The 115,314-nt window shown below is 38.7% G+C and overlaps 1 protein-coding gene across 1 annotated transcript; it reads left to right on the forward strand.

Annotated features, from left to right (window-relative positions):
- The first annotated feature begins 52,515 nt into the window (after positions 1-52,515).
- Positions 52,516-109,759, forward strand: LOC127122715 (uncharacterized). The gene is made up of 3 exons (XM_051053010.1): positions 52,516-52,578; positions 52,624-53,110; positions 109,653-109,759. The coding sequence occupies exons 1-3, from the start codon at positions 52,516-52,518 to the stop codon at positions 109,757-109,759; spliced, it is 657 nt and encodes a 218-aa protein (XP_050908967.1).
- Positions 109,760-115,314: the final 5,555 nt, after the last annotated feature.

A 115,314-nucleotide genomic window follows, 5' to 3' on the forward strand; every position in this document is an offset into this window, starting at 1 on the left:
CTCATGGCCTTCCCATACAAAGTAGCTTGAGCAATGAGGAACTCAAAAGGGAGACCTTGAATTCCACCTTTGGTAGTCATATGAGCACCAACCAGAGATTCATCTATGTGTAACATGTCTGCTATCTTTTGAGAAGTAGGAATATTCTCTAAGCCACTGAACGGCAACTGGTCTAGAATAGGTAAACCCACAAGGTAGGCATACTCCTCAAGTGTGGGTAAAAGCTGGAAGTCCGGAAACGTGAAGCAATGGTAGAAGGGATCATAAAACTGCACCAATACACTCATCAATCCTTCATCCACCTGAGTAGTCAGAAGAGGAAGAATCTTCCCAAAACGAGCCTTTAAACCCAAAGGATCTAATACATAGGATGTCAGATTCCTTAACTCTTTCAAGTCTGGTTGTCTGAAACTGTACTTCTTCGTATTCCTTCTTTGTCTATCCATGTCTAAAATTTTTGCAAATAAAACCCCTTAAATTCCTTGAAAATTTTCTTTATTATTTTGATGATATGGATGCAAATGGGTGCATGAATGCATGAATGCAACAACCACACTCAAGGATCAAGCAAAGCACACCAAACAAAGGTAATGGGATGGATCATATTATCCTTAATATCAATCATCCATTTTGGTGGATTATGGTTTACACCTTATCAACACCCAAGTTCCATTGATATTAAGGATATATGAACGGATCAACCATGAATCAAGGGTTTGTTGCGAGTCACGAGCATGGAGTCTCGGCTAAGAACCACCCAAAGGGAGTGTACTAGGGTTTAAACCTACCAAACATGTTCTACAAGAGGTTCCCATAGTCATCGTCCCATCTTTCGGATATTATCGGAGAAACGACTACTCGTATTCCAAAAATATTCTCAAGAGAGACTCTAATGAGTGTAGTATCGCGTAACAATCGTATCAAATCTTACATTTGAACGACTTTTGCACTACATCCTAAGAATAGGCCAAGATGGGCTTGGTAAACTAAGGTCCTTGGCTTCTAAGGTCTATATTGGAAAGAGTAATGTCTAACCACAACTTACTTGTGTGACATTATTGATCCCAACATGACCTCCACCAAGTGAATGGACTTGCAAGTCAACTTGCTAAGGAATAACTCCACACAAGTCAACAAGACTACGCCATTCTCATATCCTAAGTGCACTCGAGTCCGGGTATAGAACTCATCTCCCAAAGATCACCAAGCAAACAAGGAATTAATATCAAACAATTCAATCATTACATACAATACAGTAATCCCAAATTGCACAAAAATATGTCACAAGACAATACAATACAACAAGCATGAAAAGTTGGCAAAACCCACTAGGCAAATGATCACCTCCCCAGCAGAGTCGCCACTTTTCTGTAGCGGGGTATTCGTTACCATTAGAGATATTGACTAAATCCAAGGTAAATCATACAAGTCGAGTCGCCACCGCACTTCTATTTATCCAAAGGAATGGTTAGAAAGCGAACAAAAACCTAATAGTTTTAACAAAAACTAGTAAAAGAAACAGAGATCTGGGTAAGGGGGTTGGTTATGCAATGGGAAGGTGTTAGGCACCCAAAACATCCTAGGTACTCCTAGGGAGCCCTTTTCATACTTGTTGTAAAGTTGTTGTTTTTGTGAAAATTTTGTTTGTGCAAACATGATTGAAGAGATGAGAGGAGAATATACAAGTTTATTTACATTTTTGTGTTTGGATGGATAAACCCATTGCCTACGTACCATCTTAAAAAAAGATTAGGATCAAAACCTCGTAGTTCGGGGTAAAAATCTCAAAATAAGTTGGTGAATTGATTGGTCCAAAAGCCTTAAGGTCTTTTGTTATCCAAGGGAGAAAACTCAACTTAAAACCACAAATCCACCATGTGAGGATAACTTCAACATGCTAGTGAGGGGTTAACCCTATAATAAGCATGGAAGACTCATTGTCCATCACTAAGGATATAGGTGAGTATTACATCTACCACAAGGATAACTCAAACCTAATAGCTAAAGGTTATGAAAATTTTGATTAAGGAAATGGCCATTGGAACCACAAAAGACATTTGAATGGGTTATATTTACCAATTAGAAGTATATACAAAAATGGTCAAAGTTGACTTAGAAGTTTAATTCAAGAATAAGTATTATGAAAAGAAGGTTTGAAAATCAAAAGCATAAGGCTTAGGTTTCTAATGTTGAAAACAATTGTTAAATGTTTGCACAAAAGTTTTGGCTTGGGTTAGAGTGGAGAGAAGAAGAAGAAGGGCTAAGTCCTAAGTAAAACATAAAGGTGAGGGATGAAGAATCAAAACCACAATGGAGTCCCTCTCTTGAGATCATATTGATGATCCAAGTAGCTCCCATCCTTTGGAATAAGCAATCACAAAGCATAAACAATTATAAAACAAGCCTCTTAAGAGATCCTCAATGTATCTTGTATCTTTCACTTTGGATGAACATGGCAATGGTCCTCCAATTAAGCTCAAGTGAGAACCCCTAGCACAAGAACACACACATCAAAAGTTCCATAAAGTAAATCAAGAATGGACAAGAGTAAGTTTAGAGATTTGGTCCTTCTAATCCATCTTCATCATTAAGGTCCATTTACTCCAAATTGGCATAAGGAAGGTCCTAGAATCTAAGTCCAATTCTCCATTCTTTGCATAGGGAAAGTCCTAGAAACTAAGTCCATTTCTTTGCATTTGGTTCACGATAATCAAAACAAACACAAGCATAATAGTATATACACAATTATGTGCTCAAGTGAGCAAAAGGCAAATGGCATTAACATAAACATGTGCTCAAGTGAGCAAAGGGAAAAAAGCAAATGGATAAAATGTGCAAGAATAGTAAATTGCATAAAAGTAAAGAGCAAAAAAGTAAATGTTAGTTGTTAATAGTTAGTGTTAGTAGTTAGTGTGCCATAAGGCAAATTTAGCGTTATGTTAAGCAATCGTAATTGGACTTATGTAGAAGTCACAACTATCTGAGGCAGGTCAATAATAATGTAGGCAACAACACAAGTTAGAAGTCTTGATTAGTGAACCAAGTTCCAACAACTTGCCATGCCAAAAAAGAATTGATCTTGTATTGGTTTAAGCCTTTTGCATGATTTAGAAAACAACCTATCCTTAATGCAAAGCCATTCACTTGATCAATTGATCAAGATGAATTAGATTTGAATCAAGGAAGATTAAGTCTCCCTAATCAATGCTAACTTATCAACCTTCAACTCATTGATCAAAAAAAGAAGAAAGAAGAAGAAGAAGATGGAGAATGGATAAGGAAATGGAAATATCAAAATGCATAAGATGGAATAAGATGTACCAATCCATATGTATTGACCAATTGACATTGAAAGTCAAAGTCAAACAATGAGAAATCAGAAATGAGATGGAGATTGGAGATCAAACAATCAGCAAAATATTTTTTTGGCATTTTTAATATTTGTCGCAACCTGAAAAATACAGTGCGCGAAAAAACAACCGGCGAAAGAAAATGACAGAAGAGTCGCCACCGTGCGTTATTCATCCCAAAGGAGGGAAAGGAAACGCTCGAAGTAAACCTAAAAAAGGAAAGGACAAGACGGGGTCTCGCAACCAAATCTTGGGTTAGGGAGTCGGTTATGCGAAGGGAAGGTATTAGCACCCCTACGCATCCGTAGTACTCTACGGGATCCACTTTTGTAGTTCTTGTCTAAAGGGTGTGAGTTTATCTTGTGATGTTTACCAAAAAAAAGGGTTAAATGAAAATGACTCGCGCGGATGTCGCATCCACTGCATACGTATCTCATCTGAATATGAGAATCAGAGTCTCCGTAGCTCGGCTGACCTATGGGTTGGGGGGATGTGTGCTCGCTAAGACATCGCGTCTTATGCCTATGTATCTCATCTAGAATGAGAATCAGAGCAAGCCGTAGTTCGGCTAACTACGGGGTTATGGAGTGGGTTTTGGACGAACGACGTTACTACGCAATCTACCGGATGCTCGACCTTTGGAGACTTACTCACCTGTAGTAGAAGGAGTAAACGTGTGTTTAGGAGAAGAAAAATCAATGAAGGGTTAGGGTTTGGTGATCTCATGCAAAAAGGCAGTCCTTGACGAAGGAACCTGTAAAAAAACACACAAAAACATTGCCTCCTATCGAGGTCTTCCAGCTAGGAAAGCAGTAAAATGCGGGAAAAATGTAAAAGTACCACGCGGATAAAGATCCGAAGTAACAACAGTTAGAGGAATGGGAAACCCAGGGATCCTCCCAAGCTAACACCATCAAAGAAAGTGAGTCAGTACAGGTAATCGGAATGAAACCTCCAGGGGGTATCCCACAAATAAAGTGGAAAACCACGCAAGTTATCCCTGCAAAAGTCATGTGAGCCCTCACAAAAACTCAACAAAAGGGTTAGTGAAACACGATAAGCATTTTTTTCATGGATAACAATATGGTTTCAGAAACCTCAAACCCTGTGGCATACACTTCAGAAATTAAACGATTAAGCATTCAAGGCATTATTTATACATTCATACATAATTATGACCCGTGGGCAAAAACCTAATGAAATTCATCCATCATACCTCAAACATTCAGATGATCCAAATTAAGAGCATAAAGGTAATGGGAATAAGGGCAAACCTGATTGGAGAGCTTGATTGAAATTGAGTGGCACCCGTGAGGTTTACAAAACAATCTTTAGGGTTTATGTGAGGCAGAGGTGATCCTGTGCAGTTGAGTTCCCTTCAGGGTTTGGAGGCTGCTCTGAGTTCTCTGTCAGGTTTCTCTCCAGGTTTTGTCCAGGGTTTTGTTTCAAGGAAACCCCAGAGTATTTTGCTTCTCTTCCTTTTTCTCAAGTGAAGCCTTGGTATTTATAGACTGAATTTCATGGCTTTGTGGGCTCAAATGAGAGAGACCCAAGTCCAAAAATTTTTGTTATATTTTTTTATTTATTTATTATTATTTTTATTTATCATTATTTATTTTTATTTATTATTATTATTATTATTTTTTTTTCGTTTTTTTTTTATTATTATTTCTTTTTTTAAATAAAGCTTCTTGGATCTAACTCTGATTGACATGATGAAATGCAATGTATCTAATGTTAAATGACCTAAAAATGAATGCATGCATGAGGTGTAAAGCGTATGCTTCCAGGAAAAATGAAGGGTAAATTTTGGGGTATTACAGCAGCCCCTATTCAATCAACTGGAGACCTGGAAAGAAGATAGCAGCGGATTTCGTGCTTTCGAGGTATCAAGGGATGGAATACAATAAAAGCCCAAAAATTTGCACTGAAGTGAAGTGAAGTAACAATGTCGGTCAGAATCGGCAAAGAGGTGGTCTTGAAAGAAGAATCCGTCTGGTACGGTGAGAGTCAGTCTGAATACCGAAAAAGAATGTTAACTTGGATACCAAAATAAATGGTAACACAGAAATAACCATGGCCTGAATGTCGCTCATCAGTCTGAATACTGGAAATGACTTCGATCTGAACATCGGGAGATATGAGATTATTAATATCGGTCTGAACACCGAGAGGTTAGCCTGAATGCCACAAGTTGCGTCGACCTGAACGTCGGAAACTTCTTCGATCTGAACATCAGAAAATTGGCCTGAATGCCACTTCGGTCTGAATACCGGAAACTGGCCTGAACGCCACTTCGATCTGAATATCGGAAATTGGCCTGAACGCCACTTCGATCTGAATATCGGAAATTGACCTGAATGCCACTTCGATCTGAATATCGGAAAACTGGCCTGAACGCCACTTCGGTCTGAATATCGGAAACTGGCCTGAACGCCACTTCGATCTGAATATCGAAAATTGGCCTGAATGCCACTTCGGTCTGAATACCGAAAAATTGGCCTGAATGCCACTTCGATCTGAATACCGGAAAAACTTCATGCCTGTCAGCATCGGTAGAAATAGGGAAAGATAATAGAGGCGGCGCATGGGCCAATGACACTTGCTGGGGATAACAAAGGTAAGTCATGAACAATCTTCAGTCTGAGTACTGGAAACAACTTCTAGCTTATCACTTGGGATACCGAGAATGTTTTATGCTTACATGCGTATGTTTGAATTTTTCAATGGCGTAATGCTCCATGAAAATGGAAATGCTACGCGATTTGGAAGGATGCAATGCAATATGATTCTACATGCAGGGATGCGAAATGCTGGGTAGAGTGCCAAGCTGAGGCAAGGGGATCTGCTGGGGAAATGATCACCATCTTCTGGACCCTGGCAAGGCTGCTGGAGATGCACAGCGCAAAGAATTATATGGGGAAATGACCCGCCACACGGTGTTTTAGCAATGACAAAATGCCGAGATTCAGACTGGGGAGAGAACGACACTGAAAACTTGCTGTTGGGGAAAGCGATAGTGGTTCTGGCAACCACGATCTGCGAGAGATGACTCAGCAGGGGAAGCAAACACTGATACGGTACCGAGGTTCTGCTTCAAGGAAAGAAACCATGGATCTGGCATTAGGATTATCGATCTGGCCTCAAACTCTAAGGAGCAGCCACTTCTGCTGGGAAGATACAGTCTGGCACTGTCAACTCCGCTGGGGATATATAGTCTGGCACTGTCAACTCTACTGGGGAGTGTATGTCCTGAAACAAACGCTTGGGGAAGTACAGTGGTGAGAACTTGCTGGGGATTAAAGAATCCAACACTCTGATCAGCTCTGCAGGGATAAGACATCGGATTCGTCTGTTGGCGACTTCACTGGGGAAGATATTCACGATCATCTGCAGGGGATTTTAAGGAAATGCCCCGAGGGTATCTGTTCTGAATAGACGATCCAAAGCACTTAAAATTTACAGCAATTTTAAATGTTTATTAAGCATGTACCTGTAAAGCCCTTATGTGTCATGATGCAATGTTTATCAAAAATTCTGACGTCATTTTTGCAAACAAAACAGTAAAATGAAAATGAAAACAGAGATATACTGAATAACATGATTTTATTGATTGAATGGCCTCTGAATAGGCATTTACATCAGGAAGCAATCCTTGGAAAGAGGTAATCGCACAAAAGATAAAAACAGAAATTAATCTAATGGCAATGTGAAATGGATTTCTATTGGGTTCCAATTCTGCTATGACTTGCCCGTCTTCAAGATCCTCCAGATGATCAGCCTTCTGAAAAGGTGATTGAATTGTTTCCTATCCTTCAAAAATTTTCGTCATCGACATGAGATGAGATTCAGAACTAACTCAGAACGCAGTCATTCGCTTAATCCCTAACTTTTTCCTGGATCGCCCTTTTCGGGTTTCCAATCCATCGGGATACCCATTTTTGCCTAAGTTGCCTTTTCAGGTTTTCAACTTACTGGGTGTACGATCTTTTCATTTTTAATCCCTAATTTTTGCCCGAACCTTTTCATTTTCTTGGTTCGTCGGGATGCCCATTTTTGCTTGGACTATTCTTTTTACTGTCCAGCGGGTCTATTTTATGCGAAGTATTTTTTAACTGCGTCTGAGTTCACAGGGGAAGTGAAGTTTTCACCATCCATAGTTGCAAGCATTAAGGCCCCACCATCAAAAACCTTGGTGACAATATACGGTCCATCATAGTTAGGAGTCCACTTGCCCCTGTGTTCTGTCTGAGGAGGAAGGATCCTTTTCAACACTAAATCTCCGACTTGGAAACAACGAGGACGCACCTTCTGATCAAAGGCTCTCTTCATTCGACTCTGATACAACTGCCCATGACAAATGGCTGCCATTCGCTTCTCTTCGATAAGACTCAACTCATTGAACCTTGTCCGAATCCATTCGGGTTCGTCTAACTTGACATCCAACAGGACTCTTAGAGAAGGAATCTCCACTTCAACAGGTAGGACTGCTTCCATACCATACACCAGGGAGTAAGGGGTTGCCCCAATCGACGTACGTACTGAAGTTCGGTACTCATGCAAGGCGAAGGGTAGCATCTCATGCCAATCTCTATACGTGACGACCATCTTCTGCACAATCTTCTTTATGTTCTTATTTGCCGCCTCAACAGCGCCGTTCATCTTAGGGCGGTAAGGGGAAGAATTGTGATGTTGAATGTTGAAGTTCTGACACAACTCCTTCATCATTTTGTTGTTGAGATTAGAACCATTATCCGTAATGATTCTTTCGGGAATCCCATAGCGACAAATGATTTCTTTCTTGATGAAACGGGCAACCACATGTCTGGTGACATTCGCGAACGACGCTGCTTCGACCCACTTGGTGAAATAGTCGATGGCAACAAGGATGAAGCGATGCCCATTGGAAGCAGTCAGCTCAATATTTCCAATCATGTCAATGCCCCACATAGCAAACGGCCATGGCGAAGTCATCATATTCAGAGGGTTTGGCGGCACATGCACCTTATCAACATAAATCTGGCATTTATGACACTTCCGAGCATATTTGAAGCAATATGATTCCATGGTCATCCAATAATAACCCGCTCTCAACAATTTCTTAGCCATTGCATGTCCGCCGGCATGAGTACCGAAGGAACCTTCATGAACTTCCTGCATTAACATGTCCGCCTCGTGTCTGTCCACGCATCTGAGCAAAACCATGTCGAAGTTCCTCTTATACAGCACATCGTCTTTGTTCTAGAAGAAACTGCCTGCCAATCTTCTCAAAGTCTTTCTGTCATTGTTGGATGCCCCTGCAGGGTACTCTTGATTCTTTAGAAAGCACTTGATATCGTGATACCAGGGCTTGTCATCGACTACCAGTTCAGTAGCAAACACGTACGCGGCCCTGTCAAGGCGCATCACATCGATCCTAGGAGCATGGTTCCAACGAATTACCTTGATCATGGAGGATAGAGTAGCAAGTGCGTCTTCCATCTGGTTCTCATCACGAGGTATATGATACAATTTTACTGTTGTGAAGAAAGTCAACAGTCTTTTCGTGTAATCTCTGTAGGGGACCAGAGTGGGTTGGAGAGTATTCCAATCACCATTTACTTGATTGATCACTAGAGCTGAATCTCCGAAGATGTCCAGAGTCTTGATTCTCAGATCAATGGCTTGCTCAATACCCAAGATACAAGCCTCGTACTCAGCTTCATTATTTGTGCACTCAAAAGTCAAACGAGCGGTGAAAGGCATGTGGGCACCTTTCGGAGTAGTAATGACAGCGCCAATTCCACTTCCTCTAGCATTGACAGCCCCATCAAACAACAAAGTCCACTTTTCGTTTGGATCAGGTCCCTCCTCAACAACTGGCTCTTCACAGTCTTTCATCTTGAGGAATATGATGTCTTCATCTGGAAAATCAAACTTCATCGGCTCATAATCATCAATCGGCTGCTAAGCAAGATAGTCTGACAGAATACTCCCTTTGATGGCTTTCTGGGATGTATACTGGATATTGTACTCTGTCAGTACCATTTGCCAACGAGCCACCCTTTCGGTGAGAGCTGGCTTCTCGAATATGTATTTGACTGGATCCATCTTGGAGATCAGTAGGGTTGTGTGAGACAGCATGTATTGTCTCAATCGCTTAGCAGCCCATGCAAGTGCACAACATGTCTTCTCAAGCATTGAGTATCTCGACTCGTAATCTGTGAACTTCTTACTCAAGTAGTAGATGGCATGTTCTTTCCTACCTGTCTCATCGTGTTGACCGAGAACACAACCCATAGAATTGTCAAGTATTGTCAAGTACATAATCAGCGGTCTCCCTGGGACTTGAGGCATAAGGATAGGAGGATTCTGCAAATACTCTTTTATCTTCTCGAAAGCCCTTTGACAATCTTCATTCCATCTGATAGACTGATCTTTCCTCAACAATTTGAAAATTGGCTCACACGTGGTTGTTAGGTGAGAGATGAACCTTGCAATGTAGTTCAACCTCCCTAAGAAACTATAGACTTGCTTCTCTGTTCTTGGCTCAGGCATTTCCTGTATTGCTTTCACTTTTTCAGGATCCACCTCAATCCCTTTTCCGCTAACAATAAAACCCAGCAATTTTCCCGATCTCACCCCGAAAGTGCACTTGTTCGGATTAAGTCTCAGTTTGAATTTCCTTAACCGTTCAAACAATTTCTGCAGATTCACCAAATGTTCTTCTTCTGTCTGAGATTTGGCAATCATATCGTCCACATAAACCTCGATTTCATGATGAATCATATCATGGAACAGAGTCACCATAGCTCGTTGATATGTTGCTCCGGCATTTTTCAGACCAAACGGCATCACCTTGTAGCAGAAGGTGCCTCATGGGGTTATGAAAGTTGTCTTTTCCATGTCCTCTGGTGCCATCTTGATTTGGTTATAGCCAGAAAAGCCATCCATGAAGGAGAATACCGAGAACTGAGCTGCATTATCCACCAAAACATCGATGAGAGGTAATGGGAAATCATCTTTAGGGCTAGCTCTGTTCAGATCCCGGTAGTCGACACACATCCGTACCTTTCCATCCTTCTTAGGTACTGGAACGATGTTTGCAACCCATGGCGGATAATTGGTGACTGCTAGAAACCCTGCATCCAACTGCTTTTGCACTTCTTCCTTTATCTTGACAGCCATCTCTGGTCTTGTTCTTCTGAGCTTCTGCTTGACCGGAGGACAACCTTCTTTGAGAGGCAAGCGGTGTACCATGATGTATGTGTCCAGCCCGGGCATGTCCTGATAAGACCAGGCGAAGATGTCAACGTATTCTTGCAGCAATTCAATCAGCCCTTTCTTCACATCATCTCCCAAAGCAGCCCCTATCTTGATTTCTCTCTTGGCGTCCTCGGGGCCGAGATTAATCACTTCAGTAGGCTCTTAATACGGTTGAATGACCCTTTCCTCCTGTTTTAAGAACCTGGCAAGTTCTTCAGGGAGTTCACAGTCTTCATCACCCTCTTTTTCAGATTGAAAGATTGGATTTTCAAAGTCGAAGTGAGCCATAGCAGAACCGTTATCAATAGGATCCGGTGACGTGCATCTGCATGAGCGATGGTATGTGCTTATGAGTGTGAAAGAAAAAAGTGGAAACTAAACAAAACATTGCCATTTTTTTTGTTTTGAAAAAAACTGCAAAAATAGAAAGACATGGAACGAAATATTTGAATGCAAAAAGACGTCCTTCATTTATGATAAAAAATGCAAGTGTCACATAGATGAGCCCTACAATGAGTCATTACGTCCTGGGCGGAACGTAAGACTTGGACATGCATGAATAAACAAAGAAAGTTACTCCTTCAGAAAAGTGACTTGGACAATCTCCTCAGAAGACCAATTGTTGATGACTTCACCCGGGATCCTCGGACGCACCCAGTTGTCAATGTCACAATCACTATCCCCATCTTCTTCATTGATGACCGCAGAGACCTCACTGGGAATCACAAAATTAACAGGAACAACATCTGTGAATTCATCAGTAGCATCTTCAAACACTTCTTCCTCAACCCCTTCCACAGACTCTTAGACAGACAAATCTTCAACCTGGAGGATACCTTTGTCGAGCAAGGCCTATATACCCTGCTGTAGCTTCAAACAACCTCCACTCTGAGTGGCACAATCCAAACAATCCTTCCCACAACCGGGGAAAACATCGGCCTTCAGCAAGCATCCTTTGATATCCAACAATGGAGTCTTCAACTTCAACACATCCTTAATGGACTTGGCTTTTCCTTCCATCATATTAATGTTTGCACCACCATGCTGCGGTATGGGATTGTTGACGACATTAGGAGCCGGTGCAAGGTTGATGGCTTTTGAATCTATGAGGTCCTGAACTACGTGCTTAAAAGCTTTGCAGTTCTCAATGTTATGGCCAGGTGCCCCAGAGTGGAAGCTACACCTAGCGTTGGCGTCGTAACCCACCGGAGGAGCCAGAGTGCGCAATTGCACAAGTTGTAGTTGTTGAAGACTAGAAAGCAACTGAGCGTATGACATTGGAAGGGTGTCGAAACGCCGGTCCATCATCCTTTGCCTCTGTTGATAGGCGGGTCTGTTACCCGGTTGTTGCTGCTGTTGGTACTGAGCTGGTTGAGGTTGTGGTTGTTGTTGTTGTTGTGGTGCTGCAGCTGGAATGGTCACAGCCGCAACATACGGTTGTTGATGATAATTCTGGAAATTGTTCCTTCTAACACCTCTGTTCTGATAGGAAGTCAAATAATTCACTCCCCCCTCTCTCTGCTTATGCCCTCCAATGAATGACTTTTTTACCCCTGATGAAGATCCAACTCCATTTTGGATCTTGCAGGTCTTCCGGTGATTCTCCACCCTCTATCCGGTAGAGACCACATCAGCAAAGTTGGAGGCATTGCACCCCACCAGACGCTCCAGATAAGGTCCAGGCAGCGTATTCATGAACATGTTGGCCATTTCCTTTTCCAACATAGGAGGATGAACACGGGAAGCTATCTCCCTCTAGCATTGAGCGTATTCCCTGAAGCACTCATTGCTTTTAAGAGACAGATTCTGAAGTCGATTTCTATCCGGAGCCATGTCTGCATTATACTGATACTGCTTTACGAAAGCCTCCGCCAAATCCCTCTAGCAGCGGATGTGGGCTCTATCCAGCCTCATGTACCATTCCAAGGATGCCCCAGCCAGGCTGTCTTGGAAGAAGTACATAAGTAGCTTCTCGTCATCAGAGTATGCAACCATTTTACGGAAATAGGCTTGCACGTGAGTTTTGGGGCAAAAGCTGCCATTGTATTTGTCAAAGACCGGGACTTTGAATTTCGGCGGCACTCTCACACCTGGGACCAGCCCCAAGTCAGCAACATCTACTCCCAGAGGATTCTGTCCTTCCACAGCTTTCAGCCTCTCCTCTAATCTTCTAAACATGGGGTCCATGCCATGGCCCATGCCAAAGTCTTCCTGAAGTAGGGGGAATTGATCGGCCTGATCATCATGGACGAGCTGTTGATCAAGGTTGACATGTGGGATCGGGATAGGCCCCGGTACATTGGGACCATTAGCCTCTCCAGCTGGAGGATCATCCAATGTCTCTGGTTGAGTAGCGGCGGGATTCCTCTGCATCATCTGTCTGAGCTCTTGCTGTCCCTGAGCCACCCCTTGAACCACATCCATGAATTGGGTCATGCGGATCTGTAGCGGTGTATTCGTCGCTATATCATTTATTGGTTAAACCATAAGCAAAGTATACAATGAATTCGAGTCGCCACCGCACTTTTATTTATCCTAAGGACTGGTTAAAAAGCGAACAAAAACCTAAGAAGTTTTACACGTAGAAAACCAATAAAAGATCAGAGAGTCTGGGTAAGGGGTAAATTACGCAATGGGAAGGTGTTAGGCACCCATCACGTCCTAGGTACTCCTAGGGAGCCCTTTTTACACTTGTTGTATAAGAAAATGTTTATTTGTTTTGACATATTATGCAAACATGAATGGGATGATGAGAAAAGAATGTATAAGTTAATTATTTTGTGTTCGAACGGATGAACCCGTTGCCTACGTACCTTCCATCAAAGGTAAGGATCAAAACGCCGTAGTTCGGCTAAAAGATTTCCAAACATTTGTGGGTTCATTTTAAGACAATAGCACTAAGGCTTTACGTTATCCACGGGAGAAGACTCAACCTTATGAAACAACAAGTCCACCATGTGAGAAAAGCTTCCACTTGCTAGTGAGGGATTAACCCTATAATAAGCAAGGAAGACTTACAATTCAATCAACTAAGGACAAATAGGTGAGATTAACATCAACCAACTAGGATAAATCAAACCTATGGCTAATGCATGAAAACTTAACGAGCATGGACAAAGCCACAAAACAATTGACTGAGTTGGATTAATTGATTATGATTATTCACAAAAGGATGGTCAAAGTATGATTAGATTGATTCAAAGAAGTGTTATGAAAAGAAGTTTGAAAAGTCAAGGACTTAGGGTCCAAGTTTCTAATTTGAAAAGAGGATGAGAATGTTTGCACAACATGCATTTACAAGTTTTTAAAAGTCAACAAGTGAAAAGGGGTTTTGAAACAAAAAGGGTGTGGATGAAGTGTAAAACTTCCTAGAAGTTCACCTCTTGAAATCATATAGAAGATGATTCAAGTGTGTCCTTAGGAGTGAGGCAACAAAGCAAGTAAGCAAAATAAAAGCAAGGTGATACCGGATTCCATCAATGGTCTTATACCAATCTCACAAAGCAAAAGCGGATGTCGGATACCAATAACTGGGTTTACACCAACCTCCTAAAGTAAAACAATGATACCGGATGCCATCAATGGTCTTATACCAATCTCACAAAGCAAAAGCGGATGTCAGATACCAATAACTGGGTTTACACCAACCTCCTAAAGTAAAACAAAACTTGGATGTCGGATTCCAATCTATCTGGACTTATACCAACCTCCAAAGTATGGTCATAGGAATACAAATGCCACATTACAGGGACTTACAATTGCATCCTCTCATACAACAAACAAGAGTAAAGAAGATATGAGTGACCAATGAGGTCTTACACTCTATCCTTCCATATCATGGGAACCAAAGCCAATCTACATGGACTTACAATTGTCCTCAATGGGCAAACAAACATAGATCACAAGGATATGCAATAATGATCATACAAGAATTAACAATCAATAATGATGAATGCACAATGGCAAGTAATCAATCATGTTCAAATGCAACCATCAATCAAGCAAACAAAGTCATTTAGCACCCACTATAACCAAACAATTAGGCTCAATCAAAGGGTTTGACTTAAAAAGTCAACTGGAATAGGTGAATGGCGCTCTTAACTTTGACATTGAGAGCCAAGGTGAAGCAGATGAAAGGATATGAGGGGTGTGCCTCATCACTCTTATCTTTGGTCAGAGAGAGTATTGAATATCAGAAGGTGTGGGAGTTCAGAAAGATGGAACTCTCTCCACAAGTTAGACTCGATAGATCTTGAGTATTTACTCACTATGCATCAACACATGTGGTGTGAGCAAGGTGAATGACTCACAGAATAGTAGGAGATAGGCTACATATCTCTTTTGTCTACCAATTGCCTTATATGAGGTCTTTACCTGCTTGGGGACAAATTTAAACAATCACAAACATCGCCTCTTAAGGAGGACTTCAGACAGTTACCTGGCTAAATAACAAGCCAGGTCTTCCAGACTACATGGAGACAAGAGAGTCTACCTCAATGCTTAAGCAAAGCAAAGCAATAGCTAGTTCTCAAGGAACTAAAGCGACTATGGTACCTGAAATCAATCAAATATAATCAGTATTCAAGTCACAAAGACAAAACAGACAAGATAAGAACCAACAGATAAGGTACAATCAAACAATGTAATGTGCAAAGCACAAAGCTCAAGTGAACCAAGCACCCTACAAAATAAACCAAGTTAGTTTATAACATCAAATGAAACAACTCAACAACTTGCATTAATCTCCTTCAAGCATTTTGCTTCATAACCTGAAAATCACATTCAAACATGAGATACAAGACCACTAGGACAAGCCTAGGGTCAAAAGGAGATGAAAAATTCAAAACAGCAAGTGAAAAATGATCACAACCAAGATTAAACAAATAAGAAGAAATTCCAGTTGGTCCCATATCAAAAACATTCACCAATTGCATTTCATAAGCTAAACATGTCAAACTATGCATTTTAGAATCACATTGGAGTTAACAGAATGATCACACTCAAACCAATATCAAAACAGCTCAATAAATTCCACAAAAATTCCAGCTCAAACAGAACACATTCAATGAGCAACATATCAAATTTCATAGCATTTGGATAAATGGAAGTAGGGAAATTAAAATCAGGAAGTCATGGTATGCAAAAATCAACCCAAACTAGGTCACAAAGTATACACCAACTTCAAGCAAATGTAAAATAGAAATCAAACATTGGAAATGAATGGGACCAAAGCCAAAATGAAGTCAAACATGTTAAGAAACACTCCACCAAATTTCATTTTCATATGATAAGGAATGAGAATTTTACAAGCTATGTAAGTTGATCACTCAAGAAAAGTTCACAAAATGGTAAACAGCAAACAAAAATACCAATCAAATAGGAAATGTATCAACAAATCCTACAAAAAATCATGGTTAAACTAGACATGCAGATGTAATCACATGCAAAAATCCAGGGCAAATGGCATTCAATAAGCATGGAAACAAAATTCATGAATATGGCATAACATAGTGTGACACACATTGTCACACTCAACTTGAGCACATCATATCTATTAACCAGGAACTCAAAATTAGCAAACTATACATCAAAATCACCAGAAAAGAGTCAAGAATAGCCATGTAAAATTTCACACATTTTGGAGTAAGCATCATTATTTTATGAATGAAATGGCAAAACATACACATATAGCATACATGTCCAAAGTCCTTAGGCAAAATCAAAAATCCACCAGGCACAACTTCCATTATCATGCCTAAAAAAAACTAGTGGGAATTTGGAGATTAACACAAAAATCCCCATCCAATTTGGATAAAAGGTGAATTAATTATGATTTTTAGAAGTTTGGTTAAGAAATGAAATAATTATTTAATGATTTGAATGAATTAATTGGCGCGGATGGCATTTTGGTAAATAGATGCAGCCAGGGGCAAAACGCCCCGTTTCATTTAATGAAATGGCGTGGCGTGATTGGTTACTTCCAGCGGGAAACAGAAAATTCGAATGCAAGCCAGGCCGGATGGATCAAATCGCGTTTGGAAAGGAAAAAATACGTGCTCATCATGTTCTTGAGCTGTTCATCATCAACATTCACAAAACTCCATGGAAATGCACAAACCATATATGGATGGAATCAGCATGCAACGTACATCACTAATATCAACTTAATTTCATCTAACATTCAACATAGAAAAAGATACGATCAAGAAAAGTTTTGCATCTAAATATTCAGATCCAGATTTCTCCTTCGATACTTGATGAAATCGCACGATTCAAATGTCAGAATACTCTATGTTGCGCGCTCTACCTAAACCACATGTTGATTTTAAGAATCGAAGGAATCGAGATTTTACCTTCTTGATGTGCAGCTGTGGAATCCGTGCGTGTTTGGTCCTAATTGATGAAAACAGATCGTCTATTATGCTCAGGAAGGTGATTGGGAATGGTTGCTCAGCTCAACAAGCCTTGGAGATGGAGAAATCGCGAATTGCCATTGAAGCTCAAGGTTGCAACAGTTGCGAATTTGCACAGTTCCTTCCACAATCTTGTTCAACAGATCTCCCAAATTACCTGCAGATGATGATTCAGCAAAGAACTAGCACAAGCATTGACGAATTCTTGATGAATTGATGAAAAAAAGTGTATGTGAAAAATGGAGAAAATTGAGAGAATTTTGAGATTTTTGTGAATTTGATCTGAATTGTGATTGTTCATTCCGAGTTTTCTGTTAGGATTAGGCCTTTATAGTACCCTTAATCCATGCTTTAATCATGTTTAACCAAATTGGAGTGATTAGTGAATTGAGCTTATTATGCAATTTGGCCAATTTGCCCTTTGATAGCTTGAACCAATGGAACAATGTTTTTTTCTTTTGAAGCAAGTCATAAATCACATTTAGAAGCTATTCCAATTGGTTTCATGTGGAAATTCCATGTATTTTGAAATTTGGCCTTTTTTCCCACCAATTTTTAAATGGTCCACTTGAAAAATGACCTTTTTATGTGAAGGTTTTTGATGAAATGTGATGATGGATTTGGATAGTACACATCAAATGTGGTTTGCTCAAAAAGGAATCACCCAATTTGGCCTTTCCATTCAAAAGTTATGGCACTTTGAATTTCAACTTTTTCTGAAAATGATTTGATCATAACTTGCCAACCATAAATGAGAAATGAGTGTTCTTGGACTTTTTGGAAAGGCAAGAGCAAGATCTTAAACTTTCATGTTGGACAAATTTTGATTTGAAGCATGGTTCATGATGTAATTTTGAGGAGCATGACTTTCCATTTTTGGCAGGTGAAAATTACAGGTCATTTCCATTTTTGGAAACTTTTTGTTTGACCTCAAATCCTTCAACCTTGATCTTTGAAATGCCAAATGAGGCTTATATGGACATGAATGAGACCTTTCCAACCATCTCACACCTTCAAAATCCTGATTAAATGCATAGTTGACCACAATTGACTTTGCTAGGGTTTTGGTTGACTGAGCCATGTTCTGATGAATTTCAAGCCTTTTTCTCTTGAGATCTTGATACCAAATGATACCATAGCTCATATGAACCTCTTATGAATGATCATGGTGCCCAAATTCTTCAAGAATGGCCACCATCTAGCTCAATGACTTGCTTGACTGATTGACTGATGATTGCTTCAGCTGCAAATAGCAAGGTTAGATGACAATATTTTTGTACTTTTGGTTAGTAAACATATGAAAAGCAATGATATACAAATGCAATACATGCTTGGTGATCAAGAACCACACTCATAAGATACCCACCCACTAGGAGGGAAGCTAGGGCATGCAACGATCCTTGAGGCTATGATATGATATGATATGAGCCATGAGGGATCTTAGGGCAAAAATTGGGGTCTTACAGATGCCCCTATTTAAGGTCATTCTAGCCGGAGAAGTGAAGTTTAGAAATCTTCATATCGACGCGGTAGAATGGACTTAAATAACAGTAATGAGACAAATTTTGGTCCCTAAGAGACCTCATGATGCAAATGTATGCATGCAAAAGAAACCAACTCTGTGAGGATATAGTTCACACAGAAGAAAAGACGATCCATCGGAGTAATACACTCACCAGGAACAGAGACTCTAACAGGACTCTCATGGGGATTCTTATTGGGGATAATAAAAGAAAAAGAATGCGTGAGCAGGTCACGACTCCGAATTGGGGAAAACAAAACTGACATAATGTGCACAAGACACGACTCTGATTAGGAGATAACAGAAATCAGACAGGAGACCTCATTGGGGAAGTAAAGGACTCAAGCCGGGGAAAGAAGCAATTCCAAAGGAAAACACTCCCATTGGAAAAGACTCAAGCTGACTCACCAAACGCATGTACTGGGGATAACACCAATACAGCAACACAAATAGCAATACAACTCAGCCGGGGAAATCTAGAAAAGACTTTCCAGGGGAAGCAAAGGATGAGATGTTACCGGTATAAGGGCAACAACTCAGGAAGAATGAATATCTAAGACCGGTATAAGGGTGAGAGATATCAATCAACCAAACATCTGAGAAAGACCTGAAAAAGGTACGTAAACTCAGGGAAATCTGACTCCACAGGGGACCAAGGTCATAATAGGGAGCAGACAAGAAGGAACACCAGGGATACCGAGGTATATAATAGGTGACCTACCAAAGCGTGAATTGGTATATATGCCAAGACACTCATCATCCTGAAGGAAGCTAGAAAAAGCAAATTTGTTTATAGGATGGATATTCAATTCCACAAGGAATATGAATCTTACTCTGCGAAGAAAACAATCAAAAGATTAACCCAAGAGTGCATGAGACATATTATTCATTATCGGCAGACCGTGAATAATATACTCGAAAAGGAAGAGACACCAGAGATACCGGAGTATATAATAGGTGACCTACCAAAGACGGGAATTGGTATATATGCCAAAACACTCTTCATCCGAAAGGAGGGCTTGGAAAAGCAAATCGACTTACAGGATGGACATTCGAATCCACAACAGGAAAACGAATCTTACTCAACTGAGGACACAAACCCAAAGAGCGCATGAGATATAATATCCATTACCGTCAGAACGTGGATAGAATACTCGCATGAGATATATTATCTATTACCGGCAGACCGTAGATAATACACTCGCATGGTAAGACACACCAAGGATACCGGTTACTGGGTATATAATAGGTGATCTACCGAAACGTGAATTGGTATATATGCCAAAACACTCATCATCCAAAACACATACTGGTTAAAGGATGGGTATTCGATTCTACAAAGAATACGACTCTTACTCTACTGGGGATAATCAACAAAGGATTCCAACCAAAGAGTGAAAGAGATATATTATTCATTACCGGCAGACCGTTGTCGCAGCCTGAAAAATACAGAGGTGCGAAAAAACAACCGGCGAGAAAGAAATGACAGAAGAGTCGCCACCGTGTGTTATTTATCCCAAAGGAGGGAAAGGAAACGCTCGAAGTAAACCTGGAGAAAGGAAAGGAAAAGACAAGGTCTCGCAACCAAATCTTGGGTTCGGGAGTCGATTATGCGAAGGGAAGGTATTAGCACCCCTACGCATTCGTAGTACTCTACGGGATCCACTCTTGTTGTTTCTGTCTAAAGGGTGTATGTTTATCTAATGTATTATTTACTAAAAGAAAAGGGTCAAAGAAAATGACTCGCACGGATGTCGCATCCACTGCATACGTATCTCATATGAGAATCAGAGTCTTCGTAGCTCGGTTACCTAGGGGTTGAGGGTAATTGTGCTCGCTAAGACATCGCGTCTTATGCCTACGTATCTCATCGGGAATGAGAATCAGAGCAAAACGTAGTTCAAACTAACTATGGGAATAAGGGTCTCGATTGCAACTAGGGCAAGAGAAAAGGAAAGTCTCGATCGCAACGAGGGCGAGAGAAAGGATCGCAACGAGGGCGAAAGAAAACAAGGATTAGTTGTTAGTCGTTAGTCAAACTCGGCAAGACATCGCATCTTGTGCCTACGTATCTCATCTGAACATGAGAATCAGAGTTGCCGTAGTTCGGCTCACGCACGCCAAAACAAAACAAAACACAAAAGGCAAACATGGAACCCGAATGCCAATCGCTGGACTTACATCAGCTTCCGAACCAAACAAACCCACACTGGAAACCAGATGCCACTTGATGGACTTATACCGGACTCCAAGCACTCAACAATAGGATACGGAATGCCAATCGCTGGGCTTACATCCATATCCTAACACACACAAGAAGAAACAAGCAACAAGTTACTAAGGAGTCGGGAACTCGAGCCTAGCAACTGTCAAGCAAACACAAAAAAAAAAAAGAAAAAGGGTGCCCGGAGAGATCTCGCACGATCTCCTGCCTACGTACCTCATCTGGTATGAGGATCAGAGCAACGTAGTTCCCCTACATAGGGATTGCCATCTGAAAATGGACTTACAAAGGGAAGACACCAGTTGTGTCAAAGGAGAGTGGGCAATGTGTTCACGTCCTGGCAGTAGGTGTCGCAGCTCGCTGAATCGAGACTTAGGCAGTTACCTCTTTGCAATAGAACGGACTACATGCCACAAGATCGAAGACGCTCGGAAAGGTCTAGAAGTGGGGAAGCTCTGCCCTAGAGTTGTCATGCAATGTGTACTTAAGTGTTAGGATTTACAAATGGGAATATCTACCTAATGTTAGCATGCAAAGGAAATGGGGAATCTAACTATGTTATCATACAAAAGGATATGGGAATCCTACCTATGTTATCATACAAAGGGTTCTATCTAATGGGTGCTACCTAATCGGAACAAGAATCGACGAGTGGAGCAAGGAGAAGTGTTAGGGATAAGGGTAGATGGCGATGCATGAAGCAATCGACTTACAAGGTTGATGGCGATGCATAAAGCAATCGGCTTACAAGGTTGATGGCGATGCATAAAGCAATCGACTTACAAAAGGGTGGATGAATACGTGCTGGTTCTGTTAGGTTTTGAAAAAATGATTACTCGACGTTGGATCGAGGTTTTGATCTTGCTTTGAAATGGTTATCGAATGCTCATTTTATTTCTTGTATTAACAGATGAATAAAGAATGAAAGAATATTATACATTTCATGGGAGAGGGATACATTTGTAATGAATGGGGGTTGTCATGGCAATCAAGCAATATAAATATATGCCTCATACACACAACAAGTAGGCCACAGTTAATCAAACAAGTAAGATATAAACAAGTATGTGATCAAATCAAATAATCAAAGAAATGAAATGAATGAGCATTAAACAACGTATGAGTGTAAGTGTAAGGGAACCGGCTCATTGTAAGAAAGCCCAAGAGTAAGCTATGTGAGGTTGATGGCGATGCTTAAAAAGCAATCGACTTACAAGGGTGTAAAAAAAATGGGCTCGATATTAAATCGAGAAAGTATGATTTTTATAGTTTAAAAAATGGTTTTTGAACTAAATTCAAATACAATAACTACGCATTATTAACACATGAAATTATAATAAGCATAAAAAGAGATATTAACAAAATACTAAAAGAATAAAAAAAATGCTAAAGGAAAATAAAATCAAATAAAAAGCAAAAGGTGTCACACATGAGTATTGAACCCTCCCCACCTAATATTACGCAACTGCCCTCTCTCCACTAGGCCACTCAACAATATCTGCTATTAAGATACTACCCAAAATATATGAACTGGAATAAAAGTTTAAAATAAAACAAAACAAAGATTTCGTGGTTTTTATATTATTTCTGTAAAAAAACAAATTTAATTTTTAAAAAAATAATTAATTAATTAAAAAAAACAGAAAGGAAATGGAGAGTGAAGGCACAGAAGCTCGTCTTCTCCAATCTCCCAGCACGTTCCTCTCTCTAGAGACATTCATCTCCCTCCACACTCGAAACAGAAACAAACTCAACAGAAAGAAAACCAGACAATATTCCTAACCCAATACTCGTTTCATCCTATCATCTTCTTCTCAACAAAGACCAAAACGTACCGACAACAAACAACTAGGAAAAACGCTGAACCTTTCCTAGAGCAAAATCAAAAGATGCAAACAAAAGGTCACATGTTATGAGGATGTCGAGAGAAATGTGATGATTACCTCCTCAAAACGAAGCTCGGCGCGGTTATGATAGTGGTGCGAGGAACTGGTGCGCCTTCTTCAGGTAACTTCCTTCGTTGCGCCTTTCTTAGGGTTCGTCCTCTCTTTGATTTCTTATCGATTCGCCGTTTTCACCGTCGGAAAATTATTAGGTTTTTTGTTTCTGAACAGTAGTCAACTCTCTAATTTTGCTTTGCTTTGATTTGGGATTTAGGGTTTTTGATCTATTGTTCCGCCTCCAGGTCTTTGTTGTTCTCCCCCTCTTACTGATTCTCTTCCTTCTACTTATGCTCTGCTGATTAGGGTTTCAAAAATGCCTTGGGTTTCAAAAGAGTAACTCTGCAGAGCACTTTGGATGTTCAGAAATCGGATTAACCTGTTTGATGCTAGGTTCAAAAATGGTAATCTGAACCTTCACTTTCTTCCTGAATTTTGTTTCTAATCCAATTTGGGAAATTTCTGATGTTTAACTGCCTTGCTGATTAATTTGTGTCTTTTACTGCAGTGAAAATGGTGAGCTTGGTTTGATGCAAGATGCTATCCATGATGATGAATTGTACTCATGTCAAACACTTCCCTGCTGCTGATTATTGCTATTTTGTAGGTTTGCTGTAATAGCCTGAACTTGGTGTTGGATGAACAACATGACTGCTTCGATTTGCTCCTGCTGTGATGTCTTCAGTAATTTGGACTTGATGCAAGCATGCAGTGTTATTGTCTTGGATTGATGCAAGAGTGTTTGGACATTTACCATGTTAACTCCCTGTCAAGCTTTTGTACCAAGGTATGTCAATTGTTGCAGGAGGATTCTGCAATTGGTTTATGTGATCATTGCCTTTATGTTGACCTAGTCTTATGCCACACTGTTCATTGCAGATTGTTGTTCAGGTTAATACTTGACCATGATGCTGACAAAAATTGTGGGGTGTTGGTGTATACTCACTGCAGGGTTGTTGTTTTATGAGGCTAGGCATTTGTTTCCAGCAGGACCAACTTGTAACATGGTTGAGACTTGCCTTTTGGCTTGGTGCAACAGGGTGCTTTGATCCTATACATTAATGATGTTTCATGTTGTAGGACCTTGTTTGTCTTGTGGTGAGCTTTTGGATAATTGTTGGACTGTCTTTGTATTGTAGGATGACCTTTCAGCTAGGCAGTGTTGGCTGCAATTTCGCATTAGGTCCTGCTTGCTTACGCTCACAACAGATTATGACTTGGACATTGACAACAAACTTAAGGCTTTAGTTTCATGGTATGTCAACAACACTTCATGTCTTATGCATTGATGGTGTTTCTTGTTGGATATGATTTGGTTTTTATGTGCAATCACCATTGCCTCTTGCTCCATGATTCCAAGATAGCCAAGACAATTGTACCATTACAGCTTGGTGCACTGAGGGATTTTGCCTAGGTTGTAAGTCTGCTAGCATTTGGCTTAGATTTCAAAGCAATGTAGTAAGCAAGCCAAAGGTCAGCTGGCAGTTGAATTGGCTATGTTACAGTTATGTGTCTTAGGTTTATTATGTAAAATTCCAGTTCATGTATCATGATTGATTTAAATGAATGGCTCCCTTGCAAGCTGTTTTGGTCTAAGTGTTTATTGATGATGGCAAGGCTAGTGGATTTGCAACAGGTATGAGGATCATGATGTCCCAAGTCCAACTTGGCCAGTACTGCAGCAGCAGGTAAGGTACTCCTTGATGCATAATGGTTTTTACACTACAGCTCATGAGAGTGGTGGTTATGTATGACTTGGTCTTTATTGTCATAACTGATGGCTTTGCTAACAAGATGATAGGCTAACACACTCCAAGGCCTGGCACGGTGTGCAGCTAGTATTGGTGCAATCCTGTAGGTCAGTGTATGCTGTTGATTGTCAAATGGCCCTAATTGGCATAAGTTCAGTTCAATTATTATGCTTTATAACAAATCTGAACTGGTTTTATTGGTGTAGGCTAGTATGTGCATAGCTTGACAATTCAATGAGTAGAGCTTGTTGATGATGATGATGGCATGATAAGCTTGATGGTTCCATGATAGTTCAGGATAGTGGTATGGAGTTTCAAAGTTTGGACTGCTCCTTATATTCTATTATCTCATAGAACTATTGGCATGATGGTTTGGTGCATCTCATGGGATATCCGTCCTTGGTTTAAACAATGCCTTAGCATGTACCTTGTGGTATTCTGATTTTGTTTGATGGCTTTTTCTAACAGGTTAGTAGACTCACAACCATCTGCCAGTCTGATTATGTTTCAAGGCTTGTGTTTTGGCACTCAGTTTGGAAGACAAGTCTTTGGATATTTTGTTTTGATTATAGGCCAGTTGCTGTGGACTTACAACTTCGGATGCATTTGTCTGTTTTGGGTGTCATGGCTGAACCAGGGAGGATCTTCTGTTGCTCAAGGCTTATGCTGGCTTAATGTTCATGTACTAGTTCTGCAGCAGGTGCTCGTGGATAATAGGTATGAGAACCATGGTGGTTTGGTTTTGTAAGGCAATTGTGCAATGAAGCCTTAACTGCAGCTGATACATCGCAGGTTGGTTTGTGATGCATTGTGAATTGGTACAAGTTTGTTCAAATGGAATTACTTCAAATCATTTGCTCTAAGTTCAGTCATCACGCCATGACCTTATGGAATTCAAGTTTCGATTTGGTAGCTGCAGGACCATGATGACAGGATGCTAGTACAAGGTGTGTCAAGGTGAGTTCAAAACCATAATTCATGTGCATTGCTTTGCCAAATCAATCATGTATGTACCATGTTTTATCATGTGATTAGGGTATTTGGTTATTGATGAATGCAGGGCCAGTTCAACAGGGTAAAGGTTGGTGTTCTTGTTTGCCGAATTGGTTTTGGTTTGCATATCTGCTGGTGTAAACTTCATGCTGCAAGATCAGTTGATGTTACTGTATCCATGTTGATTCAGTTTGACATCTGGTTTGAAATATGTCTCATAGTGTTATGGTGTGTCGTGGCATTGCAGGTTACCAACTGATGTTCTGTTGCACCACTGATGTTGTTTGTAGGCTCAAGTAAAGCAACCAGGTTTATTAATACAAAGACCTGGCTGATAATTCTGGTTTAACATGGTGACGGTCAGATTCGTAAGTTGTCTTTCTTGGTTATGTGACACTGCTAGTGGACAAATGAGACTGAATGCACGCTGCCTTATTTCATGACAGATTTAGGCCTGCTATAGGATTATGATGGCAGGACATTTACCAAGAGGAGTTCAAGGCCAAATCCATTTGAAATGCAATGTGAAGCCACATTTGGAAACGCATCAAAGCCCAATAGCATAGTACCCCAAGCATGACTTTTGGATGGTGGATCAATGCAGGAAGACTAGTCTAGGTCTTAGGTGGTAAAAAAAAAGTGAGTTGGCCTTGGTCAAAGTTGACCAAAAAAAGTCAATTGTTGACCAAAGTCAACAAATAGCATTTCTTTGTATTTCCTTTATGACTTCTTTGTAAATGGATATTCAATGGACAATTGTGGATAGAATTAGGGTTTAATGGATTATGGTTGACTTTGGTAAAAGTTGACCAAAAAGTCAACTATTGACCAAAGTCAACAATTGGTCAAAAGTGTCAATTTTTGTATTTTTCTTGTATGGAATCATATGTACTGGTTTAAACATGGATGAAATAGATTGAAATGGATTAACAAATGGTTTGAAGTTGGTTTCCAAATTGTTTTGCCTTATGACTTGAATGTTTGACTTTGAAAAGAACATGACTTGACAGGCAATATATGTTAACAGGGCCATGAAATGATGGTATAAGATTAGGATCTGAAAGGGATATTCATGAATCAAGTGGCATGATTGGCAATTGGCTTGAAACACAAGAAGCTTGGTTGTTCAGATGACCCAGACCATAGATGTATTAACAATCACATGAACAACACCATGACTTTGGACCAAGACCAAAACATAAAAAATTCAGGACCAAAATTGGGGTATGACAACCGTGAATAATACACTCGAAAGGAAAAGACACCAGAGATACCGATTATATAATAGGCGACTAACCAAAAAGAGAGACAATCGATACCAAGCATCCGGGTAAACGAAAGACAACTCAAAGGGGATGAATTGCAAGCATCCGGCAATTATCCGAAACAAATATCCGACTCCGCACAGGGAATAACGAACCTTACTCGACTAGGGAAACACGAAAGGTTTCAACTGAAGAGTGCATGAGATATATTATCCATTACCGTCAGAACGTGGATAACATACTCGCATGGAAGATTATCCACAACCGGTTACTGGGTTAACAAAGGATAAATCGACCGAAAGGAAAGGCATCGGGATACCAACCAGGTATATAATGATGACCAATCAAAAGCAACAATCATTACCAAGCAAACGGGTAAATGAAAGGCGATCCGCTGGGAATGAATTGCAAGCATCCGGCAATTATCCACAGGGACTAGTTGGGGATACATTGATAAACAATCAATGATCCGGGGAACAAATCACTAGCAAACGGTGAAAAGACCCACTGGCAACTTCAAAAGGGATAACATTACGAGCATACGGCAATGATCCAGAAGACAACTTGCTGGGGATAAATTGCTAGCATCCGGCAATTATCCACAAGCAACGAGGAATATCAATCATCGAACAACGAATGAAGATAACCACAAAGAGTGACCGTCATCGGTTAGGATGAACAACAATGTTAACTCTGCAAAAGGGAGAAATTAGGGTTTACAACTACCGAATACGGGGTAGAATACCAAAAATCTGGCTGAGGAAGCAAGAGGTTAACAATACCAACTACTGGGTAGAAACCAACGACTCAGCTGGGATAAAATTGCTAGTAACCGGCAATTATCCGACTGTACCACAAGGCACAAACTCCAATGGGGAGAACAATCACAACATGGGATTTACAACTACCGAATATGGGGTAGAAGACCACAGATTCAACTGGGGATAGGGTGAATGAAGGCCAAATACTGAGCACTTATTCAACTTATTCCACAGGGAAACGCAAACTCTGTGTGGGGATAAAAACCACAACAACAGAAAATCCACCATCAACCAGAACGAACCACAAAGGTTACCTCTGCTAGGGGAAAAGATAGGACTTACAACTACCGGATACGGGGTAGTAGCCATACTCTGGTGGGAATAACCACAAATTAGGGTTTACATCTACCGAATACTGGGTAGAAAACCAACAACTCCACGTGGGGATGGGAAAAATCACACATCCGCACGGGAAACAAAAAAAAGTTTATAACAAACCACAAACTGCTGGAGAGCAGGCAAACAGGATTTACGACTACCGACTACTGGGTAGAAGACCAACAACTCTTGCTTGAGGAATAAAAGGTATATAACCACAAATTCCGCCAAGAAGCAAGGAACATAGGACTTACAACTACCGGTTACTGGGTAGAGGCCCACAAAACTCCGCTGGGGATAAATGAATTGATGCCGGTTACTGGGCAAACCATTCATTTCTTCCACAGGGAAGCACAAGAAACAGATGATACAACGCCAATCCGGGATTGATCCGAAAAGACAGACTGAATCAAAACACGTCCTATGAGGATATAACTCAATAGGAAAATCTGTCCCAATATATGTGTTGGGAGGAAACGGAAGAAACTGTCATCCATGAGGATATATCTCAGTGGGGAACTGCAGAAGGAAAGACAGACACTTTCTGCTTATGGGCTGACTCTATATGGAGAGATTTAAACACCCGACATCTGCTTAGGAAGATCTATAAAGAGATTTATATCACCCATAGCAGGAGAACAACAATCAAGAGATATATGGCAAAAATGCAATATGAATATCTGAATGTTTATGATTATGCATGAATATGCGTGATTTATGTTTGATGAATGCTGACAAAACAGACATATCTAACGCAACGGGTCCAGGAATCAAACGCCCGGTACTATACTTCCAAGGGAAAAACCAACTGGAAAGCCAATCTGCTAGAGATCCACATGCTGTAAAGCAAAGATCTGCGGGTATTGTAGGGGATCAGGAGAATCCTGAGGATATCTGCAGGGGATCCCAGCATCAACTGAGAAACCAGAGTTCACGGCTCAAACAAGAACTGCTGCAAAAGCAAATCCAAACAACTCCGGGGAACAACCCACTGCAGGAGAATCATCCAAGTAGAATCTAACTGCACAAGCAAATCTACTGGGGAAAGCTGTTAGCTATCCTCTTGGGGAACAACCCACTGAGGGAGAAAGCACCACACAAGTAGATTCTGCAACACGCCACTCTACTCGGGGAGAACATACATCCGACGGATCACACAAGTAGATTCTGCAATAAGCCACTCTACTGAGGATCAAAAATAATCAGGAAATCACTCCAATCTTTGGGATGCTAGAGCCATCAACCGACCCTACTGGGGATTGAGATAGCTTTCAACAGGCAGAAACTGCCACAACAACCATTCTGCAGACTAAGCTGGGAAAAATGGAAAACCATGCTGAGGAGAGACACAACAACTCTGCTGGCAACTGCACTGGGGAGAGACTACTGCTGGAGAAGAACGGGAAGTCTTCAACAACATCTCTGCTCACGACTATACTGGGGAACAACCCCACCAACAGCTCTACTTGCGACAATGCTGGGGAAAGCGGTAAAGTACCAGGATATCAACCCACCAACCACTGAATCTACCACAAGGGGAACAAACCATGCTGGGAGATTACTGCCAGAGAAGAAACTGAGTCTTCAACCAACACCTCTGCTTGGGGAACAACCCCAACAACAAGCGGGAGAAAGAGGATACAACCAAATGCCAGGAATATGAACTAATGTCTTACCTGTTGGGAATCATACCACCCTCGGGAGAGCACTGAGACATCCCTGAGTATCCTTTTGTCATTGTGAATATTCACTTTGTTTAAAACAATGATTTTGAAAAATTTTATTTGTTTAAAACAATGACGTTTTATCAATTAAAACATGCAAAACATTTGTTGAATTGAACAAATAAGAGTGCAAATAGTTGGATAAAAAGCTCAAATTGATTTGATGGAATGGTAGCCTGCAAATGGCAAGACTCCATAGATCTGTACAAATTTGAAATCAGTGATATATATTGGAAGAGGGCTACATTGAACATAATGATCTTTTCTCTACCAATTTGAATCTCGATGTATGCGAAGCTTCAGTTGACGACGAATCGAGAACCTTCTGACGAAAAGACGGCTGGTGAACAGAAAGTCTTGTCAGGATGCAGTTACTTGCCAAATCCCTAATTTTTGCCTAGATTGCCCCAGGGTGAGGTACTCAATCTAGCGGGATGCAAATATACTTTTTTTTTCAAGTCTCTAATTTTTGCCCGGATTACCCTTGCAGGTTCTCCACCGAGACGCTCATTTTTGCCTAAGCCGCCCTTTCGGGTTTTCAACTTAGCGAGCTATTCTGTTTTTCATTTGCATATACCCTTTTTTTTAGGCAAAGTATTTCTTGACTGCATCTGAATTCACAGGACGAGTGAAATCCTCCCCATCCATTGTTGTAAGCATCAAAGCACCGCCTGAAAAGGCTCTCTTGACAACATATGGACCCTCGTAGTTTGGAGTCCACTTGCCCTTGGAATCGGGCACGAAAGACAAAACTTTCTTGAGCACAAGGTCTCCTTCTCGGAACACACGAGGCTTGACCTTCTTATTGAATGCTTTCTTCATTCTCTGCTGATATAACTGACCATGACACATGGCAGTCAATCGCTTCTCTTCAATCAAATTCAGTTGGTCATAACAACTCTGAATCCATTCAGCATCAGTCAACTTGGCTTCCATCAAGACTCTCATTGATGGGATCTCCACCTCTACTGGGAGAACAGCTTACATGCCGTAAACAAGAGAAAAAGGGGTTGCCCCTGTTGAAGTGCGTACAGACGTACGATATCCATGCAAAGCAAATGGCAGCATCTCATGCCAATCTTTGTACGTAACTGTCATCTTCTGGATGATCTTCTTGATATTCTTATTAGCAGCTTCAACAGCCCCATTCATCTTAGGTCTGTAGGGAGAGGAGTTATGGTGTGCGATCTTGAATTCAGCGCACAACTCATCCATCATCTTATTATTCAGATTAGATCCATTATTAGTAATGATCCTCTCTGGCACACCATAATGGAAAATCAGCTGGTTTTTGATAAACTTCACAACCACCTGTCTGGTCACGTTCGCATACGAAGCGGCTTCGACCCATTTGGTGAGGTAGTCGATTGCTACGAGAATAAACCTGTGTCCGTTGGACGCTTTCGGCTCAATCATGCCAATCATGTCAATTCCCCACATAGAGAAAGGCCATGGTGATGAAATCACATTCAGAAGTGTCGGAGGAATATGAATCTTATCCGCATAAATCTGACACTTGTGGCATTTCTTCACATATTTGCAGCAGTCAGACTCCATTGTCAGCCAATAGTAGCCTGCTCTCAGCATCTTTCTAGCCATGGCGTGTCCATTGGAATGAGTACCAAATGAACCCTCATGGACTTCAATCATCAACAGGTTTGCTTCGTGTCTATCCACGCATCTGAGCAAAACCATGTCAAAATTTCTCTTATACAGCACTTCACCACTGAGGTAGAAACTGCCTGACAACCTTCTCAAAGTTTTCCTATCTTTCACAGATGCCCCAGGCGGGTAGACCTGGTTCTGGAGGAAATTCTTGATATTAAAATACCAAGGCTTGTCATCTTTTACTTCTTCGATTGCAAATATGTGAGCTGGTCTATCCAAGCGCATCACGGCAATATTAGGAACTTCATTCCAATATTTGACAACAATCATGGAGGCAAGCGTAGCAAGAGCATCTGCCATCCAATTATCCTCTCGAGGAATATGATGAAAATCAACTTCTGTAAAGAAAGTTGAAATCCTTCTTGCATAATCTCTGTACGGAATGAGACTTGGCTGATTCGTCTCCCATTCACCCTTGATCTGATTGACAACCAGGGCCGAATCACCATAAACATCGAGATGCTTGATTCTCAAATCAATACATTCTTCTAGTCCCAAAATACAGGCCTCATACTCAGCCATATTATTCGTGCATTTGAAAGTTAGCCTTGCTGTAAGCGGAATATGCGTGCCATGAGGAGTAATGATTACTGCCCCAATACCATTTCCATACTGATTTACAGCGCCATCAAACACCATCGTCCATCTGGAACCAGGTTCTGGACCTTCATCAAGTGTAGGCTCATCACAATCTTTCATCTTCAAATACAGAATTTCCTCATCAGGGAAGTCATACTGAACAGACTGATGATCTTCAATTGGCTGGTGCGCTAAATGGTCAGCCAAGATACTACCTTTGATAGCTTTCTGAGCTCGATACTCAATGTCATACTCAGACAACAGCATCTGCCAACGGGCAATTCTCCCAGTTAAAGCAGGCTTCTCGAAAATATACTTAATTGGATCCATTCTGGATATCAACCAAGTTGTATGATTTATCATGTACTGGCGTAAACGCTTAGCTGCCCAAGCTAAAGCACAGCACGTCTTCTCAAGCATGGAGTACCGAGACTCACAATCAGTAAACTTCTTACTGAGGTAGTATATAGCAGATTCTCTCTTCCCTGATTCATCTTGCTGACCGAGGACACAACCCATCGAGTCTTCAAGCACAGTCAAATACATAATCAGAGGTCTTCCTTCCACAGGCGGAGACAAGATCGGAGGTTCAGACAGATACTCTTTGATACTGTCGAAAGCTTTCTGGCAATCCTCGGTCCAATCATGAGACTGATCTTTCCGAAGGAGCTTGAATATCGGCGCACATGTGGCAGTCATGTGGGATATAAATCTGGATATATAATTCAAGCGGCCAAGAAAACCTCAGACTTGCTTTTCAGTTTTGGGTGCAGGCATCTCTTGTATCGCTTTGACCTTTGCAGGATCAACCTCAATACCTCTTTCGCTGACAATGAAACCCAACAACTTGCCGGAACGGACTCCAAATGTACATTTGTTCGGATTCAGGCGAAGTCTAAACTTCCTCAGGCGCTGAAAAAGCTTCAACAAATGCTTAACATGTTCAACTTCCGTTCGGGACTTAGCAATCATATCATCAACATAGACCTCTATCTCCTTGTGCATCATATCATGAAACAAGGTAGTCATAGCACGTTGGTACGTGGCTCCGGCGTTCTTCAAACTGAAAGGCATCACTCGATAACAGAATGTTCCCCAAGGTGTGATGAATGTTGTCTTCTCCATATCTTCGGGTGCCATTTTGATTTGATTATATCCGGAAAATCCGTCCATAAAGGAAAAGACTTTGAATTTAGCTGTATTGTCTACCAACATATCAATGTGTGGTAGAGGAAAATCGTCTTTCGGACTAGCTTTATTCAAATCTCTGTAATCAACGCACATACGGACTTTTCCGTTCTTCTTAGGAACAGGCACAATATTGGCCACCCATTGAGGATATGTAGAAGTCACCAGAAACCCCGCATCAATTTGCTTCTGAACTTCCTCTTTGATCTTCACTGCCATATCTGGATGAGTTCTTCTGAGCTTCTGCTTCACAGGCACGCACTCAGGCTTCAAAGGCAGGAAATGTTGCACAATATCTGTATCTAAACCCGGCATGTCTTCATACGACCAAGCGAAGATATCGGAATATTCTCGTAGCAACTCAATCAAATCCTTCTTGACAGACTCTTCAAGAAGTGCCCCAATCTTCACTAGACGAATACAATCCTCAGACCCCAAGTTGACTGTTTCCAGATCTTCTAGGTGCGGCTGAATGATCTTTTTCTCGTGCTCAAGGAGACGGGAAATTTCATCAGGAATCCCTTCAACATCATCTTCCTCTACCTCGAATACAGGGGATTCAAAATTGGGAGATGGTGTTGGATCATTATGTTCAATGGGTTTTAAGATCAACCTGCATAATGATTTTGGTTAATGAAAAACTTTAGAATTTAAACAAACAAATCATTATGCAGATGAAAATGTTTGCTTTTATTTTTGTTTTTATGGGTTTTTTGTGATCACTGATTTCATGCAAAAAGCAAAAAGTGAAAACAAATGGAAAAACAAATGTTTAACAATGCATTAATTGAATGAAATATCATTGTATTAAATGCTGCCAACAATGTCATCACTTCTCCTTTTGGCATGGGAGAAGGGTTTTAAACAAAGCGAACAATTACTCTGATCTATGGATGACTGTAGGAACATCTACAGCGACCCAATTGTGGCAGACACCGCCAGGAATGACGAAATTGTTCAAATCCTCTGCATCCTCTTCCAAGATAGCAACAGCTTCTTCCTCAGGTTGATCGTCATGGATGAATCCTCCACTCTTGAACAAACCTTGCTCGGTAAATGCCCCAGAACAGTAGCCAATGCCAGCCCGGGATCTATTGTCTTCAAGCTCAATCACCTTCCCCAAACCAGCAACTGCACCACATTCAATGGCCAGTTTCGCACCATGGTAGAAAGTGAATGAAGGAGACTTCTTCTCAATCGGTTCATCAATAGATAAAGCTTGGAACGGCGTTCCAACTTCATCCTCAGCGTCAATATATGAGAAAGAAGACAAGTGGCTAACCAGGAATAAATCCATCAACAGCACATAGTCTGGCAAATTCGCCTCTGAGTCCACAATTATCTTACTCAGGATGATCCATCAATCTGGCAGAGTAGGCTCTGGTATAGTACCGGCGAAGTGCGTCTTCAAAATAAATGAAGATCACATGGTCAGACCACAGGACGGGAGACCGGAACAAAACACTCGCTTATGCAAATGATGCATGATGTGTTTATGCATATGCTTGTTTTTTATTTCAAAGAAAATCGAGGGTTTTATTTGCAAACTTTGAAATATTTAAGCATTTTGATCATATATGAGAATATCTCATCAGATATATCAGGTGAAAATTTTTTCCCGGTTTTTTCATGTTTGAGAATTTTTGCAAATAAACTCCTTTGAGTTCCTTGAAATTTTTCTTTTTATCTGATGATATGGATGCAGATGAATGCATGAATGCATGAATGCAACAATCACACTCAAGGATCAAGCAAGGCACACCAAACAAAGGTCATGGGAAAGCTCAATGTATCCCTAATATCAATCATCCATTTTGGTGGATTTAGGTTTTCACCTTATCAACACCCAAGTTCCATTGATATTAACGGTACATGAACCGGCTCTAACATCCTTAATATCAATCATCCATTTTGGCGGATTATGGTTTTCACCTTATCAACGCCCAAGTTCCATTGATATTAAGGTTGTCTGAACGACTCAACCACGAATCACGGGTTTGCTAAGAGTCACGAGCATGGAGTCCTGGTTAAGAACCACCCCAAGGGAGTGTACTAGGGTTTAAACCTGCCAGACATGTTCTACCAGAGGTTCCCATAATCATCGTCCCATCTCTCGGATATTATCGGAGGAACGAATACTCGTATTCCAAAAATATTCTCGAGAGAGACTCTTATGAGTGTAGTATCGTGTAACAATCGCATCAGATCTTACATCTGAACGACCTCCGCACTACGTCCTAAAAATAGGCCAAGATGGGCTTGGTAAACTAAGGTCCTTGGCTTCTAAGGCACATGATTGAACGAATAATTCCTAACCACAAATAACTTGTGTGACATTATTAATCCAACATGACCTCCACCAAGTGAATGGACTCGCAAGTCAACTGGCTAAGGAATACTCCACACCAGTCAACAAGACTATGCCATTCTCCTATCCTAGAGTGCACTCGAGTTCGGGTACGGAACTCATCTCACAGAGATCACCAAAGCAAACAGCAATTGTATATCAAGCAATTCAAACATTACAATCAATACAGTTATCCCAAATTATACAAAAATATGTCAAATAACAGATAAATAGATATCATACAATAAGGGTGAAAAGTAGACAATACCACCAGGGAAGGTCTAATGTTATCCCCAGCAGAGTCGCCACTTTTCTGTAGCGGTGTATTCGTCGCTATATGATTTATTGGTTAAACCATAAGCAAAGTATACAATGAATTCGAGTCGCCACCGCACTTTTATTTATCCTAAGGACTGGTTAAAAAGCGAACAAAAACCTAAGAAGTTTTACACGTAGAAAACCAATAAAAGATCAGAGAGTCTGGGTAAGGGGTAAATTATGCAATGGGAAGGTGTTAGGCACCCATCACGTCCTAGGTACTCCTAGGGAGCCCTTTTTACACTTGTTGTATAAGAAAATGTTTATTTGTTTTGACATATTGTGCAAACATGAATGGGATGATGAGAAAAGAATGTACATGTTAATTATTTTGTGTTCGAACGGATGAACCCGTTGCCTACTGTCGTACCCCAATTTTGTCCGGGCATATTTAAATTTTCACAGAATTGATTTCATTTTATTTTTGCATCATATGCATAGCATAACATACATTGCATCATGAATAATACCTGAAATGTCAGTCAGAATGAATTTATTTGAGAATACAGACAAATCGGTTGAATTGTCAAAATTTGAGGAAACAGTGTATTTTTCAAATACTGTGTTTTGTGTTGATAATTTTAGTATGATTGATTTAATTTCCTGGACAAATTTGCATTCAATTTCTATTTTTAATGGGTCATTATTTTTTCTTTAAATATTAAATAATTAGAATGTGTTTAAAATTAAATATTAGTTAGTTTAAATATTAGTTAGTTTAAATTAATTATTAGTTAGTTTTTATAATTTATTATTTAAATGAATAACAATTATGAGAAATAGAATATATTTGACATTGGATTATCAAAAATCTCTCAAACCCACTCTCATGGATTCCCTCATTTTTTATTCACAAAAAGACAAAAAAAAAGGGGGTAATAAACAAAAAAATCTCCTAGGATCCTCTCCAATCCACTCCCAACGGTCTGCCAGCTTTCTTCTTATCCTCTCACGTATACTCACTCTCTATCTAATCCATAAAAACCCTCCTCACGCACTGTTCACTCCCCACTCTCAATACAACATTCACCAAATTAAGAGATACCCCTCACTCTCAGAAAAACTTCTCACCTCACACTCTCTCAATCGCCCCCACACACAAACCCTATTCATCGTCTCTCTCAACCAAACCTCATCGCCTTACCTTCAATCGTCCTCTCCGCCGTTTCATCGCCAACACCAGCTCCACCATCACACTTCAAACCATCGCCATTAACTCTCAGAAATCACCTTCATCTCCAACAAAACCTTAATCACAAATCCACTTCCACCACCAAACAAACCTCGCGCCGTCATCATCATCGCCGCAAACCACCCAAAAATCCACCCCTACCGTCACCGTCAAATCACCACGAAACACCAGCTCCACCATCAAAACCCTCATCGTCAAACACCTCAAAACCTCATCCGTCAACTCTCGCCGTTTCACAATATTGACCGCCGCTTCAAACCCTTCATCGTCTCTCTCAAATCGCCTCACCGCCTAATACCCATCTTCGACCTCATCAAAACCCCTACCGTCGCTAACTCGCCGCGACCATCAATAAACGCTCCACCTCCACCAAAACTGACCAATCGTTCAACCACCAGCAAACCCCTCTCCGAAGAAAACCTTAAATCGCTCTAACGAAACCCTCACTTCGCCTACCGCGAGCTCGCAACCCATACAAGACCTCACCGATGCACGTGGTTCTACCGGTTTTAATTCTGATCCAGTGACTATTGAGTTGCTATTTTCATAGCTGTTGACAATATTGGCTCAAAGATCCATCACAAGCTCGTCAAGCTACCGACACTAACGAACGATTCAGGTTGAGGTAATGGCTTCGGCATCGTATCATATTGTCTGTGCGGCTGTTTTCACATCTCAAATCACGTTTATGTCTTGGTTGTGATTAACAAAAATTAGAATTTTCTTCTTGTATTTTCGCTGGTTGTGCATCATCTGCCTCAAGCTGTTTTTCATCATGCTGTTGTTGAGTGTGTGTTTTGATATCAAGTTAAGCTTTGTAAAATTAAGTTGTTTGTATTGGCTGTAAAGAATAGATGGGTATGATTATTCTTTGTGAAAAGAGCCTTTAGAAAGTCGGTAAAAATGCTAGATATTGTTTGTGAATTCCATTATCAGGTCAAATCTCCATTTGGTTTCCATTTAGTTTTTCTTCTTGCGTTACAAACAATCTTGTAGGTAACCGTAAGATACCATGTTTACTATGCTACTGTTATGACGTTCCATGCTTGCCCGATTTAATTAAATGGATTCAACGACTTATGTTGCCATGCCACCAACGGTTCAATAAAGTAATCGAGTATTTCACCGTGTTTTCACCTTCGCATACGACGTTTTGATGGTCGATATGTATAAACCGGTTTCGAGCACATTGCGGCTTATTGGATTTGATTATTTTGTACTCATTTTGGTCAATTACCCCAAGTTTTACATTCCAAATCAAGATTAATTGATTAATTAATGTTTTTTAATATAGCTTTAATCATTTTTTAATTAATCAATTTAAATGTTGTTTAATTAGTTAATTAACATTAATTAATTTTAATTAACATGATTATTTTTTAAGTAAATAATTTTGGTAATTAGTTTAAGTTTAATTAATTAATTGATTCAATCAAATTTTGAGAAATTAATTTGTTTAATTAGAAAACCATTTCATTCCAATTCCAATTCCAAATCATCTTTTCATAAATCATTTTAAATTTCAATTTTATTTCAATTTCATCATCCAACACAAACCAATTTCAAAAAAGGCACAAACCAGAATTCTCGATTCAACATCGAGCCCATTTTAAAACACCCTTGTAAGTCGATTGCTCTTAGCATCGCCATCAACCTCACATAGCTTACTCTTGGGCTTCCTTACAATGAAACCTACTTGGTTATTGATTAATCGAGTAGATGAAATAATACACTAAAAAAATTCATTTATTCATAAACATGAATTCAAATCATTTTTCCAAAACCATTCAATTTCAAACATAAACTTGGGTTGAAAAGGAGATAGTAAGCGTACGCTTCACTATTTCTCAAGCACTTGAATAATTGGCGTACGCCATATTGCGCGAGTTCTTGTCATCCAATTAAATCTTAAATCACACAATTTCAAATCATTCCTACAAATTCCTAAATTCTTTTAATTCCATATTTCAGATGAAAGGGAGAATAGTGAGCATCCGCTTCATTATCTCTCGATTATTCGAATAATTGGCGTACGCCATATTGCTCGAATCTTCGTCATCAAATCAAAACTACAATCGAATAAATCCAAGCCTACCAAAATACAAATTATTTTCACAAATCAAATACGACATCTAAACATATCTTTTACAATTTAAACTTCGGATGATAAAAGAGGGGAGACGTACGCCTCGCCCTCTCTCGATTATTTGAATAATTGGCGAACGCCATATTGCACAAATTATCGACTTCCGACTAAAACACGCTAAATAAACTTGGATAAGGGAATAGGTGGCGTACGCCTCATTATTCTTTGAATAAGCAAGTAAGAGGCGTACGCCTCACTACCGTGCATATTCAACATCCACAAACAAACTTTCAAAATAATTCGAACGAAAAGGGACTAGAAGGCGGACGCCTTATTACTCCTCGAAAGAATTGGACGATTGGTGAACACCACATTGCTCAATCTTTCGTCGTTCTCCAAAACATCTCAAACACATTAAACCTAACTTCTCGCCCCCGTGCGATCGAAACGAAACCAATCAAACCCAAACACATCAATTCAACTTGTCACCCCCGCGTGACCAAAACCCTTCTCAAAAGAACACTGTCAATCCTTTCTAATGCGCACAACAAACCAGTGCTAGAGCCTCCCCCGAGAGTAGACATGCCAGCGTTTAGCCGTTAGAACGCCGACCTACACAGTCGTTCATCAAAACAAAACACACCAAATATTCGTAGTAGCCCGAACTACGGATGCTCTGATTTCCTTATTGCACCATAAGGATACGTAGGCCGGAGATTGCTGTATCTTCGCGAGCACACTAATAAAAAACCTCCCATTCCCCTCCTGAGGTCTTCATCCATATCTATCATCAACTCTAATCACTCGAAGCAAGCAGATAAACAGTCAATTAACAGTCAAATAGCAAAATTAAGACTAAAAGGTTCCCGTTGAGTACAATGGACGTAAGGGGTGCTAATACCTTCCCCTTGCGTAATCGACTCCCGAACCCGAATATGGTTGCGACGACCATTATTCTTATCTTTAAAGGTTTTCTCGATATTTTCCTATTCCTTCATTGGAATAAATAAAGTTCGGTGGCGACTCTGTTTCGAACAACATTTTTCCGCGTCCTATCGCGAGGGATCGCATTTTTGAGGTGCGACAGACTGGCGACTCTGCTGGGGAGGCTGCTCCAAGCAAGAGAGAGTCTAGCCTAACTTAGTCTGATTTTGCTATGACTGTTGGAAGATATTCTTTTCTTCCATGTTTGTTTCTTTGTACCTTATTATATTGCTTATGTTGTATGTAATTTGTCTTGATGCTTTGATATGGAACTTTGTATGTTGTGAGATAAGCTCCATACCCGAGCTTCGAGAAAAAACTTAGAACCCGGAGTTGTGTAGTATTGAACCGGGGGGTGTACACCTCATTGGGACAATACGAAGACTCACCTAGAGTAGATCTGTTTGGAGTTTCCATCACAATATGGCTAGCCCATCATTGTGGGGGAGGTTCTAAATACGATCCGTGACTCTAGGGACCTCGCCTTAAACCCAAGTTTTGTTTTCATGATTGGTGATTGTGTAGTATTGAACCGAAGGGTCTACTCCCTGTTCGTACAATACGAGAATCCCACTTAGATTAGATCATTTCAGAACTCCCATCACGATGTGGCTAGCCCACCATTGCGAGGAAGTTTTGAACTTGATCCGTGAGTCTAAGTTCCTTCCTTGAAAACATAACTTTAGAACCTACCTTTGGGGATTTCTTGTAATCAGAGAAACCCGTACTTCTTTCTGTTATCCTGACGTACCCGACGTGTGGATAATTTTGAGTCTGTATTCCTTTGCGAAAAACATGGCAAAACTTCATGCATTTGCATATCATCAACATGCATTGCATATCATTGTCCAGAACAAAAAACTTACACCATATTCTACCCTTTGTCCAGTAAACGCTGACTACTCGACACCGGTACGAGACACGCCGCAACTACAAGATGACACTTGAACAGTTGGAAGCAAATCAAGTTTCAATGAGGACAGATATTGACTCCATGCAGGCAAAGATGGATCGTCTGCTTGAGACCATGTTACTCTTGGCCCAGAAGGAGAAGGATGCTGAGACTAACGCTGAAGCCAGGAAAGTTGCTGCCGAGTTTGGATCGCCATCACTTAGCATCCCTGGAGTGATTGACCTTGATGGCAACCCTAATCAGCCTAGAGGAGGACCGATCCCTATTCCTGTTCCCATAGTCAACATGAACCCCCACGAGCACTCTGCTACATCTGCTCGCCATGGATCCATGATGGGTGACGAAGATCCATACGACGCTTTCTTCATGCCACCACCCGCCAAACCTGCTGTTGGAGGTCTCCCAGACCCAGCTGTTGATAGACTCCATGCTTTGGAGGAAAAGTTTAAGTCCTTGGAGGTTCACACTACTCCCGGTTTGGACGCCGTTGATATGTGCCTGGTACCAGGACTCGTGATTCCACAAAAATTCAAGGTCCCGGACTTTGATAAATACAAGGGAATCAGCTGCCCAAGAACACACCTCAGAGCTTACTGCCGCAAGATGGCTGCCCACATCGGTAATGATCAACTCCTGATTCATTACTTCCAAGATAGCCTTAGTGGGGCATCCTTGGAGTGGTACATGCAACTGGAGAGAGGTCAGGTCCAGTCATGGAGAGACCTTGCTGAAGCATTCCTCAGGCATTATCAGTACAACACTGATCTAGCGCCCAATCGCACACAGCTACAAGACATGACTCAATGCAACAATGAGTCATTCAAGGAATACGCACAGCGGTGGAGAGAGCTTGCAGCTCGTGTCCAACCTCCTCTCCTTGACAAAGAACTGATTGACATGTTTATGGGAACTCTGCACACCCAGTACATGGAGAAGATGGTAGGATCCAGTTTTCCGACTTTCGCTGAGGTCGTCTCCGTGGGAGAACGGATTGAGAACCAGATCAAGAAGGGGAAACTACCTTGCACTGCTAATGCTTCAAGTGGGATGAAGAAACCATATCCCAATCTCCCAAAGAAGCCAGAAGGGCAAACCAATGCTGTAATGGGAGGAGGAGGATATAGGGCACGCCCGTATGCTCCTATGCCTCATGATCAGGTTGTCGCTGTCGTCCCGACACCATATCAGCCTCCATATCAGCAACCCCATCAACAACAATATCAATAGCCTTATCAACAAACAGCTTATCAGCATCAGAATCAACATCAACGTGCTCCACAACCACGTCCCCCTAACCAACAGAGGGCAAGGAGGCCAGAAAGACATTTTGATCCTTTGCCAGTATCGTATAGCAAGATCCTCCCCTACCTGCTAAAGGATGGATCGGTTGTTCTGAAGGAGATAACACCTGCAACTCCACCTTACCCTCCAGGCTACGACACAATGCTCACTGTGAGTATCACATGGGTGCCCCAGGGCACACAATAGAGAACTGTAAGGCTTTCAAGCACAAGGTCCAGGACCTGGTTGATAGTAAGGCACTTACATTCACGCCAGTGAGGCCAAACGTTGCGACAAATCCCATGCCAGCACATGCAGAGTCGAGTGAAGCTCGAAGGTAAAGCCTCTCACCGGCCTGAACAAGCAGAACGAATCCCAACGAAGAATCAAGAGATGAAGGCCCATTGCATTTGAATGAAGGCGATCATTATGCCATTTTTACCATTTTTGCATTCTTGTAATTTTTTCTTGTTTGTTTAAGTACTGTATGCTTTAAACATTGTTGTTTGTATTTGGTTTTATTAATGGGATGATTATGCATGCTTTGAATCAATCTTTCATATTCACTCATCTATCACATTTGCAAATCACAAACACGTACTTTTCCACTTCACCTCCTTTATCACACTATTGTTAGTAAATGTTGGAAGGAGGATGACGAAAACGAAATACTCATAATTGTTGATCGTATGCTTTCGGATAAAACCTTGCTAATGATGTACAGGAATTATTTCAAATCCCCAAACACTGGAGAGATAAGGAGTTAATCCCTAGTCAACCACTTCGAGCCTAGAAGTAGGAGTTTCTTTCGGATCTACAAACCCTTACGCTTAACCTGGGGCAGGGTAGTGTTCAGTTAGTCTGACTACACATTCAAATTACAAAGATGAAATATCCCATACAAGGATCAACCATATGACATTCTTCGCACACATCCTGAAGTGTCGAAGGAACCGTACAAATCCAAAATCTATGTCGGTTGTTCTTTAATGACGAATGACTTGGCAGTCACAATTTCAAAAAAAAAAGAGTCAAAGAAACAGCCCGCTAAGTCAAACACCTTGAAAGGAGACTTAGGCAAAAACTGGGGCAATCCCGATGGATTAAAGCTTCAACAAGTGGTCCATGCAAAAGTTAGGGATCAAAACAAAAATCGAAAGAGACAATAAAAGTCCTCAACAAAACAAGAATCAGTGACCACCATACCAAAATCAAAGGGTCACCGACATAAAAAAAAAACTAAATAAGGTGGCTGCCATTCCAAGAGACCTTGAATCACCATCCTTACACCTGCAAAAGACAAATGTGTGTGTGAATTAACTGAACATAGGATTGGAGATCATCATGAAGAAGGGGTGGGTTAAAATAAACTTTGAGCCTTATATCCTTTTGTTTCAATAACCATGAACCAAACCACGTTACAACCCTCAAAAGACCTAATTGAAGTAGGGTTTGTTCTGAAAGCATACTATAGCAAGATTGAGTAAACTGACTCCCAAAGATTTGCTAATATTCTCTTCTCGCTATATCACTTACACACTAGCTAAATCAGCACCGCGTTTGGACTCATGATCCACTCGTCACACACTACCACAACACTCCAAGTGAATGATTGTTTTTCAAAACTTGCATAACTGTTGCATTAACATCACCATTTCTTGGATAACAATTCTTAATTGTCAGTCAGTACTTGACATCGAGAAAATTCCAACAAGGGGAAATTCAAGAGGCACTTGATCGTTGGCGCTGACACGAATCAGAACCATCTCATAATCCTATGGATCAGGGGCATGGCATCTTCAGATCATATTGACCTAAAAAGTAGTCAGTATAAGGCAAATCTCCAAGCATCGGTTGATCAGGGGGAAAAACACTTCAACACTCAGTACGTCTAAGGCAAGTTCCCCAAAGGCAAATCAGGGGGCAGACCATGGCCAGATTTGGACATCGAAAAACAAACTCAGACCATGACATGGGATAATCACTCCCAAAGGCTTCCTTTCAAGGAGAATTCCTGTGAACACCCTACATACTGGGGCAAGACAAGTTGCAAGGGGCAAATTCCCTTCATATCTTCAAGTCAGTCAAGCAGATAGCATCATACACTAGTAACTGCTTGAATTCACAACAAAAATGTCGAAAGTTCATACCAGTACAACATCATACCTTGACGAGAATCCTTGGGGCACGTCAAGAGCATAATCATCATGCGTTGATCACGTCGCTATGTTCAGTTACGGGCTGGCCAATGCTTCAGAAGAAGAAATCGAGATCTTCTCAAAAGACAAACACACAACATATCAGCAAGAGATCAAACTTGGGGCACCAAGAGTATCCGCATCTATTGCATGTTCATCAAATCATCAACTACCTAGTGTCGGGAAGTCAGATCCTTTCATCAATTAATAGCTCAATCCACATTGACAATTACCAGAAAACCCAAAGCCCACTTTGGTGGCACCTTCACAAAAACAAATACAACCAACACTGGTTTCCACAAAACACTGCCTTTGAAAAGGGGGGCCAATCCCAAGCAAACAAGCATCCTTTGCATTCAAACATGCATCACATGCATCACATGTATCACCTCATACATAATACATACATATCATTCATGTACATAACACGAATCAAAATCCAAGGTTTAGTTGTGGGTATCCAGGCCAACCCTCAGTCGAGTCATGGTCACCTTTCCTAAGTAGGTTCCTACCCTGCTATCGGGCGTTCCCCATTAAGTTACATCCTTCAACCTTTTGTTGATAAGATGTTATCCTCAGCTTAGTCAAACATTGTTTCTTTAAACATTCACCTTGTTTCGCATTGAGCGTCCCTCAATGAGTCGTTTCATGTAACCTTTTGTTGATGGAAACTACATCTCCCCAGAGAATATTGGTTTTGCAACCTTTTGTTGTTGATACCCCAAGCAAATCTTACCCAATAATGTTCCAATACTACCTAGCAAATCAGGTTTACTGAACTTTGACAGTAGCCTTATTTTTCCAATATTTTTCTCACTATCATCCTTTTGGTGAAAGTCCGTTGAGGAAGGATATTAATCATCACCCTGTTTACGATCACCGTTATCCTTTTGGTAATGGTAAATCCTTGACATTTGAGATCTTACCGTCATCCTTTTGGTGTCTAAGATCCTTGAAGTTTTGGTACAACCTTCATCCTTTTGGTGAATGAGGACCTCTACAACTATTACAGCCTACCGTCATCCTTTTGGTGTCGGCGATCCTTATGGTGATAAGGATCCTTGTCATTTTGGTTCAATCATCATCCTTTTGGTGATGACGTCCAGTTCAATATAAATATCATCCTTTTGGTGATGGTGACATTTGGAAAGTCCAACCACACTGTCATCCTTTTGGTGTCAGCAATATTTGAAGTTATTATAAATTATTATCATCCTTTTGGTGGTAACAAGTTTTGAAGTTATGATCTCACCTTCATCCTTTTGGTGATGGTGATTGTGGATTCATTATCATCCTTTTGGTGATAACGAGTTCTGTTGTTTGTAGTACCTTCATCCTTTTGGTGATGGTGACTATTGACTTATTATCATCCTTTTGGTGATAACAAGTTTTGTTGATTGGTCTTACCTTCATCCTTTTGGTGACGGTGACCATTTGAGTTATGGGCTCATTATCATCCTTTTGGTGATAACGAGTTTTGTTTTGATCTTACCCTCATCCTTTTGGTGATGGCGATCATTGAGTCTGTTTCAGCTTATTATCATCCTTTTGGTGATAATAAGTTTTGAAGTTTTGTCCTTATTATCATCCTTTTGGTGATAACAAGTTCGGTTTGTGTGATCTTACTGTCATCCTTTTGGTGTCAGTGATATTTAAGGTTATTGACTTATTATCATCCTTTTGGTGATAACAAGTTTGTGTCTTGATCCTACCTTCATCCTTTTGGTGATGGTGATCCATTGCGTGTGTACTTATTATCATCCTTTTGGTGGTAACAAGTTTTGTCGTTTGACAATACCTTCATCCTTTTGGTGATGGTGATTGTTGACTTATTATCATCCTTTTGGTGATAACAAGTCTGTGTCTTGATCCTACCTTCATCCTTTTGGTGATGGTGATCAATTCCGTGTGTGCTTATTATCATCCTTTTGGTGGTAATAAGTGTTGTCGTTTGACAATACCGTCATCCTTTTGGTGAATGGTGATTGTTGACTTATTATCATCCTTTTGGTGATAACAAGTTTGTGTCTTGATCCTACCTTCATCCTTTTGGTGATGGTGATCAGTTGCGTGTGTGCTTATTATCATCCTTTTGGTGGTAACAAGTTTTGTCGTTTGACAATACCTTCATCCTTTTGGTGATGGTGATTGTTGACTTATTATCATCCTTTTGGTGATAACAAGTTTGTGTCTTGATCCTACCTTCATCCTTTTGGTGATGGTGATCAATTGCGTGTGTGCTTATTATCATCCTTTTGGTGGTAACAAGTTTTATCGTTTAACCTTGCCTTCATCCTTTTGGTGATGGTGATTGTTGACTTATTATCATCCTTTTGGTGATAACAAGTTTTTGTCTTGATCCTACCTTCATCCTTTTGGTGATGGTGATCAGTTGCGTTGTGTACTTATTATCATCCTTTTGGTGGTAACAAGTTTCGTCGTTTGACAATACCTTCATCCTTTTGGTGATGGTGATTGTTGACTTATTATCATCCTTTTGGTGATAACAAGTTTGTGTCTTGATCTTACCTTCATCCTTTTGGTGATGGTGATCATTGAGTTTTGACTTATTATCATCCTTTTGGTGATAACAAGTTTGTTGTGTGATTATACCTTCATCCTTTTGGTGATGGTGATCATTGAAGTTATTTGACTTATTATCATCCTTTTGGTGATAACAAGTTTTGTTGTGTAACTATACCTTCATCCTTTTAGTGACGGTGATCTTTGAAGTTGATGAGTCAACTATCATCCTTTTGGTGATAGCCTTGATATTATACTCTCGGTAATGGAAACTTTATCAGAATAACCATCATCCTTTTGGTGACGGACATCATCCTTTTGGTGACGGAAATCTTGAATTGTGTCTAACTTTCATCCTTTTGGTGATAGCGAGACTTGTTCTTTATCTTACCATCATCTTCTTAGTGATGGCGATCTTTGTTGTACCCACTGTAACCATCATCCTTTTGGTGATGACTACTTTTGAAGCTCGGTTTATCCATCATCCTTTTGGTGATGACAATCCTGACAATCATGGTGAACTACTATCATCCTTTTGGTAATAGCAAGTCCTACTGTCATCCTTTTGGTGCCAGAAAGCATGTCCACCTTTGCCTTTACATCAGAAGCGACCTTTGCAAGATCGAGTGTCGACTCGAGGGCTGACATTGATTTGGCATTTTACCCCTATTACCTTGGTGCTGTTAGAATCCATTGCATTTTCTTTCTGCATCCATTCCATTGCATTTCAAAGGACAAAATTTGGATCCTTTCATATTTAATTACCTTCCACCACGAATGTATGATGACCGTTGTCATTCCTACCTTCTAATTCAAGATAATTAAATAGGGGCAGCTGTCGTACCCCAATTTTGTCCGGGCATATTTAAATTTTCACAGAATTGATTTCATTTTATTTTTGCATCATATGCATAGCATAACATACATTGCATCATGAATAATACCTGAAATGTCAGTCAGAATGAATTTATTTGAGAATACAGACAAATCGGTTGAATAGTCAAAATTTGAGGAAACAGTGTATTTTTCAAATAATGTGTTTTGTGTTGATAATTTTAGTATGATTGATTTAATTTCCTGGACAAATTTGCATTCAATTTCTATTTTTAATGGGTCATTATTTTTTCTTTAAATATTAAATAATTAGAATGTGTTTAAAATTAAATATTAGTTAGTTTAAATATTAGTTAGTTTAAATTAATTATTAGTTAGTTTTTATAATTTATTATTTAAATGAATAACAATTATGAGAAATAGAATATATTTGACATTGGATTCTCAAAAATCTCTCAAACCCACTCTCATGGATTCCCTCATTTTTTATTCACAAAAAGACAAAAAAAAAGGGGGTAATAAACAAAAAAATCTCCTAGGATCCTCTCCAATCCACTCCCAACGGTCTGCCAGCTTTCTTCTTATCCTCTCACGTATACTCACTCTCTATCTAATCCATAAAACCCTCCTCACGCACTGTTCACTCCCCACTCTCAATACAACATTCACCAAATTAAGAGATACCCCTCACTCTCAGAAAAACTTCTCACCTCACACTCTCTCAATCGCCGCCACACACAAACCCTATTCATCGTCTCTCTCAACCAAACCTCATCGCCTTACCTTCAATCGTCCTCTCCGCCGTTTCATCGCCAACACCAGCTCCACCATCACACTTCAAACCATCGCCATTAACTCTCAGAAATCACCTTCATCTCCAACAAAACCTTAATCACAAATCCACTTCCACCACCAAACAAACCTCGCGCCGTCATCATCATCGCCGCGAACCACCCAAAAATCCACCCCTACCGTCACCGTCAAATCACCACGAAACACCAGCTCCACCATCAAAACCCTCATCGTCAAACACCTCAAAACCTCATCCGTCAACTCTCGTCGTTTCACAATATTGACCGCCGCTTCAAACCCTTCATCGTCTCTCTCAAATCGCCTCACCGCCTAATACCCATCTTCGACCTCATCAAAACCCCTACCGTCGCTAACTCGCCGCGACCATCAATAAACGCTCCACCTCCACCAAAACTGACCAATCGTTCAACCACCAGCAAACCCCTCTCCGAAGAAAACCTTAAATCGCTCTAACGAAACCCTCACTTCGCCTACCGCGAGCTCGCAACCCATACAAGACCTCACCGATGCACGTGGTTCTACCGGTTTTAATTCTGATCCAGTGACTATTGAGTTGCTATTTTCATAGCTGTTGACAATATTGGCTCAAAGATCCATCACAAGCTCGTCAAGCTACCGACACTAACGAACGATTCAGGTTGAGGTAATGGCTTCGGCATCGTATCATATTGTCTGTGCGGCTGTTTTCACATCTCAAATCACGTTTATGTCTTGGTTGTGATTAACAAAAATTAGAATTTTCTTCTTGTATTTTCGCTGGTTGTGCATCATCTGCCTCAAGCTGTTTTTCATCATGCTGTTGTTGAGTGTGTGTTTTGATATCAAGTTAAGCTTCGTAAAATTAAGTTGTTTGTATTGGCTGTAAAGAATAGATGGGTATGATTATTCTTTGTGAAAAGAGCCTTTAGAAAGTCGGTAAAAATGCTAGATATTGTTTGTGAATTCCATTATCAGGTCAAATCTCCATTTGGTTTCCATTTAGTTTTTCTTCTTGCGTTACAAACAATCTTGTAGGTAACCGTAAGATACCATGTTTACTATGCTACTGTTATGACGTTCCATGCTTGCCCGATTTAATTAAATGGATTCAACGACTTATGTTGCCATGCCACCAACGGTTCAATAAAGTAATCGAGTATTTCACCGTGTTTTCACCTTCGCATACGACGTTTTGATGGTCGATATGTATAAACCGGTTTCGAGCACATTGCGGCTTATTGGATTTGATTATTTTGTACTCATTTTGGTCAATTACCCCAAGTTTTACATTCCAAATCAAGATTAATTGATTAATTAATGTTTTTTAATATAGCTTTAATCATTTTTTAATTAATCAATTTAAATGTTGTTTAATTAGTTAATTAACATTAATTAATTTTAATTAACATGATTATTTTTTAAGTAAATAATTTTGGTAATTAGTTTAAGTTTAATTAATTAATTGATTCAATCAAATTTTGAGAAATTAATTTGTTTAATTAGAAAACCATTTCATTCCAATTCCAATTCCAAATCATCTTTTCATAAATCATTTTAAATTTCAATTTTATTTCAATTTCATCATCCAACACAAACCAATTTCAAAAAAGGCACAAACCACAATTCTCGATTCAACATCGAGCCCATTTTAAAACACCCTTGTAAGTCGATTGCTCTTAGCATCGCCATCAACCTCACATAGCTTACTCTTGGGCTTCCTTACAATGAAACCTACTTGGTTATTGATTAATCGAGTAGATGAAATAATACACTAAAAAAATTCATTTATTCATAAACATGAATTCAAATCATTTTTCCAAAACCATTCAATTTCAAACATAAACTTGGGTTGAAAAGGAGATAGTAAGCGTACGCTTCACTATTTCTCAAGCACTTGAATAATTGGCGTACGCCATATTGCGCGAGTTCTTGTCATCCAATTAAATCTTAAATCACACAATTTCAAATCATTCCTACAAATTCCTAAATTCTTTTAATTCCATATTTCAGATGAAAAGGAGAATAGTGAGCATCCGCTTCATTATCTCTCGATTATTCGAATAATTGGCGTACGCCATATTGCTCGAATCTTCGTCATCAAATCAAAACTACAATCGAATAAATCCAAGCCTACCAAAATACAAATTATTTTCACAAATCAAATACGACATCTAAACATATCTTTTACAATTTAAACTTCGGATGATAAAAGAGGGGAGGCGTACGCCTCGCCCTCTCTCGATTATTTGAATAATTGGCGAACGCCATATTGCACAAATTATCGACTTCCGACTAAAACACGCTAAATAAACTTGGATAAGGGAATAGGTGGCGTACGCCTCATTATTCTTTGAATAAGCAAGTAAGAGGCGTACGCCTCACTACCGTGCATATTCAACATCCACAAACAAACTTTCAAAATAATTCGAACGAAAAGGGACTAGAAGGCGGACGCCTTATTACTCCTCGAAAGAATTGGACGATTGGTGAACACCACATTGCTCAATCTTTCGTCGTTCTCCAAAACATCTCAAACACATTAAACCTAACTTCTCGCCCCCGTGCGATCGAAACGAAACCAATCAAACCCAAACACATCAATTCAACTTGTCACCCCCGCGTGACCAAAACCCTTCTCAAAAGAACACTGTCAATCCTTTCTAATGCGCACAACAAACCAGTGCTAGAGCCTCCCCCGAGAGTAGACATGCCAGCGTTTAGCCGTTAGAACGCCGACCTACACAGTCGTTCATCAAAACAAAACACACCAAATATTCGTAGTAGCCCGAACTACGGATGCTCTGATTTCCTTATTGCACCATAAGGATACGTAGGCCGGAGATTGCTGTATCTTCGCGAGCATACTAATAAAAAACCTCTCATTCCCCTCCTGAGGTCTTCATCCATATCTATCATCAACTCTAATCACTCGAAGCAAGCAGATAAACAGTCAATTAACAGTCAAATAGCAAAATTAAGACTAAAAGGTTCCCGTTGAGTACAACGGACGTAAGGGGTGCTAATACCTTCCCCTTGCGTAATCGACTCCCGAACCCGAATATGGTTGCGACGACCATTATTCTTATCTTTAAAGGTTTTCTCGATATTTTCCTATTCCTTCATTGGAATAAATAAAGTTCGGTGGCGACTCTGTTTCGAACAACATTTTTCCGCGTCCTATCGCGAGGGATCGCATTTTTGAGGTGCGACAGACTGGCGACTCTGCTGGGGAGGCTGCTCCAAGCAAGAGAGAGTCTAGCCTAACTTAGTCTGATTTTGCTATGACTGTTGGAAGATATTCTTTTCTTCCATGTTTGTTTCTTTGTACCTTATTATATTGCTTATGTTGTATGTAATTTGTCTTGATGCTTTGATATGGAACTTTGTATGTTGTGAGATAAGCTCCATACCCGAGCTTCGAGAAAAAACTTAGAACCCGGAGTTGTGTAGTATTGAACCGGGGGTGTACACCTCATTGGGACAATACGAAGACTCCACCTAGAGTAGATCTGTTTGGAGTTTCCATCACAATATGGCTAGCCCATCATTGTGGGGGAGGTTCTAAATACGATCCGTGACTCTAGGGACCTCGCCTTAAACCCAAGTTTTGTTTTCATGATTGGTGATTGTGTAGTATTGAACCGAAGGGTCTACACCCTGTTCGTACAATACGAGAATCCCACTTAGATTAGATCATTTCAGAACTCCCATCACGATGTGGCTAGCCCACCATTGCGAGGAAGTTTTGAACTTGATCCGTGAGTCTAAGTTCCTTCCTTGAAAACATAACTTTAGAACCTACCTTTGGGGATTTCTTGTAATCAGAGAAACCCGTACTTCTTTCTGTTATCCTGACGTACCAGACGTGTGGATAATTTTGAGTCTGTATTCCTTTGCGAAAAACATGGCAAAACTTCATGCATTTGCATATCATCAACATGCATTGCATATCATTGTCCAGAACAAAAAACTTACACCATATTCTACCCTTTGTCCAGTAAACGCTGACTACTCGACACCGGTACGAGACACGCCGCAACTACAAGATGACACTTGAACAGTTGGAAGCAAATCAAGTTTCAATGAGGACAGATATTGACTCCATGCAGGCAAAGATGGATCGTCTGCTTGAGACCATGTTACTCTTGGCCCAGAAGGAGAAGGATGCTGAGACTAACGCTGAAGCCAGGAAAGTTGCTGCCGAGTTTGGATCGCCATCACTTAGCATCCCTGGAGTGATTGACCTTGATGGCAACCCTAATCAGCCTAGAGGAGGACCGATCCCTATTCCTGTTCCCATAGTCAACATGAACCCCCACGAGCACTCTGCTACATCTGCTCGCCATGGATCCATGATGGGTGACGAAGATCCATACGACGCTTTCTTCATGCCACCACCCGCCAAACCTGCTGTTGGAGGTCTCCCAGACCCAGCTGTTGATAGACTCCATGCTTTGGAGGAAAAGTTTAAGTCCTTGGAGGTTCACACTACTCCCGGTTTGGACGCCGTTGATATGTGCCTGGTACCAGGACTCGTGATTCCACAAAAATTCAAGGTCCCGGACTTTGATAAATACAAGGGAATCAGCTGCCCAAGAACACACCTCAGAGCTTACTGCCGCAAGATGGCTGCCCACATCGGTAATGATCAACTCCTGATTCATTACTTCCAAGATAGCCTTAGTGGGGCATCCTTGGAGTGGTACATGCAACTGGAGAGAGGTCAGGTCCAGTCATGGAGAGACCTTGCTGAAGCATTCCTCAGGCATTATCAGTACAACACTGATCTAGCGCCCAATCGCACACAGCTACAAGACATGACTCAATGCAACAATGAGTCATTCAAGGAATACGCACAGCGGTGGAGAGAGCTTGCAGCTCGTGTCCAACCTCCTCTCCTTGACAAAGAACTGATTGACATGTTTATGGGAACTCTGCACACCCAGTACATGGAGAAGATGGTAGGATCCAGTTTTCCGACTTTCGCTGAGGTCGTCTCCGTGGGAGAACGGATTGAGAACCAGATCAAGAAGGGGAAACTACCTTGCACTGCTAATGCTTCAAGTGGGATGAAGAAACCATATCCCAATCTCCCAAAGAAGCCAGAAGGGCAAACCAATGCTGTAATGGGAGGAGGAGGATATAGGGCACGCCCGTATGCTCCTATGCCTCATGATCAGGTTGCCGCTGTCGTCCCGACACCATATCAGCAACCCCATCAACAACAATATCAATAGCCTTATCAACAAACAGCTTATCAGCATCAGAATCAACATCAACGTGCTCCACAACCACGTCCCCCTAACCAACAGAGGGCAAGGAGGCCAGAAAGACATTTTGATCCTTTGCCAGTATCGTATAGCAAGATCCTCCCCTACCTGCTAAAGGATGGATCGGTTGTTCTGAAGGAGATAACACCTGCAACTCCACCTTACCCTCCAGGCTACGACACCAATGCTCACTGTGAGTATCACATGGGTGCCCCAGGGCACACAATAGAGAACTGTAAGGCTTTCAAGCACAAGGTCCAGGACCTGGTTGATAGTAAGGCACTTACATTCACGCCAGTGAGGCCAAACGTTGCGACAAATCCCATGCCAGCACATGCAGAGTCGAGTGAAGCTCGAAGGTAAATCCTCTCACCGGCCTGAACAAGCAGAACGAATCCCAACGAAGAATCAAGAGATGAAGGCCCGTTGCATTTGAATGAAGGCGATCATTATGCCATTTTTACCATTTTTGCATTGTTGTAATTTTTTCTTGTTTGTTTAAGTACTGTATGCTTTAAACATTGTTGTTTGTATTTGGTTTTATTAATGGGATGATTATGCATGCTTTGAATCAATCTTTCATATTCACTCATCTATCACATTTGCAAATCACAAACACGTACTTTTCCACTTCACCTCCTTTATCACACTATTGTTAGTAAATGTTGGAAGGAGGATGACGAAAACGAAATACTCATAATTGTTGATCGTATGCTTTCGGATAAAACCTTGCTAATGATGTACAGGCATTGTTTCAAATCCCCAAACACTGGAGAGATAAGGAGTTAATCCCTAGTCAACCACTTCGAGCCTAGAAGTAGGAGTTTCTTTCGGATCTACAAACCCTTACGCTTAACCTGGGGAGAAGACTCAACCTTATGAAACAACAAGTCCACCATGTGAGAAAAGCTTCCACTTGCTAGTGAGGGATTAACCCTATAATAAGCAAGGAAGACTTACAATTCAATCAACTAAGGACAAATAGGTGAGATTAACATCAACCAACTAGGATAAATCAAACCTATGGCTAATGCATGAAAACTTAACGAGCATGGACAAAGCCACAAAACAATTGACTGAGTTGGATTAATTAATTATGATTATTCACAAAAGGATGGTCAAAGTATGATTAGATTGATTCAAAGAAGTGTTATGAAAAGAAGTTTGAAAAGTCAAGGACTTAGGGTCCAAGTTTCTAATTTGAAAAGAGGATGAGAATGTTTGCACAACATGCATTTACAAGTTTTTAAAAGTCAACAAGTGAAAAGGGGTTTTGAAACAAAAAGGGTGTGGATGAAGTGTAAAACTTCCTAGAAGTTCACCTCTTGAAATCATATAGAAGATGATTCAAGTGTGTCCTTAGGAGTGAGGCAACAAAGCAAGTAAGCAAAATAAAAGCAAGGTGATACCGGATGCCATCAATGGTCTTATACCAATCTCACAAAGCAAAAGCGGATGTCGGATACCAATAACTGGGTTTACACCAACCTCCTAAAGTAAAACAATGATACCGGATGCCATCAATGGTCTTATACCAATCTCACAAAGCAAAAGCGGATGTCAGATACCAATAACTGGGTTTACACCAACCTCCTAAAGTAAAACAAAACTTGGATGTCGGATGCCAATCTATCTGGACTTATACCAACCTCCAAAGTATGGTCATAGGAATACAAATGCCACATTACAGGGACTTACAATTGCATCCTCTCATACAACAAACAAGAGTAAAGAAGATATGAGTGACCAATGAGGTCTTACACTCTATCCTTCCATATCATGGGAACAAAAGCCAATCTACATGGACTTACAATTGTCCTCAATGGGCAAACAAACATAGATCACAAGGATATGCAATAATGATCATACAAGAATTAACAATCAATAATGATGAATGCACAATGGCAAGTAAGCAATCATGTTCAAATGCAACCATCAATCAAGCAAACAAAGTCATTTAGCACCCACTATAACCAAACAATTAGGCTCAATCAAAGGGTTTGACTTAAAAAGTCAACTGGAATAGGTGAATGGCGCTCTTAACTTTGACATTGAGAGTCAAGGTGAAGCAGATGAAAGGATATGAGGGGTGTGCCTCATCACTCTTATCTCTGGTCAGAGAGAGTATTGAATATCAGAAGGTGTGGGAGTTCAGAAAGATGGAACTCTCTCCACAAGTTAGACTCGATAGATCTTGGGTATTTACTCACTATGCATCAACACATGTAGTGTGAGCAAGGTGAATGACTCACAGAATAGTAGGAGATAGGCTACATATCTCTTTTGTCTACCAATTGCCTCATATGAGGTCTTTACCTGCTTGGGGACAAATTTAAACAATCACAAACATCGCCTCTTAAGGAGGACTTCAGACAGTTGCCTGGCTAAATAACAAGCCAGGTCTTCCAGACTACATGGAGACAAGAGAGTCTACCTCAATGCTTAAGCAAAGCAAAGCAATAGCTAGTTCTCAAGGAACTAAAGCGACTATGGTACCTGAAATCAATCAAATATAATCAGTATTCAAGTCACAAAGACAAAACAGACAAGATAAGAACCAACAGATAAGGTACAATCAAACAATGTAATGTGCAAAGCACAAAGCTCAAGTGAACCAAGCACCCTACAAAATAAACCAAGTTAGTTTATAACATCAAATGAAACAACTCAACAACTTGCATTAATCTCCTTAAAGCATTTTGCTTCATAACTTGAAAATCACATTCAAACATGAGATACAAGACCACTAGGACAAGCCTAGGGTCAAAAGGAGATGAAAAATTCAAAACAGCAAGTGAAAAATGATCACAACCAAGATTAAACAAATAAGAAGAAATTCCAGTTGGTCCCATATCAAAAACATTCACCAATTGCATTTCATAAGCTAAACATGTCAAACTATGCATTTTAGAATCACATTGGAGTTAACAGAATGATCACACTCAAACCAATATCAAAACAGCTCAATAAATTCCACAAAAATTCCATCTCAAACAGAACACATTCAATGAGCAGCATATCAAATTTCATAGCATTTGGATAAATGGAAGTAGGGAAATTAAAATCAGGAAGTCATGGTATGCAAAAATCAACCCAAACTAGGTCACAAAGTATACACCAACTTCAAGCAAATGTAAAACAGAAATCAAACATTGGAAATGAATGGGACCGAAGCCAAAATTAAGTCAAACATGTTAAGAAACACTCCACCAAATTTCATTTTCATATGATAAGGAATGAGAATTTTACAAGCTATGTAAGTTGATCACTCAAGAAAAGTTCACAAAATGGTAAACAGCAAACAAAAATACCAATCAAATAGGAAATGTATCAACAAATCCTACAAAAAATCATGGTTAAACTAGACATGCAGATGTAATCACATGCAAAAATCCAGGGGAAATGGCATTCAATAAGCATGGAAACAAAATTCATGAATATGGCATAACATAGTGTGACACACATTGTCACACTCAACTTGAGCACATCATATATATTAACCAGGAACTCAAAATTAGCAAACTATACATCAAAATCACCAGAAAAGAGTCAAGAATAGCCATGTAAAATTTCACACATTTTGGAGTAAGCATCATTATTTTATGAATGAAATGGCAAAACATACACATATAGCATACATGTCCAAAGTCCTTAGGCAAAATCAAAAATCCACCAGGCACAACTTCCATTATCATGCCTAAAAAAAACTAGAGGGAATTTGGAGATTAACACAAAAATCCCCATCCAATTTGGATAAAAGGTGAATTAATTATGATTTTTAGAAGTTTGGTTAAGAAATGAAATAATTATTTAATGATTTGAATGAATTAATTGGCGCGGATGGCATTTTGGTAAATAGATGCAGCCAGGGGCAAAACGCCCCGTTTCATTTAATGAAATGGCGTGGCGTTATTGGTTACTTCCAGCGGGAAACAGAAAATTTGAATGCAAGCCAGGCCGGATGGATCAAATCGCGTTTGGAAAGGAAAAAATACGTGCTCATCATGTTCTTGAGCTGTTCATCATCAACATTCACAAAACTCCATGGAAATGCACAAACCATATATGGATGTAATCAGCATGCAACGTACATCACTAATATCAACTTAATTTCATCTAACATTCAACATAGAAAAAGATACGATCAAGAAAAGTTTTGCATCTAAATATTCAGATCCAGATTTCTCCTTCGATACTTGATGAAATCGCACGATTCAAATGTCAGAATACTCTATGTTGCGCGCTCTACCTAAACCACATGTTGATTTTAAGAATCGAAGGAATCGAGATTTTACCTTCTTGATGTGCAGCTGTGGAATCCGTGTGTGTTTGGTCCTAATTGATGAAAACAGATCGTCTATTATGCTCAGAAGGTGATTGGGAATGGTTGCTCAACTCAACAAGCCTTGGAGATGGAGAAATCGCGAATTGCCATTGAAGCTCAAGGTTGCAACAGTTGCGAATTTGCACAGTTCCTTCCACAATCTTGTTCAACAGATCTCCCAAATTACCTGCAGATGATGATTCAGCAAAGAACTAGCACAAGCATTGATGAATTCTTGATGAATTGATGAAAAAAAGTGTATGTGAAAAATGGAGAAAATTGAGAGAATTTTGAGATTTTTGTGAATTTGATCTGAATTGTGATTGTTCATTCCGAGTTTTCTGTTAGGATTAGGCCTTTATAGTACCCCTTAATCCATGCTTTAATCATGTTTAACCAAATTGGAGTGATTAGTGAATTGAGCTTATTATGCAATTTGGCCAATTTGCCCTTTGATAGCTTGAACCAATGGAACAGTGTTTTTTTCTTTTGAAGCAAGTCATAAATCACATTTAGAAGCTATTCCAATTGGTTTCATGTGGAAATTCCATGTATTTTGAAATTTGGCCTTTTTTCCCACCAATTTTTAAATGGTCCACTTGAAAAATGACCTTTTTATGTGAAGGTTTTTGATGAAATGTGATGATGGATTTGGATAGTACACATCAAATGTGGTTTTCTCAAAAAGGAATCACCCAATTTGGCCTTTCCATTCAAAAGTTATGGCACTTTGAATTTCAACTTTTTCTGAAAATGATTTGATCATAACTTGCCAACCATAAATGAGAAATGAGTGTTCTTGCCTTTTAAGAGCAAGATCTTCAACTTTCATGTTGGACAAATTTTTATTTGAAGCATGGTTCATGATGTAATTTTGAGGAGCATGACTTTCCATTTTTGGCAGGTGAAAATTACAGGTAATTTCCATTTTTGGAAACTTTTTGTTTGACCTCAAATCCTTCAACCTTGATCTTTGAAATGCCAAATGAGGCTTATATGGACATGAATGAGACCTTTCCAACCATCTCACACCTTCAAAATCCTGATTAAATGCACAGTTGACCACAGTTGACTTTGCTAGGGTTTTGGTTGACTGAGCCATGTTCTGATGAATTTCAAGCCTTTTTCTCTTGAGATCTTGATACCAAATGATACCATAGCTCATATGAACCTCTTATGAATGATCATGGTGCCCAAATTCTTCAAGAATGGCCACCATCTAGCTCAATGACTTGCTTGACTGATTGACTGATGATTGCTTCAGCTGCAAATAGCAAGGTTAGATGACAATATTTTTGTACTTTTGGTTAGTAAACATATGAAAAGCAATGATATACAAATGCAATACATGCTTGGTGATCAAGAACCACACTCATAAGATACCCACCCACTAGGAGGGAAGCTAGGGCATGCAACGATCCTTGAGGCTATGATATGATATGATATGAGCCATGAGGGATCTTAGGGCAAAAATTGGGGTCTTACAGGATCCTCATCTCAGCGAGCTCTGCTTGTACACCTTCCATTGCTCTCTGTTGGTTTCTGCGGGTACCGTACCGGTGAATGCCTGGGTCAGCTATCCTGTTAATGGAACACCAAACAAACTGAGAACACTGTGGAGGTACCTGTTATGCAAGACATGCTAATGAATATGTAAATGCAATGACATGTTTATCAAATCCAAAAGGTATTCTACCCCCTTGATTCCAGTCTCTCATCAGATAAAATATCCCTTTTAAAAAGTACCAGAAAAACCCCGACTAGAATCAAGAAGAAGATATAAACCCCACAGAAATGGATAAACATGTGTTAAATGATATGAATGCGAAATGATGTGATGCAACGATGTGAATGCAATGCAGTGGCATGTCAATCAGGATTGCTGTATCTGCTTGAACATCTGTCAGGTTGCACTGTCTGAAGAGAAACCCACTGAAGAATATAATACAAGATCAAAGCTCTGCTCCAGAAAACCGGGTTGGTTGGAGGTTAAGGTTTCCTGAATTTAGCCCGCCCCTCACTGGTAGGTTCTAAGAACAGAAGTTTGTCAACTTCGGCCCTTCAGTCGCGAATAATACGTTTACCACTGGAGGTTTGGCATTATTACGGGACAAAAGACCTCCATTGACTCCCCTCAACAGGACATCCTAATAGCAAGTTTCCAGTCTCGGGATCCTCGGATTGAGCAGCGAGAATGCGCCCACCAGAGCTAACATAATCACATCTCGGAGGAGAGGCCTCGACTGAGTTCTCGGGAAATGGTCACCAGAGTCGACGATTTCTAGAGGAACATCCTGCCGTTACGGAACACCCGTAAGACATAATATATCCAAAAGAAACCTCGTCTGGGTGTGGTTCTTCACGAACGACTTAACGTAGCAACACGCCACACAAGCCTCATGATTATCCACTCTAAAACCTGTGTGTACACTCAAGCCTGGGTAATGGGCTTATCTCTCATAGAACACCCCATCCCAACAAACAAACAAACAAACAGATCCAATAGATGCATGCAAGCAGGTAAGCAAATAAATGTACAAAAGCATGAACACCCAATAAACAAGAAATCACACAAGCTATGAGGGACTCGCTTAGGGAAGATGGACCAGCAAGAGGTCAACTTCTTAGTGTCCCCGGCAGAGCCGCCAGCTGTCGCAACCTGAAAAATACAGTGCGCGAAAAAACAACCGGCGAAAGAAAATGACAGAAGAGTCGCCACCGTGTGTTATTCATCCCAAAGGAGGGAAAGGAAACGCTCGAAGTAAACCTGAAAAAGGAAAGGACAAGACGGGGTCTCGCAACCAAATCTTGGGTTCGGGAGTCGGTTATGCGAAGGGAAGGTATTAGCACCCCTACGCATCCGTAGTACTCTACGGGATCCACTTTTGTAGTTCTTGTCTAAAGGGTGTGAGTTTATCTTGTGCTGTTTAGCAAAAAAAAGGGTTAAATGAAAATGACTCGCGCGGATGTCGCATCCACTGCATACGTATCTCATCTGAATATGAGAATCAGAGTCTTCGTAGCTCGGCTAACCTATGGGTTAGGGGGATGTGTGCTCGCTAAGACATCGCGTCTTATGCCTACGTATCTCATCTGGAATGAGAATCAGAGCAAGCCGTAGTTCGGCTAACTACGGGGTTATGGAGTGGGTTTTGGACGAACGACGTTACTACGCAATCTACCAGATGCTCGACCTTTGGAGACTTACTCACCTGTAGTAGAAGGAGTAAACGTGTGTTTAGGAGAAGAAAAATCAATGAAGGGTTAGGGTTTGGTGAACTCATGCAAAAAGGCAGTCCTTGACGAAGGACCTGTAAAAAAAACACACAAAAACATTGCCTCCTATCGAGGTCTTCCAGCTAGGAAAGGAGTAAAATGCGGGAAAAATGTAAAAGTACCACGCGGATAAAGATCCGAAGTAACAGCAGTTAGAGGAATGGGAAACCCAGGGATCCTCCCAAGCTAACACCATCAAAGAAAGTGAGTCAGTACAGGTAATCGGAATGAAACCTCCAGGGGGTATCCCACAAATAAAGTGGAAAACCACGCAAGTTATCCCTGCAAAAGTCATGTGAGCCCTCACAAAAACTCAACAAAAGGGTTAGTGAAACACGATAAGCATTTTTTTCATGGATAACAATATGGTTTCAGAAACCTCAAACCCTGTGGCATACACTTCAGAAATTAAACGTTTAAGCATTCAAGGCATTATTTATACATTCATACATAATTATGACCCGTGGGCAAAAACCTAATGAAATTCATCCATCATACCTCAAACATTCAGATGATCCAAATTAAGAGCATAAAGGTAATGGGAATAAGGGCAAACCTGATTGGAGAGCTTGATTGAAATTGAGTGGCACCCGTGAGGTTTATTTTTTTTTTCGTTTTTTTTTTTTCGTTTTTTTTTTTTCGTTTTTTAAATAAAGCTTCTTGGATCTAACTCTGATTGACATGATGAAATGCAATGTATCTAATGTTAAATGACCTAAAAATGAATGCATGCATGAGGTGTAAAGCGTATGCTTCCAGGAAAAATGAAGGGTAAATTTTGGGGTATTAAAATATTAAAATAAACTTGAATTAAAAATAATGGAAAGGTCAAACTTCAAAATCACTTCAAATCAACCTTGAAAGGTCCAAGTAATTTATCCCAAGTTCAACAAGGTCAAACAAAGTTTGACAAAAAATTTCAGCATTTTTAAAAGTCATAAACTATTTTTAATCAATTAAAAATGAATAAAAATAACCTAATTGAACTAAAATCTCAAATAAATTAAAAAATTGATGAGAATATTTTTCATAGATCCATCATCATCCAAATAGGTTAGAAAAATATTTTTGTATTTTTTGAATATCAAAAACTATTTAAAATGAATTAAAAATAACCAGAAAAGAGAAAATTCACCAAAAATATCAAATGATGAAATAAAAAATATTAAAAATCAGAAATAGAAACTAGAATTTATTTGGAGACTAATGCAATTGGTCCCATAATTTTTGGATTAAAAATGAAGAAGATATTGATTTTTGAAATAAAAGGGAATAAACAAAATAAAATCAGAAATTGAAATAATATGGAAAATCAGGGATCGTTGGATGTGTTTCATTAATTGACATGGCACATCAAATGGTATAGAGGCGCGCGTTCACCATGAGTCCAGGTCAATGCGTAACACACAATATTAAAATAAGTCATAACAATCAAAGGCCAAGATCAAATCTGGAAAATGAATTCAAGGGTCCACAATGCATCTGGCAATGGGACGGCCACCGGAGCCACCTTCTTCTCCAGTGAGCTTGGATTTTCCGGCCAAAATTGCAGAGATCCAAAAGGCAACCAAAATGCACGATCCATACATCTTTAGAAAGTTGGGATGATGTACATCATTCGTGTGCCACTCAATTCCACTCTAGATGTTTATATTGAGAGAAATCAGAGATGGAAGTTATGTGGTGTTCATCATGAACTCAATGGATTTCAAAAAATAAATGCATAATCATGATGCCTCTATTGAGAGGACTTCAACCAACACAAGATCCAAGCAAATAGGTCAATGGATGATGAGATTCGAAGAAAATACCAGTTGAAGAGTAAGCTTGATTTCTGGAAACTTGAGCTCGATTCCTTGCTTTCATTGCCAAAATAGAAGATCAATGAGTTGAAGGATGAAGGTTTAGAAGCTTTAGATCCAAGGATTCAACCAGATGTAGTTGAATTTTGGATCTGAAAAATTTGAAAGAAAGTGAGATAGCTTCTTTGGTATTGGTTATGGTTTCAGTTGTGCAGCATTTCTGGCGCCATTAGGTTGAGGAAGAGTGAGACTGAACAGCTCTATTTATAGCAATTGGCAAAGGCAATGCATTAAAATTTCATGTGCATGAATGAAGAGGGCCTCCATGCATGGGCCTATACAGGTGCATGGAGGGCCCAAATCTAATTGATTTGGCAAGCTTAACATCAGCATATTGGTTTTGGACGTGCAGATATGATGTAATTGGATTATGCATGAAGTTTGAATCAAGTTTCCATAAATGCACCAAAATATTCCCTTCTTCGAAAATACCATTTGCCAAATCCAAACATGATCATGTGAGTAATGGTTGGAAAGGTCTTGATGTAAAGAACAATTGTTATGTTGGGAAAAAATCCATTTGAAGTGTGGAAATTAGTGAATTTTGAGTTTAAAGTGTAATGTGCAAAACATGTCAAGGCAAAGTTTCCAAATTTGGCCAATGTTCAAGCCCTTCTGTTTTGATGATTCAAGCCTCAAATGGAAAAACCTCCAACATTAAAGTTGTATATATTTCCAAGACGATCAAAATGGACTTAAATTTTGCATCATTTGGATTTTTGATGAAGAAGTTATGGGCACTTGAAGTTGGACTTTTTTGCCTTTTAATGCATTTGGCCCAAAATGACCTATAATGTCTTGCATTATCACATGTATTTCCTTTGAGATTTTGAAATTTTGTTAAACATAACATTTGAAGTAGACATCTTAATCTTTCCAATGCATTTGATCCCACCTCAAAATCATAAAAAATGAATGAGTTATGTCCTTGGGAAGTTGACCCAAAATTAGGGTTTCAGTCAAAACGACCTATAATGTATTGGAATGGGAGATGGCCTTCCAAGCTTTAAATCAATTTTTGATGAACATGAAAGTTGTTCATATTGTCCTTAAGAAAAATTTTTCTTTTGTAACCATCTCCATTTGACCAACACATAAAAAGTTAAGTCTCAGTGCATTTCAAAATAGTCAGATGAATTGACTGATCAACTCCTCAAATCCATGACTCATATCTTGATGAATTGATGATTGAGGACACTCAAATGAGTTAAATTATGCATGAAATGATGAATTAGAGAACTTCCCTTGATTATATTTGACCATCGGCTGAGGTTGCTTCAAGAGCAAGGCATTGTGGTGCACAGATGAATTAGGGTTTCCTTGGGGCACAAACCTCAAACCCTTTGACTTGATTTGATCAAAATGATGAATTGAGATGCTAGGGAGGAATACTTGATGGATGAGAGCTTTGGGAACCATTGCCATGCTTGCTTTCATCTTCTCTTGACCTTACCATTGCACAAGGGATCTCCTTGAAGTTTTGGACCTTGTGATTGCTCAAGCTACAAACAAAAGATGTTAGTGACATATTTTTGTGCTTTTGGTTAGTAAATAAAATGAGGAAAGCAATGATACACAATTCAAGCATGCTTGGTGATCTCAAACCACTCACAGGAAGTTCCACCCAAAGGCAAAGGGAACCAAAATGCTAATGATCCTTGAGGCAATGCAAGTGCAATGTCATGATACCATGAGGGATCTTAGGGAAAAAATTGGGGTCTTACACCATCCTTTTCCATTGACCAATTAAATCTCAATATGCTAAGGTTAATTGGTTAATCAATAACTTTGTGTTAGATGAACCAATACAAGTATGGATAAGATTAGGTCCATCCTTTGATCATTTTCTTTTCGTGTGTCGTATGTTTTAGGAGTATGGTTCATTATACCATATCTCTAACATGCATTAACACCAAAATATTTATTGCCCGGTCTCAGATAGTTGTGACTTCTACATAAGTCCAGTTACGATTGCTTAACATAGCGCTAAATTTTGACCCAAAGGCATAACATTCTAGTAAGTGAGATTGTAAGTCTCCCCCGTTTCATGGTATTATGTGGAAACTTGGCCTTTTTTCCTTCCTTTGGAAGATGTCTTGGTTCAAGGATCCATGCTTGATAATAGAGGGTTGAGTGTTCTCCAAAGAATGACTTAATCAATTGAAAAGCAAAACTCAACTAACTTCTAATCAACTAACATTTGGCTAACTCCTATTATTCTTGCTTATAATTTCAAGTCATTTACTTTATTCAATTTAAATTCAAGTCATTTACCATTTCATTTTCCATTTACATATCTTTTAACTTGTTTATGTTTATGCCATTTTCACTTTGCTCACTTGAGCCATATATTGTGATTGTATATATTTTTTTATGTATCTTGTTTGTGTTTGTGGTCTTAGGACCTTAAAATACTTAATAAACAACAAAAACCCTAAAAAAATGTTTGTGTGGACTGTTGGATTTGATCTGAGCTTTGGACTTAGAATTAAGCAACATTCCCTATGCAAAGAGACTTGGCCAATGCCAACATTTCTGAAACCAAGTTATTGTGATTTGAGCTTCCATCTGATGCAAGAATTGGGATCCACATGAATTCATCTGCTACATGGTCTTGATGTAAATGTTATTTTGAACCTGTGTCTAATGCCTTATTCTGAGCCAATCAAGGAGTATGTCATCTGATACATGGAAGATTAAGAAGAAGACTGTGAAGTTGCTTGCTTGGATATGGTTATCTTTATTTGATGCTTTTCTCTTCATATTGCTGCTTGCTTATTGATATTTCTTGATTTAAAGTCCAAAGGAAAAAGTGGGTTTCTATATTACATTCTTGTCTTTTGGATTGCATCCCATTGGTCAGATCTTTTCAACTCTTAACTTTTAAATTTTATGCTTAGGATTAGTCTCTTCATCTCCTCCCATTTTTAAATTTCAAATCCCCCCCCCCTTTTCAAAAACCTTTTTTGCTTGTGATTTCTAAACTTAGACTTTATTGCAAATTAGAAACTTTGGCCTTAAGCCATTGCATGTTTAAAACTCTTTTTTAAAATCAAACTTGTAAATGAATCTAACCATATGGACTTAAAATTTCAAAAGACAAAAATAACTAACACTCATTCAAACTCTCTTAGGCCCTTAGTGCCTCTTTAATTTAAATTTTGATTAAAAGCAATCCACTCATTTTGAAATTGATATCTGGCATTTTATTAGTTTTGATTTGAAAACTTATTATCTTTGGGTTTTGTTCGTACTTTTCCCTTTTTCTTTGTAAACAATAAAAGCGTGGTGGCGACTCTGGTTTTATCGACGTTAAGTTTATCCATAGCTTAATGGTCATGAATTTACCGCTACACATTTATTATTATTGCTTTTATTTTCGAGTCATTTACTTTATGCAATTTAAATTCAAGTCATTTACCATTTCATTCGTCATTTACACATCATTTAACTTATTTATATTCATGTCATTTTCAATTTGCTCACTTGAGCCATATATTGGGTTTGTATATATTTGTTTGTGTATTTTGTTTGTGTTTGTGGTCTTAGGACCTTAAAATACTTAATAAACAACAAAAACCCTAAAAAAATGTTTGTGTGGACTGTTGGGTTTGATCTAAGCTTTTGGGCTTAGAATTAGGCAACATTTCATATGCAAAAGGACTTGGTCAATGCCAACATTTCTGAAACCAAGTTATTGTGATTTGAGCTTTCATCTGATGCGAGTATTGGGATCCTCATGCATTCATCTTCTATGTGGTCTTGATGCAACTGTTACTTTGAACTTGTGTCTAATGCCTTATTGGATGTGGCCATCTTTATTTGATGCCTTGCTTGATATTGCTAATTGCTTGCTGATTATTGCTTGATTCAAAGTCCAAAGGGAAAATGGGTTTTCTATATGACATTCTTGTCTGTTGGATTCCATCCCATTGGGAAGATCTTTTCATCCCTTAACTTTTAATTTTATGCTTAGGATTAGTCTCTTCATCTCCTCCCCTTTTTCAAAAACTTTCTTTGCTCGTGATTTCAAACTTATACTCTTTTGCAAATTAGAAACTTTGGCCTTATGCGATTGCATTTTTTAAACTCTTTTCTTAATCAAACTTGTAAATAAATCTAATCATATTGACTTAAAATTTCAAAAGACAAAAAGAACTAACACTCATTCAAACTTTTTGTAGGCTCATTTGTGCCTCTTTTAAACTTAATTTTTGATTAAAAGCAATTCACTCACTTTGAAATTGATACCACGAACTATGAGGTTTTGATCCCTCATTTTTATGTTGGTACGTAGGCACAAGTCTGAAAGTCTTGTCAAACACAAAAAATATAATTAATAAATTCTTTTCTCATCCCCACACTCTATTTATTGCAAACATCTTTTATACCAAAAACACATACACACATAAAAAGGGCTCCCTAGGAGTACCTAGGACACTTTGGGTGCTATCACCTTCCCTCAGTGTAACCAACCCCTTTACCTGTAATCTCTGGCATTTTATTAGTTTTGATTTAAAAACTTCTTATCTTTGGGTTTTGTTCGTACTTTTCCCTTTTCCTTTGGAAACAATAAAAGCGCGGTGGCGACTCTGGTTTTATTGACGTTAAGTTTATCCATAGCTTAATGGTCATGAATTTACTGCTACAGAAATTAAGTGGCGACTCTACTGAGGAGTAGTCCTCAGTGGGTTTACCCTACTTTTTTATATGTATATAATTGTATATTTGATGTTTGTATATTTGTTTGTGTGATATAATATGCTTATTGTGCTTGGTGATCTCTTAGTGGTGAGATAAGTTCTAACCCTAACTTGAGTGCAATTAAGAGATGAGGATGGTAAAGTCATGTTCGACTTGTGTGGACTAGTCCTTAACAAGTTGGCTTGAGACCCATCTACTCAGTGGAGACCCTTTTGGAGCTATTGATATCACACAAGTTATTTGTGGTTAGACATTACTTTCTCTGATTTGGGGTCCGAGATGTTAAGGACCGTAGAACATTTAACCCAACTTGGCATATTTAGGATGCAATGTGGAGACTGTTTAGGTGTAGGCTTGATAATAGTTGTTACGCGATACTACGCTCAGACGAGTTTCTCTTGAGAATATTATGGGTTGATGAGTCAGTCATCCTAACCTATAATATCTGATAGAGGGAATTAAGACTCTAGGAACTTTTTAGATCATGATCTACAGGTTTTTATCCTTAGTACACTCCTTTGGGATGGTTCTTAACATGACTCCATGCTCGTGACTCACAACAAACCCTTTGATTCTTGGTTGATCCAATCAAGTCCTGTTAATATCAATGGAACTTGGGTGTTGATAAGGTGAAAACCATAATCCACCAAAATGGATGATTGGTCTTGGCAATGACTTGATTCATCCCTTGACCTCTATTTATGTTTGCCTTGTGTGTGATCCCTTGTTTGTGATTGTTACATTCATGCATTCATGCGTATCATAACATTCATCACACGAAAAATAACTTCAAGGAACTGAGGCTCTATTTGGAAATATTTTCAGACCATGGATTATGGACGAAGGAACACTAAGAAGTATAGTTTTAGATGTCCTGATTTGAAAGGGTTAAGGAAGTTGTCATCCTTTGTATTAGATCCCTTGGACTTCAAGCAACATCATGGGAAGATTTTGTCTGTGTTATCTATTGATGTGGTTGAAGGACTCTTGAGTGTGTTGATTCAGTTTTATGATCCTCTCTATCGTTGCTTCACTTTTCCTGATTATCAGCTTGTGCCTACATTAGAGGGGTACGCACATCTTTTAGGAATACCCGTTTCTGACAACGTGCCTTTTAGTGGATTGGAGGAGATTCCCAGATCTCACATCATAGCTGAAGCTCTTCATCTGAAGAAGTCTGAGATTGAAGCTCATTGGGTAAAGAAAGGAGGTATTTTTGGGTTGACTTCTGAGTTCCTCATTGGAAAAGCTACTGTCTTTTCTCAAGCCGGTAGTATGGACGCTTTTGAAGCCATATTTGTGTTGCTCATCTATGGTTTGGCTTTGTTCCCTAACATTGATGGTTTTGTTGATGTTAACGCCATTAGAATATTCTTGATTGGAAATCTTATGCCTACTCTGTTGGGTGACATGTACTTCTCTTTGCATTTAAGGAATTATAAAGGTGGTGGAACTATTGTGTGTTGTGTTCCTATTGTGGTTTATTTCGCACTTGCCTCAGACGCCTGCTTTTGTGGAGAACAAGCAATGTGTACGGTGGTCTCAGAGACTCATGTCCCTCACTAATGATAATATTGTTTGGTATGACTATGCATTGAGTAGCTTGAATATTATTGATAGTTGTTGTGAATTCTCTAATATGCCTCTTATTGGTACACAAGGAGGAATCCACTATAACCCTGCTTTGACTCATCGTCAACTTGGGTTCCCCTTGAGAGACAAGCCTAATAACACTCAATTAGAAGGTCTTTTCTATAAAGAGGGTAAAGATCCCCAACATTTGAAATAAAATATGATACACGCTTGGCATAATACGCATAGAAAAGGAAGATCTGAGCTTGGTCCGTGCAACTGTGTAGCTTTGGAAACTTACACTACTTAGGTGAAGAAGAGAGCTTTGGAGTTGAAGATGTTGTTTGTGTAAGCCCCAGAGGCCAATACTTTTGGTACTTGTATCGAATTATTTATTAATAATAAAAGGCTTTTTCTTTATTATGTTTGTTTAATAAAGTCCCTAGAATAGTTAGTCCGTTTAATGTATCAAGTATGACTTAATCATGAGATCACATTAAACATAAGGACACTATTCTTAAAGCATCTGTAGCCGAGCTTTATTGTGAAGTGGGATAACATTAAAGCATAAAGACTATTATGTATATAGACTGATGATCACATCTCATGGATCATGGATAAGGAGTTATCAAGTCTTAAACATAAGTATGAATATTAAGAGTAATATTTATACTGGATTGACCCGCTATGAGAATACTATATAGAATGTTATGCAAAGTGTCATAAGTTATTCTAAGGGTGATAATGGTGTATACCACCCTTCGACCTGAAAAAACTATGGACCCTAGATGTAGAGTCGAGTGCCTTATTGTTGATCAAACGTTGTCCGTAACTAGATGACCATAAAGACAGTTGATAGGTACTCTACGAAGCATGCTAATGGACATGAGTGACCTAGATGGAATTTTCCCATCCTACGTAACATGATAAATGTCTATGGGCCCAATATTGAACTGGACAGGGATGACACGGTCTATGCCTTGTGTTCAATATAGACATAAGGGCAAAAGGGTAATTGTACGCACAAGTATTATCACAAAAGGATTTGTCAGATCACATGACATTTTCGTGTCTTGGTAGCAGTGATGTGTTGCTAGATACCGCTCACTATTTATTATATTAAATGTGTGATTTAATATAATTGCCAATGCCACGAAAACCTACAGGGTCACACACAAAGGACGGATTGATGAGAGATAGAGTAACTAAAGAAAACCATAAGGTACGGTGCACTTAAGTGAATTGTAGAACATCGTAAGGTACAGTGTACTTAAATAGAATATGAAATATGGTAAGGTACCACGCGCTTAAGTGTTTTTGGCATATTATAAGATATGGGCCACATACACTTAAGTGGGCATTTTAGCTTGAACCCCACAGAAGTGGTTCTATAAATAGAACCCTCGTGCATAAGCATAAAATGCAGTTGCAATTTCGTTTCTCTCTCTCTCTCTCACTCAAAGCCTTCATTCGTAGCAGCTAGCATTAAGATTGAAGGAATCCGTTCGTGTGGACTGAGTAGAGGCGTTGTCGTCGTTCAACGTTCGTGATCGCTCCGTAGATCTGCATCAAAGGTTTCAATCGTCACAAGAGGTAACGATTCTATCACTGATCATGCCCATTCGTAAGGATCACTAAAGGAGAAAATTTTAAATTCTGCTGCGTTTTGGATCGCCCTTCTCCTTCAGTGGTATCAGAGCCACTTACGAAACCATGCATCTGATAACTGTTTATTTTTCTGTATTAATATGATTAAAAGACAGAATAAATCAATTAATCAAATGAGTAATTAAATTTGGCATCATGTGTGTACGATTTGGATGATTGATGTTGACTATGCTTCGGAATCTGACATTAGTATGGTGAAGCAGCGATACATCGATCGTCCATAGGTTACGCAATTAAGATCGACCAAGTTATATATATATGATATAAGTAATCCTAATGCAAAATACGGTATATATGATATATTGTTTCTGTTTCGTTCATTCAAACACTTAATGGTTGTTTTCCTTTGAGCGATCAATGGTCATTTGCTTCGGAATTCGACATTAGTATGGTGAAGCAATGATCTGTTGATCAATCATACTGAATCAACAATCGAGGTGTGTTTGACGATCTGAAATTGGTGCTTTAGGGTTAGTGACGGCACAAGGGTTGTGCCGTCAAGGAGTTATGAATCGAGGGCTTGTTGGATCATGTTTGTTGATTGTTTCAAAAGCGCTGATTTTGGCCGCGTGACGTTCGTCATGGGCCTGTGACGGTCATAACAAGCTGGACGTGACGGTCGTAACATGCTTTGTGACGGTCGTCACATTCATAGAGTCAGAATTCTCAGCGTTTATGTTTTGTGACTGAGCAAGAGTTGTGTTGATGCAAAACGACGTCGATTTCAAATGAATTGTTCATTGAAATTTTCGGCGCGGGGCGCTGCCCCTACAACCCTGCAAGGGGAGCTGCCCCTTGACCCCCGTCCGGTGATTGGTCAGTGGAACCAGCTTCTACTGACCGGGCAGCGGAAACCCCGTTCCCGCTGACCGGGCAGCGGACCCCCGGCTAACTCTGCGTAGTGTGATCGGTCGCCAAAATTTAATTTGGTTTTAATTAATTAAAAGAATAAAAATTAATAATAAAAATGTGTTTATTATTATTATCTTGTGGTGATCGGTTATGGCCTTAGTTTTCCTTTATTTTGTTTTGGGATTTAAAATACGACTTGCGTGTTATGCCTCTCTTTTAATCTCTTAATGTAACTTCTTTTCTCATCTCACTCCCTCGTATGTAAAATGAGTTTCTTTCTTCTGTAATGAAATGTTATGAAGAAAGAGAAGAATTCAATATCAAAGGAGGACAACCTTGAAGATCTTGCTTGGAGAAGCTTAGATCGTTATTAGGTTAGCTTAGGTTCTCTCATTGGCTTGGGAGAACAATTGCGCTAGGGGCCATAACTGTTTCATTATGTATGTTGATGCATGTGAATGTATGTTGATGCATGTGAGAGACGATTTATATGATAAATAAGTCGGTGAGATCAGAATAATTGCAATTCCCTCAAATTAAATATTAAGTGTATGCTTTCCAAGTTTTAGCACTCATCAAGACTAGTATCGGATAATGTAGGTTTCACCTACGCGAGGTGCATGTTCTATATTAGTAAGGTGCGATGAGATAATTGTAATATCCAATTGCTAAAACAATGGGTCAAACTTAACTAAACAAATTATAATAAGAATATATGTGTTTAGAAGCAAGAGTTGGAAATGATCCATGTGACGGATTGAAATAAGGAGTTATTCACCCAACTAAGATATTCGAGAGTTGTATTAGATACAATTGAAAGGAGTTCCTACCTAAATAACCTAGTTTTGTGTAATCCGCCTACGTGGACTTACAACAAAGTGAAATGTGGATCTCGACCCACTAGAAAATCTTCCAACGGGATTTTCCGAATCAAATGATGAGGGTCATTTGTTTTGAGTAAAATAGTGGGAGCATATTTAATTAAAGGCCTAATTAAATATGTTATTGATACTTATATTTTCATTAATTTCATGTAGATTACCATGACAACAAACACCTCTAACAATATTTTGCGATTATTCCTTGACAAGGAAAAATTGTCTGGGACAAATTTTCTGGATTGGCACCGAAATTTGAGGATTATCCTCAAACATGATAGAAAGTTGTATGTCTTGGAGAAACCTGTTCCTGAAGAGGAACCTCCTAGTTCTGCACCTAAGGCAGAAAGAGATGCTTATAAGAAGCATGTCAATGATGCCAATGAAACTGCTTGTCTCATGCTAGCTACCATGAACTCAGAGTTGCAAAAGCAACATGAGAACATGGCAGCGTTTGATATGATCGAACACCTGAAGATGCTCTATCAAGAGCAAGCAAGGCATGAAAGATTTGAAGTTTCAAAAGCCCTTTTTCAAGGCAAGTTAGCTGAGGGAGCCCCTGTAGGTCCCCATGTGCTCAAGATGATTGGGTATGTGGAAAACCTTGAAAGGTTGGGTTTTCCCCTCAAAAAGGAACTTGCGACTGATTTGATCTTGCAATCGTTTCCAGATAGATTCAGTCAATTTGTCCTAAATTTCAATATGAATGATATGGACAAATCTCTTCCTGAACTTCTAGCCATGTTAAGAACTGCTGAGCAGAATCTGAAGTCAAAAGGGAAGTCCATTCTGATGATCGAAAATGGAAAAAGACAGAACAAAAGACCCACCAAGCAGGGTGATAAAGGGAAAGGCAAGGAAGTTGCCAAACCCAGACCCACTGTTGCTGCTTTGAAGCCTAGTGGAGGCATAGCAAACGCAGGCACCTGCTTCCATTGCGGTAAGACCGGACACTAGAAGAGAAACTGCCCAAAGTACCTGAAAGATATGAAGAATGGAGTAAAGACTTCATAAAGATCTTATTTAATTGGAAAGATGACAAAGTCTCCATTCACAGGAAAAGGTGAAAGAGCTAATGATCTTTTGGTCCTCATACATACTGATGTATGTGGACCACTGAACATACCAGCCAGAGGAGGTTTTCAGTACTTTATCATATTTACTGATGATTTTAGTAGATATGGTTATGTGTATTTAATGAAACACAAATTAGAGTCCTTTGAAAGGTTCAAGGAATTCAAGAATGAAGTACAAAACCAACTAGGTAAGAATATTAAAACTCTTCAATCAGATCGAGGTGGTGAGTATTTAAGCCTAGAGTTTGATGACCATTTGAAAGAGTGTGGGATCATATCCCAACTTACTCCTCCTGGAACACCCCAATTGAATGGTGTATCTGAGAGAAGAAATCGAACCCTGTTAGACATGGTCCGATCCATGATGAGTCATGTAACACCCTTCTAAAATACCCCAAATATTTAATTAAAACAACATATATAAATCAGAGTAAATATGCAATTAAGGGTGTCACACAACCACTTCTCACCATTCATCAAAGTAGATTGTCATGCTCATTTATTTATCAAATAAAACATTTGCATAATACGCAGCGGATAGAGATCAAATCAATCAATACAAACATGTAACACATTACATGTAAACTTGTTCAACAACCAACAATGAAAACAAGCAAAACATCCCATCCCGATGTTACATCTACCAGAGCATGACCCACTAAGGACTACACTAGACTCCAATCATTAGCTTCTACTCAATCACTGCTCGTTACCTGAAAAATAGTTATAAGGGTGAGTTCCTCTATCGATATAATAAGCATTATAAGATATCATGTCATGTTAAGTAATTTAACACATTAATCACCCTAATCACATCACACATTCAGTAACGGCATATCAATTCAAACATCATACTCAATACTAATGCAACTCATACTCATACTCAATATCCACACAAACACACGTATAACATTGGAATACATCCATTCATATTATACGCCATATATATATTATGCAATGAGACTCCATGCATGCGGTACCGACTATTTGTGAACATATAGTTCAACCTCACCGTCCAAATCCAGGTATGGCTACCAAGCCCACTAGTCCCACTCATTTGAGACCTAGTGACTCACTCACTAATTCCTCACCATGGGAATTAGCTACCACCCCTCAAGGGCTATGCTATGCACGCTAATTCACCTAGCATGCAAACATCAACAACAGTCCATAATGACTAACTCACTAATTCCTCACCATGGGAATTAGCTACCACCATAAAGACCACCATATGCATGCTAATCACCTAGCAATGCAATTCATCAACAATAATCAACAATGGACATATGCTCACACTCTAAGCCATAAACAGTCCATTCACAATTGCATACATAACATACACGTTCACAGCATTATGCATACAATCATACATCATTAGCATATTATCACGAAATCATATCATGTCATGTCAATTAGAATCACAGCATTAGCACACTCTACTAATACATACACTGCTCAAAACAGCGGGAAATAATCCCTAATACATCCTACATCAGCTAGATTACATCACTCAGCTGAAATGACCAAAAACTGCACAACCACGGTTCAGAAAAATCACAATCCTGCCCATACGCGTATTGCCTATGCCCATACGCGTATGGCGCATTTCCTCGCCCAACCCATACGCGTATCACCTGTCTCATACGCGTATGCTACGCGTACCACTCTCCCATACGCGTACCAACAGAGGCAAATCTACGTTTAAAACATCATCTTCCTCACCCATACGCGTAAGGCCTCATCCATACGCGTACCAGCCATCTCATACGCGTATTGCCTAGTGCCATACGCGTATGACCAGAAACCAGAATTTCCAGATCTGCAATGGCTTTCTCTGCTACGAAATTCCTCAGATCCAACCTTCCACAGTCCAATTTTCACACAACGTTCATTCATCTTCTCAAAACAGATCATACACATTCAATTTTCACAAATTCTAACATTATTCTCTCTAATCCTTACGAATTTTCCTTTCCAAAAATCCAAATTTCGTTCATCCAATATTTCTCAATTTTAGCATATATCATTCTAATCAGAGGTAAATCGACGGTTTATCACTACCCATTACATGTTATCCCATAATACCCATTAAACGATGATAAACCCCCCTTACCTGAGTTAATCCGGCAACTCTCTGAGCTTTAAGCTTTCCTCTTCTCCAACCTTCGTTCTCTGGCTCTCTGCCCTTTTTCACTTTCTGTCTCTTTTTCCTTTTCACGTGAAAATAACCCTTTTTACCAAATGGGACTCTTTTTACTGATTCCAACTTTTATTCCAATAATAATAATAATAATAATCCAATAATAATAATCCCAATAATATTCCAATAATTCCAATTATTTAATTAAATTAATAAATATAATATTAACTTAAATTAAATAATTATCTTATTTTTATCGGGGTGTTACAAGTCACGCCGATCTTCCAAACTCCTTTTGGGGACATGCACTATTGACAGCAGCTTACACACTTAACCATGTTCCATCCAAAAAGGTTGAGAAGACACCATATGAGATATGGAGTGGTAAGAAACCACATATGTCTTACATGAAGATTTGGGGTTGCGAAGTTTATGTGAAACGACAAATTTCAACTAAGCTTGAGCCCAAATCTGACAAATGCTTATTTGTGGGGTACCCTAAAGAAACAAGAGGGTCTTACTTCTACAATCCTTTTGAGGGCAAAGTGCTTGTTGCTCGAATTGGAGTTTTCCTAGAAAAGGATTTTATTTCCAAAGGAATCAGTGGGAGGAAAGTAGAGCTTGAAGAAATTCAAGAATCACAAAGCATTGATACACCTATGGAGGAATTAGAGTAGGAAACACAAGTAGTTGTGGAAGAGCAACCTGCTCAAGTAGAACAAGACCAACGTGGGTCAGGAAGGATATGTCACCTACCTGAGAGATATGGATATCTCATAACTGATCATGGTGATGTATTACTCATGGATCAAGATGAGCCTGTGACCTATCAAGAGGCCATAACTGGAACCGAGTCTGAGAAGTGGCTAGAAGCCATGAAATCTGAAATGGATTCCATGTACACAAACCAAGTTTGGACCTTGGTAGAGCCTCCTGTAGGAGTTAACCCTATAGGATGCAAGTGGGTATTCAAGAAGAAGACTGACATGGATGGTAAAGTACATACCTATAAGGTAAGACTGGTTGCAAAAGGATATAAACAAATTCATGGGGTTGACTATGATGAAACCTTTTTACCAGTTGCAATGCTTAAATCTGTTCGGATTTTACTTGCTATTGCTGCATATCATGATTATGAAATATGGCAGATGGATGTCAAAACTGCTTTCCTTAATGGGAATCTTCTTGAGGATGTGTACATGACACAACCTGAAGGATTTGACATACCAAAAGAAGCCCAAAAGATATGTAAGTTACAAAGATCAATCTATGGATTGAAGCAAGCTTCCAGAAGTTGGAATCTTTGTTTTGATGAAACAGTAAAACAATATGGATTCATCAAGAACGAAGATGAGCCTTGTGTCTACAAGAAGGTTACTGGGAGCATGATCGTTTTCCTAGTATTATATGTAGATGACATATTACTCAATGGAAACGATGTCCCTACCCTACAACAAGTAAAGTCTTGGTTGGGGAAATGCTTTTCTATGAAAGACCTAGGTGAAGCAACCTATATATTAGGAATCAGAATCTATAGAGATAGATCACAAAAACTGCTTGGCCTAAGTCAGAGTACATACATGGACAAAGTGTTGAGACGCTTTAATATGCATGATTCCAAGAAAGGATTCATACATATGCAACATGGCATGTGTCTATCAAAAACACAATCCCCTTCAACTAAGGAAGAAAGGGATCGCATGAATAAGATTCCATATGCATCTGCAATAGGATCCATCATGTATGCCATGTTATGTACTCGACCAGATGTCTCGTATGCTTTAAGTGCAACGAGTAGGTACCAACCTGATCCTGGTGATGCTCATTGGGTAGCTGTCAAGAATATCCTTAAGTATTTGAGAAGGACTAAGGACTCATTCTTGATATATGGAGGTCAGGAAGAGCCGGCTGTAATTGGATACACCGATGCTAGCTTCCAGACAGATAAGGATGACTTTAAATCGCAATCTGGTTATGTGTTTTGCTTAAACGGTAGCGCTGTGAGCTGGAAAAGTTCAAAGCAAGATACAGTTGTTGATTCTACAACCGAGGCCGAGTATATTGCTGCCTCAAGTGCAGCAAAGGAAGCTATTTAAATCAAGAAGTTCATTAGTGAACATGGCATTGTTCCTAACATTGTGGATCCCATTGGTCTCTATTGTGATAACAATGGTGCTATCGCACAAGCTAAGGAACCTAGATCTCACCAACGATCCAAACACATACTTAGGCGTTATCACCTCATTCGAGAGATAATAGATAGAGGAGATGTGAAAATATGCAGAGTACCTACACTTGACAATATTGCTAACCCACTGACAAAGCCTCTTACGCAGCAGAAGCATGATGGCCATACTAGATCTATAGGCATTAGGGGTATGCCCGATTGGCTCTAGCGCTAGTGGGAGATTGTTGGTGTAATCCCCAGAGGCCAATACTTTTGGTACTTGTATTGAATTATTTATTAATAATAAAAGGCTTTTTCTTTATTATGTTTGTTTAATAAAGTCCCTAGAATAGCTAGTCTGTTTAATGTATCAAGTATGACTTAATCATGAGATCACATTAAACATAAGGACACTATTCTTAAAGCATCCATAGTCGAGCTTTATTGTGAAGTGGGATAACATTAAAGCATAAAGATTATAATATATATAGACTAATGATCACATCTCATTGATCATGGATAAGGAGTTATCAAGTCTTAAACATAGGTATGAATATTAAGAGTAATATTTATACTGGATTGACCCGCTATGAGAATAATATATAGAATGTTATGCAAAGTGTCATAAGTTCTTCTCATGGTGATAATGGTGTATACCACCCTTCGACCTGAAACCACTATGGACCCTAGATGTAGAGTCGAGTGCCTTATTGCTGATCAAACATTGTCCGTAACTGGATAACCATAAAGACAGTTGATAGGTACTCCACAAAGCATGCTAAGGGACATGAGTGACCTAGATGGAATTTTCCCATCCTGCGTAATAGGATAAATGTATATGGGCCCAATATTGAACTGGACAGGGATGACACGGTCTATGCCTTGTGTTCAATATAGACATAAGGGCAAAACGGTAATTGTACACACAAGTATTATCACAAAAGGATTTATCAGATCACATGACATTTTTGTGTCTTGGGTAGCAGTGATGTGTTGCTAGATACCGCTCACTGTTTATTATATTAAATGCCTGATTTAATATAATTGCCAATGCCACGAAAACCTACAGGGTCACACACAAAGGACGGATTGATGAGAGATAGAATAACTAAGAAACATCGTAAGGTACGGTGCACTTAAGTGAATTGTAGAACATTGTAAGGTACGGTGTACTTAAATAGAATATGAAATATGGTAAGGTACCACGCGCTTAAGTGTTTTTGGCATATTATAAGATATGGGCCACATACACTTATGTGGGCTTTTTAGCTTGAAGCCCACACAAGTGGTTTTATAAATAGAACCCTTGTGCATAAGCATAAAATGCAGTTGCAATTTCGTTTCTCTCTCTCTCTCTCACTCAAAGCCTTCATTCGTAGCAGCTAGCACTGAGATTGAAGGAATCTATTCGTGTGGACTGAGTAGAGGTGTTATCGTCGTTCAACGTTCGTGATCGCTCTGTAGATCTGCATCAAAGGTTTCAATCGTCACAAGAGGTAACGATTCTATCACTGACCATGCCCATTCGTAAGGATCACTAAAGGAGAAAATTTTAAATTCCGCTGCGTTTTGGATCGCCCTTCTCCTTCAGATGTTGTATGCTTGTGAGAGACCTATGTCTTTGGTTGTGTTGAGCCATCAACTCTCCTTAACCAAGATGTAGAGGAGTTGAAAGACGCACTCGCCAAGATGAAGCAAGAGAGAGATATCTGGGAAGAGAGGTTCCATGCTTTGAGCCGAAAGCATGAGGAGTTGCACCTTGAGTCATAGGACAAAGATGTGCTTATTGAATTTCTTGAAGAACGAGCAGTGAAGAAACAGAGAGAGCTAGAGGGTACATCTTCCTCTATTATGCCTCCGCCTTCCGGTGCTTTGAAGAACATTGTTGATCAGCTCGTCTTTGAGAAGGCTCAGATGAAGACATCCTTTTTGTCCGAGATCCGACACATCCGAAGGAAGTACCCGTCTGCAGCCAGATCATATGGAACCGTTGTTAGGGGATCCTTAGGATGGTTAGTTTTCTTTTCTCTTGTGTTTGTACTTTGGTTTCTGAAATTGTACTCAGTGTAATCCTTCCAAATTATATGATTAAAAGAGATTTTTATGGTCAATCAAATTGTTATTATATGTTTGCAAATAAAATAGTATGTTCCTTGAAATTAAATAAACAAAAACATTGCATTTCATGCATCATTTGCATGATAGGTTTTCTTCCGCCAGATGTCTTATCGGTTATTCTTATGTGCTTCAGCCAAGCTGACTCACCGATACAAAACTCGCGTCAATCAACCCAGAATTATGGAGCATTTGAAACAAGAGAACAGAGAGCTGAAGGATGAGATTACCCGACTGACTGCCATGATAGAGTCTATTCTTGCTGCGCAGAATCAGTCTTCACCAACTCCTGCAACTCCTCCTCCTCAGAGGATTGTCATTTCCGAGGTTGCTACCTCGACCATGCCTGTTGCTGCTACTCAATCCGGTCCGTCTATGCCTGCTGGATTCCCGTGGGGAATGCCACCGAATTTCATGCCTGAAGGGTTCGCACCCATGTTTTCTTCTATGCCGACATCTAGCTCGGTCATGTTTGTGCCACCTCCAGTTGTTCATACCTTGCCTCGTGTTGAGGACACCATCTACCATTCTGATCCATATGAGGGCCCGAATGTTTATGAGAAAATGGATGAAATGAAGGATTAATTCCTTGAGATGCGCAAGGAGTTGAAAACATTGAGAGGAAAAGAGTTGTTTGATAAGAGTGTTGTTGAACTCTGCTTGGTACCAAATGTGAAGATCCTGATGAAGTTCAAAGTCCCTGACTTTAAAAAGTATAAGGGAAATGCTTGCCCGCTTAGCCACCTTGTTATGTACGCCAAAAAATGTCAAATCAAACTGATAATGATCAATTATTGATTCACTACTTTCAAGACAGTCTGACAGGTGTTGCTCCAAGATGGTGTATAGGGCTAGACAGTGCAAGTGTTCGCATATTCAACAATTTGGGTTAAGCTTCTATGAAATAGTACAAGTATAATGTGGACATGGCGCCTGATAGAGACCAACTGGGGTCTATGTCTCAGAAGGACAAGGAGACATTCAAAGAGTATGCCCAAAGGTGGAGAGTGCTTTCCGCTCAGATTAGTCCTCCGTTGGAAGAGAAGGAGATGACGAAGATTTTCCTAAAGACCCTGAGTTCGTTTTATTACGAACGCATGATTGCCAGTGCCCCCAGTGACTTTACTGAAATGGTAAACATGGGGATGAGGTTAGAGGAATGAGTCTGTGAGGGACGTCTGTCCAAGGAAGAGCTGTCATCCAATAGGAAATATGGTAGCGGTTTTGCCAAGAAAAAGGAAGGGGAAACCAATGGAGTATCTGTAAGGAGGCAGAGGAGGCCTCATGTCAGAAGAAACCCTCAACCGCGTCAGTATCAACATCAAGTTTCATCAGTAATTCCAGTGTTTTCAAACAATTCCAACAATCAATCAGTTCCAATTCAACAACAACGTCAACAACAACCGCAACAAAGAACTAACTACAACAACAACAACAATAATAATCAACAACAAAACTTCGAGAGGAAGAAGGTCTCTTTTGACCCTATTCCTATGTCATACGCCGAACTCTACCCATCTTTGGTTCTTAATAACCTACTTCAACCAAGAAATCCACCTCAAATTCCCGAGCCACTTCCATGGTGGTACAAGCCTGAACTCCGTTGCGCCTTTCACCAAGGAGCTCCAGGCCATGATATTGAGAACTGTTACCCGTTAAAGTATGAGGTACAGAAACTGGTGAAGAGTGGGATGGTGTCCTTTGAGGACCGTGCGCCGAATGTAAAAGCCAATATGTTGCCCGCTCATGGTAACTCCTCTATCAACATGGTATATGGTTGTCATGGAGAATATAAGGTTTATGATGTTCTCCATATCAGACAGTCTTTGGTTGCAATTCATAGAGATATTTGTTTGGTCTGTGAGTGTGAGCATGACCATGATGGTTGTGTGGTATGCAGTATGAACCCTCGAGGATGTGTCATTGTCAAGAGGGACATTCAAAGGTTAATGGATGAAGGAAGGGATTATCCATGTTTGTCAGTCAAGGGAAGTAGATGATGTCAATGTAATAGTACTAGTGTTTAAGACCCCTGAGCGGGTACTCATTCAATTTGATAGTACCAACAACAACAACGTCAACAGATCGGTATCACCGTTAGTGATACGGTTAGCGGGCCCCATCCTGTATACATATGATAAAGTTGTTCCTTACCAGTATAATGCTACAATGGTGGAGAATGGTCAAGAGGTTCCATTGCCTACGACAAATTCTGTTGTGAATATAGCTGATATCGTGAAAGTGACCCGTAGTGGTTATGCATTTGGTCAGGTCTTTCCAAAGGATGTAAAAGAGGCTGCAGTCAATAAGAAGGTGGATGGCCTGTGGTAAACCCAGTTAGGGCTCCCGTGTGTCAGTCTGGTGAATCCAGCCAGCTGAAGCCTAATGATGATGATGAAGTGTTGAGATTGATTAAGAAAAGTGTGTTCAATGTGGTGGAGCAGCTGCTCCAAACTCCTTCGAAGATTTCAGTGTTGTCTCTGCTAATGAACTCTGAAGCATACAGAGAAGCATTGCAAAGAGTGTTGGAGCAAGCCTACATTGAGCACAGCATTACATGGATCAGTTTGACCGTATTGTGGCTAACATTACTTCCTGCAATAATGAGTTTTTGTGACGAAGAACTTCCCGAGGAAGGCAGAAATCACAATTTGGCACTACATATATTAATGAATTTCAAGGAGGATGCACTGTTAAACGTGCTAGTTAATATTGGTTCTTCTTTGAATGTACTTCCAAAATCAACTTTGTCCAGATTATCCTATCAAGGTGCTCCGATGAGGTATTGTGGCGTAATCGTCAAAGCGTTTGATGGTTCTCGCAAAACCTTCATTTTAGAAGTGGACCTTCCAGTGGGGCAATTTATGCAAAAATTAAGGATTATGGCAAGTAACTGCACTCGGTTGATCTCCAGTCTTAAGCAAGTCAGTCAACTCGGACTCACCATTTTCAACCAAAGCCAAGAGCACAGTGGATATTAAAGTTGGTAGAAGGATTAGTGATCATTGCATTCAATGTATCCCTTTTCCATGTAAATTACCATTTTTCAACTTTTGTAAAGATCTATGGAGTCTTGTCATTTACAGGCTACCATTCTATTAAATAAAGTTGAGCTTTTTATTCAATTGTTTATACTCTTATTTATTTTTTAGATAAATAGAATTGAATTTTTATGATGATAATTTTGAAATATTTAAAAATAAAAACCATTTTTCTTAAAATAATAAAAGCAATTACTTCTAAAAAGCAATCGACTTCATTCAAGAAATAGCAACAGCAGCCTGAGAATAGGTAAGTCTTAAAAATGCGGAACACTGTTGGTCTTTCCCCAAGCAGTTGGTTTGGTCATTTTTTCCTTCCCAACGGCAATTCAGTTTTTCCAGTCGAGTTATGTGATTGCCTCCCCGACTGAGCGGTAGGCGCGTAATCTCAACGGTTTACATGATTCAACACATGATTTTTATTCCCCTCAGGTCGCCATCAAAGTTCACTCCTGAACCCCGCCAACACTGATTCTTGAGGAGTATTTATGGTCCTCTGCAAGGTTGTCTCCCATATGGCATGGTGTTGACCTAAAATTCCCCGCAGAGTTGATGATTCAGATCCTCAGCAGATCTTTTCTATCTCCCCAGTCAGGGTCGAGTGGTTTGTGATGGATGGTTTATGTTCATCCCTAGCTTTTTCTCTAGTTAATGCCTTTATCCTGTCAAGATTAGTCGAGTGTTGCAGCGATGATTCAGATCAGTGACATCTGTATCCTTTGTGATTGTTTTGTCAGCATCCTCATCAGTCATATATACATATACATATACATTCGTACATCAGATATTTCATTATGCATTATTATTGCATTTGATTCCTTATTTTTACGATCCTCTGCTATGATGATATCCTTTCCCCACTCATATTTGGTGCGTCTGTCATCTCTCAATTGTAGAGTGTCAGCCTCTTAAGCTGAAAGAATTTAACATTTCTCATTCCCCGTTGAGTTATTTCCTCGTGGATGATTATTACTTCAGTTTCCTCCCCAGTTGATTATCTGGATGGAACCACTCCCCTTGAGATATATCCTCATTGGTTAGAGTCATTTGTTTGACCGTTTCTTTCTAGCTCTTACCTAGATAGATGCTTGTGGTCCCTCGAAAGTTTGTTACCCAGTAACTGGTAATATTCTTCTCGATTTACGAGTACCTTACTCTTACCCAATACCCGGTAACAGTAATCTACTCCCTCTGGTTTTCCCCAGCGGATTCGTTTTATGTTTCCCCAGGTAGTCTATCCTTGATATGTTCATCCTAACCGATGACGGATATTCTTCCCTTTGAGTCTATCCTTGATATGTTCATCTTAATCGATGACGGATATTCTCCCCCCTTTTTTGGTTTTCTAACCAGTAAAAAGGTAGTTATAATCCTTATTGCTTTCTCAGAGAGTTAATCCTTGATATGTTCATCCTAACCGATGACAGGTTTTCTCCTCTTCGCGATCTTCTGCCCAGTAACCGGTAGTTGTAAATCCCGCTTTCCCCTGCTGAGTCTATTCTTGATATGTTCATCCTAACCAGTGATGAATATTCTCTTTTTGGTATTCTATCTGGTAACTGATAGATATAATTCCTATTTTCTCCCCGGCAGTATATCCTTGATATGTTCATCTTAACCGATGACGGATATTCTTCCCTTTGAGTTTATCCTTGATATGTTCACTTTAACCAGTGATAGATATCCTCTCTCTTCGGTGTTCTGCCTAGTAACTGGTAGTTGTAAATCCTATTTGGCTTTTCCCCAGCAGGTTATTCTTACCCAGTAACCATTAATGAATACACCTCATGTTTCCCTCAGCGAGTCATCCTTGATATATTTACCCTAACCGGTAACAGATGCTTCTTTGTCAGATTATGTTATCGCCTTACCCAGTAACCGGTAATAAGTAATATAATTCTGGTACTCCTGTGTTGAAGTTTATTCTTCTCCATTTGAGTTTGAGTGCGTATTTCCTTAGTGAAGTCGCCAATCCTCTGTTTGGTTGGAGTATTTCAGTTTTGTCCTGATTTACCCGCTTCCCCTACAGATTTTCCCTTTATTCCCGGATGAGTCTTTCCATTAATTTATTTTCATGGAATTACCCTCATGTCCCCAGCAGTTTTTAAGTCGTAGCCTGCCCTACGCACAATTTTTTATCCCCCGGAGTCTTTGTCTCCCCAGTGAGTTTCCCTTATGGAGTGCATTATGCTCCTGCGGATTTTCAATCTCTCCGGATTCTTTTCCTTTGTGGCAATATTTTCCCCACGAAGATTCATTTTAACATTTATATCCTATGCATCATGAGATCTCTTAGGGACCAAAATTTGTTTTTATATGTTGTTATTTAAGTCCATTCTACTGAGTCGATACGAAGATTTTAACCTTCATCTCCTCAGTTAGAATATCCTTAAATAGGGGCAATTATAAGACCCCAATTTTGACCCTAAGATCCCTCATGTTATCTCATCATATGCATTGGCATTGGGATCACACCTTGGCATCCTTCTTACCTCTCTTTCATTGGGTTTGCATTGGGAGAGATCACCAATCACATTTGATTGTACCATACCTTGTTTTTCATTATTTACTAACCAAAATATCAAAAATACGTCAATGTATAGTTTAACTCTTTTGTAGGTAATGTGTGTGCTCACCTATGCTCCATGAAGCTCATATCTAGGGTTTAAGGCCCTCAATGCAAGGAGTACAATCAAGAATTGGTTTGCATTTGTTCTAGGAATAATATATGGATCCCCATGATCTTCACATATCATTTTGATCAAAAAATCATCAAGAGTTTGAAGTTTGTCTGCCTTGGAAACCCTAATTCATCTGGGTATCTTGTGTGACTTCTTAAGAAATTTTCTTCATCAATTGATCAAATATTTCAAGGGGTACTTCACATTACATCATATTAAACATATATGATCCTCCATGAATCCCAAAATTCAAGATAATATCAAGCTAGCAAGTTGGTTCATGGTGGTTGACCAGAGAAAGTATCCTAGTCAAATCTGGGGTTCCCGAGACCCTATCTCCTACAATTTTTGTCATATGAAAATGATTCCAAGATACAAGTTACTCAAAGTGACATTACAAACAGCTTTAATGTTTAAGTCAAGATCTAGTTTTGCTTTGAAAGTCATTTTTTATGGTGAACGATTATAGGTCATTTTGTTTGAACCCTAGTTTGGAGGTCAAGTTCCCAAGACCATAACTTGCTCAATTGTTATGAGATGAAAGACATTCAAATTCAATTTTCAAATTCAAGATGCCTACTTCAACTTTGTTGTTTCTAGTAAATTAAAATTAAACTTTTAAATGCATGTGCCAAGAGGAAACATTATAGGTCATTTTGGGCCACTACCATTGAACAAGTGATTTTCCTCAACTTCTAAAATGCATACCTCATTCATGCCAAATCCAAATGAGGTCAAATTTGTGACCAAATTGAATAGGTTTGAAAGATATACAATTTTTATGAATGAAAGTTTCTCATTTGAAGTCCATAGAAAAAGTTATTCAAGGTGGAAGAAGTGAACATTTGACTTGGAACTCAAAAAAAATTCAAATATGTTGGATTTCCCAAACTTCCTCCTCGAACTTCATCATGATCCAAGCTTCAAACGAAAAAGTGTCCAACATGAAAGTTGTTACCCTTGATCTCACCTTTCCAAAATGTCCAAGATCATCTCATTTGGAAAAGGAATGAAGGACTTGCGCGTGGGTGCAATATGATATACCATTTGAATGATTTTCACTTCCACATTTCATACACGAGTACATGGCCTCACAACATGATTTCAGCATGATTCTCACTCATTTGTGGACCTGAATACATCACTTGGTGGGCCTATCACGTGCCCATGCAAGCATGCAAGAGAATTACTCAATTTTTAATATTTTTGGAAGTGTGTGGAAATGAATCTCCTTAGATATAAATACAACCCTCATTGCTTAGAATTAAGGACCTCATGCCCAAGCTTTGAACCTGCAATCCAAACCCTCTCCATTAAAGGATAATCTGGAAGGTTTTCTTTTGAAAATCGAGTTTCAAATCTCTCTCTGTTTTGAGATTGAAACTCCAAGAGTCAAGACCTTTTATTGATCATAATCACTTCCAACAAGCTTCTGAAGCAAGGCCAAGCACAATTGGAATCAAGATCGAGCAAGTTTGAAGCTCCATTGAAGGTGAATTTTCAGAAACTTCTTCTCTTTGATTCTCCCTCAATTCTTCACCATTCTTTGTGTTTTTGGTTGTTTGAAGTCCTATCAATGTAGGCAAGAAGATTAAGTTGCTTTGAGGTTAAATCGAAGTAACTCAGTTCATGATCCTCAAAATTCAAATCTCTGTATATTTTTATATACTTGGAATTGGAGAAAATTGAGGTGAGATTCGTGCTCCTGAGCATTTTTACTTCAAATTAGTGTATTCAGTTTTCATTTTTCATGAAGTTGGGCTTGAACCAGACCGATGGAGATCACCGGAGAAGATGACCGGAGTTAGGACTCCGGTGGTGCGCTGGATCAATCCAGGTCATCTGATCTAATTCTCATGTTCTAATCTCACGCGTCCAAAGTGATTACCATGTGTGAGCACATATTTGACTGCAGTGTTTGGTGGAAGTGCACGCTTGGCCATCAGATCTGCCACCTCAACTAATGAGGGAGATCTGATGGCCCTTGTTTTTTTGATTTTTTGATTTTTCATTTAATCCTTTTATTTTGATTAATTCATATTAATTTCATTTTTAATCCAAATAATATGGGATTTCACCAAAAAACTTCAAATATTTTCCTCTTTTATTTTCTGAATTAAAATTATTTTTTGGATTAGTTTTGATATTTTTCATGATTTAATTGTTTTTGTGCATATTTTTAATTATTTAAAAATACTTCTGACTTTTAAAAAATTATGAATTTTTTTGTCTAAGGTAATTTGACCTTGTTTGACCTAGGATAAATCTCTCGGCCCTTTATTTGCTATTTTAAAGAGGTTTTAGGTTTTGACCAAACTAAATTTAATTTAAATGCATTTTTTATTTGATTTTTAATTGATTAATTGTGTAGAAATTATGTTGAGCCATTTTTATGGACTTGTGAAGTTTGACTATGTGTTTGGGCCTTGGTCAAGGTTGATTTGACTTTTGTTGAGTTAAAATCATTGGAATTAGGGGATTGATAAATGTACATTTCATCTCCCAAAATGAATGAATGATTTTAATTTGATAAAATTCCTTCCATGACCAATTTGTGTTTCTATCATCTCCCCTCCCTCTTCATCTTCAATCCCATTCTCTCCCATTCTTTTCCATTGACCAATGAAATCTCAAGATCCTAAGGCTATATAGTTCATCAATAACTTTGTGTTAGATGAACAAATACAAGTATGAATGAGATAGGTTCATCCTTTGATCTTTTTGTTTTTTTTTTGTGTGGTATGTTTTAGGAGTATGGTTCATTATACCATATCTATAACATTCATTAACACCAAAATTTCTATTGCCCGACCTCATATAGTTATAACTTCTACATAAGTCTAATTACGATTGTTTAACATAGAGCTAAATTTTGACCCTAAAGGCATAGCATTCTAGTAAGTGAGATTGTAAGTCTCCCCCCTTTCATGGTATTGTAAGACCCCAATTTTGATCCTAAGACCCCTCTTTCATTGGGTTTACATTGGGAGAGATCACCAAGCACTTTTGATTATATCATACTTCATTTTTCATTATTTACTAACCAAAATACCAAAATTATGTCATTGTTAGTTTAACTCTTTTGTAGGTAGTGTGTGTTGCTCTATCAATCTCATATCTATGGTTTAAGACCCTCATTGCAAGGAGCTCAATCAAGAATTGGTTTAAATTGTCTCTAAGTATAATATATGGATCCCCATTGTAGCACCTCAAATTCCCCCCCCCCTCATTCATGCATTCATCTTTTAGGTCGTTTAACATTTCATATTGCATTTTATCATGGTAATCGGAATTAGATCCAAGAAGCTTGAATATCATCCAAGACACTTTGTGGGTTCTATCTGGGTGATCAGTCAACACAAGGGAATGACTTGAGCTACTTCCAACATGTTCAAATGGGGTCTATTCATCATTCAAAATGCTAATCTCGAAGGAGCAAAAAGCAGAGCCTGAGCTGTCATGCTCGTTAGGCGAGCAGATTGGTTCGCCCAACGAACCTGACTGTCATGCTCGCTTAGCGAGCAAATCCTTCGCTAGGCAAAGCTCACGCGTTTTCAAAATATAACAGAAAATCTTGGGCTTGAGTTGCCCTCATTTGAGCCCACAAAGCCACGAAAATTAGGCTATATATACTAGACTCCCATCTCCCAAAAAGAGCTGACCTGAAAAGACCTGAGCTAACCTGACCTAAAACCCTAGACAGAGAGAAGAGCTAACTGATTCAGAGCAACCTCCGGACACTGAAGGAAACTCATCTGCAAAGAACTAATTCCAGACTCTAGGATTGCCCTGCAAACCCAACCAGGGCAATTCAATTTCAATCAATCTCTCCAATCAGGTTTGCCTTATTCCCATTACTTTATGCTTAATTTGAATACTCTGAATGTATGAGGTATTATCGCGAGGTTTTGCGCACGGGTTTAAATGTATATGAATATGTAAATCAATGCCTTGAATGTTTTAATCGTTTCGTTTCTGATGGATACCATAGGGTTTGGGTTGCCGAGATCGGACTGTTATCAATGAAGAACCCAAAACCCGCAGGCCTTCACTAGCACTTTCGCTAGGCGAACCTGCAGCGAAGCTTCGCTAAGCGACGCAGCAGCGATCGCGACAACATTTGTTTTTTCTGTTTGCTCTAATCTTTTTGTGTTCTGTTGTGACATGTTTGCTTTTGCATCCATGTGTTACTTTCTAACCTGTTTGTTGAGTTTTTGTGAGGGCTCATATGACTCTTGAAGAGATAGCTTGCGTGGTATTCCACTTTATTTGTGGGATACCCCCTGGAGGTTTATTCCGATTACCTGTGCTGACTTGCTTTCTTTGATGGCGCTAGCTTAAGAGATCCTTGGGTTTCTTGCCCCCTTAGTTGTTGTTACTTCGGATCTTTATCCGTGTGGTACTTTTACCTCTTTCCCATATTTTACCTCTTTCTTAGCTGGAAGACCTCGATAGGAGGCAATGTTTTCTTTTGTTTGTTTACTTGATACATTTTTTGTGTGGTGTGATCGTCTCCCCATAGGATTGCTAGACTTCGTATAGTCTCCCGTTTGCATGTCAATTAAGGTAGCACTGTTCCTTCGTCTAGGACTTCCTTTTTGCATGAGCCTTCCTAAAGCACAAACAAAATCATTGATTTTTCTTCTCCTAAGAACACGTTTACTCCTTCTACTACAGGTGAGTAAGTCTCCAAAGGTCGAGCATCCGGTAGATTGCGTAGTAACATCGTTCACCCCAACACACTCCCCCCTAACCCATAGGTAGCCGAGCTATGAAGACTCTGATTCTCATATTCAGATGGGATACGTATTTAGTGGATGCGACATCTGTGCGAGTCATTTCCTTTTGACCCTTTTTTTTAGTAAATAGTACATTAGATAACCCACACCCAAGGATGCGTAGGGGTGCTAATACCTTCCCTTCGCATAATCGACTCCCGAACCCAAGATTTGGTTGCGAGACCTTGTCTTTTCCTTTCCTTTTTCCAGGTTTACTTCGAGCGTTTTCTTTCCCCCCTTTGGGATAAATAACGCACGGTGGCGACTCTTCTGTCATTCTTTTTCGCCGGTTGTTTTCTCGCATACTATGATTTTTCAGGTTGCGACAGCTGGCGACTCTGCTGGGGATACTGTTTCCCTAAGCGAGTCCCTCCTAGCTTTTGTAGGTTGTTTGTTTATTGGGTGTTCACGCTTTTGTACAGTTATTTATTTACCTGCTTTATCTTATTGCATTGTGTACGTATGATTTCTATATCTGCTGGTTTTGTTTGTTGGGATGGGATGTTCTATAAGAGATAAGCCCATTACCCAGGCTTGAGTGTACACACAGGTTTTAGAGTGGATAGTCATGAGGCTTGCGTGGCGTGTTGCTACGTTAAGTCGTTCATGAGGACCCACATCCAGACGAGGTTTCTTTTGGATATATTTTGTCCTATGGGTGTTCCATAACGACATGATGTTCCTCTAGAAATCGTCGACTCTGGTGACCATTTCCCGAGAACTCAGTCGAGGCCTCTCCTCCGAGACGTGATTATGTTAGCTCTGGTGGGCGCATTCTCGCTGATCAATCTGAGGACCCCGAGACTGGGAACTTGCTATTAGGATATCCTGTTGAGGGGAGTCAGTGAAGGCCTTTTATCCCGTAATAATGCCAAACCTTCGGTGGTAAACGTATTATTCTCGGCTGAAGTTGACAAACTTCTGTTCCTAGAACCTACCAGTGAGGGGCGGGCTAAATTCAGGAAACCTTAACCTTCAACCAACCCGGTTTTTTTGAAGCAGAGTTCTGATTTCGTATTCCTCAGTGGGTTTCTCTTCAGACAGTGCAACCCGACAGATGTTCAAGCGGATACAGCAACTGTGATTGCCATGTCACTGCATAGTATCACATCATTTTGCATCATAACATGTTTATTTTTAAAAAAATAATGCATATAAAAGAAAAAAAGTTAACCCGCATATGCATGTCTGAGAAGAATGATAAAACATATCATACGCATCATACACATATCATTCATGCATCATTACAGGTGTTCTTGAAGAGGACTTCTCATTCTTGTTTCTGTTCAGGCAGAATTGTTGGGTACCGTCCGCACCGTTACGCAACAAGGCAGAATCAACAGAGGATCATGGATCAAGTTCAAGCAGAACTAGCAGAGATGAGGACCAACATGGCCCAGTTCATGAGTATGATGCAAGGGGTAATGCAAGGGCAAGAGGAACTCTGAGCCTTGGTCCAGAGACAAGAAATAGTGATTCCCCCTGTCGGTCAGAGTCCGCCAGAGGAGACCCATGTCGATGACGCTGTTGTTACCAACGCTGTCAACAACCATGCCAATGGTGACGAATTGTGTGGTATCAAAATCAATGGACAACCCATCATTACAGAGGCTACTAATGCTCGAGCGGCACGTGCCCCAGTTCACCATCCTTCTCATTTGGTTGACAAGCAAGAAGATATGTTCACCATTCCCAGTGATGATGATGAATTTGGAAAAGTGGAAGAGAGAGATAGAAAGGTCGACGCCCTTGCTGAAAAGATTCGCGCCATGGAGTGCCAGAATTCGTTGGGTTTTGACGTTTCTAATATGGGTTTAGTTGATGGGTTGAGGATCCCATACAAGTTCAAAGCGCCATCTTTCGACAAATACAATGGCACTTCTTGTCCCCGAACTCATGTGCAAGCTTATTACCGGAAGATATCCGCTTATACTGATGATGAAAAGATGTGGATGTACTTTTTCCAAGACAGCTTGTCTGGAGCATCTTTGGATTGGTACATGGACTTGAGAAAAGAATCTGTCAGAAGCTGGAGAGAGTTAGGTGAAGCTTTTCTGAGGCAGTACAAGCATAACATAGACATGGCTCCGAGCAGAACCCAGTTGTAGAGTTTGTTTCAAAAGACCGGTGAGAGTTTCAAGGAATGCGCCCAGAGGTGGCGTGAACTAGCTGCGAGAGTACAACCTCCGATGTTGGAGAGAGAATTGACAGATATGTTCATCGGAACCCTGCAAGGTGTATTCATGGATCGTAAGGGAAGTTGTCCATTTGGTAGTTTTTCGGATGTTGTGATTTGCGGAGAAAGAACTGAACGTCTTATCAAAGCAGGAAAAATCCAAGACCCTGGTTCTTCAAGTTCTTCAGGTGCTAAGAAACCATTCTCAGGGGCACCCAGAAGGAGAGAGGGTGAGACAAATGCTATATATAATCAGAGAAATGGAAATAGAGGACAACAATACTGTCAAGTTGTTGTTGTGTCTATTCCAGCAACCCAGCCTCAACAACCACAAAGAGGACAACCACAACAACAACAACAACGCCAATTCCAACCAAGACAAAGAATGCCAGATCGACATTTTGATCCGCCGCCTATGACTTATGTTGAATTACTCCCTGAACTGCTCAGGTTAAAGTTTGTTGAACTTCGCACTATGGCTCCGTTAACAAGGATTCCCGCTGGTTATGATGCTAATGTCCGTTGTGATTTTCATTCTGGTGCGCCAGGGCACCACATCGAGAATTGTCGGGCTTTTCACCATAAAGTTCAAGATTTGATTGACGCCAAGACGATTAACTTTGCTCCTACTCCGAATGTGGTGAATAATCCTATACCTCAGCATGGAGGGCCCAGAGTAAATAATGTGGAAGGTGGGGAAAATTTGAACTTGGTAGTCAATATTGATAATATTCAGACTTTGTTGCTTGTAGTGAAGGAACGCCTACTTAGAGGGGGAGTATTCCCGGGATGTGACGAGGATTGTTCAGATTGTGGTAATCATGAAGACGGCTGTGTGAAATTGAAAGAAGGTATCCAGGGATTGATGAATGAAGGTTGTTTACAGTTTGATCGAATAGTGAAAGACCGTGAAGAGGTATCGACCGTTACCATTTACTTTACGCCGTTAGAAGGTTCTGTACGTACTCCAAGTGCGCTTGTGACTATTGGTACTCCTGTGACCGTAGCTGCGCCCGTGACCATATCTGCTCCGGTGACTGTTGGTATTCCCGCGACTATTAATACTCCAGTAACTATTAGTACTCCTACCACCATCGCTGCTCCTAGTGGAAGACCCTATGAGAATAGTAGAGCAATTCTGTGGCACTATGACAATGCTTCTTCTCCAGTGACGATTGGTTCGTCAAATAAGACTCCAGTAACAGTTGGTTCGGTTATGGGTAATATGGGAGGATCCAGAGGATTTACGAGAAGTGGTCGTTTGTTTGCACCACAGGTTCCGAAGGATAACAATGTTGAGGCTCTTGCTAGAACAAAGGGAAAACAAGTTGTAGTTGAAGAAGAACCAGTGCGAAAGGAAGTGCCCAAGGGTTCTTTTGAGAAGGACGTGGAGGAATTTATGAGAATTATTAAGAAAAGTGATTACAAGATCGTGGATCAGTTGAACCAGACACCGTCAAAAATCTCCATTCTCTCTCTGTTGATGTGTTCCGAGGCACACCGTAACGCCCTGTTGAAAATGTTGAATATGGCTTATGTGCCTCAAGAGATTTCTGTTAACCAGCTTGAAGGTGTTATTGCAAATGTTAACACGAGACATGGTTTGGGATTCACGGATCTAGACTTTACACCTGAGGGTCGCAATCACAATTGAGCTCTGCATATCACGATGGAATGCAAAGGCGTCGTTTTGTCGCATGTTTTGGTTGATACCGGTTCTTCTTTGAATGTGCTGCCCAAAAAGGATCTGAGTAAGCTTGATGTCGAAGGGGTTATTCTCACACCAAGTGACCTTGTTGTCCGTGCTTTTGATGGATCCAAGCGATCGGTTTGTGGTGAAGTCACGTTGCCTGTGAAGATCGGTCCAGAAGTGTTTAATATTGTCTTCTATGTGATGTATATTCAACCAGCATATAGTTGTCTGTTGGGGCGTCCCTGAATACATGGAGCCAGAGCAGTTTCTTCGACTCTCTACCAAAAGCTAAAATATGTGTGGGATGGTCAAGTTGTGACCGTGTGTGGCGAAGAGGACATCTTTGTGAGCCATTTATCCTCCTTCAAATATGTGGAGATGGATGGCGAAATTCATGAAATGCTATGTCAAGCTTTTGAGACTGTCAGTATTGAGAAGGTGGCTTGTGTTGAACAGAAGAAACCAGGTACCTCGATTGCGTCTTATAAACAAGCTCTGGAGGTCATTCATTCAGGTGACGCGGAAGGCTGGGGAAAGATGATTGATGTGCCCGTAAAAGAAGACATGTTTGGCATTGGTTATCATCCTTTTCAATCATCAGAGCAGGGTGTCCAGGATCAGAGAGGGCCGTGTACTTTCACTAGTGCTGGATTGATGAATCACGGGGATGTCTTTGCAACAAACAATGAAGATGGTGACAGTGATTGTGATATGGTGCGCCCGTGTGCTCCAGGGGAGAAGATCAACAATTGGATTGCTGAAAGAATAGTCCAAGTTACTCTCCAGATAGAGTAATTTTCTTTTGTTTTGCATTTTGCATGAAAGCCCTACGCTCTGCCCAAGGCGTAGTGGTTCATTGTAGGGCCACATCATGTTTTGAATTTTCAATGACTATCATCAATAAAGGACGTTTTGCAATCAAATTTGTGTTCCCTGTCTTTCTATTTTTATTACTCTCATTTTCAAAACAATAAAAATGGCAATGTTTTTTTATTTTCTGTGACTTTCTTGAACTCTTTTCTAAAAAAAAGCATGAAACATCGCTCGTGCAGAATTGATCTTGCGGATTCCATTAAAAACAGTTTTGTTATGGCTCAGTATGATTTCGATAATCCCATTTACCAAGCCGAAGAGGAGAGTGAAGAAGATTGTGAACTCCCCAAAGAATTGGCCAGACTATTGAAACAGGAGGAAAGGGTCATTCAACCTCATCAGGAAGAGTTGGAAGTCATTAACCTTGGTACTGAGGAAGTAAAGAAAGAGATCAAGATAGGGGCCGCTTTAGAAGAAAAGGCCAAGAGTATCGTGAAGGAGCGTCAAAGAATGACAAGAAGACACTGAGAAGGCTAGCTGGAAGCTTTTACTTGAACAAGGATGATGTGTGGTACAAGAGGAACTTTGACATGGTTCTGCTCAGATGCGTGGTTAGACACGAAGTAGACATGTTAATGCAGGAAGTACACGAGGGATCTTTCGGTACCCATGTTGATGGTCATGCAATGGCCAAGAAGTTGTTAAGAGCCGGTTATTACTGGATAACCATGGAATCTGATTGTTTCAAATACGCCCGGAAGTTCCACAAATGTCAGATATATGCAGATAAAGTGCATGTACCACCAAACCCTCTGAATATTATGAATTCTCCTTGGCCATTCGCGATGTGGGGCATCGATGTGATTGGAAAGATTTAACTTACTGCTTCTAATGGACATCGTTTCATCTTAGCCGCGATTGATTACTTTACCAAGTGGGTGGAAGCAGCTTCCTATGCCAATGTTACCAGACAAATGGTTGCTCGGTTCATTAAGAAATAAATTATATGTCGTTATGGGGTTCCTGAGAGAATCATCACTGATAATGGTTCGAATATCAATAACAAGATGATGAAAGAGCTTTGCAAAGACTTTAATATCAAACACCACAATTCTTCTCCTTACAGACCAAAGATGAATGGTGTTGTAGAGGCGGCAAACAAGAACATTAAGAAGATTGTGAAAAAGATGGTTGCGACGTACAAGGATTGGCATGAGATGTTGCCTTTCACTTTGCATGGGTATCGTACCTCAGTGCGTACGTCAACCGGGGCAACTCCGTTTTCACTTGTGTATGGCATGGAGGCAGTCTTGCCAGTAGAAGTTGAAATCCCTTCTTTGAGGGTGATGATGGATGTAAAACTCGACGAGGCTGAGTGGGTTCAAGCCAGGTTTGATGAGTTAAATTTAATTGAGGAAAAGCGACTAGCAGCTGTGTGCCATGGACAACTATATCAAAGAAGGATGAAGAAAGCCTTTGATCAGAAAGTGCGTCCTCGAAGCTATCAGATAGGTGGCTTAGTTTTGAAGAGGATCCTTCCTCCCGATACAGATAACAGGGGCAAGTGGACTCCGAATTATGAAGGTCCATATGTTGTTAAAAAGGTCTTTTCTGGTGGAGCCTTGTTGCTTACAACTATGGATGGTGAAGATTTTTCGTCTCCTGTGAATTCATATGTGGTCAAAAAATACTTCAAATAAATTGACCCGCTGGACAAAAAAGAAAGTCCAGGCAAAAAAGGGCATCCCGGCGAACCAAGAGAAAAAGAAAAGAAAAAGGTTCGGGCAAAAGTTAGGGATAAAGAATAAAAAAATATATATGTACACCCGGTAAGTCGAAAACCTGCAAAGGCGGCTTAGGCAAAAATGGGTATCCCGGTGGATTGAAAACCCGAAAAGGGCGATCCAGGCAAAAGTTAGGGATTAAAGCGAAGACTACAGTCTGAGTTATCTGTACTTCATCGTGTTTCAGTGTCTACCATCTTGAAGGATATGATCAGTCCAACCATTATTCTCAGAAAGCAAAGAATTTGGAGGAAAGTGAAGATCTATGAGTCATAACAGAATTGGAAAATAGTGGAATGCCGTGTTCACATTGCCAATAGGATAGTTTATTTTCTCTTTTGGCGCAATTACCTCTTCCTAGGAATTGCTTCCTGATGTATTTGCCTTTATAGGCCATTTTCAATCAATAAAAGTCGTTATTCAGTCAAATTGCTCTCTTGTTTTTTATTTTACTGTTTTGTTTGCAAAAAAGTCCGAATTTTTGATAAACATTGCATCTAAAAACATGAAGGCTAGACAATGACGTGCGGAAAGATAAAACATCTGAAAATCATTTTGAATGTTGAGTACACTTGAGTATATCTTGCCCATACGATCCCCTGGGGCATGTATGTCTTGCCGTTTTGCAGGTTACTATCTTTAATTAATGGCTAAAGCAGATGAGCCAAAGTTTGTTCGAAGGAAGACCCTGTTGTTGCAACACTGTCCAGTCGTGTAAGAAGATTGGGTCGTCTAAGTCGAGTTCAGAATTTGTTTCCCCAGCATGGTCGAGAGGTTGGTGTTTTCCCAACAAGTGACTCCCCAGTTGAGTTGGTTTCTCTACCGTTCCGAGAATGTCAGATCAGTAAGTATCCTCAATAGAATTATTGTATATCCCCAGCGGAGTTGACAGTGCCAGATTGTATCTTCCCAGCAAAAGCGATTGCTCCTCAGAGTCCGATGCCAGATCGATGATCTCGACGCCAGATCCATGGTCTCTTTCCTTGAAGCAGAATCTCGGCTCTCAACTTGTTGACTCTCATCTAGCTTGACCTTCAGAGCCACAACTTCTGTTTTCAATTTGGAGATGGTTTCCAAGTATTCTACCTTCTCATTCTCAATTTGAGTTATTTCTTTCTTCTAGTTTACAACCTGCTTGCTCAGCTCTACACTTTTATGACACAGCTCTCTGTAGGTAGAGGCCAATTCCTCAAAGGTTACTTCACCATCACTTGAGTCTTCATCAGATCTCCATCTTCCTGTCAAAGCAGTCACAAGATTTGCAGCCTCCTCTATATCACTCTCATCTGACCAGGTGGCAGCAAGACTCATCTTCTGCTTCTTGAGGTAGGTTCCACATTCTGTTCTAATGTGTCCATACCCATCATATTCATAGCACTTTACTTCTTTTCCTTCTTTGGGCTTCTCCTCTGACCTTACTCTTCTTCCATTGCTGATGTCAGATGAGATGTTCTTGACATTTGCCTTGGATCTTACATCCATTTTCTTTAACAATTTGTTGAACTGTCTCCCCAACATTGCAACTTCATTGGCCCACTCTTTATCCACATCTTGACTATTTTCCTCTTCTGTGTTTGATATGAAGGCAATGCTTTTGGTTTTCTTTTCAGTTCCATCATTCAATCCCATCTCAAAGGTTTGGAGGGAACCAATTAGCTCATCTACCCTCATGTTGGAAATGTCTTGAGACTCTTCTATGGCAGTCACCTTCATTGCAAATCTCTTAGGGAGTGACTTGAGTATTTTTCTTACCAGCTTTTCATCTGTCATCTTCTCTCCCAGGGCTCCTGAAGCATTAGCAATTTCAAGGATACTCATGTGAAATTCATGAATGTTTTCATCTTCTTTCATCCTTAAGTTTTCAAACTTGGAGGTGAGCAGCTGACGTCTAGACATCTTTACCCTAGAGGTGCCTTCATGAGTGGTCTTGAGAATGTCCCAAGCCTCTTTGGCCACTTCGCAGTTGTTTACCAGCCTGAAAATATTCTTTTCTACCCCATTGAATATTGCATTCAAGGCTTTAGAGTTTCCAAGAGCAAGATCATCCTCCTCCTTGGACCATTGTTCTTCAGGCTTTTTAGTGGTGGCTTCTCCTTCTTTAATAATGACAGGATGCACCCAACCTGTTAACACAGCTTTCCAAGCCTTGTTATCAAGGGATTTCAGAAACGCTACCATTCGAGGTTTCCAATAGTCATAGTTAGAACCATCCAAAATTGGTGGCCTATGAACAGATCCTCTATCTCTCTCCATTGTACCAGAAAGTATTGCCCCTAAATCTCACCCAGAACCAGAGCAGGATGCCTGCTCTGATACCAATTGAAATTCTGGTATCAGATATAAGATGTCGAAGGTAATGTCACGACACTAATATCTATTAATATACATTGAAAAAAAATACAGAATGGTAAAGCGAATAACACAAGCAATTGTTAACCCAGTTCGGTGCAACTCACCTACGTCTGGGGGCTACCAAGCCAGGAAGGAAATTCACTAAAATAGAATTAGTTCAAAGACTCTCCGTACACTTCAACGAGTTACAGTCTTTCTCACCTAATCTCTACCCGTGCAATTTCTACCTAAGCACTCTTAGATATGAGAACCCACTCACTTCCCTACAATCACACACCAGTGATTTTAAACAACAATCCCTTGAGAAAAGAAAATACTTTTCAATTACACACTCTTGATTTTACTTCACAGTTTTAATCAAGAAGACACACTCTTGATCTTGCTTCACAACTTTGATCAAGAAGACACACACTCTTGCTTAACAGCTTTAGAGTGACAAATTACAACCACAAATTAGTCCAATTCAATCATCAATGGATGACTTGAATGACCTACAAGTCTTACGACTAAACAGACACAAACCCTAGCTCTCTCTCTGTATTTCGCTCAGTCTTGGTTGTGTGTTCAAACAGGTTTTCTAAGTCCCTTTTTATAGAAGCATCCAGCTGGGCTTGGACATCTTGAAAACCCTAAATCTATTTTCCAATCAAATCTTTTTATAACAGTTGGTTAGATCTCCTTGGAAAATTAGTAAATCTGGTTGTAATCCATGATTGAATGCGCCAACTAATCATATCTTCAATCATCCAAAGATTGCCATTAATTGTGCAATCACAAAACACCAGACATTCATACTGAATGTTCTGTGTACAGGATGTCATGACATTGGGTCTGACATCCTGGAAAAATCCTGCATAATCCAATAATTCCTTTTATAACTTCCAACAGGTACAGCCATATCAGATGCCATGACCTTGTGTATGTCATCTGAAACAATCCTGCATGAACATGTCTTTCATTTAAGCTCCAGCAGGTACATCCAATGTCAGAAGCCTTGTCATTGTATGTGGCATTCTGAAACAATCCTGCATGAACATGTTCTTGAACTCCAACAGGTACATAGGATATCTCATGTTAAGACATCACACATAACATCTTGTGAACACTCTTTGTTTTACCAAAATTGCTGCCAACACTTAGAATCAACACAATCGTAATTGGACTTATGTAGATGTCACAACTATTTGAGGCCGGGCAATAGAATTTTGGTGTTAATGCATGTTAGAGACATAATATAATGAACTATGCTCATGAAACATACCACATACAAAAAAGAATATGCAAAGTGGGGGATCTAATCTCATCCATACTTATGTTGGTTTTGCAATCAACTAGCCTTAGGATATTGAGATATCATAGGTCCATGATATGAATGCATAAAGAAGGGGAATGAGATGAAGAGGGAGGGGAAATGGATCAAACTCAAATTGGACAAAGGAGGACTTTTACCAAATTAAGATCATTCATTCATTTTGGGAGATGGAATGTACATTCCATCAATCCCCTAAATCTAATGATCTTAACTTAACAAAGTCAAATCAACCTTGACCAAGGCCCAAGAACACAAGTCAAACTTCCAAAGTCAATCAAAATGGCTCTACACAATTTATTTGGCATTTATTCAATTAAAAATACTAAAAATAATACATTAAATTAAATATGGTTGGTCAATTTCCTAAAACCTCATCAAAACACCAAAGAAATGGTCATGAGATTTATCATAGGTCAAACAAGGTCAAAGGACCTTGGAGAAAAAATTTCAGAATTTTTGGAGACTTAAAATTATTTTTAAACAACTAAAAATATTCACAAAATCAATTAAATCATGAAAATATTAATAATGATCCAAAAAATAATTTTAATTCAGAAAATGAAAGAGGATTTTAAAAAAAGGAATAAAAATTAAAATCAGAAAATAAAAAAAGCGTAGACCACTTGATCTACCTCATTAATTGAGGTGGCAGATCAAGTGGTTGAGCGTGCACGTTCCATGATGCGCCTGAGTCAGATATCCACACGCTTGATAATCAACATGTACGCTCATGATTAAAACAATTTGAATCCATCTAATGGCTCTGGACCGTGCCACATCATTGTCGGAGCAAAGTGTCGGTCGTCTTATTAGGCGACCTTGGTCGGACTGGTCCATTCATCACCATATCATAAATGAAAAAGGAGGACATGATCAGAAAGATAAAATGGCGTAGATCACGAATATCACCTTAATTTTAAATAACTCCAAATATATATATAGAGATATGTGGAGTTGAATTTTGAGGTGTGTCAACTGAGTTGCTTCGATTTGACCTCAAAGCAACTCAATCTTCTTGCCTCCAATGATAGGAATTCAGACAACCAAGGATCCAAGAGAATTGATGGGTATTAAGAGAGAATCGAAGAGAAGAAAATTTTGGAAAATTACCTTCAATGTTGTGTAGAAATGGATCTCTCTTGTTTCAATTCGTGCTTGATCTTGCTTATGGAACTTGTGGAAGTGGCTTAAGAATAATGCAAAGCTTTGGATCCTGGAGTTTTTGAATCTCCAAACAGTGAGATTCAAACTCAATTTTCAAAATGAAAATTCTCAGGTTTTCCTTTCAAACGTGAGGGTTTGAAGTGTGGAGGCAAAGCTGGAGCGCAAGGGTCCTTTGAAATGAGTACAGAAGGTCTCTATTTATAGCAAAATGAAGTGTTATTTGCACACTTGAAAATTTGTCCAAATTTGGCAATACAATGCACATGCTTGCATGGGAGTGTACAAGCCTATGAAGCAATCCAATTAAGTCCATAATCAACTGAAATGAGGTCTGCATGAAGCTTGAGTGGCAAGGCAAAGTTATTTGATCGTTTGAGGCTTGAATCTTGCCAACTGATACAGGCCTGTTTACACCATGGGCAAACCCATCAAACTTAGTCCGAAATGAATGAATTAGGACTCTTTCGAAAGCTTAGATTAAGAGGAACAACTCTTATGTTGAACACTTTTCCATTTGGAACTTGTATCATGGTGAATTTTGAGGTGGAAGTTTTGAAATTTCAACATGTTGAAAAAAATTCTAAGTGTCAAGTCTCATATTCAATTATTCCACCATGCTTAACGTTTTATGTGAGCTCCAAATGAGAAAAGTGTCTTCATCAAAGTTGTATCTATTTCAAAGACCTTCAAAATGATAACCAATTTGACATTATTTGGAATTAGAATGAATGAGTTGTGCATTTTTGAAGTTGAGGAAAATCACTTGTTCAATGGTATTGGTCCAGAATGACCTATTATGTTTCCTCATATCACATGCTCATAAAAGTTGATTTAGCTCTTCCTCAAAACATAAAAGTTGAAGTAGACACCTTGAATTTGATTGTGAAACTTGAAAAATATTTCATTTCATAAAAAATGAGCAAGTTATGGCCTTGGGAAGTTGACTTTCAAATTAGGGTTTAGACAAAATGACCTATAATGTTTCAACATGAAAAATGACTTTCCAAGCAAAATTAGATCTAGACCTCAACATGAAAGTTGTTTGGAATGTCACTTAGATTAACGTTGCTCTTGGGATCATTTTCATATGATGAAAATTGTAGGAGATAGGATCTAGGGAGACCTAGTTTTGATGAGATGAATTCATCTGGCCAACCACCACCAACCAACTTGCTAGCTTGCAATTCTCTTGACTTTTTAGGCCCTTGGTAGATCATATATGCATAAAATGATGAAATTTGAAGTTTCCCTTGATAAATTTGATCAATTGGTGAGGAAGCTTGTTAAAGAAGTTACTCAAGATACCTATATGAACTAGGGTTTCCAAGGCAAGCCAATTCCAAACTCTTGAAGAAATCTTGATCAGAATAACATGTAGAGATCATGGGGACTCATATATGATTCTTAGGGGCATGGAGGATCACTCTTTGGTTGTTCTCTTAGCAATGAGGGTTTCAAACCCTAGATGTGAACATGATGGATCAATGGTGATCATGCCCTACCTACAAAGGAGTTAGGCAAATACAAAGACATACTTTTGGTATTTTGGTTAGTAAAATGATAATATACAAGTATGATACAATCACATGGTGCTTTGTGATCTCTCCCAAAACAAACCCAATGAAATAGGGGTAAGGAGGATGCCAAGGTATGATCCCAATGCTAATGCATATGATGAGGTAGCATGAGGGATCTTAGGGTCAAAATTGGGGTCCTACAGCTGCCCCTATTTAAGGATATTCTAACTGAGGAGGTGAAGGTTAAAGTCTTTGCATCGACTCAATAGAATGGGCTTAAATAACAACATATAGAAACAACTTTTGGTCCCTAAGAGACCTTATGATGCATATGTTATGAATGTAAAATCAAATTCTCTGTGGGGAAATGTTGCCACAAAGGAAAAGAAATCAGAGAGACCGAAGGTCCGCAGGAGCATAACGCATTCTGTAAGGAAAACGCACTGGGGAGCCAGAGACTCTGAGGGGATAAAAGGGGTTATGCGTAGGCCAGGCTACGACTTAAAAACTGCTGGGAGACTAGAGGAATTCTATAAAAATGGAAAGACTATGCCGGGGAAATAAAACATCTGCAGGGGAAAGGAGTAGATCAGGATAAAACTGATGTACTTGGATTATGCAGGAAAAGTGATTTCACTAAGGAAATACACACTCAACTCAACTGGGGAAGAAATGAACTTCAACACAGGAGGAGCGGAAATTTATTATCCACTACCGGTTACTGGGTAAGGAGATAATAAAGATCTGACAGAGAGGACACCCATCATCGGTTAAGATGAACATATCAAGGATGACTCACTGAAAGCCGCCAGGAAAGTGTATTCATTACCGGTTACTAAGTAAGAATAGCCTTACCGGGGAAAACTGCAGAAATTGGATTTTACAACTACCGGTTACTGGGAAGAAGACCAAAGAGAGAGAATATTCGTCACTGATTAAAGTGAACATATCAAGGATAAACTCAAAGGAAAGAAAATCCGTCATTAGTCAAGATGAACATATCAAGGATAGAATTTCCTGCGGACGTTAAGGATGATACCCGTTATCGGTTAAGATGAACATATCAAGGATAAATACCTGACCAAAAAGTAGGAATTACATCTATTGAATGTTGGATAGAATACCACCAAACAGAATATTCGTCACCAGTTAGGATGAACATATCAAAGATAGACTCCGGGGGGAAGAAAATAAACAGGATTTACAACTACCGGTTACTGGGCAGAAGACCGCAAAGAGAAGAAAACTCGTCATCAATTAGGATGAACATATCAAGGATTAACTCTCTGGGGAGCAAAATAGGGATTACAACTACCTTTTTACTGGGTAGAATACCAAAGATGAGAATATTCGTCATCGGTTAGGATGAACATATCAAGGATAAACTCAAAGCAGGGGAAGAAAACATCTGTCACCAGTTAGGATGAACATATCAAGGATATACTGCCTGGTGTCGCATCTCGAAAAATATGATTCCTCGCGATGGTCGCGAAAAAAATTACGTTCGAACAGAGTCGCCACCGAACTTTATTTATCTCAATGAAGGGTTAGGAAAATATCGATAAAACCTTTTGGAAATAGAATAATGGTCGTCGCAACCATATTCGGGTTCGGGAGTGGATTACGTAAGGGGAAGGTATTAGCACCCCTTATGTTCGTTGTACTCAGCGGGAACCTTTTAGTTCTAATGTGCGTTTCGAGTGTTAATTTATGTTCGTTTGTTTTATTTGAGTAATTAGAGTTGATAATAGATATGGATGGGAATCTCAGAAAGGGAAAGGGGAGGTTTTTTATTAGTGTGCTCGCGAAGATACAACAATCTCCTGCCTACGTATCCTTATGGCATAATAAGGAAATCAGAGCATTCGTAGTTCGGGAACTACGGTTGGTTGGTGTTTTTTTAATGAACAACTGTTTAGATCACATCCTAAAGGTTAAACGTTGGCTTGTCTACTCTCGACGGAGGCTTACGCATTGGTTTGTTATGCGCGTTAAGGATTAAATGGTGTTCTTTTTGAAAAGAGTTTTGACGAGTCAGATTAATATATTGGATGTTTTGATGGGTTGAGATATTTTTCTTGGATGATGATCACTCGGATAGTCGAGTAAGACAACTCGTATCCTAACAGTCGAGAAAGGGAGTAGAAGACTCTAGACCACTTTCTTTTTCATCTTTAATTATAGAAAGAATTTGAAGATAGTTAAGGTGTTTTGATCGGATGATGAATACTCGGATAATCGAGTAAGACAACTCATATCTTAATAATCGAGAAAGGGAATAGAAGACTCTAAACCGCTCTCTGTTTCATCTGAGTATTTATGAAAATAAGGTTGTATATGGTTGACGTATTTTTATAATGAACGACAAGTACTTGAATGACTGAGTAAAACAACTCATATCCAAGCATTTGAGGAGAGGAATCGAAGGCTCAAAACCATCTCCTTTTTCGTATAGTTTGTTAAGAAAATGATTTAATTAAGTTGTATGTTTGCGGAAAAATGACAATTGTTCGACTGACCGAGTGAGAGAACTCGTATTCGTCCAATTGAGGAGTGAAGTTGAAAACTCAAAGTCAACTCCTTTTTCATTTAACTTACTGTGAAAATATTTTGATTTAATCAGGGTTTGGAGATTTGTGGAGGAACGACAATTATTTGACTAAACAAGTAAGAGAACTTGTACTCAAATAGTCGAGGAGAAAAACTTGAAGACTCAAAGATATCTCCCTTTTTATTTCTTATTGTAAAAGAATTTGATTTGTTTGTGCTTAGGTAGATTAGAGATGACGGTTGTTCGATTAATCGAGTACAAGAGTTCGTGTTTAAATAATCGAGGAGAGGAGTTGAAAACTCAAAACCATTACCTCTTTTATTCTTAAGTATTTGATTGTGATTAGGTATTTTTAATTCTTAAGAGAAAACTCGATGTTGGATCGAGGTTTTAAATTTGTATTTTGTGAATGAATTGAATTTATTTAGTGAATAGTTCATCTAATCAATTAAAATCGAATAGGTCTCATTGTAAGAAGGCCCAAGAGTAAGCCATGTGAGGTTGATGGCGATACTTTTACAAGTAATCGACTTACAAAGGTGTTTTGAAAATGGGCTCGACTTTGAATCGAGAAGTATGTGATTTATTTTTGAAATTGACTCGAATGATTTTAAATCGGTGAAAACGGCATAATTTTGTCACAATTGTAACATGTCGTTCACATATACTCAAGACTTTGTATAAATAAATAAATGCAAAATAATCATACACATAAACTCCACAAAAAAAATAAACAATTATCTAAATTATAAGTGACATTAATAATAATATAATTAATTAATTAAATATTTAGTAGATTATTTTGATTAAATAATAAGTAATTAAAAAATGATGGATAGAACCAAATAATTGCATATTTACCATTAAATATTAATAATAATAATAACAACATAATTGCATATTTGTGGAGATTTGTGGAGGAACGACAATTATTTGACTAAACAAGTAAGAGAACTTGTACTCAAATAGTCGAGGAGAAAAACTTGAAGACTCAAAGATATCTCCCTTTTTATTTCTTATTGTAAAAGAATTTGATTTGTTTGTGCTTAGGTAGATTAGAGATGACGGTTGTTCGATTAATCGAGTACAAGAGTTCGTGTTTAAATAATCGAGGAGAGGAGTTGAAAACTCAAAACCATTACCTCTTTTATTCTTAAGTATTTGATTGTGATTAGGTATTTTTAATTCTTAAGAGAAAACTCGATGTTGGATCGAGGTTTTAAATTTGTATTTTGTGAATGAATTGAATTTATTTAGTGAATAGTTCATCTAATCAATTAAAATCGAATAGGTCTCATTGTAAGAAGGCCCAAGAGTAAGCCATGTGAGGTTGATGGCGATACTTTTACAAGTAATCGACTTACAAAGGTGTTTTGAAAATGGGCTCGACTTTGAATCGAGAAGTATGTGATTTATTTTTGAAATTGACTCGAATGATTTTAAATCGGTGAAAACGGCATAATTTTGTCACAATTGTAACATGTCGTTCACATATACTCAAGACTTTGTATAAATAAATAAATGCAAAATAATCATACACATAAACTCCACAAAAAAAATAAACAATTATCTAAATTATAAGTGACATTAATAATAATATAATTAATTAATTAAATATTTAGTAGATTATTTTGATTAAATAATAAGTAATTAAAAAATGATGGATAGAACCAAATAATTGCATATTTACCATTAAATATTAATAATAATAATAACAACATAATTGCATATTTACTATTAAGTATTAATAATAATAATATAATATAATTATATAACTTTGAAAGGAAGTAAATAAAATAGAAATAAATGAAATGAAAGTAAATAAAATATTTAAATATTGTAAAGTAATTAAATAAATATCATTAGGAATTAAACTATTATATATATATATATATATATATATATATATATATATATATATATATATATATATATATATATATATATATATATATATATATATATATATATATATATATATATATATATATATTATAAGTATATATATGAAAAAATATAGTAAGAGAAAAAAGAACAAATCACAAAAAATGAGTGAAATGGGCTATATCAAGAGGGAGGCCCAATTCGGGGCGTTACTGAATAATAAAAAGGGGGTTTGCTAGCCAAAATGGTCTTTGGGCCCAACCTGGGTTGGCCCAAAATGGAATTACCAAAGCCCTGAATGGTTTGGTCAAATATTTACCTTCTAGGGAGAAATCTGGGTCGTTGGATCAGCATACTTTGATCTGGTCAAAAGATCAAAGGGAGGCACATGAGGGTACACCACCATATGGTGGGGGGATCCACATAGGATCCCCTGGTTGACTCAGAAGTCAACAGATGTGTGGTGCCTCGTGGGGAGGCCACGTGGCACTCATGCAGCCACCCACTTTATCTATCTAAAACGAAATTTTGAGAGAGAAAGAGCCATTTTCTCATTCCTACTCTCTCGCTTCATTTCCATACTCAAGTTGCTCTGCAACTTCTTCATCATTACCGTCGTCATTCTCACGGCCGACCCTGCCGGAGAAGACGGTGGTGGCCGGCCAACCGCGACGGTGCCGCCGTCTCCTCCGTGACCAACAACCCTAACCCTAAAAATCCAAACACAAACCCTACTTGTTTTTCGCTCCTCTATCCAAATCCAACCTTATTTTTTTCAAACTCTCCCTCAAATGGTCGGATCGGTACCAAAAGAAAAAGAAAAAACTAAACCCTAATTTGTGACATTCTCTCCTCTGAAGTTACGATTTGAAGAAATTAGGAAAGGGGTTTTAATCCACGTGAAGAGGCGAAGATGATGGCGTGAAAAGATGAACGAGAATGAAAGACTTACTTTTTTGAAGTCAAACTCCGGCGACGCTCCCCTCCTTTAAAATAAGTCCTTCGTCTCCTTCTATTTTCCATTTTCCTTTATTTTTTCTTTGAATAATGTTGTTGCTTGGTTTTACTGTTAGGATTTTGGATGTTTTGTGAATTATTTTTTTGATTGTTGCTTCATGGATTTTCCAGAATGTGTGCTTTGTTTGGCTTGAGTTTAACAGCAAAAATTTTATTGTTCTCTTGGGTTTCAAAAAACGTGCTCTTTGTTTGGTTTAAGTTTAACAGAGAACAATAACTTTTTATTGTTTTTCTTAGATTTCAAAAACCTCTCCCTTTTACTATTGATTTTGGTTGTTATATATTTATTGTGAATTTTTGTTTTGAGATCACTTCTTGGATTATCCTTTTTCCAGAATTTATGGAGTGATTATCTTATGGATTTAAGGTTGTTGATTTGGATAATGAAATGTGGCCTTGGGCGTTTTCTTTGATTCATCGTGTAACCAATTAATCTGTTTATTTTATCATTTATTTTCCAGTTTTTTAAGTGCTTATTTGATAAGCAGTTTTTTAAATTTTGAATTGGTTTTGCAGGTGAAGTGAAAGGTGAATTTATTGAAAAGGGGGCGCTGCAAATTCAACAGGCTCTGGAGAAAGTTTTTGAAGAGTTGCTTTTGGAATTGGGGGTTGTGAAATTTTAAACCATTGGTTTTGGAAATGCCTTTGAAGCTTGTTGCTTCAAACTGCCGCACTTTACGGCTTATCCAATTTTTTCAAATTTATTTAGATGTAACAGAACTTTTGGATTGTGTAAGAATTTAGGGACTGTTTGTAATACGTAGAAATTTAATTTGAAACTTCTTTTTTGGATGGTTATGTAACTATTGGACTATGTAAGTTTGGATTGATTGTGTAAGACTTTGGATTATTTGTAAGATTTGCATAATTTAAATTTAAGCTCTCTTTTTTGGATAATTTTGTGGATATTTTGGATTATTTGGAATTTGGACTTAATTATGCGACTTAGACTATGAAAATTTGGGTTAAAACGTGTAACCTTTTGTATTATGCATTGGCCCTTTTTTTTGAATTATTTGTAACACTTGGGTTGAAAAATTAAATATGCAATTAATCCCTTTTAAAAAAACATTCTAAGCTTTATTCCAATATCTTATTTGTGTTAGTTATTTAAAATGCTTAAACCCTAACTCAAATTAAAAATGGATTGGGCCGTGATAGAATACCAATTGTTATTAGCTTAAATGAGCAACATAAAATGTGCACCATAAACAATAAAAATAATTCCAAAATAGGCTTTAACACATTGTCCATATTCTTTTCCAACAATCCACCTTAGCTTAGAACAAATGCATGTTTAAAAATGCAATTTGAATTTAGATATTTATGAAGGATTGAAACTTTGGCCTAAACATGTGGAAATGAGCTTAAACAAGTGATCATAGAAAATATCCATGACTCTTAATACTTACTAATAATCAAATGGATTTTGGATTAGTAATATAAAAAGATTCAAACCACACTTTGCAATATTAATCATGGACATGTTTATGTGAATGGACCCTTTTTTAAAACCAAAAGCTCTCATGGATAAACCAACATGGGCCTTGTTAACCAAAATGTATGTACTATCCCATGCTTCATTCAATGGCCATAATAGACAAATGCAACTGGTGTCTTCTTAAGGATCTTAATAGATGAAAATATCACTAAAAATTTGTTGTCACTAAGGGCTGAGAAACCCTAAGATAAAGCTTATGTCTTAAGATAAAATACATGCCTTATAACATTGGGTAGTGAACGTTGGTTGAAGACTTTTCCTTACCCGGACAAAATTGGGGTATGACACATGGGTAATCATGAAAATGAATCCGCTGGGGGAGAAAAAGGGTTGCTTTTTGCCGGGTATTGGGCAAGAAGTAACGAATTGCAAACTAAGAAGAATATTACCAGTTACTGGCTAATTAACTCTTAGAGGACCCAAAGCATCTATCTAGGTAAGATCTAGAAAGAAACGGTCAATCAAGACTCAACCCAATGAGGATATAACTCAAGGGGAGTGATTCCTTCCAGATAGTCAACTAGGGAGGAAGCTGAAACAAAAATCATCCACGAGGAAACAACTCAGTGGGGTTTTGTGGAATTAAGGGATATTTCAATAATTAAATTAAATTGTAGGAACATATGAGTATTTTAGAGTGGTGAAGAAAAATAGAATTAATTAATTTAATAGAAATAATTAGATAATTGAGTATCTAGAGAGAATTAGTGGATTAGGGGATTAAAAATAAAATAGTTATTTTAGAGTTTTAATTATTAAATAAGTGTTGAAATTATTAATTGATTAAATAATGAAATATTAGATAATTTTAATCATTTAGTAATAATTGAAATAATTTAGTTATTGGGATTAATTATTTAATTATAATAGTAATAATATTTTATCGTTAAAAATATATTAACCTTATTACCTAAAGGTGTATGTAACAATGAAAGTCAAAAAGTTAATTGGGACTTGAGGGCCGAGCGAATGACAAATGAAAAAGTTAGAAATAATTATAATAATTATAATGAGTATTTTTATTAAATAATTATTTAAAATAAAATGTTTAATTAATAAAAGTGTTACTTTTCTTTTTGATAAAATAAAGAAAGGTTATAATTACATAATTATTTAATTGTGACAATTTAGTAATAATAACAAAAATATTTAATTGTATTATTTTGAAATAATTATTTAATTGAGATTAAAATAATATTACAGCATATAATAATTTAAGTGTTGTTACAGTTAAGGAACACAATAATTATTGGGATTTTTATTATTATCAATATATAATAATTAACAATTATTAGGAATATAATTCCAACCTTAGAATTAATATGGGGAGAAACGCAGAATTTTTCAAGATTTGTGAAAGCTGCAATTATCATGTAAGCGGGGAGATTATTTACTGTATGGTGGGTTTAGTCACAGGATGATGAGGAAACCCTGTCCTCTCATCACCTATGATTTTTTTTCATGTGATCTGTGATTTATCATATATCAAATCAATATACAATTCTGTCTTGTTTGATACTATGGGATTTGATCAAACCCCTTATGAGCAATGGTATGTTTTTCCTTGTGATTGTATGCATATGTGAATAATTCTATGAATTTGTTATTTTTGGAATCGATCGCTTCTAACGATTTGTGAGCAAAATGGAATAAATCTGTGAATGGGAATTTTCCCATTTGGTCAGTTTTTAATCGATCGATGGTTCAATTTGCTTTCAAAATGGGATAATCCCATTTGGTCTTAACCCCGATTTTGACGAAAAAACGAATTTTGATGACTTGGTTTAAACCCTATAAATTAACGATGAAATTATTATAATATAATCTTTAATCAGTGTTTTATAATTTCACAGATGTTGATGTAGTTATATCGATACTGTAAAACTTTTTTTCATAAAGTTCAAAAAACAGTGTTTTTCTCAAAATGTCAAATAAGTCTATTTTTTCCCAGATGACTTATTTTTCCAGAGTATACTTAGAGTATGAAGTCTTTTTTTTATTTAAAATAAAAATAAAATTTTAGTCTTCCAAACATTAAATGTTTATTTATTATATAATTTTTATATCTTAAAAATTATATTCTAATATCTCTAAATAATAATAATAATAATAATAATAATAATAATAAAACATTTTTAAAAAGAATAATTATAAGTTATACCTTTTCCCCCCAAATTAAAATGTTTCTAAATCCACCACTAGCAGCGGTGGATTGGGCGGCGACAACGGATCGACGGCGGCGGAGCAGGTGTTGGCGGACCGGCGGCGACTCAGGGGCAATTTGGTCATTTTATCACTTTTGCCATTTTTGAATTCGGAGACCATCCGGTTGATTATTTTAAAAGTTCAAATTGTGATAAAATAGCCCTAAAGTAATTAAATATACCTTTTATAAAATATTATAAAAATATTAGTATATTTAACTCACTTTTAGGAATATAATTAATTAAATAATTTTGGGTGTAGGAAATGTGAATATATTGTTTAATAAACATAATTTTAGGTGATTTGAATTTGGGTGGCCCTTATTGAATAATTTTTGGTTCGCGAATGGAATCTATTTTGGTGATATCCTTTGGAATATTTTTGGTGTTTATGAGTATTATTATACATAGTTTTTGTGAATTATGATGTTTGTCCATGAAATACATATTCTTGATTCATATTACCATGCATTCATGTATTTCATAGTTTAGGTGGGAGTTTGGTCCATTTTGATGGCCTCAGATCCATTGGTGGGGATCGTGGGTCTTGATGGAAAATATCATGGACGAGTCTCAGATCCATTGGTGGGGATCGTTGGTCTAGGTGAGAAGGATCAATGACTAGTGGAATAGAATCACTAATATTCCTCTGATTCCACAATATATTTTTGGTACAACATGCATATAGGTAGGGGTGTGCAAAAAAAATGGTTCTTCATAACCAAATTGGTATCCAAATTGTTCCACATTTAAAAAACCAAACCAAATACTAAAATAAAAATTTGGATATCCATTTTATTATCCAAATATAAACCGTTATCCATTATAAAAATTTTGTTTTGTTATTGGGTATTCAAATTTTACTATGCGTTAAAGTTTTATGTTTGTCTGTTTTCATATTTTATCACATTATAAATCAACTTTATATTTTAAAATCTTTTTAATTTCATAAAAAAATTATTTTAAAAATAAAATTCAGATTTTTTTTTCTTTTCATGAAAAAAATATTATATTCGGAATTTTTATTTTAAAAAAATTATATTTGATATTTTTTTTCAAATAAAATACTTTCTTCTAAATAAAAAAATATTTTTTATCAAAAATATTTTGTATTTTTTTCAGTAAAAAAATTATTTTTTAAAAAAAGTTTAGATTTTTTTATATAATTTTTTAATTTTTAAAAAGGTTATTTTTTCAAATTTTCAGAATAAAAAAAACTTTTATTTTCAAAAAAAATAATAATAATTTTTTATAATTTCATAATAGAAATTATTTTTTATTTTCATAATTTTTTTATTTTTGATTTCCATTTTTTTAAAATAATTTTTTTTAGTTTTTTTCATTTTCAAAATATAATTTTATTATTTTCAATTTTTTTATATATTTTTTTTTCTGAATATTTGTTTTTTTTAGAAGATGAAACAAAAGAGAATTATATATATATATATATATATATATATATATATATATATATATATATATATATAGAGAGAGAGAGAGAGAGAGAGAGAGAGAGAGAGATTATGTAATTACTCAATTTTGATTTTCAGATTGAAATTTAAAAAAAAAATTACAATTTCTTATCATTTCTTCTTCGCCAACGGATAGTTATTGATTTCAAGAATGATTGAATAGTGTTAAGAAGTTGTTGGAATGAAAACTAACTTTAAGGGAAAATTAATTTTAAAATTGATCCAAACAAAAACTAATTTTTTTAGTACAAACCGGTTATTAACCAAATCGATCCAAACAAAAACCGTTTTTAAAAATATAAACCGGTTTTATCGAAGTGGTTTTAAAAACCAAACTGATCAATATATTTGGTTCAATTTGGTTTGGATTTTGAACCATGCACACCCCTACATATAGGTGATGGAGTTGATGGATCATAGCATTGCATTTTATTGTGATGTGCGTTTGTGATTGTATTTGATTGATATATACTATTTATGTATGATTGTTGTGTTTCTTTAATGTCATTTTGTTGCTACAAATTTCACAGTTATTAAATGTAAATGTATTCTCACCCCTTTTCTCTTTGTTTGATGTTGTCTTTACGACTTGGGCACATGTGATCAACATGAGTGATATGATCGTGAGTACTGCGAGACGGCATGATGCCTCTCAGCATTTCACTATATTATTTTCCATTTAGTCAAACAAAATGATATGAATTATAACACTAGGGTTTGGGGAGGTTCTGTTTCCTTATGTATTAGATTTTATTACTCTTATGGATTTTATTGTTTGAGATGTTTTATTCAGACCATTACATGTTTATCTTTACTTCTACTGTATTTTTTAATAAGTACATGTTGCTTATTGAGTTTTTATGATGAAGTAACATCCTAGAAATTAGTTTCTTTTATAAATAAATTATTTTGGGGTTTAGGGTGTTACATAGTGGTATCAGAGAAGGTCTGTCCATCCGGCCAGGTTTTTGTAATGTTGTTTGTTTCCTAGTATGCGATAT

Source organism: Lathyrus oleraceus, chromosome 2 (genome assembly GCF_024323335.1).
Source record: "Lathyrus oleraceus cultivar Zhongwan6 chromosome 2, CAAS_Psat_ZW6_1.0, whole genome shotgun sequence".
Classification (NCBI taxonomy): Eukaryota; Viridiplantae; Streptophyta; class Magnoliopsida; order Fabales; family Fabaceae; genus Lathyrus; species Lathyrus oleraceus.

Coding starts and splice junctions, on each gene's coding strand:
- LOC127122715 (XM_051053010.1), top strand. CDS start 52,516: ATGACACTTGAACAGTTGGAAGCAAATCAAGTTTCAATGAGGACAGAT. Junction 52,579..52,623: donor CAGATATTGACTCCATGCAG/GCAAAGATGGAT, acceptor CTCTTGGCCCAG/AAGGAGAAGGATGCTGAGAC. Junction 53,111..109,652: donor CAAGATGGCTGCCCACATCG/GTAATGATCAAC, acceptor TTGGTTTTGCAG/GTGAAGTGAAAGGTGAATTT.